A 108,415-nucleotide genomic window follows, 5' to 3' on the forward strand; every position below is an offset into this window, starting at 1 on the left:
TTTACATGGTCAAATAAGCCGAGATTGGTAACTTTTTTTTCTAATTTGGCACACAGAAACTTTGTCTAAATAATGGCACCGGTTGGCCTGTAGGTGATGCTGTTATAAGCAGTCTTAGTTAAACCCTCAAATCCGGCACCCCGTTTGACATAGAGACTTTAAACTTTGTATGTAGGTACTTCATTCTCTGCAGATCCTCTCAAGTTCTGTCAGGTTGGATTTGGAGCGTCGCTGCACAGCTATTTTCAGGTCTCTCCAGAGGTGTTCGATCGGGTTCAATTCCGGGCTCTGGCTGGGCCACTCAAGGACATTCAGAGACTTGTCCCGAATCCACTCCTGCTTTGTCTTGGCTGTGTGCTTAGGGTCGTTGTCCTGTTGGAAGGTGAACCTTCAACCCAATCTGAGGTTCTGAGCACTCTGGAGCAGGTTTTCATCAAGGATCTCTCTGTACTTTGCTCCATTCATCTTTCCCTCGATCCTGACCAGTTTCCCAGTCCCTGCCACTGAAAAACATCCCCACAGCATGATACTGCCACCACCATGCTTCACCGTAGAGATGGTGCCAGGTTTCCTCCAGGCGTGACACTTGGTATTCAGACCAAAGATAATCTTGTTTCTCATGGTCTGAGAGTCCTTTAGGTGCCTTTTAGCAAACTCCATGCAGGCTGTCATGTGCCTTTTACTGAGGAGTGGCCTCCGTCAGGCCACCACTGACCAAGGCCCTTCTCCCCAAATTGCTCAGTTTGGCTGGGCGGCCAAACACCTACTCATTCCAGGGTTTTTCTTTATTTTTACTATTTTCCTTCAAGACTGTTGGAAAAGCATTCCAGGTGCCTACCTCATGAAGCAGTTTGACAGAATGCCAAGAGTGTGCAAAGCTGTCATCAAGGCATAGGGTGGCTACTTTGAAGAATCTCAAATATAAAATATATTTTGATTTAATTAACACTTTTCTGGTTACTACATGATTCCATATGTGTTATTTCATAGTTTTGATGTCTTCACTATTATTTTACAATGTAGAAAATAGTAAAAATAAAGAAAAACCCTTGAATGAGTAGGTGTGTCCAAACTTTTGACTGGTACTGTGTATAAACTCAATACATTAAGTCATGAATTTGAGAATGATTACCTGCTGCATTGAAAGATAACCAACCTACAGCACTAGACTAGACTTCACTTGCGTCATTCTTGTGGTATTGAGAGATAAACATGGTAATGCTTTTGCTGATTGCGCATACAGGAAGAGAGTTCCTAAATGACAGAGTGCTTGCTCTGTTATCCAACTGATATGGTGTCTTTTCTGTCATCCTGTGAACCCAATTCGTTGCTGCTCGCAGCTATAATTTATACATTACATTGCTGACGTCTATGCTAAGTCGGAACCTATCGTGAGTAAGGGGAGTACCATTCCGAGACTGGAATTCATAGGCTGGAATCTAACAGCAAGAATAGAACACCCCAGCTCCAACATTCTTCCTGCTGTTGTCCAGAAATAAAAAGGAGGGAAAGGTCATCTTTCCCTGGCTCTGACTAACAGTCTCCCTATTAGCTGAACCATCTTCTCCTCTCACTTACAGAATGCCCCTTTAACATGGAAAACATGACAACAAAGTGCGAGGGGAGAAAGTTTGCATTTGGAAAACAATGAATAGGCCTACTGTAGTTCTAAGTCAAAGCTTTATTTAAAATGAACACAAGGTTATGTCAGTATAAGAAGTTTCTGATCAGTACAAGATAATACAGATCCATGCACAAACACACAAGCACTCAGAGACACAGGCCTATTATTGTCTCCATAACACATTGGCACTTTATTGTTGGAGTGAAACTTTGTGTGAAACTGAATAACCATACTTCATCACAAGTCCTCCCCCTTGCTGCTGTGTTTATCTAGCCTGTCCCTCTCTCAGCTGGTCTTGTATGTCATGACATAATAGTACAGTAGGCCTACTGTTGATAAATGTCACAGAATTGTTGTTCTGGTTTAAATATAGTCCCACTATATCCACTTGTCTTATTATATCAGCATGCTGAGGTAAGGTGGGTAGGGGTCTAGGTTTTATGAGTATCAATTGGCTTGTTTGTCTTTGCTCAGTTTCATAATACTGAACAGTTAGACTATAATTCAAATAAAAATACATTCAAGTTGTGTTAAAGTCATTGAAATAATAAAGTCCTCATTCAAACATGACAAAAACGAAAACTATGTCTGGGAGAAATCATCACTTACATGTCTCTCTGAATCACTAGTGATTACTCAAGTGACCACTTGTTAGTTCTTGGGCCATTCAGACTTTCTCTCTGTCTCTTTTTCTCTCTGTGTCTCTTCCACAAAACATGCTCTTCACTCACTGACACAATTTCCCCTGGCACTTAAAGTTACACACACCAGTGTGATCTGAAAGAGTGAGTCACCAAGTCAGAGCCAACAAAAGTAAAACAAAGACAGTGAATTTGCATGAAAATCATACAATGATTGGTAGGCAAGAGGAAAATAAAGATCATTCTTACCTTTCACTCCTCCGCTGTTAGCAGTGCTGTTCTATCCTAATACTCATTCCACTGTTGGTCAACTTTCTCGCTGTTTTCTGAAGTTGTTATTCAAGTCTTCCTCTATTCACTCACTCTCTCCCTATCCCTCATTTTTTCTTCTCGTAGTTTCCTTGAAACTCTCAGTGTCAGATGATTTGTTTCGTCTACCCCTTCTTGCTCTCTCACTGTGCCTCTCTCTCTCGCTCTCTACAACTGCTACTGTATAGTCTATTACAAAAACAGCTGAAAGAAACTTCCTCCTCCTCCTTTCCATCCCTCCCTCCCTCTCTCAATATGGTGCTGAAGAACTGTAGTGTTGACACGAGTGCATGCAAAGTTTATTTCAACCCTCTGCACAGCGTTGTGTCAATGTGGCATCGCATCATGGGAGCTTATTAGTGTGTGTGTGTAGGGAGCGGCCCTGTGAACTGTCACATTCACCCTGGGCACCTTTGAATGCCTGCAGTTGTACAACCGACTAGGTATCCCCCATTCCTTTGCAACACTCCATTCTCTGATGTGACGGAATTTGTCAAAACTGCCAAAGAGACTATGCCGCATACTCCCAGACCACATAGTGTGCATGCTGCCACACTGCTTGCGTGCAAAGTGAGGGTTGGGGTTTCCCTGATACAGTGGGTCCTGGAAACCGACTGCATCAGAACCTATCCAAGTGTGTCAAGGAATGACTTCTCATTGACGGTTAGCTGGTTTCTCAGTTTTTCTCCTTAACTACCCACTTCTTAAAGTCCCACCTTACCTCCTACAGTGTATGATTACAGCAGAGGAATCCAAGTACTTAGTGGCCATTTTCCTCATTCGTCCAGATCTGAAGTAATCCTGAACATGAGAACAATATGGTGTTAGGCCGCTGGTGGGCTGGGAAGAGGAGAAGCTGCCAAATGAGTCAATCATAACAGAACAAACAGTGAACCTAACTATCTATCTTTATGTGAACCTACAGTTGCAAGAAAAAATATGTGAGCCCTTTGGAATTACCTGGATTTCTGCATAAATTAGTCATAACATTTTATCTGCTCTTCATCTTAGTCACAACAATAGACAAACATAGCGTGCTTAAACTAATAACACACAAATTATAGAATTTTTATTGTCTATATTGAATACATAATTTAAACATTCACAGTGTAGGTTGGAAAAAGTATGTGAACCCCTAAGCTAATGACTTTTCCAAAAGCTAATTGGAGTCAGGAGTCAGCTAACCTGGAGTTGAATCAATGAGACGAGATTGTAGATTTTGGTTAGAGCTGCCCTGCCCTATAAAAAACACTCACAAAATTTGAGTTTGCTATTCACAAGAAGCATTACCTGATGTGATCCATATCTTGAACAAAAGAGATCTCAGAAGACCTAAGATTAAGAATTGTTGACTTGCATAAAGCTGGAAAGGGTTACAAAAGTATCTCTAAAAGCCTTGATGTTCATTAGTCCACGATAAGACAAATTGTCTATAAATGCAGAAAGTTCAGCACTGTTGCTACTCTCCCTAAAAGTGACTGTCCTGCAAAGATGACTGCAAGAGCACAGTGCAGAATGCTCAATGAAGAATCCTAGAGTGTCAGCTAAAGACTTACAGAAATCTCTGGAACATGCTAACATCTCTGTTGACGAGTCTATGATATGTAAAACACTAAACAAGAATGGTGTTTATAGGAAGACACCATGGAAGAAGCCACTGCTGTCCAAAAAAAAACATTGCTGCACGTCTGAAGTTCGTAAGAGAGCACCGGGATGTTCCACAGCCCTACTGGCAAAATATTCTGTGGGCAGATTAAACAAAATTTGAGTTGTTTGGAAGGAACACACAACACTATGTGTGGAGAAAAAAAGGCACAGCACACCAACATCAAAACCTCATCCCAACAGTAAAGTATGGTGGAGGGAGCATCATGGTTTGGGGCTGCTTTGCTGCCTCAGGCCCTGGACAGCTTGCTATCATCAACGGGAAAATGAATTCCCAAGTTTAATCAAGGAGAATGCAGGAGAATGTAAGGCTATCTGTCCGCCAATTGAAGCTCAACAGAAGTTAGGTGATGCAACAGGACACCGACCCAAAACACAGAAGTAAATCAACAACAGAATGGCTTCAACAGAAGAAAATATGCCTTCTGGAGTTGCCCAGTAAGAGGCCTGACCTCAACCCGATTGAGATGCTGTGTCATGATCTCGAGAGTGGTTCACACCAGACATCCCAAGAATATTGCTGAACTGAAACAGTTTTTTAAAGATGAAGAGCAGATAAAATGTTATGACCAATTTATGCAGAAATCCAGGTAATTGCAAAGGGTTCAGATACTTTTTCTTGCCACTGTTGATACCTTTGATTCAGAGAGGGAAAAAATATCAAAACAGTTCAATAGTTTATTCAGCATTTATTTCAACACCTTAGTTATAACTCTTATCATATTTTATCAGTATATTTCTGTATTTCATTTTAAACAAAACTTCATAAATACATCTTATTTCTGCATACATTTGCTCATACTGTATATATTCATCATAATCATATGTTTATATTACTAGTCCTAAAATACTCTTTAAATCATAGAACATAATGCTTTCTACACTACCACTCAATCATTTCCATCAGAAGGTTCTTTAATGGCAACAACCCTAAAGAATGTGTGTTGTTGTGCATTAGTTTCACAGGAATGATAAAGTAGGTAATGGTCGGACTAGTAGAGCAGTATAGAAAGCATTTACCGGAAATAATAAATAAAGAGAACGAAACAAAACAAGTAGCTTCGAATAATTTCTCACACTATTTGGAAGACAGAGATTCTGTAGTGTTTAAAATGTTTACATATACCTAATCATTGATATAATAATTATTGTTAAATTATACTATAATTTATGTTATTATTGTCATCATCATAATCAATATATTATATAGGCCAGGGATGGGCAATCTGCGGGCCGCCCCCTTTTACAGGGCCGCGGATCAATGCAAAAAATATATATAAATAATGATATATAAATAATGAATAATGATATAAATAATGATATATATATATATATATATATATATATATATATATATATATATATATATATATACATACATACATACATACATACATACACACACCAGTCAAAAGTTTAGACACACCTACTCATTCAAGGGTTTTTCTTTATTTTTACTATTTTCTACATTGTAGAATAATAGTGAAGACATCAAAACTATGAAATAACACATACAGGATCTTGTAGTAACCAAAAAAGTGTTAATCAAATCAAATTAAATTTGAGATTCTTCAAAGTAGCCACCCTTTGCCTTGATGACAGCTGTGCACACTCTCAGAATTCTCTCAACCAGCTTCATGAGGTAGTCACCTGGAATGCATTTCAATTAACAGGTGTGCCTTGCTAAAAGTTAATTTGTGGAATTTCTTTCCTTCTTAATGTGTTTGAGCCAATCAGTTGTGTTGTGACAAGGTAGGGGTGGTATACAGAAGACAGCCCTATTTGATAAAAGATCAAGTCCATATGATGGCAAGAACAGCTCAAATAAGCAAAGAGAAACGATAGTCCATCATTACTTTAAGACATGAAGGTCAGTCAATCCGGAACATTTGAAGAACTTTGAAAGTTTCTTCAAGTGCAGTCGCAAAACCATCAAGCGCTATGATGAAACTGGCTCTCATGAGGACCGCCACAGGAAAGGAAGACCCAGAGTTACCTCTGCTGCAGAGGGTACGTTCATTAGAGTTACCAGCCTCAGAAATTGCAGCCCAAATAAATGCTTCACAGAGTTCAAGTAACAGACACATCTCAATATCAACTGTTCAGCGGAGACTGTGTGAATCAGGCCTTCATGGTCGAATTGCTGCAAAGAAACCACTACTAAAGGACACCAATAAGAAGAAGAGACTTGCTTGGGACAAGAAACGAGCAATGGACATTAGACCTTTGGAAATCTGTGCTTTGGTCCAAATTTTAGATTTTTGGTTCCAACCGGCGTGTCTTTGTGAGACGCAGAGTAGTTGAACGGATGATCTCCACATGTGTTGTTCCCACCATGAAGCATGGAAGAGGAGGTGTAATGGTGTGGGGGTGCTTTGCTGGTGACACTGTCAATGATTTGTTTAGAATTCAAGGCACACTTAACCAGCATGGCTACCAAAGCATTCTACAGCGATACACCATTCCATCTGGTTTGCGCTTAGTGGGACAATCATTTGTTTTTCAACAGGACAATTAACTATTTGACTAAGAAAGAGAGTGATGGAGTGCTGCATCAGATAACCTGACCACAATCACCCAACCTCAACCCAATTGAGATGGTTTGGGATGAGTTGGACCGCATAGTGAAGGAAAAGCAGCCAACAAGTGCTCAGCATATGTGGGAACTCCTTAAAGACTGTTGGAAAAGCATACCAGGTGAAGCTGGTTGAGAGAATTACAAGAGTGTGCAGAACTGTCATCAAGGCAAAGGGTGGCTACTTTGAAGAATCTAAAATCTAAAATATATTTTGATTTGTTTAACACTTTTTTGGTTGCTACATTATTCCATATGTGTTATTGGTTTACATTTGATGTCTTCACTATAATTCTACAATGTAGAAAATAGTTTTTTTTTTAAAAGAAGAAAAACCCATGAATGAGTAGGTGTGTCCAAACTTTTGTCTGGCACTGTATATATCTAAAAAAAGAAAAGAATTGGGGGGGACTGAGTTAGGGTTTTGCTCTTGTTAGGTCAGTCACTGACAGTCACTCAATTAGCCCATGTCAGCTAAATTGTTTTAGATTGGTAAGTTAGTCCAGCCAGATATCTAAACTTGTGGTAATGATGTTTGAATTACTGATTTTCTATTGATTTTCTTAGTTACTCTCACGCAGATATTATAGTAAAAACTGCAAACATTTCTTTCCACCCTATGGCAAAATGAGTAGAATTGCATGAAATGTGTTATACAATTGCTACATTTTCTCTCCACCCCATGGCCGAATGTGTAGAATTGCAGCAAACTTGTCACTTAGGTCCCGAAAAGGCTAGGGCTAGCTCTGACTGCATGTGCAGGCATGGATGTGGGTACGCAGACCTGTAAGCCACTGCAGCCCCTCATGATGAGTTCAGATTTTGTGCCCCCCCCCCCATCAAAGTTGCCCATCACTGATATAGACCTATAAATTATGTGTACAAAGTTTTTGTGTATTCCTCACCTTACAATACATTTCACCGAAGGCAAAAGCAAATAGGTATCTAAAAGAGCCTGTGTGTGTGTGTGTGTGTGTGTGTGTGTGTGTGTGTGTGTGTGTGTGTGTGTGTGTGTGTGTGTGTGTGTGTGTGTGTGTGTGTGTGTGTGTGTGTGTGTGTGTCTTTTTCAGAAATATGTGGATCTGAAAAAGTTTTCAGATTTCGAAGAGAAGTTTATGAAATAGGGCAAAGTTAGGATTGTCAACTGGTGCAAAATATACATCTCTACATTTTCAAATTTTTTGAAAACTGCCGTTGAGTTGTGGAGAAGGCATAAGAGAAGGGCAGAGGGTGGGAAAAGGATCATGGGTAACAAGGCAGGCTGACAAACAGATCGTCATACACAGACCAACACTCAGAGGAAAAAGGCCAAGGTAGCCGGACACCATAAAGACTGACAGACGCACAGTGTAAGCCCTTTTTGATTGTTGCACCTGTGTGTGTGAGTGAAGATGGGATAAAAGACACTCACATCCCTGGACATGTGCTATGCTCGTAAACATCAACATCATGAATGAATGACAAGCAGCTGTGTAGTGTAAAATGACATGAGTTCATAGCAAACTCTGAAACATAGCTGTGGACACCTTATAGCCATGTCTCAGGGAAAAACAAACCCATATTTTACTCTCCTTTGCCCCTCTCTGACATACTCCAGCCAGCCTTTGTAAAGATAATAACCATGATAATAATTATGTCATTTTATGACTATATGTTTTGTATATTTGTAGAATATTTGTCATTAAACACACATTTCAATGATTAAATATCAATAACACCCTGACCTATTTGAAATGAATGATTGCAATCAGCACTTGGTACAAAACCAATTCATGTACCTTTCCATTTTAGGACCATATTCTGGAGTTTATACATTCCAACCATAGCTTCCAATCCCATGATGTAATACGCGTAAAGTCAAAGTTTGCGCATGAATCTCAGGACAAGTTAGAATATGTCCCTTACTGTTTATTAGAGGAACTTCACCACCACCTTTAGTATATCCATGGGCTTTCCCTCTCTGTATGGGTAGCAGCATTCCAATCTCAAGATTCTTGTTAGCATTTCTCCTTTTACTGTAACTCAGGCAGCAAATGGAGTGTGAGAATCACCAGTCAAATATGTGTGTGTGTGCATGTGTTAATTAAAAGCCTATTCATCAGTAGTTGTACAGTGTGTGTAAATTGTATAGTTTTAGACATGATTGTGTGTCGTAAGTGTTTCTACCCTCTTTTGACCAACACGTACAATCAATGTTCATCTCAAGAAAGATTCCAAACAATTGTATTCCACTCATACCAAATCTCTCTTGGCGTGATTAAGCCTGGTCCATTACGATCGCGTCCTGTCTGAGGTCCAACTCAGTCTGTTTGTGTCCAATGCTCTTCTTTAGCTTTCATCTCAGTCAGTTTGTTTCTCTGTCTTTCTCTGAGCTCTGAGTCACCTCATCTTTCACTCTCTCAGTCTGTGGCACAGGGGAGGGGCTAGGCTCATGCATGGGAGAGAAGAGCCTGAGGAAAGAGGGAGGAGGGTAAATCCAGAAATAAGAATGAATGGAAAATGAATGAGTGAATGTAGTAAATTAAATATGAGAGAGAGAGAGAGCGAGAGAGCGAGAGAGAGAGAGAGATGGAATAACTTATCAAATGAACAAAGGAAAAATGCTTTATGACTAAAAGGGAAGGGGATGGAATCATCTGGCTCGCAGGGAAGGAAAGAGGCACTTGTCTTTCCTTCTCCATCCGTTCCTTCTTTTTCTATCTCTTTATTTCCACTCGCCACCTGGCTGACATGTAGTCTCTGTCTGTGCGTTGACTCTGTCCATGCCGCTCCTTCCTCACCTGTCAGTTAGTGTCTTCAGCGCTCTTTCGATGTTCATGCGGTGGCCGACGCGCGTCACCCCCAGGTCCAGGAAGTCGTCCTTGGTGAGGGAGGGCAGGTGGGAGCCGTCAATCTCGTTGTCCAGAAAGCGCTCCCGGTGCTCCCCCAGGTTTAGGTAGGCCAGCCAGTCGGCCACGTCCCACTTAGTCCAGTAGGACAGGGGCTTGATGGTAAAGGGTTTGGCTGGGGGAGGAGGGGTGTGGTGGGGGTAGCTGAGGCAGGACGGAGAGGGGGGCAGGTGCATGGAGGGCAAGGAGGCGCCGGAGAGGAACTGGGTGGGTGAAAGGGAGCGGGAGACCAGAAGGGCACTGGGAGGTTGTGGGGATGTGGGGAAGAGAGGCGGGGTGGAGGGGTTGTAAGAGTCTCCTAGGGTGTGGCCTGGGGATGAAGGGGTGAGGGGATTGGGGAAATCAAAGGGGGTGTTGTAGATATGGGTGCTGGGGAGGATGGGGAGGGAGGAGGGTCTGGGAGGGGCGGGGCTGGGGCGGTCTGTGGAGTATATGAGGGGGCTGGGGGCGCGCCGGCGGGACACAGACGACCTCAGCTCTGGACCAGGGGTACACTGGAAGTCAAAAATCTTGGCTCCACGATACTTAGTGCGATGTTTGGGTGACGTGGGATAGGGTGAGTAGGTGGGGGAGAGAGGAGGGTGGGAGAAGTGAGAGGGGGAGGTGGGTATCTGGGGAGAGGGGGAGCGGGTCCAGTTGGGCTGCAGCGTGGGCTGGTGGGAGGGCGAGCCGGAGGGGGTGGCGGTTAGATTGGGGGTGAGGATTGGCGGGTGATGCTGCGGGGAGGAGGTGGGTAAGGGGGAAGTGGAGCGGGCTGTGGGGGGGCTCTGAAACGAGGCAGAGAAATCCCCAGAATATCTGAAAGATAAGAAAAGTAAAAGGGGTTACTGTGCTCAGTACACAATTCCGTGGAGACACTTAGTGAAACAGTTCGAATTGACTAAACCTCAGCAGCCTCACCTGTGCATTGTGGGCGACCTCAGACTAATGGGGCTCTGACCTCGCATCTCAGACTGACCCCAGTCGTCTGTGCTCTTATTGCTCATCTGCTGCAGCTTGGAGCTCAGTTCGTTGATGATGCTAGCCTTCACCCCCGAGAGCGGCGAGTGCAGCCTGCGCCCCTCAATAGACATCCCGTCCCTCTGGGCCTCTCCTCGCTCCAGGCCCTGTCCCGGGTTGACCCCCTCGGTTGACCCCCTTGGCTCCAGGGTGTTGGGCCGCTCCAGACAGGCAGCCAGGGTGGAACCGAAGCCGTCCTCCATCTTGGGTCGACTCTGTCTACGTTGTTTCCTCTCGTCCGCTGCTACTCCCTCTCCTCTCCTGGCCTCCTCCTCTGGGTTAGCCTGTCTCTGGGGGTGTGGTGGGGTGCTCTGGTAGGGCGGGTTGGTGCTCACCTGTCGACGCAACGCTTCTCTTGTATCCTTGATACCGCCCTCTTTGTACTGCATCGTCTTTGGATACACGATGGGTTTGGTCGTGTGTTTGGCGTGGTGTGCTTCAAATTCTTGCCCGCCTGAGTAGGTCATATAAGGATCTGAGTGCTCGCCACCCCATCCGTCCCCTTCCACTCCTCCTCCTCTCTCACCCGTCAGTTCACTCACTCCCAATATTTCCAGGTGCTGGTCGCCGCTGCTGTGGCTGTCCAGCTCCTCAATCCCAGAGTCCACCACCGTCTCTGTCTGCCAGTCTCCAGTCTTCATCATGGAGGGGTGGTGGTCTCCTGCCTTGCCTGCAGTGTTGATGGCGGTTCTGGGGGCTTTCAGAGACACGTTGTAGTCTGACGACACCACAGAGGCTGTGGTAGCAGTGGCGGCGGCGGTCATGGTCGTTGTTGTGGCGTAGGTCATAGTTGTAGTGAGGGTGGCCGGGCCGCGGTACCGTGCTAAGGTCATTTGGGGAGCAGGGGCACCCATATTAGCGGGGTTAACTGGTACGGTGGGGTCACTGAAGAAGGGGTGTGTATGTGACATGGGCTGGGGTCTATGGAGTGCGGGTGCGGGTGCAGGTAAAATGGATGCGGTTGTAGTGGTGGAGGAAGGGGGAAATATCTGGGGCGAGGGGAGGGAGGGCGATAGACCTGACTGGGTGAGGTTGGCCACCTCGCTGTCGTAGGATGTGAGGCTGGAGGCGGCAGAGTCCCCGGCCTGGGGGGAGGGGAGGGGGGCGTTGGAGGGGAAGCCTCCTGGTGGAGGTACTTTAGGAGAGGGGAGAGGGGGCGGTGGGGGTGGCATGGCGGAAGAGACATGTTGAGCTGAGTGTTGATGCTGTTGAGGGTATCCCCTCTGCATTTCTCGCTGGCCTTGGCCGTTGGCGAACTGCAAGGGAGGAGGCAGGGGGTCAACAAAGACAAACTCATCATCCAAATCTATCGAGGGTGCAGGCGGGGGAAGAACCATGAGCCCCAGTCCCCCTTCAACTCCTCCCTCTCCCCCACCTTCATGTGGGTGTGCTGGGGCTGCGGTGAGGGTGTACTGGGGGATGTAGCTAGCATTTGCACTGCTCTCCATCTGCAGGAACGAGGGTCTGCGGGGTGCAGGCTGAGGCGGCAGGCCGGGCGGCTGCATGGGCGGGCCAGGTGGCTCCCTGTCTCTAGAACTCTGTTGGTAATATTGGGTCTGGTACTGATTGGTTCTGTCCTCTGAAAAGCGAACTCTGAGGCCCTCTCTGGCTCCAGCTGCCTGGTCCCTCTCCACTCTCTCTCCTCCCCCTCCCAAGCGTAATATCCTGGGTGACTGTGGGCGGTTCAGGGAGGCGTGTGAGGTGGTGGTGGTGGTGGATGTGGAGAACAGGGATGGCGTGGGAGACGGGAGAGATGTAGGGAACACCCCCACGCTGGACATCTGCCGGCCAAAGTGCCGCTCCTCCCGTCGGGTCCTCCGGTCGTCCTTGAGGGCCCTCTCTCGTGCAGCCAGCGCCAGGCCCAGGGGGGACGAGGGGTCCAGGACTTTCCCAGTCAGAGGGTGGATGAAGGTGGTGGCTGAAGAGCCTGGGCCATAGTTGGAGGGAGCGGACTTGGGCTGGCCATCCTGGCCCATCACAGGGGAGTGGTACTCAGGCAGCCCAAAGGCAGGGGGCATACTGCTGGCGTAGTGGATGTAATTGTCCCTAGAGAACATGCCCTCGTCAATGGACTTGGAGGGGCGGAGGCGGGGGGTGGGGACATCAATCCCCATCCCCTGTAGGGGCTGGGTCCATACCCCTCCACCTCCCCCCGCCTCCCCTTGGACATCCTCTTCGGAGGAGAGGAAGAAGGAAGCACTCTTCCTCCTCATGTCACGGAAACGTTCCCGGTCACGGCGCGCTGCCCCGACGAAGGCCCCCTCGAACTGGGTGGTGAAGTCCAGGTTCTCCAGGTTAGGGGGCAGCTGGGGGGCGACAGTCGAAGGGGTCATGGGGGAGGAGACAGGGGGCTGGGATGGTGAGGGGGCCATGGTGGACGGTGGGCCGGGGGTGGTGGGGGTGTCGGGAGAGGCAGGGGGGGAGGTAGGGTCGTCTATGTCGGGAGGCGGTTGCTCGGCATCCATGCTGCTGCCCTGGCTGCTGCGGCCACTGCCACTGCTGGTGGATGGAGCCTTGACGATGATGGTGGGGATGGGGATGGAGCTCTTCTCTTTGGCCCCTGAGATTTTACCTCCCTGGCCTTGCCCCCCTCTGTGGTGCCTGCCGAGCCCGCCTTCCACTGTGGGCTGCTTCACTAGAGGGCCCCTCCCGCCCTTCCTGACTCCCCCGCCCCTGCTTGCCCCTCCGATCCTCTCCCGGGCCGCCACTTGCTGTTGCTGGGGCTGCTGTTGCTGTTGCTGCTGGGGTTGCTGTTGAGTTTTGGGAGCTGCGCTTGTAGGTGGAGTAGCACTACTGTAGCCCCTCCTCAATGCCCCCATTTTGCCCCCTCCTCTCCTCGTCCCCTCCGTGGGCTCCCCTGTGTATTGTCCTCCTCCTCTCTGGAGGGTGGTGGTCATGCCGTGCTGTTGATTGTCCCAACCTGCCTGGGCATCGTGCGCTGCTTGTTGCTGGGTGGAGAGGGCCTGGTAGTGGGCCTGGGCCTGGGAGGACAGTGGCTGGGGGGCAGACTGCTCCCCCCTCCGAGCAGTGTGGGGTCCAGCAGACAAGGGGGGTTCTGGGGCGGATGTGCTGGGGGGAGGGGGGATGTCCTCCGACAGGCTACGGGCCAGTTTCATAGCTGGGGTGTGGAGGGCCTGCCTCTCCTCCTCCGTCACACCTGAAACGGGCACACAGTTACACAGACTATCTGGTTGGAAAACAAAGTTAATTTACAACAGTCAGAATGTGGATTTTTGACAGTAACCTTCATAGTAATTGTATCGGTAGGACTTACCAATAGATTTCTGTCGTAGCATTACTCCATGAGGATGGCCGGGGGGATACTGACCCTGGTTGTAGCCAAACCCAGGCGGCATTACACCGACCAACTGGTCATGACTTGGCTTAATGTGTTGCAAGACACAAAGAAGAAAGACACACAGGGAGAGATGCGGAGAACGGGAAAAAGTGACGTCGCATTACACTTGCATTGAAAGTAAAAGTGATATAGTGCAATATGGAGAAAACAATAAGTTAATATCCTAGGCTGTGAGGTCTATTTCACATCCAGCATGGCAGACACAGTCACTGAATTGAGGGTATGATCCTTAGGGTCAGTAGGTCCTGCAAGTACAGTCATGGTACGTGGCCCGCTACCGAGGACTGTGGGCTCTCCTTCTCTGTGGCCGAAGTGGGTAAGACATTTAAACGTGTTAACCCTCGCAGGGCTGCCGGCCCAGAAGGCATCTCTTGCCGTGTCCTCAGAGCATCCGCAGACCAGCTGGCTGGTGTGTTTACGGACAGTTTCAATCTCTCCGTATCCCAGTCTGCTGTCCCTACGTGCTTCAAGATAGCCACCACTGTTCCTGTACCCAAGAAGGCAAAGGTAACTCAACTAAATTACTATCGCCCCGTAGCACTCACTTCTGTCATCATGAAGTGCTTCGAGAGGCTAGTCAAGGATCATATCACCTCCAACTTACCTGTCACCCTAGACCCACTTCAATTTGCTTACCGCCCCAATAGGTCCACAGATGATGCAATTGCCATAACACTGCACACTGCCCTATCCCATCTGGACAAGAGGAATACCTATGTAGGAATGCTGTTCATTGACTATAGCTCAGAATTCAACATATTAGTACCTTCCAAGCTCATCATTAAGCTTGAGGCCCTGGGTCTCAACCTCGCTCTGTGCAATTGGGTCCTGAACTTCCTGACTGGCCGCCCCCAGGTGGTGAAGGTAGGTAACAACATCACTTCGCAGATCCTCAACACTGGGGCCCCACAAGGGTGCATGCTACGCCCCCTCCTGTACTCCCTATTCACCCATGACTGCGTGGCCATGCACGCCTCCAAATCAATCATCAAGTTTGCAAACGACACAACAGTAGTAGGCTTGACTACCAACATCGACGAGACAGCTTACAGGGAGGTGAGGGCACTCAGAGTGTGGTGTAGCAAAACAACCTCTCACACAACGTCAACAAAACAAAGGAGATGATCATGGACTTCAGGAAACAGCAGAGGGAGCACCCCCCGATCGACATGGACGGACAAACTGAAATGGTCCACCCACACAGACAGTGTGATGAAGGTGCAACAGCGCCTCTTCAACCTCAGGAGGCTGAAGAAGTTTGGCTTGTCACCTAAAAGCCTCACAAACTTTTACAGATGCACAATTGAGAGCATCCTGTCGGGCTGTATCACCGCCTGGTACGGCAACTACAGCCTCCATAACCGCAAGGCTCTCCAGAGGGTGGTGCGGTCTGCACAACGCATCACGGGGGCAAACTACCTGCCCTCCAGGACACCTACAACACCCGATGTCACAGGAAGGCCAAAAAGATCTTCAAGGACAACAACGACCCGAGCCACTGCCTGTTCATCCCGCTACCATCCAGAAGGTGAGGTCAGTACCGGTGCATCAAAGCTGGGACAGAGAGATTGAAAGACAGCTTCTATCTCAAGGCCATCAGACTGTTAAACAGCCATCACTAACACAGAGAGGCTGCTGCCTACATACCAACTTGAAATCATTGGCCACTTTAATAAATGGGTCACTAGTCACTTTAAATAATGCCACTTTATAATGTTTACATATCTTGCATTACTCATCTCATATGTATATACTGTATTTTATACCATCTATTGCATCTTGCCTATGCCGCTCTGTCATTGCTCATCCATATATTTATATGTATATATTCGTATTCCATTCCTCACTTAGATTTGTGTGTATTAGGTAGTTGTGGAATTGTTAGATTACATGTTAGATATTGCTGCACTGTCAGAACTAGAAGCACAAGCATTTCGCTATACTCGCAATAACATCTGCTAACCATGTTTATGTGACCAATAAAATTTAATTTGATTTGATGGTAGAGTATTTTTTTATATTTTCTATTTAACCTTTATTTAACCAGGAAAAGCCCATTGAGACCCAGAGTCTCTTTTTCATTGGAGACCTGGCTAAGAAGGCAGCAACAATCAATACATTACAGAATTAAAACATACAACAATACAATACAATTCATCAACATGATCCAGCCTAAAATAAGCATTTACACTCCTCTGCAACAGTCTCCCATCAAAAATGTAATTTATTCAAATCAAATCAAATCAAATTGCATTTGTCACATGCGACGAATAAAACAGGTCCAGACCTTACAGTGAAATGCTTACTTACAAACCCTTAACTAACAATGCAGTTTTAAGAAAAATACCTTTGTTAGAGGCGCTAACATTGTTAGTGGCACTAACAATGCTGAGAATGATGCAGTACCTCATTGGGGGCGATGCTCTTGGTTCGTTCTCTTTTCCCCCCGTGACCCCGCTGCCCCTGTCCGTCTGACGCAATTGTGTGCTGAGCTGCTGCCAGGATCTCATCCAGTTTATCTGACAGACAGAGAGAGAGTTTGCGCGTATGTATGTGTGAGAAAGAGGGAGAAATGGGGGGAGAGAGATAGAGTGTGTGTGTGTGTGTGTGTGTGTGTGTGTGTGTGTGTGTGTGTGTGTGTGTGTGTGTGTGTGTGTGTGTGTGTGTGTGTATGCGTGTATGTGTGTGAGAGAGATAGAGAGAGAGAGAGAGAGAGAGAGAGAGAGAGAGAGAGATCAAAAGCATAAGACAATTAAAAGCGAAGATGGCCTCTTGAAACACAAAAGGGGACAGGGGTCAGATCTTACTTAGTGCCATTTGATAGACTGTCCTCTTCTTATCAGGCACCTGGGAGGACTCGTACTCTGAAAAGCAGAGGCAGTGTATTCATAGGACCTGAGCAGACTGATTTTGAATGCAGGCTTAAGGGCTGATGAAGGTAATGATAAGCGAGATATTCACCTGCTTTCTTTTTCCATGGAGAGGCAGCTGCAGCATATTAGAGAAAAGAAGGTAATCATATTATGCTATGACAGTATACCGAGACTGCTATTATAGCCATCTCTGTAATATCACAAAATAACATGAATGAATACAGTACATACTATAACACTGATGATGACAATGATGATACACAACTCAACCTTTTCCCACCTTTCTCCACTGTTAGTCATCATTTGATTTAGCCGAAAAAGAAGAAATGGAGCAGAAGTTATATGCCATTGCATATTGTAGCGTTTCCAGAATGTGAACGACTCTCCATCTTTCCCATACAGAGCAAATTTCCATACATTCACTTGAAAGAGGACATTTATCTCCATAGTATAGTCCTCCTCATTAAGCCATTGGTAAATAGAAAAACACTCCTTACCTATACCAGTTAAATCCCCAAGGCTCTCTGCATCAACTCACTTAATATTTAATGGACTTTTTCAATCATTTTTTTTCTATGGGTCAGAATGTGAACAATCCTTTTCTTTTCCTTTTCTCCATGGTTTTCATGCTTCCCAACCCTCCTTCTTCAATTGTCTTACCCATGTCTTCCAGCTCTAATGTCATTGATTTGGAGCGCAGGGCAATGGCAGGAGGAGTCAGCCTCTTAGCCTGCTGGGGGACTGCCAAAGGAGAAGGACCAAACATGCACTTACTTTCTGACTAGTGTGTTATAAACATACACTCATTGCAAACAATAATTACTGTTTACTACTATGCTATAAACATGAATTGTATAAATTACACAGAACAAACTAAAAAGTATACCTTTCTTCCTGGGGTTGGTCTCCTCCATCTCCGGGTTGCGGGCCACCATGACAACCTTGACCATCAGAGTGTTGCCACCTTGTCTGATCATGTTGACCACCTGCCTGTGGCCCACCTTCACGACATTGTGGCCATTGACCTACACACACAGAGAGAGAGAGAGAGAGAGAGAGAGAGAGAGAGAGAGAGAGAGAGAGAGAGAGAGAGAGAGAGAGAGAGAGAGAGAGAGAGATAACACTGGCTGGCAACAAGACTAAACTGTCATACTGCACTGTTTGAGTTCAAACTCAAAACAAATAAAAAAATCTACAGTACAAAAGTTGATCCCCATGTTGATTTCCAGTCCTGCATAAACTCTTTCCAGGGATCCATACCTCAATAAGGAAGTCCCCCATCCTTAGGCCAGCCCTCCAGGCCACACCGCCCTCATCCACAGACTCCAGGTACTGCAGCGCGGGGAATGCTGGGGTCGGCGTGAACTCCTCTATAGGAGTCTGGGCTGCAAAGAGACAAGTCAAGAACAAGAGGATAAGGGAGAGAAGTAATAAAATAGTGTTAAAGTGGAGGCAGGGAGATAGGATGGAAGAAATGGGTAAGAGGAAATGCGAGAGGTGAAAGTTAAATATATAAAAGAGTAGAGGACTGTGGAAGCTGGAGATAGGAGACACCCAGGGGTATTTCGGAGGAGAGGCACTCACTCACCTTTGGCTCCCCGAAGCACAAAGCCAAAGCCCTCATTGTCTTTCTTCTGCAGGAGCACTGTCTTCTCCTTAATGATGTAGTCACTTAGAGAGAATAAGGAGGAAGGGGAGGAGGGAGGGGGGGGGCAACGAGCAAGAGAGAGCAAGCTATATGACTTCTTTAGTAACAGAAAGCCTCATTGTCATGCAAATAAAGCATTTCTGAATCTGGGAGACAGCTATACTGCATCACATTATGAAATCACACTGCACCAAAAGATGGGGGGGCTTGAGGCATGTCATACAAAGAGCACCACCATACAAAGACACTTGTCAAACCAGGGTAGAGTCAGTGTCATGATGGGCGAGGAGGAGTGTACTGGAGAGACCTCTCCATAATCCAGCATAATGCTGACTAGCACCAGGAAGCACGTGAGAATGTACATAAAAAATGCTGCATAGACACTTCACTGTTAATGGGAACTTATAAACACACCTGTAATACCGCATTAGCTTTCTTCAAGCTTTCACTGCACTAGCTAACTTGGTTAGCTCTCATCCTACTTCTCCATTTGATGATGTTCAGGTAGGGATCTATGATGTACAGGTAGGGATCTATGTTTGAGTAGCAGTTAGTCATCGCTCATAATGACATTTGCTGTTTTTCATCGATGGTTGACATTTGTTATGATATGGTAGGATTAGTTTTACGGCACAGGGTTACGAGTTGGTCATTGCTCCATTGCCATGTCTGGGACTTCTGTTGCTTGTCAGATTTATGGCTGCCTTACAGCGGTTTTCCCTCATTTAGAGCTCAGTGAATACAGCAGCCTCACTCCACAGTAGCCATATACTGTACTACAACAACAGTGTCTCCAATTCACGCTGTAAAGCCTGCCGGGTCTCAATTCACACTGTTTTACGAGCTCAGTGCATACTGTAACCTCAGACTTAACTGCCATATACAACAACAGTGTTTCCAATTCACGCTGTAAAGCCTGCCGGGTCTCAATTCATGTTGTTTTACGAGCTCAGTGCATACTGTAACCTCAGACTTAACTGCCATATACAGCAACAGGGTCTCCATCTCTGTTCATTTAAAGGTCTCAATTTTACACAGCTGGCCGGTCTCAATTCATGTTGTTTTGCAACTCCATTAGGATGTCTGGCCCTTCGGTCACTTGTGGTTGAATCCATTAGGTTGAAATCCCAGTATTTTATTCCGGAACTTCGTTTTTCTGCATTAGATGCTCGGATAAACTCAAACTGACGCGGCCTCCAATCGACTGTGCAAATCCACCAAGGTACAACACGGCTGAGGATGAGTCTTTGCTTTTCTGGGAGTTGCTGAACTTGGTGTGAGCAGGCAGTACATGGGATCCATTACAAAGCTGAAGAAACCACTGTTAACTTCTCATACTGAGGTCTGCAGTTTGTACTGTCCCTTGCATCCTTCCCTTGTGTGTCGCCACACTGTCAAAGTTACGGTTTCGCCAACGCAAAAAGCCGCCTTCCATCCATCTGCTGTTCACACTTCATTCCTTTTCTCGTCTCCATCGTGCATTCCCTCTCAAAGGATACAAATCTACATGTAGCAGTGTGCTCAAATGGCTGGTTTGTATCATTTTATCCCCAAGGCAACAGAGGTGTAGGTATGACACTGTGGTTCTTTGAAATAGTCTGTACCATTTAACCCCCGTCGCTCCTGTTATATGTGCATATTGACTGCTTCTACGTTACATGAACTCACCATTGGCCAGTGTGACACTCACAGTGGTCACAGTATACACTCACATGTTACAGTAGCCTACAGTATTACAGTAGCCTACATGTACCCTCCCTCCTGATTTCTGAATCATCCTCTGTAGCTTCCAGGATTGTACAGAAGAAGCAGCATTGTAGGCATACATACTTACATACTCATCTTCTACATTTACATACATACAATTAAACCATGAGACACAATGACACATACATGCAGACACAATCCAGGGACACCGACACAGATGAACTACTCTCACAACGACACTCAACCACAGTGACACACACTGTGACTGCGCTCACACCCACTTATACACTCACATGAAGGAAATCACAAACAAACCACTTAGTGTGTCCACTCTCGCCCTTTCTATAAAACAATTATCATCCTATATGTTAGTGGTACAAACACAGATGGAACACACAATTTATGAGATATGGCAATATATAGCTGACATTGCAGCGTGCTCTCAGATTACACTCAGAAATACATCAGAGGGGAGTAACAGAGATAAACATGCTGCAGTCAGAGCCTCCATTCAATAGCCACTTCCGTCACACACAAATGTTCACACACACACTGGAAAAAGATGATTTAACACACACACACACACACACACACACACACATATATATACACACACACACACACACACACACAAATACACAAATACACACACACACAATACATAGCTTATTAATCCGCCTTTCAAATCCACGGCCTCTCTGTTGCATCTACCTCTCCCCTCTCTCCATTGTCCTCTCCTCACATCCATAGCCAGGCAATGAATGAGGAAACAGCGGCTACCTGTAAATGAACCACACGCTCCTGTTTCTGGGGCCCAGTGACGGCCACGAAGAAGAGAGGGAGAGAGAGAGAGACAGATCTCTCTCTCCGCATCCCCCCATTGCCATTTCCCCCCTCCTCTCCTCCACCCCTCCTCTCCCTCCGCCTCTCGCTCTACCAGCAAGAGCACAGCCAGAGAGAGCCGCGAGAGTGGAGGAGAGGAGGAGAGAGAGATGAGAAGAGAGAGAGGAGAGAGCGAGCGCTGGCCTAGCACATCTACACCCTGCATGCTTAAGACAGTGCGAAAGAGAGAGAGAGAGTAGAGAGAGAGAGAGGAGGAGGAGAGAGGGAGGGAGAGTGAAAGAAAGAAAGGGAAAGCTACAGAGATGGTTCTCTGCGACAAGGAGAGAGAGCGCAAGAGAGAGGAGGGAGAGAACGCTGGATGTGAAAAAGGGAAGGGGGAGGGAAAGAGTTGCTGGTGGTTTAGCATAAAAGAGGGAGAGAAAAGAGATGCTTTTGCAGGTGGGGGAAGGGGGGGGGGTGGGGTAGCAGGCAGCAGGGATGGTGTGTTTACTTGAACATCCACTGACTGGTTTCTGGCAGATTCACAAACAGCTGATTTCCACTCCAGAGAGATTTCCTAATCTGCAAATACAGACACACACATGCACATAACAGCACTTGCAACATTCAAATTCGAACAAAACCCACTCAAAATTCTCATTGACATTCTCCCAAACACACAAATGCAGTGGGTAGCAGCAGCCGTACATCTGGAGCTGGATCCGGTTCAAAATGCTACTGTATTACAAATCGGCAACATAACCACCACTGTACTACACACATTTCTACATGCACTCTCTCTTCACACAGACGTCATTCTGAGTCATTCTGAGTCACTGGCCATTATTCACATAGCCAAATACCAGTGAACCTGTATTAAGCTCAGTGACATCGTGACTGATAATAAGAGCTTCTTAGCACATGGCTAATGTCAGCTACACGTTGTAATCCCAAAACCCTGGGGGCGTGGAGTCCCTCCTCACACTTCCCGATTGACCGAATGAACGCTCATCACCTCCAAATCCCCAAGACTCATCATCAGGATGTTGTGCCGCACGCTCACACACGCGTAGAGACACGCGCGTGCACACACACACACACACACACACACACACACACACACACACACACACACACACACACAGCACTGTTAGCACTCATGATGCACACCACAACTGCAGCTGTCTGGGGCTGGACTGCAGTTTGACGCTAGCGGATTAGACAGATGCAATGGAGGAGAAGGAATCCATCGTCAACATTTATGGCATTATTTTTAACAGGGAAAATAAGCAGGACTGAAAGGGCAAATTTGGAGGGGTGATTGGTCATGTGAGCAGGGACAACACAAGTTGGGCTCCAGCCACCCTAGTCATAGACTGTTGTCTCTGCTACCCCACGGCAAGCGGTACCGGAGTGCCAAGTCTAGGTCCAAGAGGCTTCTAAACAGCTTCTACCCACAAGCCATAAGACTCCTGAACATCTAATCAAAAGGCTACCCAGACTATTTGTATTGCCCCCCTTTACACTGCTGCTACTCTCTGTTATTATCTATGCATAGTCACTTTAATAACTCTACCTACATGTACATATTACCTCATATTACTAACCGGTGCCCCCGCACATTGCCTCTGCTGCTCTTTAATTATGTGTTACTTTTATTTCTTCTTCTTCTTTTTTTTAAAGGTATTTTTTATTTTATTTTTTAAACTGCATTGTTGGTTAGGGCTTGTAAGTAAGCATTTCACTGTAATGTGAAATGTGACAAATACAATTTGATTTGATTTTGGCCAGATGAACTAGCAAAAGTCAAGCAACTTTGTCTGCTAGATGTACAAGAAGTAGAATTGAACTGACGTGTTGACTTCCGTGCTTTTAGCGCTAGCATGGTCTTAATACAGCTGAACAATAGCATAAACAAGCAATCACTTCAGCTTCACCCTACACACACGCACACCTTCCTCCAATTCTCAACCCAGAAACACACCCATCAGAAACACAAACAAATTAGCCGATTCTAGCTGTCCACCTACACAAGTGGCAAAACACAGCTAAAACATTAAAGTAAATCATGTCTAATCTTACTGTATGTGTTCTACTGAGAATCATAAGGGCTGCAGAGCACGATTAGTACTGGGTATTCAATCTTAGCACAGTTAGCTAGTGATTTCCCCTAGCCCCTTGTCTTCTGTTCCTTCATTACTTCACTATTGCTCCACCCTTAGAACTTGGTGACCATGGTGGCCATGTGTCCCAGGGGTAAAAATGACTTTGCGTGAGGTCATTCATCGATACGTCTAGTCCCTGAGGGCCAGCAGATGACAAGTTTCTTTCAAGTCCAGTCTTACCTGGGGCCATCCACACCATCATATGCTCCCATGGTGACATTACGAAACAGCTTCCTCTTGGCTTTCTCACTGCGCGTCTCTGGAACCCCAAAAAGTTCATGTGTTACATTTATATTAATGTGTGTTTTTTTTGTGTCTTTGTGTTCCACTATTTGTGTACTCAGTGTGTCTTTGTATACTTTGTATTCCACTGCATCATCTCTGAAACACACAATGATCAAGTTGGTTGTTGTGGTGGTGTGCTATTAATGTTACTGGGTGGGTGTGATACATGCCCTACTGCATGTAACATTGTGAGGATGTCCTGCAGTCAATAGAATGTTGGCAACTGAATGAAGATAAAATGAGTCATTCAGTAAATGCGGGGTTAGCATCTGTAGAGGGATTTTGGTTGGTGTTTGTCTGAGCTGATGCAATGCGAGTGAGGAATGTGTCTTTGTCTGAGCACATATTGTATTTGGTTTCTATAAGGTTGGTGGTGTTGTCTCACCTGATCGATTGTCCTTACTGGGAGGACCCACCTCCTCCACACAATCTGAGGGGAACCAGCCTGTACGACCTTTCACTGTGCCCTCCCAGAACCCCCCCTCTCCAACACTCAACACTGAGAGAAGGAAGGAGAGAGAGAGAGAGAGAGAGAGAGAGAGAACAAAGAGAAGAGGGGTGCATCACAACCTTTACAATCAACACAGTGGCACTCCAAAAACCCACTCCTCTCTGAATCTCTCTTACCTTTGACTTTGTCTCCTTTGCTGATGCTGAGCTCTTTCTCTCCGTGTGCAGTGTAGGCCCTCGTGGCCATGTACACTCGCCCTGGGACCGCACTGTACATATGCCTCATCTGACCCCCAGCTGACCACCCGCCACTACCCACTGAGGTCGCACTGCAAGAGGAAAGACAGAGGAAGAGTTTGTGTATCATGGAACAACACCTGGGGATACCAGTAGCGGAGATAGAGGGACAAGAAATGGCTCATGACAGTGGTTTACACTATGAGAACAACATTTTTGGAAACTTTAAAGCTGGTAACAGCCCCATTGGCTGTAGACAACTGAAAGGCATGTAAAAACATCCGTTTTTGGATATGCACATTATTTATAAATAGATTTAAATATCTACAGTCTCTCCCTCCAAAAATGTTCTCACCCCTGTCTGCCGCGCTGTGGTTTGCTTTGATGCCTCTCCTCTGTGTCGCTCTGCCCTCCTCCTCGCGACGGGGAGCGGGTACGGGCCCTGGGACTGCTGGAGCTCCTCACACCCACAGAGGCCCTGCGACCCTAGACAAAGAGGGAACACACACACACGCAGGATGAAATATAGAATTGTGTTGAGACTTACACAGACCCAAACTCACAATTCATTGGTTAACATCCCAAAGTAACTAAGGGCATAGCACCCCAATAAACCATAAAGTTGCAATCTCCTACTACATCTGCATACTGTGTCTCTCAGTACCTGTCTAGGGATGGGATTGGCTCCAGCAGCCTTGTTGGATAGGGCCATAGGGTCAGGCAGGGTCATGCTGTTATCACTGTTAGCACGCAGGAGGGGGTAGGGGTGAGCCATGAGGAGAGGGAGCGTGCGTGCACTCTCTCCTCTTTTGAGAGCATACTTTGGGGATTCCAGAAAGGGCACTGAGAAAAGAGAGTCACAGGTAGGTGGAAAAACAATGAGGTTAGTGCAAGAGGTGAGAGAAAGAGGGAGGTGTGAGAGTGTGAACAATTAACAACCCGACTCAAGTGATTCGGATGCAAAGACAATCGACAAGTAACACAGATGGACTTGAACACCACACACAACCCTCAAACTGGGCAAGCAATAATCTAAAGCATCGGTTGAGGTCAACCGGCCACCTCTGAACCAATAGTGTTTTTAGAAACCAAAGAGTTTGTAAAATGTCTTGGGATTAGCCTCTGTATGCTGATCCAGTGCACCACATGAAACACAATCTACCAGTGGGATAAAACAACCTAATATGATGGCGAAAGATAACAGATCTTCTGAGTCACATGTTGATTGATGAAGCAGAACATTTATACCAAACAATGCACTGCAAAGTCATTTATAGCAGATAGCATGACAGACATACAGTACAGACACTAAGGAAGAACATTTTACCGTTATTTTACAAATGTTCCATCCCGAGAATAAATCACTTTTCTCCCGGATAACCCGGTCTTTCCCGAAAAGAACCGGAAGTGTCATTTAAAAGCATTATAAAGCACATAAATAGGCCTATGTCTGGATTAGATTAGAGCTTTGATCTAAAATTCAAGGCTGATGCTACCTGAGCCTGATGAGCCATACAGTAAATACATTTTATGAGCCCTACATTAAAAAGTAATTTTATAATCCCAAACCCAAAAAAGCCCAATTGCATTTTGCACGACAGAAAAGCTTATATTTTACTAGGCAAGTCAGTTAATAACAAATTCTTATTTTCAATGACAGCCTAGGAACAGTGGGTTAACTGCCTGTTCAGAACACCAAATTTGTACCTTATCAGCTCAGGGATTTGAACTTGCAACTTTGCGGTTACTAGCCCAACACTCCAACCACTAAGCTACCCTGCCTCCTCAATATAAAAGTAGCTAGCTATATGCTCTCTTGGGTAAAGAAATGAAACAAGCTCCAGTAGGCTGATCTTTTTGAGTGTGGACTGTAATACTGTACTGTATTGTCTTACTGTACTGTATTGTATTATATGACTGGATTTACGCACATTGTTTAAAACCATGGTAAAGCTGAGAGAACATGCGATTCTGGTGCAGCACATGCTGCCTAAAAAGTTACTTTAACAAAGTTGTAAAAGTTACTCTAAAAATTGTATTTTAATTTTGAAATAGGGCCTATATTTGTATAATTAGCAGCCGCATATATACCTTCATAATATTTTCCCTAATGTTATTAGCCTGCCTACCTCTTTCTCTCTCTATTGTTGCTTCAGTCGTTCATTTCTTCTTCAGTTAAATGAAATAAGTTTTGTTATCTTCATCATTGCAATGACATTGTCACGTCCTGACCAGTAAAGGGGTCATTTTGTTATTGTAGTATGGTCAGGACGTGGCAGGGGTGTGTTTGTTTTGTGTTGTTGGATTTTGGGGTACTATTCTTTGTCATGTATTTCTATGTTTGTATTTCTAGTTATATTTCTGTGTTCAAGGTTTTGGTTTGGCCTTCAATTGGAGGCAGCTGTTCTTCGTTGCCTCTAATTGGAGGCCATATTTAAGTAGGGATTTTCAGCTTGTGTTTTGTGGGTGGTTGTTTCCATGTATAGTCATAGTACCTTACAGGATTGTTTTTCGTCGTTGTTTTGATTCCTCTTAATAAATGCGTTTTGGTCTACCTTTAACGACGCTTGTGACAGACATGCTTGAATAATATAGGACTAGAATTAGATGCAGACGGCTTTCACTTCTCTTCACGAGGATTGAATGGTTATGGGTCTGAATAAATAACTGCTATAGTCTACCGCCATTGCGCGTTCGCTCTTCTTTCAAACTACCCATGAGTTCTATTGGTTGCTATATTTAACATTTAAGCAAATAAGAGCAAGCGTCCCTCTTCGATTAGTCTATTGGTATAAAAAGTGCAACAACAAAAAATGTCCGGCAAGCTATACTAGTCTAGCTTTTCCTGCATGAGACTCCAAGATCTAAGGAACGTTTTTTAAGGTGAGGCCAGCGGAACACAGGTGCTTGCGTCTTGTGCAAGACACCAAGGCTTTAAGTTAGAAGCTTATTATGCATAACCCAACATTCATTAGATAAATGTTTTGGCTAATACTACATTGAATGTATTACCTGAAAGAGGTAGGCTAGGATATACAGTACCAGTAAAAAGTTTGGACACACCTACTCATTCAAGGGTTTTTCTTCATTTTTACTATTTTCTACATTGTAGAATAATAGTGAAGACATCAAAACTATGAAATACCACATATGGAATGTTAAACAAATCAAAATATATTTTAGATTTGAGATTCTTCAAATTAGCCACCCTTTGCCTTGATGACAATTTTGCACACTCTTGGCATTCTCTCAACCAACTTCATGAGGTAGTCATCTGGAATGAATTTAAATTAACAGGTGTGCCTTGTCTTCTTAATGAGTTTGAGCCAATCATTTGTGTTGTGAGTAGGGGTGGTATACAGGGGCAAACTTCCTGCCCTCCAGGACACCTACAACACCCGATGTCACAGGAAGGCCAAAAAGATCATCAAGGACAACAACCACCCAAGCCACTGCCTGTTCACCCCACTATCATCCTGTTAAACAGCCATCCCTAACACAGAGGCTGCTGCCTACATACAGACTTGAAATCATTGGCCACTTTAATAAATGTATCACTAGTCACTTTAATAATGTTTACATATCTTGCATCACTCATCTCACATGTATATACAGTATTTTATACCAACTATTGCATCTTGCCTATGCCACTCTGTCATTACTCATCCATATATGTATATGCATATATTCTTATTCCATTCCTTTACTTAGATGTGTGTGTATTAGGTAGTTGTTGTGGAATTGTTAGATTACATGTAAGATATTGCTGCACTGTCGGAACTAGAAGCACAAGCATTTTTGTTCCACTCGCAATAACATTTGCTAACCATGTGTATGTGAACAATAAAATGTGATTTGATTTGATACAGAAGATAGCTCTATTTGGTAAAAGACCAAGTCCATATTATGCCAAGAACTGCTCAAATTAGCAAAGTGAAGGTCAGTCATTCCGGAACCTTTCAAGAACTTTGAAAGTTTCTTCAAGTGCAGTCTCAAAAACCATAAATCGCTATGATGAAACTGGCCACAGGAAAGGAGAACCCAGAGTTATCTCTGCTACAGAGGATATGTTTATTAGAGTTACCAGCCTCAGAAATTGCAGCCCAAATAAATGCTTCAGAGTTCAAGTAGCAGACACATCTCAACATCAACTGTCCCGTGTGGCTCAGTTGGTAGAGCATGGTGTTTGCAACGCCAGCGTTGTGGGTTTGATTCACACGGGGGACCAGTACGGGAAAAAAAAAATGTATGAAATGTATGCATTCACTACTGTAAGTTGCTCTGGATAAGAGTGTCTACTAAAATGTAAATGTAAACTGTTCAGAGGAGACTACCTGAATCAGGGCTTCATGGTCAAATTGCGGCAAAGAAACAACTATACCAAAGGACACCAATAATAAGAAGTGAATTCATTGGGCCAAAAAACATGAGCAATGGACATTAGACATGTGGAAATCTATACTTTGGTCTGAATGAATTTGAGATTTTTGGTTCCAACCACCATGTCTTTGTGAGACGCAGAGTAGGTGAACGGATGATCTCCGCATGTGCGGTTCCCACCGTGAAGCATGGAGGAGGAGGTGTAATGGTCTGGGAGTGACACTGTCAGTGATTTATTTAGAATTCAAGGCACATTTAACCAGCATGGCTACCGCATCATTCTGCAGTGATACGCCATCCCATCTGGTTTGCGCTTAGTGGGACTATCATTTGTTTTTTAACAGGACAATGACCCAACACACATCCAGGCTGTGTAAGGGCTATTTGACCAAGAAGGAGAGTGATGGAGTGCTGTATCAGATGACCTGGCCTCCACAATCACACAACCTCAACCCAAATGAGATGGTTTGGGATGAGTTGGACCGCAGAATGAAGGAAAATCAGCCAACAAGTGCTTAGCATATGTAGGAACTCCTTCAAGACTGTTGGAAAACCCTTCCAGGTGAAGCTGATTGAGAGAATGCCAATGTCATCAAGGCAAAGGGTGGCTACTTTAAGAAATCTAAAATATATTTTGATTTGTTTAACACTTGTTTGGTTACTACATTATTCCATATGTGTTATTTCATAGTTTTAATGTCTTCACTATTATTCTACAATGTAGAAAATAGTAAAAATAAAGAAAAACCCTTGAATGAGTGGGTGTGTCCAAACTTTTGACTGGTACTGTATATATACTGTATGTATACTGTATATATCAATGTTGAACAGGCTTATCTATTTTGGATGCAATTTGAAATGAAGACTGCTCGCGCCTGCTCTAATTTAACGCAACAATATTCAAGTGATAGGCCGTTTTAAAACTCTGCAGCTACAATAAAAAAATCACAAATCTTTAAAATAAAAAAATAAGGTGACCCCCGAAAGCCAGATGGAGATGATAAATGATACATGCATTTGTCCTTATATCGTAGCATAGGCAATGCTGCAGTAAACGTAGGCCTACCTGTCACAAGAAAAAAAGTTACCATGATGAGATGATAGGTCTACATGCAATGTGAACTGCACTCCATACTGAGATGGGCTGTCTGTTCACAACATGAGTGTTGATGATTGATCATGCAGAGAGCAGAGAGAAGACCGCAGAGAAGCAAGATTTAAACATAGCATATAATGTAACAGTTCCATTTCACATCACGTTGTTGATATAAATAATTTATTATAATTGATCAGTTTCTCGCAGTTATTTATCCCGGGAAAATTGAGTGGTTTTGGGTGGTAAATCTCGGTAACCGGGTTCCCGCCATTCAACGCTAACAGACACTCATGCACCAAAACTCACTATCAATCACTTCCTAATCTGAAAAGACCTAAGTGGAGGACCAAGACTTACCTACATCTGCATCTCTGTGGTTTTTGAGGATTTCCCCAAGTTCAAAATGGCCCGACATTACTGCTACCTTCAAAACACAGACACATGTACGCACACATACAATTACATGCAACACTGTAACACATGCATCAGGTAAAGGAAGAGTCCCTCCAAAACAGCAAATGCCCAATTTAATAAACGCTTAGCAAATAATACATTTAAAACAACTAACTGATTTTCAACTCAATGGTTTATTGACGTATAACAAACCTGATTACATTAGGGCTAGTCAGCAGAATAAATAACTAAAGAAAACTGAAAACATTAAGTTGTTATTGATACCTGAAAGGGGGTTTGTCCATGCTTGTTCTTAATTTCCTTATTGGCCCCTCTGTAGAGCAGAACACGAACACAGCTTTCCTGATAGGCCAGAAAGACAGCCCCTGTTTAACTTAATTCAGGACTAAAATGTTACACAGACATTTGGAACTCAAAAACCAGTTACTTTAAGTTCAACTTTGAATGGACACGAACACTGATTATTGTGTTGTCCCTGTATTTAAAAAATGGTACTTACCTTATTATACAGGGCACAAATATGAAGTGCGGTGTTCCCTGAGGCATTCTGAGAAGTGGTATCTGCCCCATAGAACAAAAGGTGCTCCAAGTGCTGGGCAAAACCATTCTGGCAGGCCTTGGGAGGAGGGGGTGTAAAGAAAGTATCTAAAGATTAAAATTATTAGCAAAGGAGAATCTGAGGGTCATCACTTCACAATCAATTGAAAATATGCAATTACTGTGCTTATTCATAAAATTGTGACACATTAAAAGATAAACAGAATAAAAGATAGAAGTGATGAATTTCTGAACCATTGCAAAATAAAGAACAAAGTAAGAAATTAAAACAATAAAAATAAGCTTTTGACCTTCCCCTTAACGGTTTCCGCTTTCTTTATTTGCACTTAAAATAACACAACAAAAAAATTGAGAAGTAACAAAACACAGGACACTACATAAGTTAACATGAACTAAAGTAAAATAGAATCACACCACACTGTTGTACAGCAGCGCACTGAGATAGTGAGTGAATGACGCAGAGATAGAAGATGTCAGCACGAGATGGTGTCTAATGTTTATCCGCATTGGACTCAACAGTTACATGAGATGAATGTACTGAATTGTGAAGGATCACCGTTTCAGGAAGAAATAACTCAACTCTGCTTTCTTCCTTTTTTTTACCCCTTTGAGACCATGGAAGGTCATGCAAGGTCATGATCCTAAGAGTCACTCTTCCCCCAACTTCACAACTTGAATGGAACTATTCATGGATTAGATGATCAGTACCTTGTGTATTTCTTGCATTCCAAATTCCTCTTCATCCCTGAGCTATGGAGAGAAAGGAAGAGAGGAAGAAAGGGAAATAATGGAAAGAGACCAGCGAGAAGGTGTCTCTCAATGGAGGAGAAAGGAGAGTGCAAAATGAGGGGTGAAATGTTTAAGACATGGACAGGACAGGAGACTGAAAGTATGCTAAAAACCTAATGTACTATACCAACGTATGATAATACACAGAAGACAAAAATACACAAAAATGATAAATACACATAAAAATATGATATTTCAGATACGATTGAAGTCAAAGTCAAAAACTGACATATTTACAACACACAGTCCAAAACAATATCAACCCCCGCCCTTGAGATAGGCAGCCGGACAGACAGCCAGACGGATACCTGGTGAGACTCCTCCCAGCCATTCTCATCCCTCACTCCCAGTCTGGCCCTGTAATAAAGTAGGGTCTCGCAGCAGGAGGTGTCGCCACCTATCAGCACTGAGTGGTACAGCGGGGTCAGGCTACATCGGTCTTTATAGTTAGGAGATGCTCCCAGGGACAGAAGAGCCTAGCAAGGAGGGGGAAAAGACATGTTTATTAAATGCATGTTTATTTTGTGTGTGTGTGTGTGTGTGTGTGTGTGTGTGTGTGTGTGTGTGTGTGTGTGTGTGTGTGTGTGTGTGTTGGTGCGTGCGTGCGTGCGTGCGTGCTTGCGTGTGTGTGGAGTCCTAGTTACCAGCAGTGCAACGTGATTGTGTACCCTGACAGCCTTGTGTACAGCTGTCAGTCCATCTCTGGTTCTAAAGTCCACATGGGCCCCACCCTGAATGAGCACCCTGATCCCCTCCACTGTCATGCCAGACTGCACCGCCACAGACAGTGGGGATTCTGAAGAAGATGGAGAGAGAGAGAGGAAGGAGGCGGGAAATGGAGGAACAAGGAGAAAGGGGGGGAGCAGAGAAAGTGTTTGAGATTAAGGGGGTTGTCAATATCTGAAATTATAATTTGACATTTGACTGAAAACAGTGTCAAAGTCATGTAGTGGCAACCCTATCAAGCTAGTGTTCAACTCACCTCCGTTGTCAGGGTCATGGTAGTTTGGGTCGAGACCTTTTTCCAGGACTTTTGACATCTTATCTATTGATCCACTTGCAATGTAGTCCATGAACTTTTTCAGACTCACCTGCAAGGTAAGCGGTTTACTGGCCAATATAAACACTTGTCTGTCATAAACCCAACTAACAAATCTAGGGAGAGAGAACGTTTTTGTAATGTTAACTGTAATGTTCCCCTAATGTTTGAGTGTCAAGTTTCTATTAGTTAGGGGAACATTATATCTACAGTACAGTGAGATCTAAAAGTATTGGGACAGTGACAATTATTGTCGTTTTGGCTCTGTACTCCAACACCTTGGATTTGAAATGATACAATGACAATGAGATTAAAGCAGGGGTTTAATTATTTTCCAATAATTTAGTTCTGAACAGAACCACTATTTTTTTGTTTCGTTCCACTGTTCCGACCAACAAAATAAAGTTCTGAACAGGTTGGAACTTCAAGACAGTACCGGTTTATTTCGTTCCTTTCTGTTCCTTTTTTAACCTGTGAAATCAACCGTTTTTTACATTTACCTCACTAAATTACTTAACCAATCAGTGTGGATAGAGCTGGCAAACTAGTTGCTTAAATGCGTGATGGACAGACAAGTGTAGCCTATGGTGCAAGATGTGACTGAAATTTTGCAGGTGGGCATCTTGTTATGACATGCATTATCTGAATTAGGTCCACAGAATTATACGTAGGAGGAGCGGCTTGTAATGTAGGAATTTTGAATGTCCTTTGAGCTAGCTAGCTAACAAGCTTGAGCTAACTTGCTAAGAAGCTTGTGTGTGCAGAGCGACACCAGAATTAAAAACACGTCTTACCTTTTTGTAGTTAATAAATCCAATGTGAAACGTGATAACTAGCATATTATTTTCTAGCTAATTAAAAATCTCTCTCCCTATCTTCTGAATCAAGCTTCTAATGTCAATACAGTAGACTATGCTTTTGGGAGGGGGGGGGGGCATGTAGTCTAAACATGCACAGGCAAAGATTTTCAGCTTGCAGGCAGACACTGGAATAAGTTTGAGTGACAGAGTGAGGGCTTTCCATAGGCACTTTATTGTGTTTTGTTGTGTGACTAGAAAAAATGTAAAATAACATTTATTAACTGGTTCCCATGCTTTTTAAAGAATGGTGCTGTTCCAGAACAGTATGGATCCCTTTTGTTGCAGGTTCCGTTTCTGTTCCTTGAAACAAGTTGTTATTTTACGGTTTTCAGTTCTGTTCCCTGAACGAGTTCTAACCCCTGGATTAAAGTGTAGACGGTCAGATTTAATTTGAGGGTATTTTCATCCGTATCTGGTGAACCGTTTAGAAACTGCATAACATATTAATGTACTAGACACGTTTCATAGGATCGTGTATCAGCTGTCAGGACACTGCCTGATAGTCCCAAAGAAATGTTCTCTAAAAAAACATTTTTCATTAGACATTGATTTGTTACTGTTGCCAAGCCCATCAAGGCCCTGACTAGTGAACCCCGGAATACACACACAGTGCTTTTAACATACTGCTTTCAACTTAGATATTTAACACACATGATTACATTTTGGATGTTTATTTATACAGTCATTATTATACAACATGTCCTCACCTGGGCTCTGAACTCACAACCTCTTGGTTCAAGGCATTCAGCTCTTACTGCTATGCCACCATGTCTGCGTCAGTTTTCAGTTAATTTGACTATTCTCTCTTCTTCGATTTTATTTACTTATTTTAACCATTTAAGGGCTTTCTGTATAGCTGTATATTGTTGGTGGGGCATATTAACCTGTTTTAATTACACTCCTGAATCACTATGATCAATACAAATGTATTTTGTTTGTACTTTTAACAGAGCTGCAATTTACTTCAAAGTGCATTCACCATATTGCTCACACCTATCAAGTTGTTTTAGATCTACACAAATGCCTAGGGAGGAGGGTTTAGGGTTTCCTCTGGACAGGGCCTAACTATACTGGATCAATAAGCACATGCCCAATACATCTCTTATTGGGACAGTGGTTAGGGTGTTTGTCATTGGTGCTGGTGGCCTATGTTAAAAACCTGCTAGGGGAGTCACCCTACTCTCACGTTCTTAGCAATATGTTAATGTCATTATTTGGCAACAGTTACAACACACCTATAAGGATCTAATTAAAATGTGTTTCTCATTGAAAATTCTAGATAGATTCTCTTTGAGATGCTGAGCTATCACATTGTTGAAATCTCATCACATATTCCATGTAGAACAAATGTGTGTATCTGGAACATTCCTAATTTGTTGCTGAAACACGGCCCAGGTCGTAGTGTTGTTTCTTTTTTTGTGACCAAATGTATATTTATTTTGTCATATTTTTTGTTGGGTGGTTTTACAGGTACAATCTTCAAATTCACATATTTTCAAGATTCATTCAATTTCATTTGGGCTCCTGAGTGGTGCAGTGGTCTAAGACATTGCACCTTAGTGCAAGAGGAGTCACTGCAGTACCTGGTTTAAATCCAGGCTGCATCACATTGGGCTAGTGTAGGCTGTCATTGTAAATAAGAATTTGTTCTTAACTGACTTGCCTAGTTCAATTAAGGTTAAATTAAAAAAATATCACATATTAATTTCCAAATATATTTTTCTGTTGTACCCCCCCAAACCATGTTTTCAGTTCCCCCACCCGCCCTCCATCCTCTTGCCCCCCACATCTCTATCTGCCCCCTACCCGAAAAAGCATGGCTCCCAACCGAGGTTGCTTATCAGTTTCCCACCCCCCACCACTTATCCCCTCAGCCCCCCCCCCCAAAACAACTTCAAAGGTTGTCAACCAAGGATGTTTTTGCATCAACCCTCCAGCCAAAAAAGCGGTGTTGCCGCTGATAGAAACATACCTAGTACATGGCTGTCATATTCTCAGAATATGAGAAATGTGCATATTTACAGTAGCCTGTCTGTACTTTCTCACATTTACCAGCTAAGCAATGATGATGTCAGTTATACCAAAACAAAACACAACACAAAGTTCTATCTCCAGGTTTTAATGTGGAAAAATAGACAAATTGCAACAGAATCACTTGGGAACTGTGTTGGGGTAATATATTACTTACTTACTTGTATGATTAACGGAGTAAAATAACGAGTTGCTGGTTTCAAATATTGTAATAGTATTACAGTTATGTTTTCAAGTAACCCGTATATTACTTTCAGAAGCATATCTTTTGGTAGCCTAGTGGTTAGAGCGTTGGGCCAGTAACCGGAAGGTTGCTGGATCGAACCCCTGAGCTGACAAGGTAAAAATCAGTCATTCTGCCCCAGAGCAAGGCAATTCCCCAGAGCAAAACACTGTTCCCAGGGTGCCGAAGTCATGGATGTGGATTAAGGCAGCCCCCTGCACCTCTCTGATTCAGAGGGGTTGGGTTAAATGCGGAAGACACATTTCAGTTGAATACATTCAGTTGGACAACTGACTAGGTATCCCCCTTTGCCGGTGTGTTATATTTTTTAAAGCCTTGGAATTGGAATTAATGCTGTAGGCTAACTCGTTTCCAATAGACTATTGTAAAGCCGAAAATCAAACAATGATGGCAGCTGTGTTGTTACCCTGCTTAACGTTTTCCTTATGCAAATGCACCCATTATTTTGAGTTAAATCGAGGAGAAAGAGAACAACATTTTAGTAAAACGCTAACTATGAAAAGGCAGCATTGATCTCTTCATCTAGAAACATCCCATCAAACCTGACAGAGCTGGTAGCCAAAGTTCCAGAAATTAGTGAAAGAGGAGAAATCTATACACATTATGATAATCAACAAAGATACATAAATAATATGTCCAAGTGTAACAAAATGTCCATACAAACAATCAAAATGTCTGATAAATGCAATTCAAAACAGCAATAATGACATTAACATTTGCATTGCGAAGAATGTGAGAGTAGGGTGAATCCCCTAGCAGGTCTCAAACCCAGGACACCAGCATCAATGACAAATTCCCTAAATACTGTCCCAATAAGGGATATCTCTAGGCCATGTGCTTATTTTTTGTGTATGTTTGGTAGGACGTTGATGGAATTTGTAACATTCCCATAAAACGTGTCTAGAACATTAACATATTATGTTCTGAGAACATGGCAACCATGTTCTGTGTATGTTTGGTGCAACGTTGATGGAATATTCTCCTAAACCACAGAAAACTGGACACGAATGTTCTTGCAACGTTCCAATGAAATGTTTCTAGAACATTCATATCTTAAGTTCTGAGAACATGGTAACCACGTTCTGGTTCAAATTGACATTAAGGGAATGGTCCCTTGGAAACATTCCTTGCACATCACAGGAAGATTCCTATGAAAATGTAAGTTAATGACCTAATGAGACTCTTAAGGGATCGTTCTCTAATGTTGTGGTAACGTTTGTTGTTAGCTAGGAAAATTAATTAGCATAGTTGTACATATATGTTTCACCTACAAAAGGGACATAAGAATGTTATAACAAAATAGGAAGTACCTTGGTGTGCAATTTTGTAAGTAGTTTTTCATCCAGGTTTGTCTGTTTGTATACCCTGGTCTTGTACCTAAACTGTAAAACAGAAAAGATTCATGGTAAAACATTTATTTAAATCTTTAAAACCATCTGAAGGATAAGAACCACATTTATTTTCATATTCCTGGCACCAACTTGGCCTAATCTAAACACTGTAGTGCCTCTGGAATCAACCCTAACCCTGGTCTGTTGCATATTTGGAACCCCACCCTGAACACTTGCAAAAGATGCACCACCAGAGGGCATCATAATATCAGTGTATGGGTATCACTCTGCTGTATATGACTTTTATAGTATGTGAAGCTCCACAGTGAAAAATCTAAGTCACATCCATGCACTGCAAACCCACTAAAAACGTGATGTATGTTAAACATCTCTATAAGAAATCTGTTTTGCTCCTACAAGGTGGTTGTGGTTATGGTGGAGGTCAAAAACATGCATTAAAAAAAAAATGGAAATCAGACTTGTGGGCAGCCCATTAGTCAAAGTGACTTTTTAAAGGTTCTTCCTGAAAAGGCTAAATGGGATAAACATATTTTTACTGCATCACTATCTAACAATGTTTTCCCAGTGTCTTCCATCAAAATACCTCCAGGTAAGGCACCCCTTTCTCAAAGGACTGTGGGTAGTTTCGGAGGCAGCGCTCCTCCTCCAGGAACATGGCATCGCATCCGTCTCCGGCGGGCTGAAAGAGGCCATAGTTATAGACGTCCCACAGTGGCTCGCTCAGCGAACAGATGACCTCCTGCTTGGCGCTCCAAACTGTGAAGTCAGGGTCAAACTGCAGACACCTCTGACAGAGGGAGGAGACGAGAGACAAGACAGCACAGTGAACAGTTGATAAGAGGGAGATTATGAATGTATTGTTTTCAAGGTGGTGTGTGTGTGTGTGTGTGTGTGTGTGTGTGTGTGTGTGTGTGTGTGTGTGTGTGTGTGTGTGTGTGTGTGTGTGTAGGATGGAAGTAAGGAGTGGGTCAAAGGTGTGTTCTACATTTTAAATGCCATTTGATTTTACTGAAAGGTGTATAATTAGCTTGGCAAACAATTTGTGATCCAAATCTAAAGCATAATTACAGTTAATTAACTAAAATGTGGTGACATTGAGGCTGTATTTACGGCTCATGATTGACAAGTTTTTGTATTAAAAGTAGAGGTGGTATTTTATGAAAACTGGTTTCACCTTTCTATCGATGGCACTTTACTGGTCTCATTTAAATCTGACAATAATCATGCATATGCTTCTTGAAATAAATGTATAATCTAACTGAGCTAGCATAGGCTTACTAACTATTGAACATCAAACTGTGCTCATTAACTGTAAAGCTACTGATTCGCTATCACCATTCCGACTCATTTGAATACATTGAATTAACTACGAACACTGAACATTTCTTGAGCTGAACTAAGAGATCCCAGAAATGTTCCATATACACAAAAAGCTTATTTCTCTCAAATGTTGTGCAATAATCTTTTCCCATGCCTGTTAGTGAGCATTTCTCTTTTGCCAAGATAATCCATCCACCTGACAGGTGTGGCATATCAAGAAGCTGATTAAACAGCATGATCATTACACAGGTGCACCTTGTGCTGGAACAATAAAAGGCCACAAAACTGCACATTTTAATGTGCAGTTTTGTCACGCAACACAATGCCACAGACGTCTCAAGTTTTGAGGGAGCGTGCAATTGGCATGCTGACTGCAGGAATGTCCACCAGACTTGCTGCCAGAGAATTGAAAGTTAATTTGTCTACCATAAGCCGCCTCCAACGTTGTTTTGGAGAATTTGCCAGTACGTCCAACCGGCCTCGAATTGCACACCACGTGTAACCACGCCAGCCCAGGACCTCCACATCCGGATTCTTCTTTTGTGGGATCATCTGAGACCAGCCACCCAGACAGCTGGTGGAACTGTGGGATTGCACAACCGAAGAATTTCTGCACAAACTGTCAGAAAGCATCTCAGGAAAGCTCTTCTGCACGCTCGTCGTCCTCACCTGGGTCTTGACCTGACTGCAGTTCGGCGTCGAAACCAATTTCAGTGGGCATATGCTCACCTTCGATGGCATGTTGGAGAAGTGTGGTCTTTAGAGATGAATCCCGGTGATGGCAGTATGAAGTCATGTGGGCAAGTTGTTTGCTGATGTCAATATTATGAACAGAGTTCCCCATGGTGGTGGTGAGTTTATGGTATGGGCAGGCATAAGCTACGGACAATGAACACAATTGCATTTTATTGATGACCATTTGATTGCACAGAGATACTGTGATGAGATCCTGAGGCCCATTGTCGTGCCATCTGTGACCAACAGATGCATATCTGTATTCCTAGTCATGTGAAATCCATAGATTAGGGCCTAATGAATTTATTTAAATTGACTGATTTGCTATTTTTCTTCAGTGTCGTTAACAAGACTCAAGACACAAAAGACTCAACACTTGCTCTCTCATCTAAACCAATTATCTGCCTATGCCATAAGCCTAGACCTGCATTGCAATCAATGAGAAATAGAGATTTTCTTTTTAAACTTCTTTGGAGGATAAAGAGCTTTTCCCCCCCACACATGTCTGTGCTTGATACACTAGAGGCTTTCTGGTCACAATGGACAATGTCTTTGATGTTTTTATATGCAGCACTTCTATATTATGTATTCCCAATGTCGTTTTTTTTCTTGGAACGACAATTCCTTTGCAATGTTTGTCTTGGAATTTCATGTGTGTATAGTAGTAGGGGTTTAGTGAGATACACACAGAGCTATTGTCCCATGCTTATGATCTGTAAATAAAATTGTATAGTTCAGCATAGTTCCTTGTCTCCCTCCTCTCCCCCTCTGCTTCTACATTTGATACTGTAGCCAACAGCATTGGCATGGCAACCAGTTCATTAGAGGAGCAAGGCACCCGTTGCCGTAGCAATGCCTTGGTATTCCCTGGGAGGCAAACCATATGAGGGGGGTTGTGTGTGTGTGTGTGTGTGTGTGTGTGTGTGTGTGTGTGTGTGTGTGTGTGTGTGTGTGTGTGTGTGTGTGTGTGTGTGTGTGTGTGTGTGTGTGTGTGTGTGTAATCCCTTGGAGAGAGTCGTCCTAATGTAATATACAGTGCCTTCAGAAAGTATTCACACCCCTTGACTTTTTCCACATTTTGTTGTGTTACAGCCTGAATTTAAAATGGATTAAATAGACATGTTGTGCCACTGATCTACACACAATACCCCATAATATCAAACTGGAATTGTATTTGTATAACATTTTTCAAATGAATAAACAATTAAAAGCTGAAATGTCTTGAGTCAATAAGTATTCAACCCCTTTGTTATGGCAAGCCTAAATAAGTTCAGGAGTAAAAATGTGCTTAACAAATCACATAATAAGTTGCATGGACTCATTCCGTGTTCATTAATAGTGGTTAACATGACAACTCCATCTCTATACCCCATATGTACAATTATCTGTAAGATAGGGATCTTAGTAGTGAAACGAGTAGTGAATTTCAAGCACAGATTCAACCACAAAGACCAGGGAGGGTTTTTAATGGCTCGCAAAGAAGGGCACCGATTGGTATGTGTAAAAATAAAATAAGCAGACTCTGAATATCCGTTTGAGCATGGTGAAGTTATTAATTACACTTTAGATGGTATATCAATACTCCCAGTCATTACAAAAGATACAGGTGTCCTTCCTAACTCAGTTGCCAGAGAGGAAGTTAACTGCTCAGAGATTTCACCATGAGGCCGATGGTGATTTTAAAACAGTTACAGAGTTTAATGGTTGTGATATGAGAAAACTGAGGATGGATCAACAATATTGTAGTTATCCCACAATACTAACCTAAATGACAGAGTGAAAAGAAGAAAGCCTGTACAGAATAAAATAATTCCAAAACATGCATCCTATTTGCAAAAAGGCACGTAAGTAATACTGCATAAAATGTGGCAATTTGTTTTACTTTTTGTCCAGAATACAAAGCGTCAAATTTGGGCCAATACAAAACATCACGGAGTACCACTTCACATTTTCAAGCATGGTGGTGGCTGCATCATGTTATGGGTATGCTTGTCATCGGCAAGGAGTTGGGAGTTTTTTAGGATAAAAAGAAATAGAATACAGCTATAAGCACAGGTAAAATCCTAGAGGAAAAGCTAGTTCAGTTTGCTTTCCTACAGACACTGGGAGATGAATTCACCTTTCAGCAGGACAATAATGTAAAAAAACAAGTACAAATCTACCAAGACAACATTGAATGTTCATGAGTGGCCGAGTTACAGTTTTGACTTAAATCGGAATGAAAATCTATGGCAAGACTTGAAAATGGCTGTCTAGCAATGATCAACAATCAACTTGACAGAGCTTGAATAATTTTCTAAAGATTAATGGGCAAATATTGTACAATCCAGGTGTGTAAAGCTCTTAGAGACTTACCCCAAAAGACTCACAACTGTAATCGCTGCTAAAGTTTCTTCTACAAAGTATTGATTCAGGGGTGTGAATAGTTATGTAACTTTCATATTTTTGCATTTATTTTGCAAAAATTATAAAAACATGTTTTCACTTTGTCATTATTAGGAATTGTGTGTAGATGGGTAAGACAAACATCTATTTAATCCATTTTGAATTCAGGCTGTAACACAACAAAATATGGAATAAGTCAAGGCATATGAATACTTTCTGAAAGGCACTGCATGTGTGACACTTCCTCCCGATCATTCTGTGGTTTCCTACAGGATTTTCTGGGATGCTCTCAGCAGCTGTCCTCATTACATTGAACATAGCATTGTTCAATGACCATAATGATCAATGGACAGATGTATTTTGTGTGTGACCTGATCTCGATTCCCCTGTGTTTGCCTCTCCCTTTCTATATCCTGTGCTTCTCTCTCTCCCTCTCTCCTCTCTCTCGCGCTTTCAGCCTACATACTGTAGGCTGAAAGCGCGAAAGAGAGGAGAGAGGGAGAGAGAGAAGCAGCACTACACTCCCTCATTCTCTCCATCCTCCTTTCATTTCAAACAATTATACATCCTGTGCGAGGTACAGTAAGTGTTTGTTGGGGTGGGTAGTGGGCGGTCTAGGTACCCGTTGGTGAAAGTGCTCTAAGACCAAGACACCAAATGCCCTCTTGGTGTTTACGCCTTTCACACTGCTGCTCACTTCCCAGTCCTCTCCAAACTCATTAAAACCCTATTAGATAATTAACAATTACTGTTATATTGAGGGCAGATTAGCTGACATGTAGAACAGTTGGGAATGTTCTGGGAATTGGAGTACAGAGAAGATTCATAACAGGAGAAGGGTTAGCATAGGGCACCCATTTTCACCTGAAATGCCGCTATACGGACTGATTGCTTAGCCAATTCTCACCCACAATGTCACCTACCTATGCAATACCAAGAAAGCATCTGAAAGGGCAAATCATTGCTAACTTTAGTGAGAAGAGAGAACACTATAATTTTGATCATAATGAATGGCTTTAGGCTGTCAATTACGTTGGATTATTAAGTGAGTCAAGTCTCCATAGATTTTTGTTCTTCATGTATAGATAACTTACAGTGCCTTCAGTAAGTATTCACACCCTTTTACTTTTTCCACGTTTTATTGTTACAGCTTGAATTTAAGATTGATTAAATCGAGATTTTATGTCACTGATCTACACGGAATGCCCCATGATGTCAAAGTGGAATTATGTTAGTAGAAACATTTAGAAATGAATAAACAATTAAAAGCTGAAATGTCTTGATTCATTAAGTATTCAAACCCTTTTTAATGGCAAGCCTAAATAAGTTCAGGAGTTAAAATATGCTTAACACGTCACATAATAAGTTGCATGGACTCACTCTGTGTGCAATAATAGTGTTTAACATTATTTTTGAATGACTACCTCATCTCTGTACCCCACACATATACACTGCTCAAAAAAATAAAGGGAACACTTAAACAACACAATGTAACTCCAAGTCAATCACACTTCTGTGAAATCAAACTGTCCACTTAGGAAGCAACACTGATTGACAATACATTTCATATGCTGTTGTGCAAATGGAATAGACAACAGGTGGAAATTATAGGCAATTAGCAAGACACCCCCAATAAAGGATTGGTTCTGCAGGTGGGGACCACAGACCACTTCTCAGTTCCTATGCTTCCTGGCTGATGTTTTGGTCACTTTTGAATGCTGGCGGTGCTTTCACTCTAGTGGTAGCATGAGACGGAGTCTACAACCCACACAAGTGGCTCAGGTAGTGCAGCTCATCCAGGATGGCACATCAATGTGAGCTGTGGCAAGAAGGTTTGCTGTGTCTGTCAGCGTAGTGTCCAGAGCATGGAGGCGCTACCAGGAGACGGGCCAGTACATCAGGAGACGTGGAGGAGGTCGTAGGAGGGCAACAACCTAGCAGCAGGACCGCTACCTCCGCCTTTGTGCAAGGAGGAGCAGGAGGAGCACTGCCAGAGCCCTGCAAAATGACCTCCAGCAGGCCACAAATGTGCATGTGTCTGCTCAAACGGTCAGAAACAGACTCCATGAGGGTGGTAATGAGGGCCCGACGTCCACAGGTGGGGGTTGTGCTTACAGCCCAACACCGTGCAGGACATTTGGCATTTGCCAGAGAACACCAAGATTGGCAAATTCGCCACTGGCGCCCTGTGCTCTTCACAGATGAAAGCAGGTTCACACTGAGCATATGTGACAGACGTGACAGAGTCTGGAGATGCCGTGGAGAACGTTCTGCTGCCTGCAACATCCTCCAGCATGACCGGTTTGGCGGTGGGTCAGTCATGGTGTGGGGTGGCATTTCTTTGGGGGGCTGCACAGCCCTCCATGTGCTCGCCAGAGGTAGCCTGACTGCCATTAGGTACCGAGATGAGATCCTCAGACCCCTTGTGATATGTGATATGCTGGTGCGGTTGGCCCTGGGTTCCTCCTAATGCAAGACAATGCTAGACCTCATGTGGCTGGAGTGTGTCAGCAGTTCCTGCCAGAGGAAGGCATTGATGCTATGGCCTGGCCCGCCCATTCCCCAGACCTAAATCCAATTGAGCACATCTGGGACATCATGTCTCGCTCCATCCACCAACGCCACGTTGCACCACAGACTGTCCAGGAGTTGGCGGATGCTTTAGTCCAGGTCTGGGAGGAGATCCCTCAGGAGATCATCCGCCACCTCATCAGGAGCATGCCCAGGCGTTGTAGGGAGGTCATACAGGCCCGTGGAGGCCACACACACTACTGAGCCTCATTTTGACTTATTTTAAGGACATTACATCAAAGTTGGATCAGCCTGTAGTGTGGTTTTCCACTTTAATTTTGAGTGTGACTCCAAATCCAGACCTCCATGGGTTGATAAATTGGATTTCCAATGATTATTTTTGTGTGATTTTGTTGTCAGCACATTCAACTATGTAAAGAAAAAAGTATTTAATAAGATTATTTCTTTCATTCAGATCTAGGATGTGTTGTTTAAGTGTTCCCTTTATTTTTTTGAGCAGTATACAAATAACTGTAAGGTCCCTCAGTTGAGCAGTGAATTTTCAAACACAAATTAAACCACAAAGACCAGGGAGGTATTCAAATGCCTCGCAAAGAAGGGCAACTATTGGTAGATGGGTAAACATTTTAAAAGCAGACATAGAATATCATTTTGAGCATGGTGAAATTAATAATTACACTTTGGATGGTGTATTAATACACCCAGTCACTACAAAGATACAGGCGCCTTTCCTAACTCAGTTGCCGGAGAGGAAGGAAACTGCTCAGGGATTTCACCATGTTGCCAATGGTGCTTTTAAAACAGTTACAGAGTTCAATGGTTGTGATATGAGAAAACTGAGGATGGATCAATAACATTGTAGTTATTCCACAATACTAACCTAAATGACAGAGTGAAAAGATTGCAACAAGACACTTAAGTAACACTGCAAAAAATGTGGAAAAGAAATTCACTTTTTGTCCAGAATACAAAGCGTCATGTTTGGGGAAAATCCAACACAACACATCACTGAGTAGCACTTTTCATATTTTCAAGCATTGCAGTGGCTGCATCATGTTATGGGTATGCTTGTCATCGGCAAGGACTAAGGAGGTTTCTTTTAGGATAAAAATAAATAATACAGCTATAAGCACAGGCAAATCCTAGAAGAAAACTTGGCTCAGTTTGTTCCCAACAGACACTGGAGCTGTGTTCAAATACCCATACTAACATACTGTATACTACATACTTAATGAGTATATACTAAACTCAACAAAAAAAGAAACAGGACCCTGTTTTTCAGGACCCTGTCTTTCAAAGATAACTCATAAAAATCCAAATAACTTCACAGATCTTCATTGTTCAGGGTTCTAACTCTGTTTCCCATGCTTGTTCAATGAACCGTAAACAATTAATGAACATGCACCTGTGGAATGGTCGTTAAGACACTAACAGCTTACAGACGGTAGGCAATTAAGGTCACAGTTATGAAAACTTAGGACACTAAGAGGCTTTTCAACTGACTCTGAAAAACAGCAAAAGAAAGATGCCCAGTGTCCCTGCTCATCTGCGTGAACATGCCTTAGGCATGCTGCAAGGAGGCATGAGGACTGCAGATGTGGCCAGGGCAATACATTGCAATGTCCTTACTGTGAGACGCCTAATACAGCACAACAGGGAGACAGGATGGACAGCTGATCGTCCTCGGAGTGGCAGACCACGTGTAAAAACACTTGCACAGGATCGGTACATCTGAACAGCACACCTGCGGGACAGGTACAGGATGGCAACAACAACTGCCCGAGTTACACCAGGAACGCACAATCCCTCCATCAGTGCTCAGACTGTCCGCAATAGGCGGAGAGAGGCTGGACTGAGGGCTTGTAGGCCTGTTGTAAGGCAGGTCCTCACCAGACATCACCAGCAACAACGTTGCCTATGGGCACAAACCCACCATCGTTGGACCAGAAAGGACTGGCAAAAAGTGCTCTTCACTGACGAGTCGCGGTTTTGTCTCACCAGGGGTGATGGTCGGATTCGTGTTTATTGTTGAAGGAAGGAGAGTTACACCGAGGCCTGTACTCTGGAGCGGGATCGATTTGGAGGTGGAGGGTGGTCTGGGGCGGTGTGTCACAGCATCATCGGACTAAGCTTGTTGTCATTGCAGGCAATCTTAACGCTGTGTGTTACAGAGAAGACATCCTCCTCCCTCATGTGGTACCCTTCCTGAAGGCTCATCCTGACATGACCCTCCAGCATGACAATGCCATCAGCCCTACTGCTTGTTCTGTGCGTGATTTCCTGCAAGACAGGAATGTCAGTGTTCTGCCATGGCCAGCGAAGAGCCCGGATCTCAATCCCATTGAGCACATCTGGGACCTGTTGGATTGGAGGGTGAGGGCTAGGGCCATTCCCCCCAGAAATGTCCGGGAACTTGCAGGTGCCTTGGTGGAAGAGTGGCATAACATCTTACAGCAAGAACTGGCAAATCTGGTGCAGTCCATGAGGAGGAGATGCACTGCAGTACTTAATGCAGCTGGTGGCTACACCAGATACTGACTGTTACTTTTGATTTTGACCCCTCTTTGTTCAGGGACACATTATTCCATTTCTGTTAGTCACATGTCTGTGGAACTTGTTCAGATTATGTCTCAGTTGTTGAATCTTGTTATGTTCATACAAATATTTACACATGTTAAGTTTGCTGAAAATAAATGCAGTTTACAGTGAGAGGACGTTTCTTTTTTTGCTGAGTTTACATTCTGTATACTATTAGTTCATTTTAGTATACTGCAAATGAACGATATGCTTTCAGTTGAGCGTACTAGAGTTTCGCCTGTCTACCAGAAGTTGATGCTGTTGCTGGCTTGTTAGCATAACAAATTACTAGCTAGACATCTTATGATTTCGGGGTGTTCGTAAATTCTATCTGGAGTGCCAGAGTGCGCTCGTAAATCCAGAGCGTTGTCAGATTGTCCATTTGTAAATTCAGAGCGTTTCGCTCTTAGAGCGTTCAGAGCACATACTGGACAGTCTGGCCGAGGAGTAGGGTTGATCAAAGCGCTCTGACTTCACAACGGCAGTCAAGCACCCAAGCTAACTGGCTAACTTGCAAGATACTTCCAGACACAAATAAGAAAACACCTCACTCTGATCATTTTACTCGCCCTAGCAGAGCTGGTTAGTCTGTTTTCATGTTATCCAGAGCTTTGGTGACTGTAACTGTGCTGCTGGCAACAACTTAATAACGCTTTTTTGCTTTTTTGATGACGTTTACTGACTCAGGCCATATTCATATTGAGCGTTCGTAAATTCATCAGTTATTATGCGCTCTGGCACACTCAGAAGAGAGTGCTCTGAAATCGGAGTAGATTGTTAATTCTGTCTATGTCCATTGAGAACGCACAAATAATCACTAATAAGTCAATAAACGTTGGGTAGTAGGTTAGATAGTATATAGTTAATATACTGGCAAGTTCGACTGGCAAGTATCAGTAGCCAACTAACGTTAGGTAGCTAGCTAACATATTGGTACATACTGCTGTAATAATATGCTATGCGGTTCGTAAGGATAGCGTAGCTAACAAATTGTCAGCCAACATAACATGCAATTAAACTTATTTAAAAGTCATTACTTTATTACATGGCTCAACATTTTCTTAACATTTGTCATAATTAGTTAAAGCAAAGAATTTGTATCCGCTCTCGTCAGACTTTCCACCATTTTATTCAAATTTGATAATGTTGTGAAGCCATGCCCATTTTCTGAAGAATTGCATTATGTGCCCTAAAAGCACAGCAATAGTGTCCACTGCTTGTATACTTCATACTTTGGAAAATGTAGTACGACATCCAGTAACTTTTGGCAAACTAACTATATCCATACTATGACCAATAAATATACTACATACTCAATTTACATCACAACAGTACAGTTAGTGCGGTTAGTATGAGTATTCGAACATAGCTTGGGAGATTAATTTACCTTTCAGCAAGACAATAAACTAAATCACAAGGCCAAATCTACACTGGAGTTGCTTACCAAGAGGACATTGAATATTCCTGAGTGGCCAGGTTACAGTTTTGACTTAAATCGGCTTGAAAATCTATGGCAAGACTTGAAAATATCTGTCTAGCAATGATCAACAGTCAACTTGACAGAGCTTGAAGAATGTTTTAAAGAATATTGAGCAAATATTGATCAATCCAGGTGTGCACAGCTGTAATTGCTGCCAAAGGTGCTTCTACAAAGTATTGACTCTAATTAGATATTTATGTATTTCATTATCAATACATTTTTCACTTTGGTGTTATGGGGTATTTTGTGTAGATGGGTGAGAAAAAAAACATATTTAATCAATTTTGAATTCAGGTTATAACACAACAAAATGTGGAATGTGGAAGTCAAGAGGTATGAATACCTTCTGAAGGCACTGTATGTGACAGAGATGGTTGTTCTGAATTGAATATGGTTCCCCTCAGGGTTTATCTCTAGCCTGGGCTTGGCTGTTACACTGAATGTATGTTATGATAGTAACGTAAGAAGTATATAATAGCAGCTTGACATACTTGTACTTAGCAGTACCGTGAAACATGCACCTACTGTCTGTTTGATGTCAGGGATTCCAATGCGGAACACCATCATGGTCAGTCGAGTGTCCTCTATGGGTGCCACTGTGGTCATACTGCGCTCCATGTGAGCACGTCTTTTCTGGGTCTGAGTGGATGGGGCTGGGTGATACTGCTGCTGCTGCTTATGAGGGGCCTGATTGGACGTATAAGGGATGCCTCTATTTCCTGGATTGTCTGGCCTCAGTGTCCGGTCTCCTCTCTGCCTTCCAACCACAATGGCTGAGGGTTTACCTCCCTCCCCTTTACCTTCGCGTGATTGTCTGCCTCCCTTCATCTCAATCTCCGCGAGCCCTTCCATCCCTCCGTTCTCCTTCTCTCTACCATCCCCCTTTTTGTTATCTTGTCCCTGCTCCTCTTCCTCTTCCTCATCCTCCCCATCCTTGTCATCCTCCCCAGGATAATAGTGTTTGTTATTTCCCAGCATCGTTTGCTGTGCAGGGTCACTGCAGAGAGGGCCGGGTGACACTGCTATTGTTGCAACGTGACATGGTTGTCCCGTGCGACATCGTTTTCACCCCCAAAAACATGCTGTGGAGGAGAGAGGGAGAGAAAGGGGTTAACTAAATAGCAAATTAACACATTTCTCAAACTGTGAGAAATAAGTCAAAAATATTAAAATATTTAGCATGAACAGTAGCGTAGCCATATGAACAGTAGCATAGCCATAATAACAGTAGCATAGCCATATGAACAGTAGTGTAGCCTTATGCAATAGAAGTAATAACTTATTGGTGACATTGGTTTCTCACATAGCCTGTGAGTGCTGGTACACATCGTCCATGTGCTGCCGAAAATATATGGAATAGGGCTGATGAAACACGGCCTATATATCAACTCTATGAATATTTGCAAGTTCATTGCAGGAGAGAGAGGACATGCCATTTACTATCCCAAATGGTCAAGAGCATTGAGCACCATTGTTAAAGTAGCACTGTTTTCTCTGGTAAAACAAAATGATAACAGCAAGACTTGCACAATTTAATATGGCTTCCCTTTCATAAGCATTTGACTGAGAAATGCTATGTTCTGGTTTTCTCCATATGCTTTGTTCTGGTTTCTCTACGTGGCATAGTCTGGCTACAGGGCCTGACATCATGCAGAGTTAGATCATGTCCAAAAACTGTCTGAATGATGGTGGATGACGTTGGGATTCCCCACTGCCCCATTGGCAGTTTTGTGGTTGGAATTGGTTTGTGTTTTTGGAGCGGCTTCACTTTTGTAAAAATGTATAAAATAAAAAAATTATGAAAATGAAGGCGGTGAAACCTACATAGATGTGAATTTGTAGATTCAGACCGACAGACAGAGCTCAATAAAACATCACGAGACCACGGAGATAGTACTCATTTTAGTCTCTAGTAGCAGGCACAACAAGGATAGACAGCCTGCTTCTGGAAATACAGGATTTTGAAAGAATTACAGACATGACAAAAGTGCAGACACATCACTCACATAGGGAAAATGGCAAGCATAATCGTGCATCCCGCAAAGGCGGAGGTGTTGCTAACATTTACGATAGCAAATTTCAATTTACAAAAAAAACCCCGACGTACTCAATCACTTTTTATAGCTACTGTTTACAGGCCTCCTGGGCCATATACAGCGTTCCTCACTGAGTTCCCCGAATTCCTATCGGACATTGTAGTCACAGCAGATAATATTCTAAGTTTTGGTGACTTTAATATTCACATGGAAAAGTCCACAGACCCACTCCAAAAGGCTTTCGGAGCCATCATCGACTCAGTGGGTTTTGTCCAACATGTCTCTGGACCTACTCACTGCCACAGTCATACTCTGGACCTAGTTTTGTCCCGTGGAATAAATGTTGTGGATCTTAATGTTTTTCCTCATAATCCTGGACTATCGGACCACCATTTTATTACGTTTGCAATCGCAACAAATAATCTGCTCAGACCCCAACCAAGGAGCATCAAAAGTCGTGCTATAAATTCTCAGACAACCCAAAGATTCCTTGATGCCCTTCCAGACTCCCTCTGCCTACCCAAGGACATCAGAGGACAAAAATCAGTTAACCATCTAACTGAGGAACTCAATTTAACTTTGCGCAATACCCTAGATGCAGTTGCACCCCTAAAAACATTTGTCATAAGAAACTAGCTCCCTGGTATACAGAAAATACACGAACTCTGAAGCAAGCTTCCAAAAAATTGGAACGGAAATGGCGCCACACCAAACTGGAAGTCTTCCGATTAGCTTGGAAAGACAGTACCGTGCAGTATCGAAGAGCCCTCACTGCTGCTCGATCATCCTATTTTTCCAACTTAATTGAGGAAAATAAGAACAATCCAAAATTTATTTTTGATACTGTTGCAAAGCTAACAGCTATAAAGCAGCATTCCCCAAGAGAGGACGGCTTTCACTTCGGCAGTAATAAATTCATGAACTTCTTTGAGGAAAAGATCATGATCATTAGAAAGCAAATTACGGACTCCTCTTTAAATCTGCGTATTCCTCCAAAGCTCCGTTGTCCTGAGTCTGCACAACTCTGCCAGGACCTAGGATCAAGGAGACACTCAAGTGTTTTAGTACTATATCTCTTGACACAATGATGAAAATAATCATGGCCTCTAAACCTTCAAGCTGCATACTGGACCCTATTCCAACTAAACTACTGAAAGAGCTGCTTCCTGTGCTTGGCCCTCCTAAACTGAACATAATAAATGGCTCTCTATCCACCGGATGTGTACCAAACTCACTAAAAGTGGCAGTAATAAAGCCTCTCTTGAAAAAGCCAAACCTTGACCCAGAAATTATAAAAAACTAATCGGCCTATATCGAATCTTCCATTCCTCTCCAAAAATTTTTAAAAAGCTATTGCGCAGCAACTCACTGCCTTCCTGAAGATAAACAATGTATACGAAACGCTTCAGTCTGGTTTTAGACCCCATCATAGCACTGAGACTTCACTTGTGAAGGCGGTAAATGACCTTTTAATGATGTCAGACCGAGGCTCTGCATCTGTTCTCGTGCTCCTAGATCTTAGTGCTGCTTTTGATAACATCAATCACCACATTCTTTTGGAGAGATTGGAAACCCAAATTGGTCGACACGGACAAGTTCTGGCCTGGTTTAGATCTTATCTGTCCGAAAGATATCAGTTTGTCTCTGTGAATGGTTTGTCCTTTGACAAATGAACTGTAAATTTCGTTGTTCCTCAAGGTTCCGTTTTAGGACCACTATTGTTTTCACTATATATTTTACCTCTTGGGGATGTCATTCGAAAACATAATGTTAAATTTCACTGCTATGCGGATGACACACAGCTGTACATTTCAATGAAACATGGTGAAGCTCCAAAATTGCCCTCGCTAGAAGCCTGTGTTTCAGACATAAGGAAGTGGATGACTGCAAATGTTCTACTTTTAAACTCGGACAAAACAGAGATGCTTGTTCTAGGTCCCAAGAAACAAAGAGATCTTCTGTTAAATCTGACAATTAATCTTGATGGTTGTACAGTCGTCTCAAATAAAACTGTGAAGGACCTCGGCGTTACTCTGGGCCCTGATCTCTCTTTTGAAGAACATATCAAGACTGTTTCAAGGGCAGCTTTTTTCCATCTACGTAACATTGCAAAAATCAGAAACTTTCTGTCCACAAACGATGCAGAAAAATTAATCCATGCTTTTGTTACTTCTAGATTGGACTACTGCAATGCTCTACTTTCCGGCTACCCGGATAAAGCACTAAATAAACTTCAGTTAGTGCTAAATACGGCTGCTAGAATCCTGACTAGAACCAAAAAATTTGATCATATTACTCCAGTGTTAGCCTCCCTACACTGGCTTCCTGTTAAGGCAAGGGCTGATTTGAAGGTCTTACTGCTAATCTACAAAGCATTACATGGGCTTGCTCCTACCTAGCTTTCCGATTTGGTCCTGCCGTACATACCTACACGTACGCTACGGTCACAAGACGCAGGCCTCCTAATTGTCCCTAGAATTTCTAAGCAACAGCTGGAGGCAGGGCTTTCTCCTACAGAGCTCCATTTTTATGGAATAGTCTGCCTACCCATGTGAGAGATGCAGACTCGGTCTCAACCTTTACGTCTTTACTGAAGACTCATCTCTTCAGTGGGTCCTATGATTGAGTGTAGTCTGGCCCAGGAGTGTGAAGGTGAACGGAAAGGCTCTGGAGCAACGAACCGCCCTTGCTGTCTCTGCCTGGCGGTTCCCCTCTCTCCACTGGGATTCTCTGCCTCTAACCCTATTACAGGGGCTGAGTCACTGGCTTATTGGTGTTCTTCCATGCCGTCCCTAGGAGGGGTGCGTCACTTGAGTGGGTTGAGTCACTGACGTGGTCTTCCTGTCTGGGTTGGCGCCCCCCCTTGGGTTGTGCCGTGGCGGAGATCTTTGTGGGCTATACTCGACCTTGTCTCAGGACGGTAAGTTGGTGGTTGAAGATATCCCTCTAGTGGTGTGGGGGCTGTGCTCTGGCAAAGTGGATGGGGTTATATCCTTCCTGTTTGGCCCTGTCCGGGGGTATCATTGGATGGGGCCACAGTGTCTCCTGACCCCTCCTGTCTCAGCCTCCAGTATTTATGCTGCAGTAGTTTATGTGTCGGGGGGCTAGGGTCAGTCTGTTATATCTGGAGTATTTCTCCTGTCTTATCCGGTGTCCTGTGTGAATTTAAGTATGCTCTTTCTAATTCTCTCTTTCTCTCATTCTCTCACTCAGAGGACCTGAGCCCTAAGACCATGCCTCAGGACTACCTGACATGATGACTCCTTGCTGTCCCCAGTCCACCTGGCCGTGCTGCTGCTCCATTTTCAACTGTTCTGCCTGCGGCTATGGAACCCTGACCTGTTCACCGGACGTGCTACCTGTCCCAGACCTGCTGTTTTCAACTCTCTAGAGACAGCAGGAGCGGTAGAGATACTCTCAATGATCAGCTATGAAAAGCTAACTGACATTTACTCTTGAGGTGCTGACTTGTTACACCCTCGACAACAGTGAATATTATTATTTGACCATGCTGGTCATTTATGAACATTTGAACATCTTGGCCATGTGCTGTTATAATCTCCACCCGGTACAGCCAGAAGAGGACTGGCCACCCCTCATAGCCTGGTTCCTCTCTAGGTTTCTTCCTAGGTTTTGGCCTTTCTAGGGAGTTTTTCCTAGCCACCATGCTTCTACACCTGCATTGCTTGCTGTTTGGGGTTTTAGGCTGGGTTTCTGTACAGCACTTTGAGATATCAGCTGATGTAAGAAGGGCTATATAAATTAATTTGATTTGATTTGATGAATAGGGTAAATAGGGTCTAGGGTTTGTGTGTCAGCACCATTGAATGCTAGTTGCTGGAAGTATGTTTGATGCATGCAAATCAATAAGGTCTGTTCATGTCTCAGAGCCCAAACAGGAAGCACGCCCATTGAACAGTTGTGGTGTAAAGTAAGCGAGTGAAAAAGAGGGTTGAGCATGTGGGGAAAGTGATTCCCAAGGAGCCAGTAAGTGACAAGGATGGCCACTTCACCATGAGCAACGGTCTGTCAGAGGAAGTGAGGCTGGCATGCCAGGGAGATGAGCGGCCGGCTGGAGAATGGTGGTGAGGGGCAGAAGGAAATGTGTCACAAACCACTTCAGTAAGCACACATACAGTGCATTCGGGAGGTGGTAAGACCCCTTGACGTTTTTCACATTCTGTTACGTTACAGCCTTACTCTAAAATGGATTAAATAATTTTTTTCCCCTCATGAATCTACACACAATACCCCATAACGACAAAGCAAAAACAGGATGAGACATTTTTTGCAAATTTATTATAAATAAAAAACTGAAATATAACATTTACCTAAGTATCCAGGCCCTTCACTCAGTACTTTTGGCAGCGATTACAGCCTTCAGTCTTCTTGGGTATGCCGCTACAAGCTTGGCACACCTGTATTTTGGAGTTTATCCCATTCTTCTCTGCAGATCCACTCAAGCTCTGTCAGGTTGGATGGGGAACGTCGCTCACAGCTATTTTCAGGTCTCTCCAGAGATGTTGAATCGTGTTCAAGTCCGGGCTCTGGCTGGGCCACTCAAGGACATTCAGAGACTTGTCCCGAAGCCACTCCTGTGTTGTCTTTATTTGGTGCTTAGGGTCGTTTGTCCTGTTAGAAGGTGAACCTTCACCCCAGTCTGAGGTCCTGAGCGCTCTGGAGCAGGTTTTCATCAAGGATCTCTCTGTACTTTGCTCCATTCCCTCGATCCTGACTAGTCTCCCAGTCCCTCCCCACAGCATGATGCTGCCACCACCATGCATCACCGTAGGGATGGTGCCAGTTTTCCTCCAGACATGACGCTTGGCATTCAGGACAAAGAGTTCAATCTTTGTTGGTCTGAGAGTCCTTTAGGTGCCCTTTGGAAAACTCCAAGCAGGCTATAATGTGAGGAGTGGCTGAGGAGTGGCTTCCATCTGAGGAGTGGCTTTACTGAGGAGTGGCTTCCATCTGGCCACTCTACCATAAAGGCCTGATTGGTGGAGTACTGCAGAGATTGTTGTCCCTCTGGAAGTTTGTCCCATCTCCACAGAGGAACTTTGGAGATCTGTCAAAGTGACCATCGGGTTCTTGGTCACCTCCCTGACCAAGGCCCTTCTCCCCCGATTGCTCAGTTTGACAAGGCGGCCAGCTCTAGGAAGTGTGGTTCCAAACTTCTTTCATTTAAGAATGATGGAGGCCACTGTGTTCTTGGGGGACCTTCAGTGCTGCATAAATATTTTGATACTCTTCCCCAGATCTGTGCCTCGACACAATCCAGTCTCAGAGCTCTACGGACAATTCCTTCGACCTCATAGCTTGGTTTTTGCTCTGACATGCACTGTCAACTCTGGGACCTTCTATAGACAGGTGTGTGCCTTTCCAAATCATGTCGAATTTTCCACAGGTGGACTTAGGTGAATCAAGAAACATCTCAAGGATGATCAATGGAAACAATATGCACCGGAGTAAAACTTTTCGAATCTCATAGCAAAGGGTCTGAATACTTATGTAAATAAAGTATTTATATTCTTAATTTTTTTTCAATTTGCAAACATTTCTAAAAACCTGTTTTCGCTTTGTCATTATGGGGTATTGTGTGTAGATTGATGAGGAAAATAAATAATTCCATCAATTTTAGAATAAGGCTGTAACGTAACAAAATATGTAAAAAGTCAATTCTGAATACTTTCCGAATGCACTGAACAAAAATATAAACGCAACATGTAAGGTGTTGGTTCCATGTTTCACGAGCTGAAATAAAATATCCCAGAAATTTTCCATGCGCACAAAAAGCTTATTTCTCTCAAACTTTGTGCACAAATTTGTTTACATCCCTGTTTTTAAGCATTTCTCCTTTGCCAAGATAATCCATCCACCTGACACATGTGGCTTTTCAAGAAGCCGATTAAACAGCATGATCCTTGCACAGGTGCACCTTGTGTAGGGACAATAAAAGGCCACTCTAAAATGTGCAGTTTTTTCACACAACACAATGCCACAGATGTGTCAGGTTTTGAGGGAGCGTATATTTGGCATGCTGACTGCAGGAATGTCCACCAGAGCTGTAGCCAGAAAAAGTAATGTTGATTTCTCTACCATTAGCCGCCTCCAATGTCGTTTTAGAGAATTTGGCAGTACATCCAACCGGCGTCACAACCACAGACCACGTGTAACCTCGCAAGCCCAGGACCTCCACATCCGGCTTCTTCACCTGTGGGATCATCTGAGACCAGCCACCCAGACAGCTGATGAAACTGTGGGTTTGCACAACCAAATAATTTCTGCACAAACTGTCTGAAACCATCTCAGAGAAGCTCATCTGGGTGCTTGTCGTCCTCACCAGGGTCTTGCCCTGACTGCAGTTCGGCGTCGTAACCGACTTCAGTGGGCAAATGCTCACTTTTGATGGCCACTGGTATGCTAGAGAAGTGTGCTCTTCGCGGATTAATCCTGGTTTCAACTGGCAGATGGCAGACAGCATGTATGGTGTACTGTGGGCGAGTGGTTTGCTGATGTCAATGTTGTGAACAGAGTTCCCCATGGTGGCGGTGGGCAGGCATAAGCTACGGACAACAAAAACAATTGGATTTTATCTATGGCAAATTTAATGCACAGAGATTCCGTGATGAGAATCTGAGGCCCATTATCGTGCCATTCATCTGCCGCCATCACCTCATGATAATGCAGCGCCCCATGTTTCAAATCCCTGGAAGCTGAAAATGTCCAAGTTCTTCTATGGCCTGCATACTTACCAGACATGTCACCCATTGAGCATGTTTGGGATGCTCTGGATCGACATGTACGACAGCGTGTTTTCCAGTTCCCGCCAATATCCAGCAATTTCACACAGCCATTGAAGAGGAGTGGGACAACATTCCACAGGCCAGAATCAACAGCCTGATCAACTCTATGCGAAAGAGATGTGTCGCACTGCATGACGCAAATGGTGATCGCACCAGATACTGACTGGTTTTCTTAAGGTATCTGTGACCAACGTATGCTTATCTGTATTCCCAGTCATTTGAAATCCATAGATTAAGGACTAATAAATGTATTTCAATTGACTGATTTCCTCCTTTCAAATGTAACTCAGTAAAATCTTTGAAATTGTTGCGTTTATATTTTTGTTCAGTGTACATTAGAGAGGAGGGCTCAATGAAAAACATTGCAAGGGCCACAGTATATGTACTAAATCAAATAAATAATCAAATACAGTGGGTCACCACCCACTTTCAAAATATTCACCTATTCTGGCTTTATTTACACACAGTATCCCACAATATCCAAGTAAAAAAAATATATAATAATATCTGAAAATTTATTAAAATTAAAATGTAAAATACCCTATTTGGATAAGTGCCCCTTAAAATTGCAATTGCAAACTTGCTGAGGTATAACCAACCACCTTCCAGATCACAAAACAAGCTAATTGGCTTCCATCTGTGATCCATTGTAGTGACTTTGATTAGTTCAGAATAAAAGCAGTTGTTCATAGAGGAGTCTTCTGCTTGGTAGTGTAATTCAAAGCAAAGAATCCACTACGGGCAGAAAGGTACTTTCAAAAGATCTACAGTACGAGATAAAGTTGTGAAAAGGCAAAAGTTAGGGGATGGATATAAAAAGATTTCAAAGCCTTTGTCTATCCCTCGGAGCACAGTTAAGACCATTATTAATTAGTGGAAGGCGTATGGCACCACCCAGAACCTGCATAGATCAGGCCGCCCTTCCAAACTGGATGACCGGGCAAGGAGGAGACTGATCAGAGGCTACCAAGAAGCCAAGTGACTTTGAAGGAGCTTCAGGCCTTTATGGCAAAGACTGGTCAATGTGTGCATGTGACCACAATATCACAAGCGCTCCACAAATCTGACCTCTATGGGAGGGTGACAAGAAAAAAAAACAGTCCTCAAAAAAAGCCACATCAAGTCTTGTTTGAGCTTTGCCAAAAAGCACATTGTAGATTCCGAGGCAATGTGGCAAAAGGTGCTGTGGTCAAAATTGAACTTTTTGGCCTGAACACAAAACCACATGTCTGGCGACAATCCAATACATCTTTCCACCCAAAGAACACCAAGCCTACTGTAAAGCACGGCAGTGGCAGCATCCTGTTGTGGGGTGTTTCTCTTCAGCAGGGACTGGAGCACTTGTCAGGATAGAAGGGAAAATGGACAGTGCAAAATATCGACAGATTCTTGAAGAGAAGCTGCAACTCTCTGCCAAGAAGTTGAAAATGGGAAGATGGTTCACGTTTCAACATGACAATGACCCAAAGCACAACGCCAAAGCAACCGTACAGAGGCTGAAGGACAAGAAGGTGAATGTCCTTCAGTGGCCTAGTCAGAGCCCCGAACTAAATCCCATACAGAATCTGTGGAATGACTTGAAGAGTGCAGTACCATGAGCGGTCACCATGCAATTTGACTCAGCTTGAACAATTCTGCAAGGAAGAATGGGCAAATATTGCACAGTCTAGGTGTGCAAAGTTAGTAGACGCGTTTTCAAAGAGACTCATGTCTGTAATTCAAGCAAAAGTGCTTCCACCAAGAATTAACTCAGGGGGGTGTTCACTTATCCAAATAGGGTATTTTACTGTTTTAATTGTAATTCATTTTCAGAGTCTTTTTCTTTGTATTTTTTTACTTGGATATTGTGGGTTACTGTGTGTAAATAAAGCTGGAAAAGAAATGATTTGATGTGTTTTCATTTCAGGCTGTAAGGCAAGAAAATGTGAACATTTTGAAAGGGAGTGGTGACTTTCTATACCCACTGTATGTATACTGATCAAAAATATAAACGCAACATGCAACAATTTCAACGTTTTTACTGACTTACAGTTCATATAAGGAAATCAGTAATTTGAAATAAATAAATTAGGCCCTAATCTATGGATTTCACATGACTGGGCAGGGTCACAGCCATGGGTGGGCATTGGAGGGCATAGGCCCACCCAGTGGGGAGCCAGGCCCAGCCAATCTGAATGAGATTTCCCCACAAAATGGCTTAATGACAGATAGAAATACTCCTCAGTTTCATCAGCTGTCCGGGTGGCTGGTCTTAAACGATCCCGCAGATGAAGAAGCCGGATGTGGAGGTCCTTCGCTGGCATGGTTACATGTGGTCTGCGGATGTCAGGCCGGTTGGACGTACTGCCAAATTTTCTATAACGAAGTAGGCGGCTTATGATAGAGAAATGAACATTCAATTATCTGGCAACAGCTTTGTTGGACATTCCTGCAGTCAGCATGCCAATTTCCCGCTCCCTCAAAACTTGACACATCTGTGGCATTATGTTGTGTGTCAAAACTGCACATTTTAGAGTGGCCTTTTTATTGTCCCTATCACAAGGTGCACCTGTGTAATGATCATGCTTTTTAATTAGCTTCTTGATATGGATGGATTATCTTGGCAAACGGCAAATGCTCACTAACAGGGATGGACAGTAAACAAATTTGTGCACAAAATTTGAGAGAAATACGTTTTTTGTGTGTATGGAAGATTTCTAGGATATTTTATTTCAGCTCATGAAACATGGGTTTAACACAGGTTGCATTTATATTTTATTCAACAAAAATGTTGAATAAAAGTGTACACTCCAGGCAAATAACCTGTACCAGTAGCTTAGAAATGCAGGAAACTACCTATGAAATGAACCAAAACAAGCCAACCCAAACTAACTCTCATGCAATATTAAGCTACCGTTCATCGTAAACTCTAGTTGTTGTTGGCGGCATTAGATCCGCCATTCCTGAACCAAGCCTCGTATTAACGGTGACGGCTTCTATAATTCGCACGTTGCTAAACCGCAGCATGTTAGCCTAACGCTTACAAGGATTTAGGAGGTTAACACCATCATACAATTAACCAGGGTGGACGGAGAGGGCTGATTTATGTACATTGTCTCATTAAATATTTAAGAACTTGCGAGTCTGCACTGGAAGAGATAAGAGAAGAAGGACAGGCAGAGGGTAGACAGGCCAATGGAGCGTCAAAGAACAAACTAATTGGGGAGAGAAAGCACAGGGGGAATACATGAGAGAGAAAGAGAAAGAGATGTATTTAGCATAAAGCAGAGTAATCAGATAGAGGGAGAAAGAGAGAGAGAACAATTGGGGGGATTGGAAAGGTGTCAAAAGAGAGTTGAAGAGCCCTGGGATATAAGAGTGTTTGGATGAGCAGGGGGTGAGAGAAAGAACTGGTTAGCAACCAAGGAATGTAAGAGTTGGTACGTGAAATAGGCCTATATCACAGGTTTGAGCCACATTTACACCACAATAGGTACTGAAGCCTCATGAACCTCCCAATACAAGGATAAAGCTCCCTTCTGATTTAAAAAACTGACATCACACTTGTTGGCTTGCATGACTAATAGTACGTGGAGGGCCCCAATGGATTGAAAACAGTGAGAGCTTAGCACCATCTGAAGACGGTGTTTTTGAAAGACAGACACTGAAGTTGGGGAGAGGAAAAGCTGAATGATCTGAAAATTAGGGCCTACAGGTCTGAACTCAGATCAGCACCAGAAAGCCTGGTGGAAACCTGGAGAAAGGGCATGGGGCCCAAACAGGGTATTTGACAGTGATATGGGGAACTGAACCTATGGGTTCACTGAGGTGTGTAGAAGCCAAGAGGAGAGAGAAGGAGTTGAAAATAAGAGGAGGATCAGAGGAGGATTAATCATGATAACGAGGACAGAGATAAATTGCCCTCTTTCAGTGCCCAGGAAGCAAAGATGGATGGATGGATAGATTTCGAGAAAGGTTTCCCGTGTAGCTCAGTTGGTAGAGCATGGTGTTTGCAGCACCAGGGTTTTGGGTTCGATTCCCACGGGGGACCAGTACGGAGAAGAATTTTTATGAAATGTATGCATTCACTACTGTAAGTTGCTCTGGATAAGAGCGTCTGCTAAAAATGTTTAATGATATATTTTTCTTCCATCTTTCTTTTCCTCTTTGCGTTGGAGGATAGGATCTAGATCTCATCACTTGCAACAAAGTCACCATGACTTTGGGCTGGCATTGACATCTGACCCCCCCCCCCTCAGTAGCTGTGTAAAAAAAGTGTACAATACATGATAAATAAAACAAATCTTGAAAGATAGTTTAACATTGCCTTACAAGTCAACACCAGAATACACCAGAACTACATGCTATATCATGCACATGTGTGCTGTCAGACATTACATCTTACACCTGTTAGCAACACTCCTCTCTACATAGACAGATGGTCGATCAGTAACTGGCATGTCACATTTGAGTTAAGTCTAAGTCTAGATCTAGGGTTTTCGCCTTTTTTGGGTCGATCTCAAGGGAATGGTCATAAATACGGTCACAGCGCAGAGCATTTTTTAGGCCTTAAAGACGCATTCCACTCTCTCTCACACTCGCGCTCTCGCTCTCTCTCTCTCTCCTCTCCCTCACTCTCTCTCTATGTAGGACAGAGCGTGAGTATAGATATATTTTCAGTGTATTGGTCCCCAGAAACTAGAATTGGAGAGTATCCAAGGAACAGATTGTCCCACTTTTGAGTCCTACGAAAGTAGAGCGGCCAAGTTCTGTCCTCCATATCCCTCTCTTTCACTAGATCTCCATCCTTCAACCTCTTTCACTCTGATAGTCCCCTCTACTTAAGCATGAGACATTTAGGAATGTGCCGTAGGTCTATTACAACATCAGAGAGACTGACAGAATTAACACTTCTAATGAGAAAGGGGGCTTTGATAAGTTATATGGGAGGTACCTACGAGTGGATCATTGGCCATTGAAGTGGGGAGTGGTCAGAGTTATCAGAGCGCTTACCTATATAGCTACTCCCATGAGAGAAGATGGGGAGGAGGAGCTAAACTTCAGTAGATCATTTCTAAAGGGCGGTACTCAATACAGGAAGATCGCAAACACTCAGGGAAGTAAATTTTAACTCCTTGAGGACCATGTTGTATGCTAGCTATGTTTCTGACTTCTGGTTCCTAATAAACCAAGGAAGCACTTGATGCAAATATTATATTATTGATGAGATGTGAGACAGTCAACCGTCTAAAATGTATCAATTTTCAGGTTTTGCAGGTAAATACAATTAAATGTTGGTCAAAAATAAATTTCTGCCGCCTTAATTAATTTTCAAATTAGATAAGAACACATAATAATAGTATAATTCACCATGATTCGCTTACCGTCATTTCACAGGAAAATTAAATGATCGCCTCTCCAAAACAATTGTGTTTCATTAATCAAACAGAATGTTAGATGATAATCAAACTGTTACTCAAACAGACATCTTATCATTAATTAAGTGGTTGATTAAAATAATTATCCCGAGCCTACACTCCTCGGTAAACAATTCCCAACTCTTTGATCTACTCTGAAGCCTCCCCATCCTCCAACTCCACTTCACCAAGGGCCATCTTTTTCTGGAAACATCTAGCTATCCTCAAAAGGTTAGAGATAGGCTGACAAGGTTTCAAATACAGATAGCTCGGAATCACACTCACAGACAGACTCCTCTGTCCTGAGTGTAGCTAGAAAGCAGCTAAGGTGTCAGACCACTTAATCTGGCTGGCAGTGGTCTGGTGCAGATCAAAAGCGGCGCTCTCTCTTTCCCCACCAGACTGGGTATAAATGGGTCAGGTGGAATGTGTGTTGAGTGCCTCGCCTGCCCGGGCTAGGCTATACTTGGTGGGGAGGGTGGGTAGCCTACTGTGCAGGGCACATTTTAGCTGTAATGTCCCCAGTGATATTGTTGAAAGCTCTTTTTCTACCAAAATGTTTTTCTTGAGCTTTCCAGCTGATTACTTTGTTACATTTATAATTACAACTTTTAAATAAAATGCATAGCACACATTTTTTCTAGTAATATTGTGCAGACTGCAGACGCTGTATGTGATCTTATAACAAACCAATGCCGTCATCAAATGTTCCCTCAAGAAATTAGATGAACGAATCAATCTCTGGGGCTTTCCATTTGGAAAAATCCATTATTTTCCAATGAAAAACATTTGTTGGGTGGGGTGGTAGTATATACAGTATATACACATGGCTGGCACGCTTTGACAGAGTGCATTAAAATGCCATGAAAGAGCATTTGAACATCAAAGGGATCTCTGCTGCAGGATTCCTACTGTTTCACATCCACAGCGGAAACACAGAAACACAGAGGGGCAGTGGAAATATATATGTCTCTACACAACAGTTCATCCCAGTGTACCCATTATCACGTGTATATTCCAAGGGCACGTTTTACTCTTCAGACATCATCGCATATTCTTCACTAAAGATCCAAGACCTAAAGCCCTAGAAAAGCAGGCAACGGACAATAGCAGCATGAAAAAAAAACTTGGATTGAGAGAAAGGAAAGAAAATAACCCTTATTCGGTTCGTTTTGATTATGGATCATCATGGCCATATATTCTATGAATCTGAGTGACAGACTCACTTAATACACCACATGACAAAAAGCATGTGGACACCTGCTCGTTGAACATCTCATTCCAAAATCATGGGCATTAATATGGAGTTGGTCCCCTGTTTGCTGCTATAACAGCCTCCACTCTCCTGGGAAGGCTTTACACTGTTGGAACATTGTTGTGGGGACTTGTTTCCATTCAGCCTCAAGAGCATTAGTGAGGTCGGGCACTGATGTTGAGCGATTAGGCCTGACTCGCAGTCAGTGTTCCAATTCATCTCAAAGGTGTTCGATGAGTTTGAGGTCAGGGCTCTGTACAGGTCAGTCAAGTTCTTCCACACCGATCTCGACAAACCATTTCTGTATGGACCTCGCTTTGTGCATGGGGGAATTGTCATGCTGAAACAGGAAAGGGCCTTCCCCAAACTGTTGCCACAAAGTTGGAAGTACAGAATCATCTAGAATGTCACTGTATGTTGTAGCGTTAAGATTTCCCTTCACTGGAATTAAGGGGCATAGCCAGAACCATGAAAAACACCCCCAGACCATTATTCCTACTCCACCAAACTTTACAGCTGGCACTATGCATTTGGGCAGGTAGCATTCTCCTGGCATCCGCCAAACCCAGATTCGTCCATCGGACTGCCAGATGGTGAAGCGTGATTCATCACTCCAGAGAAGGCCTTTCCATTGCCCCAGAGTTCAATGGCGGCAAGCTTTACAGCCCTACAGCTGGCGCTGGGAATCGCATTGTGATCTTGTGTGCGGCTGCTCGGCCATGGAAACCCATGTCATGAAGCTCTTAACAAACAGTTATTGTGCTGGTGTTGCTTCCAGAGGCAGTTTGGAACTCGGGAGTGAGTGTTGCAACTGAGAACAGTTGATTTTTACACGCTACGTGCTTCAGCACTCGGCGTTCCCGTTCTGTGAGCTTGTGTGGCCTACTGCTTCGCGGCTGAGACGGTGTTGCTCCTAGACATTTCCATATCACCATAACAGCACTTAAAATTGACCGGGCTAGCTCTAGCAGGGCAGAAATTTGACGAAGTGACTTGTTGGAAAGGTGGCATTCTATGACAGTGCCAAGTTGAAAGTCACTGAGGTCTTCAATAATGCCATTCTAAAGTACTACCAATGTGTGTCTATGGAGATAGCATGGCTGTGTGCTTGATTTTATATACTTGTCAGCAACGGGTGTGGCTGAAATTGCAGAAACCACTAATTTGAAGGGGTGTCCACATACTTTTGTGTATATAGTGTACAGTTGAAGTCAGAAGTTTACATACACTTAGGTTGGAGTCATTAAAACTAGTTTTTCAACCACCACCAATTTCTTGTTAACAAACTATAGTTTTGGCAAGTCGGTTAGGACGTCTACTTTGTGCATGACACAAGTCATTTTTCCAACAATTGTTTACAGACAGATTATTTCACTTGTAATTCACTGTATCACAATTCCAGTGGGTTAGAAGTTTACATACACTAAGTTGACTGTGCCTTTAAACAGCTTGAAAAATTCCAGAAAATGATGTCCTGGCTTTAGAAGCTTCTGATGGGCTAATTGACATAATTTCAGTCAATTGGAGGTGTCCCTGTGGATGTATTTCAAGGTCTACCTTCAAACTCAGTGCCTCTTTGCTTGACATCATGGGAAAATCAAAAGAAATAAGCCAAGACCTCAGAAAAAAAATGTAGACCTCCACAAGTCTGGTTCATCCTTGGGAGCAATTTCCAAACGCCTGAAGGTACCACGTTCATCTGTACAAACAATAGTATGAAAGTATAAACACCATGGGACCACGCAGCCGTCATACCGCTCAGGAAGGAGACGCGTTCTGTCCCCTAGAGATGAACGTACTTTGGTGCGAAAAGTGCAAATCAATCCCAGAACAACAGCAAAGAACCTTGTGAAGATGCTGGAGGAAAACGGGTACAAAATTATCTATATCCACAGTAAAACGAGTCCTATATCGACATAACCTGAAAGGCCGCTCAGCAAGGAAGAAGCCACTGCTCCAAAATCGCCATAAAAAAGGTAGACTACGGTTTGCAACTGCACATGGGGACAAAGATTGTACTTTTTGGAGAAATGTCCTCTGGTCTGGTGAAACAAAAATAGAACTGTTTGGCCATAATGACAATCTTTATGTTTGGAGGAAAAAGGGGGAGGCTTGCAAGCCGAAGAACACCATCCCAACTGTGAAGCACTGAGGTGGCAGCATCATGTTGTGGGGGTGCTTTGCTGCAGGAGGGACTGGTACACTTCACAAAATAGATGGCATCATGAGGGAGGAAAATTATGTGGATATATTGAAGCAACATCTCAAGACATCAGCCAGGAAGTTAAAGCTTGGTCGCAAATGTCACGTTCTGATCAGTGAAAAGGGTCATTTGCCATAGTAGAATGGTCAGGGCGTGGCAGGGGGGTTGTTTTGTGTGTTTTGGGGTTTGTTTGTTTCCAGGGGAATGTGTTCTAGTTTTCATTTTCTATATTTCGTTTTCCAGGTTTGGCCGAGTATGGTTTCCAATCAGAGGCAGGTGTCTTTCGTTGTCTCTGATTGGAAGCCATACGTAGGCAGCCTGTTTTCCTTTGGGTTTTGTGGGTGGTTGTTTTTTCGTATAGTTAGTACCTTACAGAGCTGTCGTTTGTCGTTTGTTTATTTTGTTTAAGTGTTCTCTTTAAAAAAATAAAAGAAGATGAGCACTCAACACGCTGCGCCTTGGTCCAATCCTTTCGACGATTGTGACAGCAAATGGGTCTTCCAAATGGAGAATGACCCCAAGCATGCTTCCAAAATTGTGTCAAAATGGCTTAAGGACAACATAGTCAAGGTATTGGAGAGGCCATCACAAAGCCCTGACCTCAATCCTATAGAAAATGTGTGGGCAGAACTGAAAAAGCGTGTGCGAGCAAGGAGGCCTACAAACCTGACTCAGTTAGACCAGCTCTGTCAGGAGGAATGGGACAAAATTCACCCAACTTATTGTGGGAAGCATGTGGAAGGCTACCCGAAACGTTTGACCCAAGTTAAGCAATTTAAAGGCAATGCTACCAAATACTAATTGAGTGTATGTAAACTTCTGACCCACTGAGACTGTGATGAAAGAAATAAAAGCTGAAATAAATCATTATCTCTACTATTATTCTGACATTTCACATTCCTAAAATAAAGTGGTGATCCTAACTGACCTAAGACAGGGGATTTTTACTAGGATTAAATGTCAGAAATTTTGAAAAACTCAGTTTAAATGTATTTGGCTAAGGTGTATGTAAACTTCCGACTTCAACTGTATGTAGCCTCTGCCTGTTAGTACAAAGGGTTCTGTATGCATTTTTGAGGAACTGAGGCATACAAGATCCTAATAAATGTTGTCAGATATAGCTTAAAACAGGGGGACTATGATGATGCCAGAGAGAGGTATGAGTGTGAGACGTGATTATCGGCTCTTGTTAAGGTTTGTTCTGTAACTCACTAATGTAACACAATTACAGTGTTTCCCTTATATTAATTTAGGGGAAAGCAGGCCACTCCCCAAAAAATGATCACCTTTTTTATATGAAATGTTTTCAGTGTAATGTCGATTACGGCAGCCCCCCGCACCTCTCTGATTCAGAGGGGTTGGGTTAAACGCAGAAGAGACATTTCAGTTGAATGCATTCAGTACAACTGACTAGGTATCCCGCTTTCCTTTCCCTAAACTTAAACGATTTAAACCAGATATAAAGTCAGTATGAGGACAACAAGGTCCAGACCTTGGTAATTGTTTCTAATTTGATTAAAAAAAATATATAATACAAATATATACTTTGTACACATAAAGAAAATGAATTACGGGTCAACATGTAAATAGTGCTCCCTGCGTTGATCAAAGTTTAGAACGCTTAATATTCTTTATCTGACAGTTCTAATCAAGCCTGCCTCTTTGCGAACGAGTGGAATCATGAACAGTGGTTTGTTCGTTATGTTCGCCGGCATCCTCCGGATTTGCCTCCCAGATTTGCCTTTTTAGTATCACATTCATCACTCTCTCAAACGGCTAACTCCGCCCTCTTGTGGCACAGTGTCACGATTCCCACCGACGGTGGCGCCCCCTCCTGCTCGGGTGGCGCTCGGCGGTCGTCGTCACCGGCCTATTAGCTGCCACCGATTCCCTTTTGCTTTTCCCTTTTTTTGGTTTTGGACACCTGTGGTCAATTAGCCATTAGAGGGGCTACTTAGTTTAGCTGGCCCGCTCCTTGTTGTGCGGGATTGATTATTGTATGTCGACTTCTTGTTCGTGTCGGCTTTGCATTGTCGCTCATTGTGTTTATTCCCCTGTGCTTGGGAACTTTGTTTTTGCTTCAGTGTTATTAAAAACACCACTCCCTGTGTTCGTTGCTTCCTGCGCCTCATTCCTGCAACGCGACTACCAAAGCCCTTACAGAATCCCGCACCACTCTGAAAAGGCATGGAATCAGCGGGAGCAGCGGGCACTCCTCTGCCCTCGATGGAGGAACGCGTGCTCCACCCCACGACGGTCCTACACCGCATCGGATCTGCAATGGACCAGATGATGGAGAGGATGGGCTGATGGGAGAGAAGTGGTATCCTCTCACCACCTCCACCTCCCCCGATACAGCCATCTTCGCCTCCCACGACGTCTGGCTCTGGCGCGCTTCGTTTGGCGCTCCCGAGGGAGTACGATGGGGCGGTGGCTGGGTGCCAGGGGTTTTTGCTCCAGCTTGAGCTGTACCTGGCCACCGTCAGACCTGCTCCCATGGGAGAAGAGAGCGTGAGTGCCCTCGTTTCCTGCCTGACGGGCCGAGCTCTGGAGTGGGCTAATGCGGTCCGGAACGGCCCAGACTCGGCGAGGGACAACTACCCAGAGTTCACCCGCCGCTTTCGGGCCGTGTTCGACCACCCTCTGGAAGGAAGAGCGGCGGGTGAACGGCTGTTCCACCTCAGGCAGGAGATGAGGAGTGCTCAGGACTTTGCAGTGGAGTTCAGGACCTTGGCTGCTGGGGCGGGGTGGAACGACAGGGCCCTCATAGACCACTACCGCTGCAGTCTTCGGGCGGACGTCCGCAGGGAGCTGGCCTGTCGGGACACAGCTCTGTCCCTGGACGAGCTGATAGACATGTCCATACGGCTGGACAATTTGCTGGCTGCCCGCGGGCATTCGGAGAGGGTCCTGCCCGTTCCACCCCCGTGCACCCCCGCCCCTACCCCTATGGAGGTAGGGGGGGCCGTGCCAAGGGGCACCGGAGGAGGTGGCTCCTCCTGCACCAGCTGTGGTCGTAGAGGACACACGGCCGACCGGTGCTGGAGGAGCCAGTCTGGGAGTCGAGAGGGCAGGCAGAACACTTCTCGGTCACCTCAGGTAAGTCAGCACCAGATTCACCCAGAACCCCCTGTTGGTAACGTGTTTTTACCTGTTTTGTTTACAAATTTTTTTCCCTCTTCCCAGCATAGGGCGCTAGTCGATTCAGGCGCAGCTGGGAACTTCATGGACCGTGGACTTGCCATTAAGCTGGGCATTCCGCGGGTGCCGATAGATTCCCCCTTCCCCGTGCACTCCCTAGATAGTCGACCATTAGGGTCAGGGCTAGTCAGGGAGTCTACGGTGCCACTGGACATGGTAACGCAGGGGAATCATAAGGAACGCATTCGTTTTTTCCTTATTGATTCGCCTGCATTTCCGGTGGTGCTGGGGGTCCCCTGGCTGGCTGGTCACAATCCCCGTATTTCGTGGAAACAGGGGGTTCTCCAGGGGTGGTCAGAGGAGTGTTCAGGGAGGTGTCTAGGAGTTTCCATAGGTGCCACGTTGGTGGAGAGTCCAGACCAGGTGTCCACCGTGCGCATTCCCCCTGAATACGCCGATTTGCCGATCGCCTTTTGTAAAAAGAGGGCGACTAAATTACCACCTCATCGACAGGGGGATTGTGCGATAGATCTCCAGGTTAACGCTGCGCTTCCCAGGAGTCACGTGTACCCCTTGTCACAGGAGGAGACGGCGGCTATGGAGACATATGTCACGGAATCCCTGGGACAGGGGTACATTCGGCCCTCCATCTCACCCGCTTCCTCAAGTTTCTTTTTTGTGAAGAAAAAGGAGGGAGGTCTGCGTCCGTGCATTGATTACAGAGGTCTAAACGCTATCACGGTGGGGTTTAGTTACCCACTACCTCTCATCGCTACGGCGGTGGACTCATTTCACGGAGCACAGTTCTTCACAAAACTGGATCTCAGGAGAGCGTATAATCTGGTGCATATCAAGAAGGGAGACGAGTGGAAAACCGCCTTTAGTACCACATCAGGCCATTATGAGTACCTCGTCATGCCGTATGGGTTGAAAAATGCTCCAGCCGTCTTTCAATCCTTTGTTGACGAAATTCTCAGGGACCTACACGGGCAGGGCGTGATTGTCTATATCGATGACATTCTGATATATTCCGCCACCCGCTCCGCGCATGTGTCCCTGGTGCGCAAGGTGCTTGGTAGACTGCTGGAGCATGACCTATACGTTAAGGCTGAGAAGTGTGAGTTTTCCGAAAGAGCCGTCTCCTTTCTGGGTTATCGCATTTCCACCACAGGGGTGGTGATGGAGTGTGACCACGTTAAGGCCGTGCGTAATTGGCCGACTCCAACCACGGTCAAGGAAGTGCAGTGGTTCTTAGGCTTTGCCAATTACTACCGGAGGTTTATCCGGGGTTTTGGCCAGGTAGCGGCTCCCATTACCTCACTGCTGAAGGGGGGGCCGGTGCGTTTGCGATGGTCGACGGAGGCGGACGGAGCCTTCAAGAAGTTGAAGACGCTGTTCACCGACGCACCCGTGTTGGCGCACCCGGACCCGTCTTTAGCATTCATAGTGGAGGTGGACGCATCCGAGGCTGGGGTGGGTGCCGTGCTATCACAGCGCTCGGGTACACCATCGAAACTCCGCCCCTGCGCTTTCTTTTCGAAGAAGCTCAGTTCGGCGGAGCGTAACTACGATGTGGGGGACAGGGAGTTGCTAGCGGTGGTCAAAGCCCTGAGGGTGTGGCGGCACTGGCTTGAGGGGGCTAAGCACCCCTTTCTCATCTGGACCGACCACTGAAACCTGGAGTACATCCGGGCAGCGAGGAGACTGAATCTACGTCAGGCAAGGTGGGCCATGTTCTTCGCCCGGTTTAGGTTTACCATCTCCTATAGACCGGGTTCCCTGAATACTAAAGCTGACGCGCTGTCCCGTCTCTATGACACGGAGGACCGGCCCATCGATCCAACTCCCATCATTCCAGCGTCTAGGCTGGTGGCACCGGTGGTATGGGAGGTGGACGCGGACATCGAGCGGGCATTGGTGTTGGAACCTGCGCCTGCGCAGGTGCCCGTGGGGTGCATTTATGTGCCGCTCGGTGTTCGTGATCGTTTGATTCGGTGGGCGCACACGCTACCTACTGCGGGTCATCCTGGTGTGGCGAGGACAGTGCGGAGTCTAAGGGGGAAGTACTGGTGGCCCACCTTGGCTAAGGACGTGAGGTCCTATGTCTCTTCCTGTTCGGTGTGTGCCCAGAGTAAGGCTCCTAGGCATCTACCGAGAGGGAAGTTACAGCCCCTCCCCGTTCCACAACGACCATGGTCGCACCTGTCCATCGACTTCTTGACAGATCTTCCCCCCTCTCAGGGGAACACTGCGATTCTGGTGGTTGTGGATCGGTTCTCTAAGTCCTGCCATCTCCTCCCATTGCCCGGTCTCCCTACGGCCCTGCAGACTGCAGAGGCCCTATTTACCCACGTCTTCCTGCACTACGGGGTGCCGGAGGACATTGTCTCTGATCGAGGTACCCAGTTCACATCCAGGGTCTGGAGAGCGTTTATGGAGCGGCTGGGGGTCTCGGTCAGCTTGACCTCCGGTTATCACCCCGAGAGCAATGGGCAGGTGGAGAGGGTGAACCAGGAAGTGGGCAGGTTCCTGAGGTCGTATTGCCAGGACCGGCCAGGGGAGTGGGCGAGGTATATTCCCTGGGCTGAATTAGCCCAGAACTCACTTCGCCACTCCTCTACTAACATGTCACCCTTTCAGTGTGTGTTAGGTTACCAGCCGGTCCTGGCACCATGGCACCGGAGCCAGACCGAGGCTCCTGCGGTGGAGGACTGGGTCCAGCACTCCAAGGAGACCTGGAGAGCCGCCTCATTCCTGCAACGCGACTACCAAAGCCTTTACACACAGCCCCAGGGCCTGATCATGGCTGTTACTACATACAGTGAGGGAAAAAATTATTTGATCCCCTGCTGATTTTGTACGTTTGCCCACTGACAAAGAAATGATCAGTCTATAATTTTAATGGTAGGTTTATTTGAACAGTGAGAGACCGAATAACAACTAAAAAATTCAGAAAAACGCATGTCAAAAATGTTATAAAATGATTTGCATTTTAATGAGGGAAAAAAGTATTTGACCCCTCTGCAAAACATGACTTAGTACTTGGTGGCAAAACCCTTGTTGGCAATCACAGAGGTCAGACGTTTCTTGTAGTTGGCCACCAGGTTTGCACACATCTCAGGAGGGATTTTGTCCCACACCTCTTTGCAGATCTTCTCCAAGTCATTAAGGTTTCGAGGCTGACGTTTGGCAACTCGAACCTTCAGCTTCCTCCACAAATTTTCTATGGGATTAAGGTCTGGAGACTGGCTAGGCCACTCCAGGACCTTAATGTGCTTCTTCTTGAGCCACTCCTTTGTTGCCTTGGCCATGTGTTTTGGGTCATTGTCATGCTGGAATACCCATCCACAACCCATTTTCAATGCCATGGCTGAGGGAAGGAGGTTCTCACCCAAGATTTGACGGTACATGGCCCCGTCCATCGTCCCTTTGATGCGGTGAAGTTGTCCTGTCCCCTTAGCAGAAAAATACCCCCAAAGCATAATGTTTCCACCTCCATGTTTGACGGTGGGGATGGTGTTCTTGGGGTCATAGGCAGCATTCCTCCTCCTCCAAACACGACGAGTTGAGTTGATGCCAAAGAGCTCCATTTTGGTTTCATCTGACCACAACACTTTCACCAGTTGTCCTCTGAATCATTCAGATTTTCATTGGAAAACTTCAGACGGGCATGTATATGTGCTTTCTTGAGCAGGGGGACCTTGCGGGCGCTGCAGGATTTCAGTCCTTCACGGCGTAGTGTGTTACCAATTGTTTTCTTGGTGACTATGGTCCCAGCTGCCTTGAGATTATTGACAAGATCCTCCCGTGTAGTTCTGGGCTGATTCCTCACCGTTCTCATGATCATTGCAACTCCACGAGGTGAGATCTTGCATGGAGCCCCAGGCCGAGGGAGATTGACAGTTCTTTTGTGTTTCTTCCATTTGCGAATAATCGCACCAACTGTTGTCACCTTCTCACCAAGCTGCTTGGCGATGGTCTTGTAGCCCATTCCAGTCTTGTGTAGGTCTACAGTCTTGTCCCTGACATCCTTGGAGAGCTCTTTGGTCATGGCCATGGTGGAGAGTTTGGAATCTGATTGATTGATTGCTTCTGTGGACAGGTGTCTTTTATACAGGTACCAAGCTGAGATTAGGATCACTCCCTTTAAGAGTGTGCTCCTAATCTCAGCTCGATACCTGTATAAAAGACACCTGGGAGCCAGAAATCTTTCTGATTGAGAGGGGGTCAAATACTTATTTCCCTCATTAAAATGCAAATCAATTTATAACATTTTTGACATGCGTTTTTCTGGATTTTTGTTGTTGTTATTCTGTCTCTCACTGTTCAAATAAACCTACCATTAAAATTATAGACTGATCATTTCTTTGTCAGTGGGCAAACGTAAAAAATCAGCAGGGGATCAAATACTTTTTTCCCTCACTGTATGAGGACACAGAGGTCTGGAGGTTTTGTAATTGAAAAAAATGTTGAACATTAGGAACACCTGGTCTTTCCATGAAGTAGACTGACCAGGCAAATCCAGGTGAATGCTATGATCCCTTATTGATGTCACTTCAATCAGTGTAGATGAAGGGGAGGAGACAGGTTAAAGAAGGTTTTATAAGCCTTGAGACAATTGAGACATGGATTGTGTATATGTGCCATTCAGAGGTTGAATGGGCAGGACAAAAGATTGAAGTGCCTTGGAACGGGGTATGGTAGTAGGTGCCAGGCACACCGGTTCGAGTGTGTCAAGAACTGCAATACTGCTGAGTTTTTTCCATGCTCCACAGTTTCCGGTTTGTATCAAGAATGGTCCACCACCCAAAGGATTGCAGTAACATTGAAGGGCTCTGGATAGTATTACTTAGCCAGTTATAAGGATGAAGTTAGAAGCAAATGTTAAACGGAGCCTACCTCAGCAGGAGAAAAAAAATATGCTACTAAGTTCCGATAATAACTTTGTTTTACAGAGAGTAGCCTACTGAGAGTCTGAGACAGACAGTAACGTGGCGCTCAGCGGTGAAGCTGAGGCAGGTTGCATTGCATGCAGAAGGAAGCAGAGCAGGGCAAGCAGAGGGAGAGGTTAGTACAGCGGTTCCCAAACTTGGGGTCGGGTCCCCTTAGAAAATCTGTACAAATCTTAACAAACAAGTTAGGAACTTAAAAAATCGAAATGCAAACAATACAGTTCTAAAAATGTAATACGTTTTTGTTTCGTCGCTGATGCTTCATATCCGTGTGAATCATTTCTCATATTTCCTCCCTTTCAGGGGCATAATATTACAATTGTATAGCTAATAGGCTATGTGTTCGTAGAACGACTGAGGTGAATGAACCTACAGGAGCCAAGGTGATAATGGCTGGGGTCATCGTTGCTGTTCTCCAAATAGCATTTTAAAGTTTGTTAATTGTATAGAAATGTAAATGAGTTGAACTCTCAAAGCTCCTTCTGGAACTCACTAAGACTCAAACCCTGGTTACCGTCCTGCTCAGATAGAAGAAAAACACGGCATAAACCATGGCAAAATGTGTAGGAAATTAGCATTAAAACTGCAAATATTCTCTCAGGCCAATGGCAAAATGTGAAGAATTGTGTCGAATTGCAGGAAATTAGCTTAAAAATATATATTTCAAAAACATCTGCGACCAAGAGGAGGGCCTTTAAAAATGTTGGTTGGAGACTGCGCCAATTGCCAAGCCCACCACCTCACGCTAACTTTGCCACCACTGTTGTGTCACGCCCTGACCAGGTGAACTCGGGGATATTGGGTCAGGGTGTGTCATGTTAGGTATTTTTCCTTGGTTTGTGTTTTGTTTACATTTTAGCCTTGTGTAGGCTCTAGGTGGGAAATTCTAGGTTGGGTTCTGTCGATTCCCAATCAGAGACAGCTGTCGCTAATTGTCTCTGATTGGGATCACATTTAAGTGCTGTTTTCCCCATGCTGTTTGTGGGGTGTTGTCTCGTTATTTGAGCACGTAACGTATGGGCAGGTTTTTTCTTGATTTTGTGTACATGTTTAATTCTAGTGTGTTGAATAAACTTGTATTCGCTCCCAGCTGCGTTTTGGTCCGCTTCCTCATCACCCGACGCCAATCGTTACAGAACACCCCACCACCAAAGGACCAAGCAGCAGAGGAAGGAGCAGAGGGAATTTGGATTGGATACATGGAGGAAATGGAGCAAAGACCGGGAATGCTACCGAGGAACACGACTGGCGATTAAACCCGAGAGGCAACCCCAAGAAAATTTTGGGGGGGGGCATATGGGTAGTTTGGCGGGGCAAGTTTGGAGCCCCAGGCCAAATCCCCGGACTGTTTCTCGGAGGCCAGTTAATGGACAGGTCTTATGCTTCGGGGTAATGGGTGTTATGGCAAGGCCAAGTGTTTTTAGGCCAGTACGCGCTATACCAGCGCCCTGCAGTTACCAGGGGGTAGTAGGCATTCAGCCAGAAAGGGCGATGCCAGGTTTAAGCTCGAGACCGCCAGTAAGCCTCCATGGTCCTATATATCCTGTTCCCGCTCCACGCACTAGCCTAGAGGTGCGTGTTCCCAAGCTGGCATATCCGGTACCAGCACCACGCACCAGGATTATAGTGCGTCAGCCCGCCAGTCAACAGTCGTCGGAGCTGCCCGCCAGTCAACAGTCGTCGGAGCTGCCCGCCAGTCAACAGTCGTCGGAGCTGCCCGCCAGTCAACAGTCGCCGGAGTGGTCAGACTGCGCTGAACTGCCGGAGTGGCCAGACTGCGCTGAACTGCCGGAGTGGCCAGACTGCGCTGAACTGCCGGAGTGGTCAGACTGCGCTGAACTGCCGGAGTGGCCAGACTGCGCTGTACTGCCGGAGTGGCCAGACTGCCCTGTACTGCCGGAGTGGCCAGACTGCCCTGTACTGCCGGAGTGGCCAGACTGCCCTGTACTGCCGGAGTGGTCAGACTGCCCTGTTCTGCCAGAGGTGACCGCCTGCCCTGATCTACCAGGGTGCCCGGCCTGTCAGGATCTGCCAGAGTGGTCCTCCTGCCTTCCGGTCCAGCCCGAGTGGCCCTCCTGCCTTCCGGCCCAGCCCGAGTGGCCCTCCTGCCTTCCGGCCCAGCCCGAGTGGCCCTCCTGCCTTCCGGCCCAGCCCGAGTGGCCCTCCTGCCTTCCGGCCCAGCCCGTTCCTGCTCCCCGCACCAAGTCAGTGGTGCGTGTCCCCAGTCCGGCCCGGCCCGTTCCTGCTCCCCGCACCAAGTCAGTGGTGCGTGTCCCCAGTCCTGTCCGGCCCATACCTGTTCCCCGCACCAAGCCCACGGTGCGTGTCCACAGTCCTGTCCGGCCCGTCCCTGTTCCCCGCACCAAGCCCACGGTGCGTGTCCACAGTCCTGTCCGGCCCGTCCCTGTTCCCCGCACCAAGCCCACGGTGCGTGTCCACAGTCCGGCACGGCCCGTGTCCGGTCCACCGGTGCCCAATCCTGTTCCGGTCGACGGCTCCGCTCCGGAGCCTGAGCATGCCGCTCCACAGTGGTCCAGTCCGGGCCAGAGGGGTAGGGTTAAGGTGAAGGCGGGGGAAAGAACACGCCCGGGGCCAGAGCCTCCACCGAGGGTGAGGCGCCCACCCGGGTCCCCCCCTAATAGACTTAAGTTTGGTGCGCCGGGAGTACGCACCGTTGGGGGGGGGGGGTTCTGTCACGCCCTGACCAGGTGAACTCGGGGATATTGGGTCAGGGTGTGTCATGTTAGGTATTTTTCCTTGGTTTGTGTTTTGTTTACGTTTTAGCCTTGTGTAGGCTCTAGGTGGGAAATTCTAGGTTGGGTTCTGTCGATTCCCAATCAGAGACAGCTGTCGCTAATTGTCTCTGATTGGGATCACATTTAAGTGCTGTTTTCCCCACGCTGTTTGTGGGGTGTTGTCTCGTTATTTGAGCACGTAACGTATGGGCAGGTTTTTTCTTGATTTTGTGTACATGTTTAATTCTAGTGTGTTGAATAAACATGTATTCGCTCCCAGCTGCGTTTTGGTCCGCTTCCTCATCACCCGACGCCAATCGTTACATGTTGAAAAGAATTATAGGGAAAACACTGGATTAGTTTTGGAGACGGACACTTCTGTATTTATTGACTATGAGGCACTTGTTCGATACATGGAGTATAGGCCACCAATGATTGCTTTTCATCTGGCTCTGTGTTTGACTAGTTTTTAAAGGCTGTTATTACAGTGGAATCATTAGCTAGGAATCGTGGTGTTTTAGCCGAAGGGGAACAAAATTACTAGAGTATAATACTCTGGTATCATTAAACCTACATTATGGCTTTGTTATTGGAATATAACAGCATTTTCAACTTATATTGTATGAGTCGGTTTTTGAAGAAAATACATTTTTCAGAGTGCTCTATTATGATGGTTATGTAGCAGTTTACCAGCTCCAGCTTTACTGGCTTGTCCTCTAGTCTACATCTTTACTCTAGGGGCTGTCCTATGTAATATGAAAGCATTGCTGAGTCAGGTGGAACAGCTATTTTGTTGTGTTCCACCTTCTTAATGAGTGTCGTTCTGGGAGGCTGTTATGCTCGCTACAGTAAGCAACAATCGAAAGCTCATTAAACATTTTTATCTAAGGATAGCTTTTCTTTTTTTATATAAAAAAGTATTTCTCAAGGCTTTTAATTGATGGCACTTAACCAGCAGAGCATATAGGACGTTTAACTTGAGTCATCATAAGTGTTTCACTCTAATAATGTGTTTCTCTAGTTATGTACACAACTACTGTGTGTGTGTGTGTGTCCCATCTGCTGCAGCCCAGTTATGATTTCCACATGGGAGCGAATTAACCTATATTGTATTGTAAATGCTGCATCTTACTGTGCAGCAGCTTGCAATTCGCCCTCTTTATATCTTGCAGGAGAATCGCTGCCACAAAACCATTCTCAACATGTCTCCCTCTTGTCTTCCAAACTCTCCATACTAAACCCTGGAGAGATACTGCAGCAAACACCAGAGTTAAATGTGCTACACAGTGACCTCTCCAGTTCTCTCCTTTATTCAGAGATGATAGTAGGGATACAAAGGGACATCTCCCAGTTCTGTTGAGTAGAAAAGCACCCAATGAACCTCCAAGCATTGTGGCTTACATGAATGCTTTCTTTCATTGTCATGCTTTACATTAATCCTATTTTCTTTGAACACGCACACATTATTTATGTTCATTTCATCTCATTACGGGTTTGATCATGTCATGTCACTGTCTTTGTTGCATTCAAATTCATGTTGATAAATTGTTCTGTGTTTGTAAGGAAGTCATTCATCTTGGTGTAATCATTCTCCTCCAAACTGCATTTTTTGTTCTGTAAATTAATTCCCTGGGGTCCAGTTTTTCCATAGAAAAAGATGCTATTCGCGTCAATAGCAAGACTGCTAGTTGTGCATTATACCATGCACCGGTATAATGTTCACTGTAAGTCTAGAGGGAGGCAGGCATAGCTAATTACTTTCTGTATCTATAAGATCAAAGTCTTCTGCTCAGCTCATGAGCATGTCTTACACCATTGATGCATAGCACATCTTCTATCATATAATAACCTGTGCCACTCGCATATGACTTGACTTCATTCAGTGGTGCTGTCTGGAGACAGCTTATAGCATAGTAAGAACTCGAGTTAGAAATAAAACTCAACTTTGTTGACAAGCATCAGAACAGGAAGTGTGTGAAATTGGGTGTTGAGCTCTGCGATGATTCTCCTCACCTTTCTATTTCCTCACTCTGAACTCTTTGCCTGGCGACCCACATGAATGTAATTCTGCTGCTCTATTGATTGCTCCATACATTCAGTCGGAAACTGCCATCCTAGAAGTCATTTGTGCTGACGTCAAAATCATTTGACTGCGATGGGATTGTCTCTAGCCAATTGGATTAAGCAAAGCCAATGATGGCTCTGGCGCCGGCTCTGGCCCAACACGTCGGTATCTGGGACCAATCCGAACGGTAAGAATATGTTCCCATTCTACAAGACGTCAGGGAAGAAAGCAAACCCAGACATTGAGAAGAAACGCTAGTGGGCGTGGCATTTGGCCGGAGCGATGTGGATAGGTGGTCAGGCTACTGAACTCGCCCAGCAAGATGCAACACATTTTATAACTTTGTTACATAATAGTTCATACACCCGTGAAATCAACAGGGGCAGCTTTGCAGATTGCCTTCCCGAAATGTGTATGCACTCACTCTCCCCCCACCCTCTCTCTATTGCTCTGTAAGAAGTAGGTAGCGCATGCAACATGGTCTGACTATGGTACTGCATGCGATTAAAACAAAAATACATAGGCCTAATATTGTTGTAATCACGCTTGAATGTGTCCTCAGGTGATAAAAGCCCCTTTCAGAATAAACTTCTGACAATCATTGCTCATTCGTCTGACTCTACCTTGTGGTGATTCGTTCTCCGTTTGTTCATGCTCGACGTTCATACGTATCGAGCAATTATTCACACAAACGCAACTCAATTCAAGTTGTAGGCACCTTAAGCTTCTTCTATTGAATACTTCAGGGGTTGAACTAGATTACCTAACAACTATACAAGCTTTTGGCTACATACTGTACAATAATTTCATGGAAATCACATGGAAACAGTGTATAGAAGGCACCATTTATCTATGACAAATCTGTTCTATCATCTATTTCTTGAGTAATACTAATCTACTCTTAAGTGATACGCCCAATTACACGAGTGTTGGCTTTGAAGAAGCCTCTGTGATCATGTAATCCCTGTACTGTCCCACTTTGCACCTATCCCACTCCCTATCTCCATAAAACATGTGAATTAGACCTCTTCACCATCACTCTGTAATACACACCCCTCTGCTCTCTACAACACGGATACCAGCGCTGTTCTCTCTCACTTTCTTCTCTGAAGAACACTGCGACTTTCCAGCTCACACCCCTCTCTGTTTGAAACATGCATCACTGAGACTACTGAGACTGATTTGATTTGATCGCCGAGACTACACCACTCGTGTATATCCAAGCTTGCTTCTAAATGTTATCTTATGTTTGTCTTTTTGCACAGTGGGTCTCTGTCACCAAACGATCGCACCTTTCCTATTGATTACTGTGCCTTTGACTTTCAGACACCTTTTCTGTCACTTATCTTGGTCGGTCCCCAATCACCAAAACCTGCTCTACATTCAGTTACTCTTCTGAGTTAACTACTAACGTTACTCTATTAAACCTTCTTTAAAACAATACATCAGTATATAACAAACAAGAAAACTAAAGCATAAATACCTTTTACAGTATTATTTGGACTGCGATCCGTTACTTTGTATCCGCAGTGACCTCCTTCATACAACCACAAAGAGAGCAAGGAGGACCAGATTGGAGATGAGTAAAGATCCAGAAGGGAAAATAAGGAAAGAGAAAAAAAAGAAAACATGTTTTTTTCTCCTTTCAAAATTACATTTTCAGCTCTTCCCACTCTACAAATGGGTATCAATGGGACCCAGAGCAACTGCACTGAGCAGCAGCCTCTACTTCGAGGGGGGTCTGACAACCTCTCTCTCTCTCTCAAACACACACCCTTTCACCTACCCTACCCCCTCAATAGCTCTATCTATCTCTCCCTCGCACACACACACACACTCTCCCTCGCCACCGTGGCTCATTCAAACAGCCCTGCTCGCTCTCTCTACAGCTGGTAGGTTGATCTCACTCCATCACTCTCCTCCCTTTCTCTTTATGTTCCACTTACTTACTCTAGCTACTCCTGTTACTCTCTTTTCTGTCTTTCTATCCCACTCCCTCTCACTCACATACGCTCTAATATTCCCTCGTCCCCCAATATTCAACCTCCCTCTTAACACGCTCTCCTTCTCCTTGTCGCTTGCCATTCTCCCTCCCTGCCTCCACCCCTCTCTCACACACATTCTTCTCTCATGATATTATTATTATGCCACCCTTCTCCCCTCCTGTGGTCTATCTACCACTGACACTGTCTAACACTGACAGCAGCCAGATTCAGGTCATCTCTCTCCTGGTCTTTTTGATGTTCAGTGGGGATCAAAATCACAGCCTCCAAGACTCTCTCTAATGACCAAATTCAAAGGTTATTCTCTCTCACCCTCTCTCATCACATTGGCGAGGAATCGGAAGCTTCAAGTGATCGCTGCAGTGCAAGGTGTTGGGAGAGGTACACTGTCGTAACTAACGTTCACGTCTCAATGGGACAGGGTTTACGGAGCTATGTAAGGATGTGTCACATACTGCTGATCTCCACTTCCTATTTGTGTTGACCCAGAGTGTAAGACAGGCTGGCAGCTGGAAGAAAGGTAGCAGGTACCAATTTACTGATGTATCCTACCCGAAACATGACATGTAAATCATCTGCACGATTGGCCTTCAAGCCACAAGCGACACCAGATAAACAATTTATAATTGATTACCCTCAATATGATTGATTGTGGTAGTACGGTGAATAGCTCAGATACACATGAAAACATTAAATGACCCCGGAGAATCGACAGAACATCACTCAGAGATGCACAAATACAATATAAGAGGGGTCTTCAATCTTTTCTTGCCCAGGGACCCCCTCCTACAAAAACCAGCGATCTAGGGACTAGCTCAGATAAACATGAAATGACCCTGGGAATCGATAGAACATCGCACAGTGATATGATATAACATTCAAAATGGGTGAATCTTTCCTTTCATGTTAATCGAAACACATCCATCGCAGATCCAGCCTACTCGTTAGTGTGCTGTTCATGGTCTGTTGTCCAGCTTCCTTTGGACAGGCCCTCTTTCTCAAGATCAAAGAAAAAAAAAAGTCCTGCTGGAGTTCTGTTTAAACAAAAAATACATTGACCTCTTATTAAGACTCTAAACATGGCATTTGTGGTTCTTACAGACACAACCCGGCTTCCAAAGTAATTCAATATTCAGTACTAACTCCACCATCATACGTTAGCAAAAAAATTGACAAGTCTTGTCTTATCATCAGGTGGATGATTGTGGCATGGAGAAGTAATCAACATTTTGAAATAAATCGATTTGGTAGATAGTTTTTCATTACTTTGACCTCCCCACATTATAATTGGAAGAGGAAGTGTACCATAGCCTATTAGCTAGAAAGGTCATTCCAAACACATGTTCGCTAAGAGCAGCTGTTTAGCTGGTTAAACAAAGGTTTGTCATATGTTGGCAAAAATAAATATAGTCAAGAAAGCTTACCAGCAGCCAGTGGCACTTGCCGCACTGGTAGCCTACTTACAGGCAGTGGTGTGTATTCATTGACGCCAAGGGAAGCCAGGCTTCCCCCAAAAATGTAAAAAGTAAATAAATAACAATAATTAATGTATCTTTCATCTCTGTGTTTCATAATTGTCCTTCAATTCTCAAGAGGCTGAATGTATCTCACAGGAGAAAGGATCCGAGCGAGAGAAACAGCTCCTCTCTCTCTCTCTACGTGCAGGCCATCTATCTGATACTGTCTGGTCCAAACGAGTATGACATTTTGCCGCCGGTAGCATTGAAGGCAAGGAAAGCCAGCAGGCATCTGGCCTCCCTTGACAAAAAAGTATTAAAAAATGTGCCAATCAACATTGAGCTAAATTGAGCGATCTCAACTCTGAAGGGCCCTGCCTGGCACTCCAAAAAAAAGTGGCAAGGGAAGCCAGCATGGATTTGGCGTCACTCCTATCGAATCTCATGAGAGCGTACGTCATTGACAGGAAAACTTGAATTGTTGCATCTCGTTGTGTTGTTGTCCTCCGGTGGCTAGCTAGCCAGCTAGCTATAATTGGACCTTTCCTAAATTATCCATGGACGGAGATAGTGATTTGGACTTGTGGTTTTACTTAATTCTCTGTACTGGCCAACGATTATAACCCCGATTCTAATCCAACCATTCATTTATACATTGTTGTGCCTGTCACCTGAGAGGATGGAAGCTCAATATGTACAGTCAAAAGTTTGGACACACCTACTCATTCAAGGGTTTTTCTTCATTTTTTCTATTTTCTACATTGTAGAATAATAGTGAAGACATCAAAACTATGAAAACACACATATGGAATCATTTAGTAACCAAAAGTGTTAAACAAATCAAAATATATTTAATATTTGAGATTCTTCAAAGTAGCCACCCTTTGCCTTGATGACAGCTTTGCACACTCTTGGCATTCTCTCAACCAGCTTCATGAGGTAGTCACCTGGAATGCATTTCAATTAACAGGTGAGTCAAGATGTTTTTCTACTTGCACAAATGCGCACACACGAACACAGAAATCAGAACCATGGACAGCCACATCATATTTCGCTTTTTTACCCACATACCGCGATGGCACACTTCTTCTCTTTAATACACTACACTCCAGTCCTACATTGGTGCACTCTCTGGTTTTGCTGTTCTATGTCCTGATACTGAAAGACAAGCTTTCCTCTTGCCTTCTGAGTTAACCATTCACATCCCAATGGGAAGGAGAAAAAGTGGGTCATGGGCAGATGGAGGAGAGAGTAGGGATTGTGTGTGTGTGTGTGTGTAAAGGGAGAGGAGAAAATCATTTAATGAATGGGATGAAAGGAAGAGTGAGCTTATATACTGTTGTATATACAGTGCATTTGGAAAGTATTCAGACCCCTTGACTTTTTTCACATTTTGTTACGGTACAGCCTTATTCTAAGGGATTAAATATATATTTAAAAAATCCTCAGCAATCTACAGACAATATCCAGTAATGACAAAGCGTTAACAGGTTTTTTGAATTATTTGCAAATGTAATAAAAATAAAAAACAGAAATACCTTATTTACTTAAATATTCAGTCTCTTTGCTATGAGACTTGAAAATGAGCTCTGGTGCATACTTTTTCCATTGATCATCCTTGAGATGTTTCTCCAACTTGATTGGAGTCCACCTGTGATAAATTCAATTGATTGGACATGATTTGGAAAGGCACACACCTGTCTATATAAGGTACCACAGTTGACAGTGCATGTCAGAGCAAAAACCAAGCCATGAGATCGAAGGAATTGTCCATAGAGGTCAGAGACAAAATTGTGTCAAGGCACAGATCTGGAGAAGGGTACCAAAACATTTTTGCAGCATTGAAGGTCCCCAAGAACACAGTGGCCTCCATCATTCTTAAATGGAAGAAGTTTGGAACCACCAAGACTCTTCCTAGAGCTGGCCGCCCGGCCAACCTGAGCAATCGGGGGAGAAAGGCCTTGGTCAGGGAGGTGACCAAGAAGGCGATGGTCACTCTGACAGAGCTCTAGAGTTCCTCTGTGGAGATGGGAGAACCTTCCAGAACGACAACCATCTCTGCAGCACTCCAACAATCAGGCCTTTATGGTACAGTGGCCAGACGGAAGCCACTCCTCGGTAAAAGGCAAATGACAGCCCGCTTGGAGTTTGCCAAACGGCACCTAAAGACACTCAGACCATGAGAAACAAGATTCTCTGGTTTGATGAAACCAAGATTGAACTTTTTGACCTGAACGCCAAGCATCACGTCTGGAGGAAACCTGGCACCATCCCTAAGGTGAAGCATGGTGGTGGCAGCATCATGCTGTGGGGATGTTTTTCAGGGGCAGGGACAGGATCGAGGGAAAGATGAGCTGTGCAAAGTACAGAGAGATCCTTGATTAAAACCTGCTCCAGAGCGATCAGGACCTCAGACTGGGGCGAAGGTTTACCTTCCAACAGGACAATGACCCTAAGCACACAGCCAAGACAAAGCAGGAGTGGCTCCGGGACAAGTCTCTGAATGTCCTTGAGAGGCCCAGCCAGAGCCCGGACATGAACCCGATCGAACATCTCTGGAGAGACCTGAAAATAGCTGTGCAGCAACGATCCCTATCCAACCTGACAGAGATTGAGAGGATCTGCAGAGAATGGGAGAAACTCCCCAAATACAGGTGTGCCAAGCTTGTAGCGTCATACCCAAGAAGACTCGAGGCTGTAATCGCTGCCAAAGGTGCTTCAACAAAGTACTGAGCAAAGGGTCTGAGTTCTTATGTAAATGTGATATTTCAGTTTTTGCTTTGTCATTATGGGGTATTGTGTGCAGATTGATTAGTAAAAAAAGCTATTTTATCAATTTTAGAATAAAGCTGTAACTTCACAAAATGTGGAAAAAGTCAAGGGGTCTGAATACTTTCCGAAGGCACTGTATAGTTCATGGAACGAAATGTGGGGACAATACATAGTAAGTTATAATATAAAAGTGCTTTTGACTATCTATCTATCTATCTATCTATCTATCAATCAATCATTACAAACACATGTCATGGAAGCAATTGCCAACATACGGTTTAATTGCATTTCTTCAGTGACAAAGGAGAGCAGAAAGGATATATGTGTCCAGGTTGATCATTTCTACACTCAACCTTGACCTCAAATCACAGTGCCATCTGGTTTATGGAAGAAACTATACAACTTATTTAGTGAAAAATAACACAGTAGTGAACTCTAGTGACACTTATGAGTAATTGAAAAGAAGATGAATGAGTAATTGAAAGAAGATTAGCTGCGTGTGCACCAATGGACCGGGGTAATCATTTATCAAGACTGAATAACTGAGAAGCATACAACTTGCTTACAGGCACTTAAGTTACTCAATCCCTGTCATCTAGTGGACTAAGGGCATGACAACATCTTTCATTGACTGTATTTTTATTTCTCCCCAAGACATTGGGTTATACTAACCAGTTGTCTCGCAACCCTCCAACACAAAAGTTTCAGAAGATGAAGACAAGTTTTGCCTAAAATAAATTACACTGAATGGCTGTGAAAAGCTATCACTTCCATCAATGATTACAGTAGGTCATCAGATGATAAGATGACCCCTAAAGCTTTTCACATGCAAAATATATCAAATAATTAAATAAGATGATTTAAAAATAATAATAATTAATGACAAGCGTGTAAAACATTATCCTAATTAAACATCAACTTAATGACTACCAGTGTTTAATATGAGTTTCAGCATTAAAAATCCTTTATATCAATTTTTTTTTACAAACCTTTCTTTATTTTACTATGTCAATATGTATTTGTTTTCATTGTTTTGGCGTCAAACTGGTGGCAGTTGTGAAAAACGTAAATAGTTGGAAGAGTTGCAGAGTTAATAGAAAATAATGTCATTAGACGCTTTTTTCATTAATTAGGCTATTTTCTTTCCGACCATATGGTCTATCTACTAGAAACGCATGGAACATATGGAAACTAATATAATAAATGAATACTATATAAGAAGAAAAAAATCATATTCAAGTATAAATTACCAACTTTACGATAGATCTTCCGTTAATTACCTAAATTACTAAAGATTCCGGAAACTTCGGTAAATTACCAGCAGGTTGGGTAAGTTACTTTCTAAATGTAATCCGTTGCAGTTACTAATTACCTGCCCAAAATTGTTATCAATAACGTAATTTTTGGATTACCCAAACTCAGTAACTTAATCTGATAACTTTGTTACTTTTAGATGACTTTCCCCTTAAGAGGCATTAGAAGAAGACACAAATCTACCCATTTAACAACATCTATTGCAAGATAAATCAATGTTAAGAGTTTACATAGCTGGCCATAAATGCATTATATGGGTTGGTTATGTAGGCTTCTTCTAACCCATTGCTTTATTTTACAGATAATAATATGATTAGGCTATATTTTTACATTAAAAACCAAAGTCCGTCAGATTTCCAGTCATTCCGATTAATTTAATACCCCTAGATCTTCAAGAACAGGACTTGGAAATATAGTGTAGATGTTTTGCCTGAGCATAACCTAAAAACTAGGGTCTTATTAGCTGACTACCTTGGAGTGGAGTTTAGTCAGCTAAGGACTTATTAGCCTAGCTACTCTGTTGTTTATCTTGTTGTCATGGAGGATTGATTGCTTCAAGTTGAAAAAGAAATGCTGCTCTCATGGAATGTCATGCTTTGAGCACTACCAAAACGTGCTATTTGCATGTGAAAAATGTTTGCCATATGCTGCATTTGCTATAGGCCTATTGTTTGCCTTTTTGCTGGTGACACTTTGATATTTCGATCATTTGCAGCTGTTTAAGTCTATCAAAAGTGTGCAAATTTGAGCATGCGTCCATTAAGCATTCAGATGTTTTATTTTATCAGCCCGATTGAGCAATAAAAGCCCCACTCGTGGTCTTCTTAAATTAAACTTGTTTTTGACAGTATGGAGCACAATACCATAGAGAAGTTTAGAATGGAGGAAGTTCCTCAAACTTGTATTCAATAGGCTGGGGTCTGCACTATGCAGCTGTTGCAAGTGCACATTTTTCACTGTCTGTCCAATGGTCGCAAAAGCAATGATTAATAGGCAGCTTAAACTTCTTCAATTCAACCATTATTGGGTTCAAATACATATACATTTGTGAAAAGCCATCCACAACAAATACAATCCATAAGGCGCAAATATTTAAATGAGAGAGCAGCAGTGTGATTCACATCAATGTGTTATGTACACTAAGCAAAAATATGAAAGCAAGATATAAAGTGTTGGTCCCATGTTTCATGAACTGAAATAAAATATCCAAGAAATGATCATTACACAGGTGCACTTAAAAAAAAATGTAAAAAAAGTTTAACCTTTATTTAACCAGGTAGGACTCATTGAGATTTAAAATCTATTTTTCAAGAGCGTCCTGGCCAAGATAGGCAGCACCAAGTCATTACAAAAATTACAGACAAACAACATGAAAAACTACAAGTAATCTAGTAAAAACCATAGAATTCACAAGAGTATAACAAAATCAAAAACAGCAAATTAAAAACATTGACAGGTCAGGGAATCAGTCTCAAGATCATTCATCAGTGATTTAAAAATACCAATCGGGACAAGTTCTTCCAGTTTAAAAGTGTTTTGCAATGCGTTCCAAGACGATGGCGCAGAGTACATAAAAGCCCTTTTACCAAATTCAGTTCGGACATTTGGAACAGTTAGCAGGATAAAGTCCAGCGAACGAAGAGACGACACACCACATTTCTGAACAATAAAAATGCGCAAATAAAAAAAGGTAGTAAACCCAAAATGGCTTTGTAAATAAAAGTAAACCAGTGACTGAGCCTACGAGTGACTAGAGAAGGCCAGCCAACCCTGGTATACAAAGTGCAGTGGTGCGTAAGGGTTTTGCAGTTTAAAATACATCTCAAAGTGCCATGGTAAAGGGTGTCAATTGATCTCAAACACTGAGAGGAAGCATTCATATATAAAATATCCCCATAGTCTAGTAAAGGCATAAATGTAGCTGATACTAGCCTCCTGGCTTCAAAAGAAAAACAGGCCTTAGTCCTAAAATAAAATCCCAATTTCAGCTTCAATTCTTTTGTAAGTTGTTGAATATGCAATTTAAAAGAGAGGCCATCATCAATTAAAATTCAAAGATATTTATGTGAGGTTACAGTCTCAATCTCATTGCCCTGACAGGTAGTAATAGGTAGAGGTTCAGAGGTCCATTTCTTGCTTTAGAAAACACCATTAGTTTAGTTTGTCAGTATTGAGGATAAGCTTCAATTGACATAAGGTATGTTGAACAGTATAAAAAGCAGTTTGCAAGTTCTGGAAAGCTTTTGTAAGAGACGAGCTAGGGACAATGTGCTGGGGACAATAAAAGGCCACTTTAAAATGTGCTGTTTTGTCACACAATACAATGCCACAGATGTCTCAAGTTGAGGGAGTGTGCAATTGGCATGCTGACTGCAGGAATGTCCACCAGAGCTTTTGCCAGAGAATTTAATGTTCCACCTCTAGCCACCTCTAACTTCGTTTTAGAGAATTTGGCAGTACGTCCAACAGGCCTCACAACCGAAGAACATGTGTATGGCGTCGTGTGGGCGAGCGGTTTGCTGGTGCCAATGTTGTAAACAGAGTGCCCCATGGTGGCGGTGGGGTGATGGTATGGGCAGGCATAAGCTACGGACAACAAACACAATTGCATTTGAATGCACAGAGATACCGTGACGAGATCCTGAAGCCCACTGTCATGCCTTTCATCCGCCGCCATCACCTCATGTTTCAGCATGATTTTGTTTATTATCTATACATAGTCACTTTACCCCTACCTACATGTACAAATTACCTCGACTAACCTGTACCCCCGCACATTGACTCGGTATGGGCAACCCCTGTATATAGCCTCGTTATTGTTATTTTATTGTGTTACTTTTTATTTTATACATTCGTTTATTTAGTAAATATTTTGTTTAACTCTATTTCTTGAACTTCAGTGTTGGTTAAGGGCTAAGGGCTTGTAAGTAAGCATTTTACGGTAAGGTTGTATTTGTTGCATGTGACAAATACAATTTAATTTGATTTGATAATGCACAGCCTCATGTCGCAAGGATCTGTAAACAATTCCTGGAAGCTGAAAATGTCCCAGTTCTTCCATTGCCAGCATACTCACCAGACATGTCACCCACTGAACATGTTTGGGACGCTCTGGGTCGACGTGTACGACAGCGTGTTCTAGTTCCCGCCAATATCCAGCAACTTCTCACAGCCATTGAAGATGAGTGGGACAACATTCTACAGGCCACAATCAACAGCCTGATCAACTCTGGGCGAAGGAGATGAGTTGCACTGCATGAGGCAAATGGTTGTCACACCAGACACTGACTGGTTTTCTGATCCACGCCCCTACCTTTTTTATGTGAATTCCATAGATTAGGGCCTAATGAATTTAAATTGACTGATTTCCTTATATGAACTGTTAATCAGTAAAATCTTTGAAATTGTTGCATGTTGCATTTATATTTTTGTTCAGTATAGATATCAATAATAAGTGATATCTGTATTGCCTCGCCCATAGGCTACACCACTGCTGTCATCCTTACCTCCAAGTGTTTATTCAAGTTGGATAATCTTTGAATGCCGACTACAGTCACACCAGTGGAAGATATAGCTAGCCTACAAAAGCCTATTCCTGCTCTTTTCCAGTGATCCATCAAACACATTTGGATGTTGGCCAGGTCACATGACATGACTGAAGCTAACAATAGGCCATATGAATGTCTGCACCGTAAAAGCCTAGTTGCTTACTGTACTGCAGGACAAGGATTGTCCTGACTATCAAGAATGCCTGAATTGCTTCGCCTTGCATTTCTGGTTGTCTGCAGTGTTTCCCCTGTATTAATTTAACAGAAGCGAATGAGTAGAAAAGGTAAGAAGAAAAAGGGCTTAATTGACAGAAATCTCGAACTATCACTTTAAAATCAGATTGACAACAAATGTTTCTATCAAATAAGAGCCAGGAGCAAACTGACACTGCTTGCTCCTCATCATCTCCTACAGTGCAGTGGCGCATATCAGTTTTTTTTATTTTATTTTATTGGCGCTTATCAGTTATTTTTCAGCAAAGACCAGGATTGACGTCATTACGTCCAGCTGTTTTTATCGACACGAGATATCTACATGGAAACGCACCTACCTTAGCAGGCAAATGTCGCATCTCTTTTCTATGCGAACTTTCTAAATGTCAATAACAACAGCAAAAAATCGCTGCAAAAGTGAATGGAATCATAGCTACTCTTAACCTTACAATACATAAACGCTAGAGTGTTGGACAGAGTTATTTGCACAGAGGGGCAATACATGACTTGAACCAATTACGGAATTACAAGGCATCTTTACAATTGCCTTGTAATTAGGCTACTTCTTGAGTAATCTTGGTGAGCCCAGAACTAAAATGTTATGTAATTTGGTAAAATGCTTTACGTAGTCTGTCCACGAGATATTAGTTCCTTAGTTGATTCCCCGTCACTAAGTGAAATCCCACAGATAACAATTTAAACCACCATGGCAATTTTCATATCACTTCTCAAGTGTGACGTCTCAAATGCCGCGCTTTGTAATCTACCGCTAGATGGCAGCATAAACCTAACCTCTGAGACTGCAGTCGGCCACTTCACTGTAACTCCAATTTACAGTAGCCAGTTGTATCTGCCAAATATTGTGAGAATTCCTATTTGCACGAAGAGACAAAAGCCTCTCCTCTAATTGTTCTCTCTCCTCTTTATCTCTTTTCAGTTTCTATGTCCCCCTCAGTCAAGCTAGTTTACTCTGGGGACACAATTAAGCTGAGCGGTGACAACAGCACAGGCACTATGAAATATTTATTTAACAAAAATGGGGTTCAAGAGCTGCATGTCTGGCTGTCTTGCTGCATGTCTGGCTGTCTTGCTGCATGTCTGGCTGTCTTGCTCTTGAACCCCATTGTTGTTGAAGAACCATTTTATCGTACCTGTGCTGTTGTCACAACTCAGTTCAAATGTATCCCCAGAGTAGAGACTCTGTGAGAGCAATGGACAGAAGAGTAACAGCTTCACCATCTCAGTTCTGGGTAAATATACCATGTCAATTTCCAAATGCATAAGCTTCATTGACATATCATTTCAACTTAGTGGCAAAAAATGTGGGTAGTTTAAATCAAGGGGTTTAGGTAGACATACACCTGTGGCTATAGAGACTTGATTATGAAGGTCAGATCTCTCATTAAAAAGGAGAATTCATAAACTCACATATGGCAAATGCTTTTAATATAAAGTATATTTGTGTTTTTTTGTGGGTAGGCCTATATTTGTGGGTGGTCAATTCACTATACTTTTGCTGTGTTAAATGCAGTGGTGTCACATATACATTTTTAATTGTTTCCATGCTCAACCTCTCCCCTTCCTTTCCTTTTGAACCCTCCACCCAATGACAACCTACTCTGGACTCAAAAGAGAATGCAGCACAGACTACCTTCAGCCTGCCATTCTGTCCATCAAGTCGAGGCAGCCCGTCATCAACAGGGAGGGCTCAGTAGTCCTGGAGCTGCAGGTGAAGGAGGGTATGAATTTAATGCACTCTAAAAAATAAAAGGTTCCTGGAGTATCCTTTAGGGGTTCTTCAAATTGAAACTCTGGGAGAACCCCTATAAGTTCTTCAAAGAACTCCTTTTAATGGATCCTGGAAGAACCTTTTGAAGAACCTTTTGGGGTTAATTTGCGGTTAACTACCCCCTATTATTAATAATAATACGCATAACAATAACAATTACACAATATTTGAGTTCTCATTGTTTATTATGATTTTAGTGGCAAAGCAGAATAAAAAAATCTAAGAGGTAACTTCCCAGCAGAGCCACAAGTCCAATGGGTATATCCTCTGGCGTGTTGATGTATTGATGTTCTCTGTATCCAAAGCCATAGTGATTTTGCAGTGCATGGTGATCTAACAGGTTTCCTGTTACATCCATCAGAGATTCAGAGTTCCCAGTTGTTATGAACGCGGAAAAACTCCACAGAAAGCTTTCCTTCTACAACCTCGCAGAGCTGGCCTTTCACACCTATCGACAGTGCGACACCATGGTCTGGTGTAATGACGAGACTAACCAGAGGATCATCCACATCACCATCAGGACCTCAGGTAAAACAACACCATTGGTGGCTGCAATGTCATTTGAATTGTTGTTTTATATTTGAGATTCTTCAAAGTAGCCACACTTTACCTTGATGACAGCTTTGCACACTTGGCATTCTCTCAACCAGCTTCACCTGGAATGCTTTTCCAACAGTCTTGAAGGAGTTCCCACATATGCTGTGCACTTGCTGGCTGATTTTCCTTCACTCTGCGGTCCAACTCATCCCAAACCATCTTAATTGGGTTGAGGTCGGGTGATTGTGGAGGCCAGGTCATCTGATGCAGCACTCCATCACTCTCCTTGGTAAAATAGCCCTTACACATCCTGGAGGTGTGTTGAGTTATTGTCCTGTTGAAAAACAAATGATAGTCCCACTAAGTGCAAATTAGATGGGATGGCGGATCCCTGCAGAATGCCGTGGTAGCCATGCTGGTTAAGTGTGCCTTGAATTCTAAATAAATCACTGACAGTGTCACTCCCACACCATTACACCTCCTCCTCCATGCTTCGCAGTGGGAACCACCCATGTGGAGATCATCCGTTCACCTACTCTGCGTCTCACAAAGACACGGCGGTTGGAACCAAAAATCTCAAAATTGGGACTCTTCAGACCAAAGGACAGATTTCCACCGGTCTAGTGACCATTGCTCGTGTTTCTTAGCCCAAACAAGCCTCTTCTTCCTATTGATGTCCTTTTGTAGTGGTTTCTTTGCAGAAATTCACCCATGAAGGCCTGATTCACTTGGGCTCCCAAGTGGCACAGTGGTCTAAGGCACATCATCTCAGCTAGAAGCGTCACTACAGACAACCTGGTTCGAATCCAGACTGTATCACAACCGGCCGTGATTGGGAGTCCCTTAGGGCGGCGCACAATTGGCCCAGCGTCGTCTGAGTTTGGCCGGTGTAGGCCGTCATTGTAAATAAGAATTTGTTCTTAACTGACTTGCCTAGTTAAATAAAGGTTAAATTAAAAAATATTTTAAAAATTCACGCAGTCTCCTCTGGTGCTGTTGAGATGTGTCCGTTACTTGAACTCTGTGAAGCATTGATTTGGGCTGCAATTTCTGAGGCTGGTAATTCTAATGACCTTATCCTCTGCAGAAGAGGTAACTCTGGGTCTTCCTTTCCTGTGGCGGTCCTCATGAGAGCCAGTTTCATCATAGCTCTTGATGGTTTTTGCGACTGCACTTTAAGAAACATTCTTGACATTTTTTCGCATTGACTGACCTTCATGTCTGAAAGTAATGATGGACTGTCGTTTCTCTTTGCTTATTTGAGCTGTTCTTGCCATAATATGGACTTGGTCTTTTACCAAATAGTGCTATTTTCTGTATTTAAAAAAATATATATATATTTCACCTTTATTTCACCAGGTAGGCCAGTTGAGAACAAGTTCTCATTTACAACTTCCACCTGGCCAAGATAAGCAATGCGACAAAAACAACACATAAACAAACGTACCGTCAATAACACAAAATAAAATACAAATAGAAAAATCTATGTACAGTGTGTGCAAATGTAGAAGAGTAGGGAGGTAGGCAATAAATATGCCCTAGAGGCGAAAATAATTACAATATAGCATTAATACTGGAGTGATAGATATGCAGAATATGATGTGCAAGTAGAGATACTGGGGTGCAATAGAGCAAGAGGGTAAGTAATAATATGGGGATGAGGTAGTCGGGTGTGCTATTTACAGATTGGCTGTGTACAGATACAGTGATTGGTAAGCTGCTCTGACAGCTGATGCTTAAAGTTAGAGAGGGAGATATAAGATTCCAGCTTAAGAGATTTTTGCAATTCGTTCCAGTCATTGGCAGCAGAGAACTGGAAGGAAAGGCGGCCAAAGGAAGTGTTGACTTTGGGGATGACCAGTGCAATATACCTGCTGAAGCGCGTGCTACGGGTGTGTGTTGCTATGGTGACCAGTGAACTGAGATAAGGCATGCCTTTACCTAGCAAAGACTTATAGATGAACTGGAGCCAGTGGGTTTGGCGGTGGATATGTAGTTAGGGCCAGCCAACGAGAGCATACAGATCGCAGTGGTGGGTAGTATATGGGGCTTTGGTGATAAAACGGATGGCACTGTGATAGACTACATCCAGTTTGCTGAGTAGAGTTTTGGGGGCTATTTTGTAAATTACATCGCCGAAGTCAAGGATCGGTAGGATAGTCAGTTTTACAAGGGTAAGTTTGGTGGCATGAGTGAAGGAGGCTTTGTTGCAAAATAGGAAGTCGATTCTAGATTTAATTTTGGATTGGAGATGCTTAATGTGAGTCTGGAAGGAGAGTTTACAGTCTAACCAGACACCTAGGTATTTGTAGTTGTCCACATATTCTAGGTCAGAACCGCCCAGAGTAGTGATGCTAGTCGGGCGGGAGGGTGCGGGGAGCAATCGGTTGAAGAGCATGCACTTAGTTTTACTAGCATTTAATAGCAGTTGGAGGCCACGGAAGGAGCGTTGTATGGCATTGAAGCTTGTTTGGAGGTTTGTTAGCACAGTGTCCAAAGAAGGGCCAGATGTATACAGAATGGTGTCACCTAACAGTGGATCAGAGAATCACCAGCAGCAAGAGCGACATCATTGGTATATACAGAGAAAAGTGTCAGCCCAAGAATTGAACCCTGTGGCACCCCCACAGAGACTGCCAGAGGTCCGGACAACAAGCCCTCTGATTTGACACACTGAACTCTATCAGAGCAGTAGTTGGTGAGGCGGTCATTTGAAAAGCCAAGGCTGTTGAGTCTGCCGATAAGAATGCGGTGATTGGCAGAGTCGAAAGCCTTGGCCAGGTTGATGAAGACAGCTGCACAGTACTGTCTTTTATCGATGGCGGTTATGATATCGTTTAGGACCTTGAGCGTGGCTGAGGTGCACCCATGACCAGCTCTGAAACCAGATTGCATAGTGGAGAAGGTACGGTGGGATTCGAAATGGTCGGTGATCTGTTTATTAACTTGGCTTTCAAAGATTTTAGAAAGGTAGGGCAGGATGGATATATGTCTATAACAGTTTGGGTCTAGAGTGTCTCCCCCTTTGAAGAAGGGGATGACCGCGGCAGCTTTCCAATCTTTGGGGACCTCAGACGATATGAAAGAGAGGTTGAATAGGCTAGTAATAGGGCTTGCAACAATTTCGGCTGATAATTTTAGAAAGAGAGGGTCCAGATTGTCTAGCCCAGCTGATTTGTAGGGATCCAGATTTTGCAGTTCTTTCAGTACATCAGCTGTCCGGATTTGGGTGAAGGAGAAGTGGGGAGGGTTTGGGCAAGTTGCTGCAGGGGGTGCTGAGATGTGGGCCAGGGTAGGGGTAGCCAGGTGGAAAGCATGGCCAGCCGTGGAAAAATGCTTATTGAAATTATCGATTATCGTAGATTTATCGGTGGTGACAGTGTTTCCTATCCTCAGTGCAGTGGGCAGCTTATTCTCCATGGACTTTAGTGTCCCAAAACTTTTTGGAATTAGTGGTACAGGAAGCAAATTTCTGTTTTGATAAAGCTAGCCTTAGCTTTCCTAACTGACTGAGTAATATTGGTTCCTGACTTCCCTGAAAGTTGCCTATTGCGGGGGCTATTCGATGCTAATGCAGAAGGCCACAGGATGTTTTTGTGCTGGTCAAGGGCAGTCAAGTCTGGGCAGTCAAGGGCTATATCTATTCTTAGTTCTTAATTTTTTGAATGGGGCATGCTTATTTAAGATGGAGAGGAAAGCACTTTTGAAGAGCAACTAGGCATCCTCTACTGATGGGATGAGGTCAGTATCCTTCCAGGGTACCCAGGCCAGGTCGATTAGAAAGGCCTGCTCGCAGAAGTGTTTTAGGGAGCATTTGACAGTGATGAGGGGTGGTCGTTTGACTGCGGACCCAGTAAGCACGCAGGCAATGAGGCAGTGATCGCTGAGATCCTGGTTGAAGACAGCAGAGGTGTATTTGGAGGGCAGGTTGGTCAGGATGATATCTAAGAGGGTGCCCATGGTTACGGATTTAGGGTTGTACCTGGTAGGTTTCTTGATAATTTGTGTGAGATTGAGGGCATCTAGCTTAGATTGTAGGATGGCCAGGTTGTTAAGTATGTCCCAGTTTAGGTCACCTAACAGTGCGAACTCTGAAGATAGATGGGGGCAATCAATTCACATATGGTGTCCAGGGCACAACTGGGGGCCGAGGGGGGTCTATAACAAGCGGCAACGGGGAGAGACTTGTTTCTGGAAAGGTGGATTTTTAAAAGTAGAAGCTTGAATTGTTTGGGCACAGACCTGGATAGTATGACAGAACTCTGCATGCTATCTCTGCAGTAGATTGCAACTCCACCCCCTTTGGCAGTTCTATCTTGTCAGAAAATGTTATAGTTAGGGATAGAAATGTCAGGATTTTTGGTGGCCTTCCTAAGCCAGGATTCAGACACGGGGGTGGAGTGTACTAAAGCAGTGAATAAAACAAGAGAGTTAAAGGAGCAGGTTTCTGGGTGCGGAAGAATAGATTCAAGGCATAATGTACAGATGAGGGTATGGTAGGATGTGAGTACAGTGGAGGTAAGCCTAGGAATTGAGTGACGATGAGAGGTTTTGTCTCCGCTTGTGTGGGGGTGGAACATAGGGGCTAGCTAAGGCACATTGAGCAGGGCTGGAGGCTCTACAGTGAAGTAAGAAAAACATTACTGACCAAAACAGCAATAGACAAGGCATATTGACATTAGGGAGAGGCATGTGTAGTTGAGTGATCATAGGGTCCAGTGAGTAGCTAGGCGAGCTGGAGGCACGGCGATTCAGACAGCTAGCAGGCCGGAGCTAGCAGCAGGCTAACAGATGGGCCTCAGGGGAACGTCGCAATGGGAGAGTCTGTTGAAAGCCCCTCGGACGGTTACGTCGGCAGACCAGTCGTGATGGATCGGTGGGGCTCCATGTCGGCAGCAAAGGTTCCAGGCCAATTGGCAGAAGAGGTATTGAAGCCCAGGAATTATCTGATGGAATTCTTCGGCTAGCCGGGAGAAGGGCCAAGCTTGAGGCTAGCTCCAGGCTAACTGGTGCTTGCTTCGGGACAGAAACCCCCTCGGACGGTTTCATCAGTAGACCAGTCGGGATGGATCGTTAGGGCTCCGTGTCGGCAGCAGATGGTCCAGGCCAATTGGCAAAAGAGGTAATTGAAGCCCAGGGATTGCTTGATGGAATCTCTTCGGCTAGCTGGGAGATGGGCCTAGTTCGAGGCTAGCTCCAGGCTAACTGGTGCTTGCTTCAGGACAGAGACGTTAGAAAGGAGTAGCCACTCGGATAGCAGCTAGCTAGCCGCGATGATCCGGAGTAAAGGTTTCCGAGCTTGCGGTAGGAATCCGGGGATGTGGTAGAGAAAAGTAGCCTGATATGCTCTGGCTAGACATCACGCTCTGCAGGCTGGCAGGAGTTGCCTGGGCGGATGCTGGCAGTCCGGGTTGACGGTGATGACCGCTAGCAGTGGCTAACTGACTACTTGCTAGTAGCTAGTTAGCTGGCTAGCTTCTGAACGGGGTTCCGGTTCAAAAGTGTAAAAATAGTAGATCCATACCACATTGGGTGAGGCGGATTGCAGGCGAGTATGTTCAGTCCGTAGATGGAAAATGAGATAAAAAAATAATACAAATATATATATATATATATATATATATACGAGGAAAAACGATATATACAAGGGACGGGACAAGAAAATCAAAACAGACATCCCCTCTGCTATGCCATCTTGGAATGTTACCCCATGTATACCACCCCTACCTTGTCACAACACAACTGATTGGCTCAAACAGATTAAGAAGGAAAGAAATTCCACTAACTTTTAACAAGCACACCTGTTAATTGAAATGCATTCCAGGTGACTACCTCATGAAGCTGGATGAGAGAATGCCAAGAGTGTGCAAAGCTGTCATCAAGGCAAAGGGTGGCTTCTTTGAAGAATCTCAAATCAAAAATATATTTTGATTTAACACTTTTTGGGTTACTACATGATTCCATATGTGTGATTTCATAGTTTTGTTGTCTTCACTATTATTCTACAATGTAGAGTGTCCAAACTTTTAACTGGTACTGTACACACACTGAGTATACAAACTTTAAGAACACCTGCTCTTTCCATGATGTAGACTGACCAGGTGAATCCAGGTGAAAGCTATGATCCCTTATTGATGTCACTAGTTAAATCCACTTCAATCAGTCTTCTAAATGAAGGGGAAGAGACAGGTTATAGAACGATTTTTAAGCTTTGAGACATGGATTGTGTATGTGCCATTCAGAGGGTGAATGGGAAAGATAAAAAATCTAAGTGGCTTTGAACAGGGTATGGTAGTAGGTGCCAGGCACACCGGTTTGTGTCGTGAACTGCGACGCTGCTGGGTTTTTCACGCGCAACTGTTTCCTGTGTGTATCATCCAAAGGACATCCAGCCAACTTGACACTGTGGAATGCATAAGTCAACATGGGCCAGCATCCCTTTGGAACTCTTTCGACACCTTGTAGAGTCCATGCCCTGACAAATGTAGGCTTTTCTGAGGGCAAAAAAAAAGGGGGTGTGCAACTCAATATTAGGAGGGTGTTCCTAATGTTTGGTATACTCAGTGTATGTTTTGTTACACCTCCAGATAGGTGCAATGAAATGTGTTGTTTTACAGGATCAGCTAGTTGTACGGCACCCCTGGAGCAAATTAGGGATAAGTGCCTTGCTCAAGGGCACATCAACATATTTCTCACCTTGTCGGCTTGGTTATTTGAACCAGTGAACTTTCAGTTACTTACCGCTAAGCATCCTGCCACCCTTTTGCAGTGTAGTAGGACTATGATGGTGCTTTTTTCATTATTTTGTGATATAGTGGTCAACAAAAGTTTTAAAAGTTAATAAACTGTTAGCATTGGACAAACTTACCATTGATCATCTCTCTGCTTTACTCTTAATGGCAGATAACAGTGACCCTGAAGAGAAGATTATGACAGTGATCATCATAATTGTGGTGATTGTCTTGGGGGTTATACTGGTCACAGGAGCCATAGTCATGTATCGCAAGAGGAGGACTGATTAAGGTAAGCCTACCACTGATTTCCTCAGCCACTCCGTGTGTCAGGCCGGCCCCAGGCATAAGCGACGTAAGCGGTCGCTTAGGGCCCCCAACCCCAGAAAAAATACAAACAAAAAAAGTACTTTTATTTTTTAGGAACTCAGACAGGGTCTCAACTTATAAGCATTTCGCTGCAACCACTATAACATTTTTACATTTAATAATTTAGCAGTCGCTCTTATCCAGAGAGACTTACAATTAGTGCATTCATCTTAAGATAGCTAGGTGGGACAACCACGTCATATTAAGTACATTTTCCCTCAATAAAGTAGCCATCTTCTAAACTGTGTACTCGACTTTGATTTGAACTTACTGTTGAGTTTGAATAGTAGAATACACAAGGTGCAATTTGTGTCGGTAAAATGTATTATCGAGAAATAATGGTGGAAACGCCTTAATATGCAAATATTGATATAATAACCATCATATCGAAGTAAATGTGGAGTTACGCAATGATATGGTGTGTGGTGCTCCCAGTATGACTCAGCAAACCATGCATTTTATTAGGCTACAGATTAAATAAGTTATGATGAACTTCACAGGGTGGTGAAAGGGCACGGTGATCTTGATGCTCCTTTCCAGTTTATATCGAGGGTCTTATTCTGGTGACATGATGATCGATGTTTAACACCGCACCTTTCCGATTGTCCTGATATGACTTTCTATTGTCTCAGATGTAGGCCTACTGCTCTCTGGTATATGTCAGCTTCCCCCTTTTAAGCCGTATTCAATGCTTCATACCCTCTTTCACTCTTTACCCCCTTCTGCGCCCAAAGTATGGTACAGATTCTGTCCCCCCCATCTTCTGACTTTCTCAAAACGTCATACAACCTCATCTCCCCATCCCTATCTTTAGCCCCCTCGTCACCCAAGGTGACGTACACCTCTCTTCCTTCACCTTCAGCGCTTCGTACTCTCCCCCTGTTCTCTCTCCTCCTGCTGCTGCTGCTGCTGGAGTTCTGTTCAGGGTGTCGTACTCTCCCTCTCTCTCAGCTCCTCATACCATCCGTCTCCTCCACCCTGAGGCTTATTGAAGAATATAACTTAGAAATGCCTCATGGGCTTAGCGCAACTGTTTAACCCTATCAAAACCAAAAATATAAGCTTGTTTTACTATATTGTTTAACATTGCAATAAAAAAATGTAAACTATCATTTTGATCTCATGGATGGTCAGTTATTGCACCTAGTCCTGTCTATGAATTTGAGAGTGGTTACATTTCTCCAGTCCCACCCCTAAGCTGTTTACCTAAAACCGTGGCTGGCTGGCCACTTTGTTGTGTTTGAACTGCAGATTGCCCCTTCAATCAAGTTCAAATTACAGTGCATTTGTAAAGTATTCAGACCCATTGACTTTTCTTTTTCTAATGTTACATTAGATGTATTCTAAAATGGATAAAAAAAATAATAAAATCAATCTACACACAATACCTCATGACAAAGCAAAAGTTGTAATTTTTTTTTTACAGAAATGTAAATGTACATTTGCATAAGTATTCAGACCCTTTACTCAGTACTCCGTTGAAGCACCTTTGGCAAAGATTACAGCCTCGAGTCTACGTGGGTATGGGGCTACAAGCTTGGCACACCTGTATTTGGGGAGTTTCTCCCATTATTCTCTGCAGATCCTCTCAAACTCTGTCAGGTTGGATGGGGAGCGTTGCTGCACAGCTATTTTCAGGTCTCTCTAGAAATGTTAGATCGGGTTCAAGACCAGGCTCTGGCTGGGCCACTCAAGGACATTGAAACTTGTCCCAAAGCCACTCCGTATTGTCTTGGCTATGTGCGTAGGGTTGTTGTCCTTCTGAAAGGTTCTCCCATCTCCAGAGTTCCTATGTGGAGCTGTCAGAGTGACCAACAGATTCTTGGTCACCTCCCTGACCAAGGCCCTTCTCCCCAGATTGCTCAGGTTGGCAGGGCTGCCAACTCTAGGAAGAGTCTTGGTGGTTCCAAACTTCTTCCATTTAAGAATGATGGAGGCCACTGTGTTCTTGGGGACCTTCAATTCTGCAGAATTTTTTTTGGTACCCTTGCCAAGATCTGTGCCTTGACACAATCCTGTCTGAGCTCCACGAACAATTCCTTCGACCTCGTGGCTTGGGTTTTGCTCTGACAACTGTGGGACCTTTATATAGACCGGTGTGTGCGCCTTTCCAAATCATGTCCAATCAATTGAATTTACCACAGGTGGACTCCAATCAAGTTGTAGAAGCATCTCAAGGATGATCAATGGAAACAGGATGCATCCGAGCTCAATTTCAAGTCTCATAGCAAAGAGTCTGAATACTTATGTAAATAAGGTATGTTTATTTAATACATTTGCAAAAAAAAAGTTACCTGTTGTGTGTAGATTGATGAGGATTTTAGAATAAGGCTGTAATGTAACAATGTGGAAAAAGTCAAGGGGTCTGAATATTTTCCAACTGCACTGTATACAGAGCCTGCACTGAGATATCAATATGTTTAATATACATTAAATCTCAATGCAATACTCCAAATTGTATATTGTGGCGGTTTCGGCACGATGATCTTGGTAAGGCAGGGTTTACAGATACAAACACACACCACCACCAGTCCACGTGAAGGGTTAACACGCTTTATTTATTTATCAGGTACCGGCAGTGTTCCTGATATACAAAACTCAAACAAGCAAAGTAAATACGTCGTCACCAGTGGAAGAGCCTCCACTCTTGGTCTTCGGGGTTCCCTCCGTGTTGAAATCTTCAGTTCCTTTATTCCGGTAAACCTCCTTCTCTCAGTCTCTCTAATAGCCTCCTCCTCGTTCACCTGCCAGGGCCAAAGAAAGACAAAGAAAGCAAACCCAGGGACTGGTTAAGTAGAGGCCCTGATTGGTTTCACCTGTCTGCCTTTTAGCCTAATTACAACTGGAGACAGGTGTGGCTGTTTTGCTGTAATCTGGCAGTTTCCCCTGAGCTGTCCATGGTCCTGTCTCTGGGGAATACTTCCCATTGCTGTCTGTGGTCCTGGCAGCCAGAAAACACAGAAACCTTGCAGGCACATACTGTCCATCCACCACACAACCACTGAAACCGCTACATACCTTCCCCCCCAGCGTTGGAAAAACATGGCATGCATACGGGACATGGCCTCCGCATCACCATGTTTAGAACCCGAACTGTGGACGATCCGATAGTGGAACGGCTGGAGGCTGAGGAACCACTGGATGATCCAGGCTTTAGTGTCCTCATTCTGCTTCATCCAGGTAAGGGGAGCCCGATCTATCATCAACACAAACTTGCGGCCCAGAACATAATATTTCAAGGACTCCAAGAGCCCATTTGATTGCCAAACACTCTTTTTCCACTGCTGTTGCATATTTGGTTTCACGGGGGTGGGGGGAATCAACTTACGGCTAATGTACAGCACAGGATGTTCCTCTCCCTCCACTTCCTGTGAGAGCACAGCTCCAATTCCAGTGTCCGATGCATCTGTCTGTACAATCAGAGGTTTCGAGAAATCCGGCGAATACAACACAGGGGCAGTGCATAAGGCCGTTTTCAGTTTCTGAAATGCCTCTTTGGCCGCAGGGTTCCACTGTACCAAGGCAGGTTTGGCCTTTCGGGTCAGGTCACACAGGTCCTGCAATGATTGCATAATCTTGGATGAAACGTCTAATAACCGGATATTCCCAGCAAAGCCCGTACCCGTTTCTTGTTCAATGGTCGAGGCCAATCCTGGATCGCAGCGACCTTCTCTTGTGGTTTGATCAAACCTTGCCCTACAGAATAGCCCGGATACTTAGCTTCACTTACCCACAGCGTGCATTTCTTTGCGTTGACTGTGAGTCCTGCTTGCCGAAGGGCGTCGAGGGCCGCTGTGAAATGGATTAGGTGCTCCGCCCACGTGTGACTGTGGATTATCACATCGTCCAGGTAGGCTGCAGCATAGGATTGATGTGGCAGCAAAATGCGGTCCATCAGCCTTTGAAATGTGGCAGGGGCTCCATAAAATCCAAAGGGCAGTCGCACATATTGGAACAGCCCGTCTGGAGTGGAGAATGCCATCTTCTCACGAGCTGCCGGGGTCAGAGGAACCTGCCAATACTCCTTGGTTAGATCAAGTGTACTGATGAACCGGACATGTCCCAGTCTTTCAATCACCTCATCTATTCTCAGCATGGGATAAGCATCTAATTCCGAAATAGCATTCAATTTACAGAAGTCATTACAGAATCGTACTGTACCGTCTGGTTTCGACACCAGGACTATCGAGCTGGACCACGCACTGTGTGACTCTTCAATGACATCTAGCTCCAACATCTTCCCCACTTCTTGTTTTATGGCCACTTTCTTCGCCTCTGGCACCCGGTAAGGTTTTTGGTGGACCCTTATCACCGGAGCTGTGATGATGTCATGTTGGATGTGATGGGTGTGTCCTGGTAAGGAAGAAGATACATATTTTATTTTTCACAACCAGCTCAAGCAGCACTTGGGTTTGAGACGGCGATACCTCGCTTAAGAGTAATCTCCTCCAGCAGGTTCTCAGAAGAAGTGGCTGAAAGTACTGATGTCTGTATGTTTGTCCTCCCCCACAGTGTGTCTTGACTCACCCACGTTTTTAACAGGTTAATATGATACACCTGTTTTAGCTTCCTTCTCCCTGGCTGACGGATAAGATAGTTCACAGGCCCCAGTTTCTGAAGCACCTCGTAGGGACCCCGCCATGTGTCCAGGAATTTACATTCCGTCATTGGTACTAACACCATAACCCGATCCCCTGGGGCAAACTCTTGGGGGTTGAGCGGGACGGTTATACACTCAACTCTGGGCTTCTTGGACCTGCTGTAAATGTTCTTTCACAATGGGCATTACCATATTTATGCATTCTCATTTTTTCAATGTGTTCTATGACTGTGTTGTGGGGGGCTGGGCTGTTGTTCCCAGTTCTCCTTCATCACATCTAACAATCCCCTGGGCCTGTGGGAAAACAATAGCTCAAATGGGGGGAAAAAATGGTGGATTGTTAGGTACCTCTTATGGCGAACATCAAAAATAGCAACAGCTGGTCCCAGTTGCGCCCATCCCACTCCATGCTCTGGCTGAACATGGATTTCAGGGTTCTGTTGAATCTTTCGACTAGGCCGTTGGTCTGGGGGTGACATACAGACGTGCAATTGTTTGATTTGAGCCAATTTACATAAATCTTTCATCACCTTGGACATGAACACCGTACCTTGGTCCGTCAGGATCTCTCGGGGTAAACCTACCCTGGAAAAGATCTGTAGCAGCTCTCTGGCGATGCTCTTGGTGTTGGCACTATGCAGGGGTATAGCCTCAGGATACCTGGTCACATAATCCACTATGACCAGTATATGTTGAAACACTTTTGCAGTCTGTGGTAAGGGTCCAATTAAATCCATAGCAATTATATTGGATGGCGTATCTATCAATGGCAACAGGATTAAAGGATTTTGTAAATCTGGGAGGGGTGAGGTTCTGACAGTCAGGACACCCCTGACAATACCTTACCACATTCGCATACACCCCCGGCCAGAGGAAGCGTTGTAACACCCGTTCTTGTGTTTCCCTTTCCGTAAATGTCCTCCCAAGAAGTGGCTATGGGCCAGGTTCAGCAGTGTACGCCGAAACGGGTTAGAAACGAACAGCTGCTCCACTGTGACATCATGGGGCTTCGTGACCTGGTATAAGAGATTGCTTCTCATTGAAAAATGGGGAAAGGTGAGGACATGAGCAGGATTTACAGGTACCCCATCGATTACCTCGACATTCTGTCTGGCGTTCTGTAGTGTGGGGTCTTCTATCTGAGCAGTACCAAACCTTCCCCTATACTGTGTTAACTCAGGAGGGAAAATGTCATTGGCATCAGAATTTCTAGGCACCACGGCCTGCGCTTCCTGTTCCACAATTTCTAGCCCATTTATCCCAACTGGGTTTCCTGTCTCTTCGTCATTTCCTTCCCCTTTCTTCTCCCAGGAGAACTTGAGTGTCGGCTATGGAAGTCAGGAAGGTAAGTACCAACTTGTTAATTTTCCTTTCATAGGTCAGGGAGTTCTATGGTAGTGGTTTCATTTTCTTTTCCCTGGAAAAGGTAAATGGTCCCTAGTATGCCCCATTACTGGCACAGCCAGCTCCTTTGTCCTGTAGTCCATTCCACAATTATTGATAATATGGACAGTTGCAACACAGTAGCACTGGGTATGATAGGTTCTCAACCAACCCTAGGTTACCTCAAAACCGCCCTCTGGTGGTGTTAATCTCTACATCTGCAGTTGGGTAAGTTTTGATGTCCCCATGTACACAGATGATGTCCATGGTTGGGACAGTAGTCCTCTGCGGCTGGGTTAATAGTGAAGGCATGAGGGCGACCATGCTCCCGGAATCTAGAAGAGCGTCAACTTCCTTCCCTTGGACCTGTACCTGACGGAGGTGCGGTGGTTGGCGGTGGGCTTGGACATGAGCAGAAATTACATAGAAATGGTGTACATTGGAAATGTCGACCTGCATGAGTTCCCCCTCTTGGGACAGTTCCATGCATTGTATCCTACGTCGCCACAGCGGTAGTACTCTTGGGTGTCGGTATCCACCCCTCTATTCCTCGTCTTTGCTTCATGTTGGAATACCTGGTCTTGGCACCCAGGTTCCCCAATCCGCTCTTTGGATTTTCCCTTTCCAAACCCGAGCGGATGGGGGGGGGGGGGGTTCTGTCAAGCCGACTAGGTTTGAGCAGTTCTTCAATTTCTCGACATCGCTCAACAAGGTCCACCACTCCGTCTGCTGTGTTGGGACTGCCCAACTCGTAAGGTAAGGCCCGGATGTAGTGGTCAATCACTATTCTTTCCACGATGTCCCCAGTACTGAGGGTTGCGGGCTCTAGTCATTTTTTTGCCCGGTGGACCAGGTCCAACATCTGGGACCTGGGTGCCTTCTCGGGTTGATACGTCCACGTGTGGAACCGCTGTGCCCTCAAAGAGACCGTGACTCCCAACCGTGCTAATATTTCCTTCCTCAGTGTGTCATAGTCATTGGCTTCCAGATCAGACCATGCCTGTTGTGCACCCCCACAAAGAAATGGAGCCAGTATTCTTGGACATTTTAGCTGTGGCCATGCGTCTCGTTCTGTCGGGCGCTCAAATGTTGTCATCCGGCGTCATTTTCAGCAGAGACCGAGTGGCAGACCTGTAGTCTGTTGAGCAATTTTCACCACAGTGATGGCTGTGTGTGTATCCTCACTGCCTTGCCTGCATTCTCCACCAATGCGGCGGTCTCGGCGCAGTGATCTTGGTAAGGCAGGGTTTACACGTACAAACACACACCACCAGTTCACGTGAAGGGTTAATACGTTGTTTTTTTGTTTTTTTTTAATCAGGTACCAGCAGTGTTCCTGATATACAAAACTCAAAGTAAATACGTCGTCACCAGTGGAAGGGCCTCCACTCTTGGTCTTTGGGGTTCCCTCTGTGTTGAAATCTTCAGTTCCTTTATTCCGGTAAACCTCCTCCACCATTTGCTCAGTCTCTCCGATAGCCTCCTCCTCGTTCACCTGCCAGGGTCAAAGGAAAGACAAAGAAAGCAAACCCAGGGCGTAGTTAGAGGCCCCTGATTGGTTTCACCTGTCTGCTGTTTAGTCTCAAATTACAACTGGAGACAGGTGTGGCTGTTCCGCTGTAGTCTGGCAGTTTCCCCTGAGCTGTCCATGGTCCTGGCTCTAGGGACTACTTCCCATTGCTGTCCGTGGTCCTGGCAGCCAGAAAACACAGACACATTGCAGGCACATACCGTCCATCCACCACACAACCCCTGAAACCGATACAATATATATGTTAGTTATAGTGGGCAGCAGTGTAATATGGGTATTATCATTATGATCATTTAGTTTGCTGAAATAAAGTATTTGCATAATCAATTGTTTTATGGAAACTTGGGCTCCCGAGTGGCGCAGCAGTCTCAGGCACTGCATCTCAGTGCTAGATGCATCACTACAGACCCTGGTTCAATTCCAGGCTGTATCACAACCGGCGTGATTGGGAGTCCCATAGAGCGACACACAATTGGCCCAGCATCGTGAGGGTTTGGCCAGGGTAGGCCGTCATTGTAAATAAGAATTTGTTCTTAACTGACTTGCCTAGTTAAATAAAGGTTCAATAAAAATAAAATACTCAAAGTTTAATCAGTTGTTTGGGTCCCACACTCAACCAGACACAGATTGAGTCAGTATTATTGTACCATTGCACTTTGATGTACCTTGGTGCGAGATCACCCTGTGCTGGAATAATTATATTAAAAGGAGGTCTGAGAACAATAGAATGAGCAGTAGGGTTTAATATTACCATAGGGATTGGTAATTAACACTGTCTACAACTGGTTACTGTTCTGGGGCTGTATTCACACAGCGCTCCTATAGTAAGATTGCTGATCTAAGTTCCTCTGTCCATGTAATCTTATTCATAAAGATCTAAGGCAAAACTGATCCTAGATCAGCGTCTCACTTTGTGAATACGGACCTTGGTCTTTACAACATTGAAGCCAGTATCTTTGACCCAAGAAATACCTTTGAGTGGTCAGAGAAGAGGGAAGCTGTGGGAGGAGTCCCAGGGCGGGCAGAGGAGGAGGGGTGGAATCCTCCTGCACTCCACTCATCCATCTCGACTATAATTACCTGAACCTGCTGTTCCCACCAGGAAACTCCTCAGCCCAGCCAAGTGTGTCAGAAAGACTTCCGCTAACCTGACAGCTTCTCTTTCCTCCGTTTCCCTCCCTCCTTCCTTCCCTCCTTGTCTCTCTCCTTCACCCCCTCACAGAACAATGCCAAGAGAATGCACAGTGCACAGCTAGAAGTCAGGTGTCATAATATAATACCATTATCAAATATCACTTACCAATGTCTCTCCCTTCCCCCTTCCTTTTCACTCTCTCTCAGGCAGATGGATGCAGGATTATTAACGATAAGAGAGGGCAGAGAAAGAGAGAGACCTTATGAGCAGTGTAGAAAACACTATCTCTGTCTGACATGATGACATAGACCCACCACGTGCTCCCTGGACAGTGACAAAGCCTCTATTTCTCTCTCCCATTTTCTCTAGGGTGATATCTGAAGCCCAGTGATCAATAGATGGGAAA

At 44.2% G+C, this 108,415-nt stretch overlaps 1 protein-coding gene and 1 long non-coding RNA gene across 3 annotated transcripts in view; both read right to left on the reverse strand.

Annotated features, from left to right (window-relative positions):
- Nucleotides 1–2,789, reverse strand: part of LOC115200931 (uncharacterized) — a 10,666-nt gene extending 7,877 nt beyond the window's left edge. The window contains exons 1-2 of one of the 2 annotated variants that reach the window (XR_003879636.1): nt 2,515–2,789; nt 2,234–2,401 (exon numbers count right to left, since the gene is read on the reverse strand). This is a non-coding gene — a long non-coding RNA (uncharacterized LOC115200931). The remainder of the gene's footprint in view (nt 1–2,233; nt 2,402–2,514) is intronic. The other variant, XR_003879635.1, reaches the window with a different exon arrangement.
- Nucleotides 2,790–7,252: 4,463 nt separating this feature from the next.
- LOC115200932 (SH3 and multiple ankyrin repeat domains protein 1) lies at nt 7,253–80,538 on the reverse strand. The gene is made up of 28 exons (XM_029764055.1): nt 80,111–80,538; nt 48,564–49,120; nt 37,593–37,796; nt 36,968–37,039; nt 32,466–32,574; nt 32,128–32,279; nt 31,792–31,959; nt 31,403–31,444; nt 30,636–30,752; nt 30,401–30,478; nt 30,080–30,146; nt 24,911–25,089; nt 24,602–24,732; nt 24,187–24,338; nt 23,945–24,058; nt 23,455–23,533; nt 18,521–18,603; nt 18,193–18,317; nt 17,819–17,957; nt 17,593–17,673; nt 17,213–17,221; nt 17,021–17,047; nt 16,867–16,923; nt 16,466–16,578; nt 13,976–14,084; nt 10,603–13,858; nt 9,595–10,500; nt 7,253–9,264 (listed from the first exon to the last, which is right to left on the reverse strand). The coding sequence occupies exons 2-28, from the start codon at nt 49,014–49,016 to the stop codon at nt 9,159–9,161; spliced, it is 7,128 nt and encodes a 2,375-aa protein (XP_029619915.1). The 5' UTR covers nt 49,017–49,120; nt 80,111–80,538; the 3' UTR covers nt 7,253–9,158.
- Between the last annotated feature and the right edge of the window lie 27,877 nt (nt 80,539–108,415).

This window comes from Salmo trutta, chromosome 10 (genome assembly GCF_901001165.1).
Source record: "Salmo trutta chromosome 10, fSalTru1.1, whole genome shotgun sequence".
In the NCBI taxonomy this organism is placed as follows: domain Eukaryota; kingdom Metazoa; phylum Chordata; class Actinopteri; order Salmoniformes; family Salmonidae; genus Salmo; species Salmo trutta.

Excerpts from the sequence above, each read along its gene's own strand:
- LOC115200932 (XM_029764055.1), bottom strand. The coding sequence starts at position 49,016 with ATGCTGGGAAATAACAAACACTATTATCCTGGGGAGGATGACAAGGAT. Across the intron at positions 30,147-30,400 it reads ATGGACAAACCCCCTTTCAG|GTAGCAGTAATGTCGGGCCA; the intron begins GTATCAATAACA and ends TGTGTTTTGAAG. Across the intron at positions 18,604-23,454 it reads GATGGTGTGGATGGCCCCAG|TGACTACATCATTAAGGAGA; the intron begins GTAAGACTGGAC and ends ATTCTCTCTAAG.